At 46.0% G+C, this 142,113-nt stretch overlaps 9 protein-coding genes, 1 long non-coding RNA gene and 1 pseudogene across 36 annotated transcripts; 4 read left to right on the top strand and 7 right to left on the bottom strand.

Annotated features, from left to right (window-relative positions):
- Positions 1-33,655: 33,655 nt before the first annotated feature.
- LOC100192467 (uncharacterized) lies at positions 33,656-34,634 on the bottom strand. Its single transcript, NM_001137687.1, has one exon. It carries the CDS (start codon positions 34,584-34,586, stop codon positions 33,975-33,977), a length of 612 nt encoding a protein of 203 aa, NP_001131159.1. The 5' UTR covers positions 34,587-34,634; the 3' UTR covers positions 33,656-33,974.
- A 15,940-nt stretch (positions 34,635-50,574) lies between these two features.
- On the top strand, positions 50,575-54,275 carry LOC103639249 (probable LL-diaminopimelate aminotransferase, chloroplastic). The gene is made up of 12 exons (XM_020544312.2): positions 50,575-50,855; positions 50,955-51,071; positions 51,232-51,348; positions 51,509-51,625; positions 51,785-51,901; positions 52,077-52,142; positions 52,495-52,599; positions 52,688-52,738; positions 52,881-53,055; positions 53,146-53,201; positions 53,427-53,633; positions 53,717-54,275. Exons 1-12 carry the CDS (start codon positions 50,583-50,585, stop codon positions 54,008-54,010), a joined length of 1,695 nt encoding a protein of 564 aa, XP_020399901.1. The 5' UTR covers positions 50,575-50,582; the 3' UTR covers positions 54,011-54,275.
- Positions 54,276-55,315: 1,040 nt separating this feature from the next.
- Positions 55,316-56,980, bottom strand: LOC100283706 (glycosyltransferase 5). The gene has a single exon (NM_001156605.2). It carries the CDS (start codon positions 56,863-56,865, stop codon positions 55,519-55,521), a length of 1,347 nt encoding a protein of 448 aa, NP_001150077.2. The 5' UTR covers positions 56,866-56,980; the 3' UTR covers positions 55,316-55,518.
- Positions 56,981-59,504: 2,524 nt separating this feature from the next.
- Positions 59,505-67,098, bottom strand: LOC103639247 (uncharacterized). Its single transcript, XM_020544310.3, has 2 exons — positions 63,883-67,098; positions 59,505-59,968 (listed from the first exon to the last, which is right to left on the bottom strand). The coding sequence occupies exons 1-2, from the start codon at positions 66,326-66,328 to the stop codon at positions 59,874-59,876; spliced, it is 2,541 nt and encodes an 846-aa protein (XP_020399899.1). The 5' UTR covers positions 66,329-67,098; the 3' UTR covers positions 59,505-59,873.
- Positions 67,099-68,057: 959 nt separating this feature from the next.
- On the bottom strand, positions 68,058-74,066 carry LOC114108586 (uncharacterized). Of its 23 annotated transcripts, XM_035962422.1 has the most exons (10): positions 72,879-73,800; positions 72,207-72,722; positions 71,811-71,897; positions 71,626-71,665; positions 71,354-71,528; positions 71,108-71,156; positions 70,660-70,764; positions 70,464-70,568; positions 69,819-69,893; positions 68,058-68,323 (listed from the first exon to the last, which is right to left on the bottom strand). In XM_035962422.1, the coding sequence occupies exons 7-10, from the start codon at positions 70,731-70,733 to the stop codon at positions 68,071-68,073; spliced, it is 507 nt and encodes a 168-aa protein (XP_035818315.1). In that variant the 5' UTR covers positions 70,734-70,764; positions 71,108-71,156; positions 71,354-71,528; positions 71,626-71,665; positions 71,811-71,897; positions 72,207-72,722; positions 72,879-73,800; the 3' UTR covers positions 68,058-68,070. The 23 variants fall into 23 exon arrangements, with proteins under 23 accessions (XP_035818315.1, XP_035818311.1, XP_035818314.1 ...); XM_035962418.1 differs by lacking the exon at positions 71,626-71,665 and having other exon boundaries at positions 71,797-71,897; positions 72,879-73,827; XM_035962421.1 differs by lacking the exon at positions 71,626-71,665 and having other exon boundaries at positions 72,879-73,821.
- LOC100383861 (uncharacterized) lies at positions 71,626-73,782 on the bottom strand. Its single transcript, NM_001176491.2, has one exon. The coding sequence runs from the start codon at positions 73,582-73,584 to the stop codon at positions 72,976-72,978; it is 609 nt and encodes a 202-aa protein (NP_001169962.1). The 5' UTR covers positions 73,585-73,782; the 3' UTR covers positions 71,626-72,975.
- A 541-nt stretch (positions 74,067-74,607) lies between the features above and the next one.
- LOC103639246 (programmed cell death protein 2-like) lies at positions 74,608-81,047 on the bottom strand. 3 transcript variants are annotated; one of them, XM_020543826.3, is made up of 11 exons: positions 80,678-81,039; positions 80,499-80,582; positions 80,275-80,408; positions 80,098-80,210; positions 79,539-79,627; positions 79,353-79,443; positions 79,114-79,271; positions 78,944-79,014; positions 78,599-78,713; positions 76,341-76,553; positions 74,608-75,035 (listed from the first exon to the last, which is right to left on the bottom strand). In XM_020543826.3, the coding sequence occupies exons 1-10, from the start codon at positions 80,915-80,917 to the stop codon at positions 76,386-76,388; spliced, it is 1,263 nt and encodes a 420-aa protein (XP_020399415.1). In that variant the 5' UTR covers positions 80,918-81,039; the 3' UTR covers positions 74,608-75,035; positions 76,341-76,385. The 3 variants fall into 3 exon arrangements, with proteins under 3 accessions (XP_020399415.1, XP_020399414.2, NP_001288523.1); NM_001301594.1 differs by having other exon boundaries at positions 74,633-75,035; positions 80,098-80,195; positions 80,678-80,957; XM_020543825.3 differs by lacking the exon at positions 76,341-76,553 and having other exon boundaries at positions 80,098-80,195; positions 80,678-81,047.
- Positions 81,048-82,286: 1,239 nt separating this feature from the next.
- On the top strand, positions 82,287-84,712 carry LOC103639245 (uncharacterized; annotated as a pseudogene).
- Positions 84,713-89,750: 5,038 nt separating this feature from the next.
- LOC100285610 (uncharacterized) lies at positions 89,751-91,135 on the bottom strand. The gene is made up of 5 exons (NM_001158501.2): positions 90,849-91,135; positions 90,627-90,714; positions 90,468-90,538; positions 90,247-90,303; positions 89,751-90,161 (listed from the first exon to the last, which is right to left on the bottom strand). Exons 1-5 carry the CDS (start codon positions 90,972-90,974, stop codon positions 90,003-90,005), a joined length of 501 nt encoding a protein of 166 aa, NP_001151973.2. The 5' UTR covers positions 90,975-91,135; the 3' UTR covers positions 89,751-90,002.
- A 17,181-nt stretch (positions 91,136-108,316) lies between these two features.
- On the top strand, positions 108,317-110,145 carry LOC103639244 (uncharacterized). 3 transcript variants are annotated; one of them, XR_002264935.2, is made up of 3 exons: positions 108,317-108,443; positions 108,932-109,047; positions 109,820-110,145. It is a non-coding gene; the product is annotated as an uncharacterized lncRNA (long non-coding RNA). The 3 variants fall into 3 exon arrangements; XR_004852796.1 differs by lacking the exon at positions 109,820-110,145 and adding an exon at positions 108,546-108,628 and having other exon boundaries at positions 108,932-109,404; XR_002264934.2 differs by lacking the exon at positions 109,820-110,145 and having other exon boundaries at positions 108,932-109,404.
- Positions 110,146-139,964: 29,819 nt separating this feature from the next.
- On the top strand, positions 139,965-141,851 carry LOC100191794 (uncharacterized). Its single transcript, NM_001137219.2, has one exon. The coding sequence runs from the start codon at positions 140,455-140,457 to the stop codon at positions 141,580-141,582; it is 1,128 nt and encodes a 375-aa protein (NP_001130691.1). The 5' UTR covers positions 139,965-140,454; the 3' UTR covers positions 141,583-141,851.
- The last annotated feature ends 262 nt before the right edge of the window (positions 141,852-142,113 follow it).

The raw sequence follows: 142,113 nt of genomic DNA, 5'->3' as shown, positions 1-142,113 counted from the left end.
AGTGTTGGATTCAATAAAGGAGCAAAGGGGCAACCGAGGGCACCCCTGGTCTGGCGCACCGGACCACCGGACAGTAAACAGTACCTGTCCGGTGCACCAGGGGACTCAGACTCCAACTCTTCACTCTCGGGAATTCTCGGAAGCCGGCACGCTATAATTCACCGGACTGTCCGGTGTGCACCGGACATGTCCGGTGCTCCAAGGAAGCTCGGCCTCCTGAACTCGCCAGCCTCGGGTTCGCGCGGCAGCCGCTCCGCTAAAATTCACCGGACTGTCCGGTGTGCACCGGACTGTCCGGTGTGCCAGCGGAGCAACGGCTCTCTGCGGCGCCAACGGCTCCCTGCGCAGCATTAAATGCGCGCGCAGCGCGCGCAGATGTCAGGGCTGCCCATACTGGTGCACCGGACATCAAACAGTGCATGTCCGGTGTGCACCGGACACCCAGGCGGGCCCACAAGTCAGAAGCTCCAACGGCTAGAATCCAACGGCAGTGATGACGTGGCAGGGGCACCGGACTGTCCGGTGTGCACCGGACTGTCCGGTGCGCCATCGAACAGAAGCCTCCAGCCAACGGTCAAGTTTGGTGGTTGGGGCTATAAATATCCCAACCACCCCACATTCATTGCCATCCAAGTTTTCCACTTCTCAACCACTTACAAGAGCTAGGGATTCAATTCTAGACACACCCAAAGAGATCAAATCCTCTCCAATTCCACACAAACCCTAAGTGACTAGTGAGAATGATTTGCCGTGTTCATTTGAGCTCTTGCGCTTGGATCGCATTCTTTCTTTCTCTTTTGCTCTTGTGATCAACACTCAATTGTAACCGAGGCAAGAGGCACCGATTGTGTGGTGGCCCTTGCGGGGAAGTTTTGTTCCCGGTTGATTGAGAAGAAGGGAAGCTCACTCGGTCCGAGGGACCGTTTGAGAGAGGGAAGGGTTGAAAGAGACCCGGCCTTTGTGGCCTCCTCAACGGGGAGTAGGTTTGCAAGAACCGAACCTCGGTAAAACAAATCCGCGTGTCACTCTCCTTATTTGCTTGCGATTTGTTTTGCCCCCTCTCTCGCGGACTCGTTTATATTTCTAACGCTAACCCGGCTTGTAGTTGTGTTTATATTTGTAAATTTCAGTTTCGCCCTATTCACCCCCCCTCTAGGCGACTATCAGCCGCGAGGCATTAGGTTTTAGCGGCGACGGTCCCCTCGGGCGTGCGAGCGCAGGTGATCCTGAGGGCCAGCAGCGGTGCGGCCCCGAGGCAGGCGACCGACGGTGGCGCTCCACCAGGAACGAGCGACAGTGACGCTCCTGAGGCGTGCGCGCAAGCGGTGACGACGTTCTCGAAGCGGACGGACGGCGGCAGCGCACCCTAGGCCCGATGGCAACGGCGTTTGTCCCGTCCGTCTCTGCGATGGCCACCGCCGCTGCCGCTCTAGCGTCTGTGGCGCCGTCCCCTGCGCCAAAGGCCAACAACAGCAGGAAGGCGGTGGTGCCTGGGATGACTAGGTACGAGCTGCTCAAGCGCGTCAAGGAGTCGGCGGCGCTCAGGGATATCCTCGTCGTCATCATGTCGTCGGAGAACGTGCCCACCCGCATCATCCCACTGCCTAGAGGAGTTCGACCTGTGCCTCGTCGTAATTTAGGCCCTATTCGTCGTTACGAAATAAATTGATGATGTACGCTAAAATATGTACCCATTTACGCTGTTTTGGTTCACGTTTTACGCTGAAATTTGACCGAGCCAGAATCCGTGCACGATCGAACGTGCGCAATTTTCACGCAGGTAATTTTCGGGCCCCATTCGCTGTTACGAAACAGGTCTATAATTTACGTAAATTTTATATTCATTTACGCTATTTCGGTTCACGTTTTATGATTAAATCCACCCGAGCCAGAACCCTAGCATGATCGGCTGCACACGATTTTCACGTCGTAATTTTGGACCCTGTTTGCTTTTACAAAACAGATATATATATATATACATACACACACGCGGGTATGCGGGTTTGCGAGCACAGGTACAACATTTTCAAACTCACACCTAAACTCGTACCCTATAGGGTTTTTACCAGCGGGCACGCGGGTAAAATGTGCCTGCTTCCATCCCTAGGTGTCGGCGGGGTGCTGAGAGCCAACGTCTTGGCGCTATGTGTGGTCGGGCCAGTCAACTTGAGCAGGAGACGGTGATGGGGAGAGAAGGAGTGGCAAGCAATGGCCACGGAGGAACTGTGGAGGATGACGGTGCGTGGGGTTAGGATGCACAGTGGGCTAGGGCTGCGCGCACGCCTTCTTTTTCGCGTGGCCGCTCGATCTCTTCTTGTTCCTGACGCCGGTTGTCGAGGATGTGCCAGGTGTCGCGAATGCCTCCGATGCGATGCTTTATGTCAATGTGCGTCGAAGTAGACTGGGAGGCCTACACCCCTTCTCTAGGACGAGGCCGTGTGTGTGCCACGGCTCTCCGAGCCGGTGTGTTGTCGCCGATCGACCTCGGTTTGTTGTACAGTAGCTCTAACCACCAGATTGCGGAGATTTCAATACATCTCCTTTTGCCACGGGCTCGTCTGGCCCGGGGATCAGTCGGAGTATCATGGACGTTGCAGCCATGAATGTGAGACTTAAAAATTGGATATCTCTACTATTATGAAAAAGGTTCGAGCAGCATGTCATTTTCATTCTCATTCCATGTCTGCGATTCCATTCCTGGTTCTGCCTCTCCACGCGATGCTTCCCTCCGCGTAGCAATCGCTCCCTCTCATGTCTCCTCTAATCCGCCCCTCCTCCGCCGTTGATGTATAACAAGTCGGCCACAGTCGTCAAGGCCTCATCGGGCCCGCTCTCCATCGCGGCCTCTCGCCTCTCTGTCTGCTCCCATGTGTTCCTCTCGTCTTGCTGATCTTCCAAGGTAAGGGGTCTGTCGTACGCGCGGTCCAACCGCTCGAAGCGGCCAGGGTCCACGTACGCTGACGACGAGGATTCCAGTGGGACGGCGTCGCCGCTGATGGCGGCGAGCTCCTCGGCTAACACTCGTGTCGCGGCGGCGGCCTGCTCAGAGACCGCCTTGGCGTGCCACACCCCTGCCTCGCTGCGGAGGCGCGCGAGCCGCTCCTCCAGCTCGGCGCCGCACCTTGCACTCTGCTTTCTGAAAGTCGCCTAGAGGGGGGGTGAATAGGGCGAAACTGAAATTCTCAAAAATAATCATAACTACAAGCCGGGTTAGCGTTAGAAATATAATCGAGTCCACGAGAGAGGGTGCAAAACAAATCGCAAGCAAATAAAGAGTGTGACACGCGGATTTGTTTTACCGAGGTTCGGTTCTCGCAAACCTACTCCCCGTTGAGGTGGTCACAAAGACCGGGTCTCTTTCAACCCTTTCCCTCTCTCAAACGGTCCCTCGGACCGAGTGAGCTTTTCTTCTCAATCACTTGGAACACAAAGTTCCCGCAAGGACCACCACAAGATTGGTGTCTCTTGCCTCAATTACAAGTGAGTTTGATCGCAATGAAGAATCAAAGAAAGAAGAAAGCAATCCAAGCGCAAGAGCTCGAAAGAACACAAGCAAATCTCTCTCACTAATCACTAGGGCGTTGTGTGGAGTTTGGAGAGGATTTGATCACTTGGGTGTGTCTAGAATTGAATGCTAGAGCTCTTGTAAGTAGTTGAAGTGGGAAAACTTGGATGACTTGAATGTGGGGTGGTTGGGGGTATTTATAGCCCCAACCACCAAACTAGCCGTTTGGTGGAGCTGTCTGTCGTATGGTGCACCGGACAGTCCGGTGCACACCGGACATGTCCGGTGCGCCAGCCACGTCACCAAAGTCGTTGGGTTCCGACCGTTGGAGCTCTGTCTTCTGGGCCCGCTTGGATGTCCGGTGGCACACCGGACATGTACTGTAGAGTGTCCGGTGTGCCAGCGCGCGCGTGCCTGACTTCTGCGCGCTCTGGCGCGCATTTAATGCCGCTGCAGGTGACCGTTGGCGCGAACTAGTCGTTGCTCTGCTGGTTCACCGGACAGTCCGGTGTACACCGGACATGTCCGGTGAATTATAGCGGAGCAAATTCCCGAAGCTGGCGAGTTCCAGAGCCGCTCTTCCTTGGGGCACCGGACACTGTCCGGTGTACACCGGACAGCCCGGTGAATTATAGCAGAGCGCCTCTGGATTTTCCCGAAGGTGGAGAGTTCAGCGTGAAGTCCCCTGGTGCACCGGACACTGTCTGGTGGCACACCGGACAGTCAGGTGCGCCAGACCAGAGGTGCCTTCGGTTATCCCTTTGCTCTTTTGTTGAACCCAATACTTGGTCTTTCTATTGGCTAAGTGTGAACCTTTGGCACCTGTATAACTTGTACACTAGAGCAAACTAGTTAGTCCAATTATTTGTGTTGGGCAATTCAACCACCAAAATCATTTAGGAAATAGGTGTAAGCCTAATTCCCTTTCACTTTCGAAGCCTTCTCATGCAGCCTATGGGACGCAGCCTGCTCGGCCTTAGCGAGAATCGCCCAACTGCGGCGTAGCAACCGATCGATCATTGTCCGCCGGAGCTGCTCGCCCTGACCAAGAATGAACCCTGCCACGACATATCAGGACCAGGTCCAAGAAACGGACTTGACGATGAGAACATGCAGGGGAGAAGAAGATGTTATCCTCCTATGAGAAAAACCATGATCCCCAAAGAGCGATCACATTCGGGGATGGGAATCAAGGTTTGGTGAAAGGATTGGGTAAAATTGCTATATCTCCTGACCATTCTATTTCCAATGTTTTTCTTGTAGATTCTTTAGATTACAATTTGCTTTCCGTTTCTCAATTATGTAAAATGGACCGATTTTTTTGCAATTTAGCCCTTAAACAGGATTAAAATCACGTTTAGACCTTAAAAAAATTTAATCTCAGATTTGGACCCTTAGCTCGGCGTCATAGGCTATGGCGCCGAGCTAACATAGCTCGGCGCCATATCCTATGGCGCCGAGTGTTGACGTGGCCATGGCTGCCGGCGCTGACGTGGCTGCGGGCGTGGCACCTAGCTCGGCGCCACAGATCTTGGCGCCGAGCTAGGACTTAACCGCGTGTGCGGTTTCTTCTCCGCGTCTGTTCTCTGTTGCTCCATCGCACCGCGAGCTCCACCGCGGTTGCCCCGTGCGCGCCCGCCGCCGCTCCACCGCGGCTCCACCGCGGCTGCCCCGCCGCGCCCGCCACCGCCGCCGTCCCCCCACGCCGCCCGCCACCGCCACCGAGCTCCACCGCGCCCGCCCCGGTCCGGCACCGGCCGCCGCTCCACCGCGGCTGCCCCGCCCGCCGCGCGCGCCCGCCGCCGCCGAAACCGCGCGCCGCCAGCCACGACCGCCGCGCGCACGCCAGCCGCAAGGACCTTCGTCAGTAGGTAAATTTCTTTATTTTTGTTAGTTACTTAGTTAGTAAATTGTTAGTGCTCCACCGCGGCTGCCCCGCCCGCCGCGCGCGCCCGCCGCTGCCGCCGAAACCGCGCGCCGCCAGCCACGGCCGCCGCGCGCCGGCCAACCGCAAGGAGCTTTGTCAGTAGGTAAATTTCTTTATTTTTGTTAGTTACTTAGTTAGTAAATTGTTAGTTACCACCGTGATTACATTGATGAATGGGAACAACAGGGGGATCTTAACTATGAGAACGAACAGGCGCACACAAACTACAACTTCCGGAGGTATTTGATTTGGTATGCTGGTGTGACTAGGTGCAAGCTGAAGGGACAGTGGACAGCTGCAGACTATGCCGAGCAAGAATCGTCAGACGACGAAGACACAACTTTCGACATAGCTGCTCGGCACGGGTCCCAAATTGAGTCTGCTCCAATCCTTGACAGAGTGGTAACTATTTCTTTACTAAAATTAGAGATTTCAATTCAATGCTTTATGTCTAGTTTTGAGCATCCTAATGTTTTAACTTGTGAATAGGGAAACTCTATGCTCGTATCTGTTGTTGAACTTGAGCGTATCTCACAGAGAACTTCAGATAGTACTACGCTTTCATTACTATCAGTGAGTATCAATGTTTAAAATAAAACTTGTTTATTTGTATGTTGTAACATATGTCTGTAACTAATATTTTGATTACAGAGGGTATCACGTCGTCTTCGTCGTGCAGTGGCTCAGTGTGGATGCCGGTCTCTAGCGAGCGTTGACGTGCAGCTGCCTGTGCCTCGTATGCAGCAGGACGTTCAGCCTCCCATTTGTGCAGTTGGACCATCTACAGCAGGACTGAGCTCCTCGCGATCGACGCGGGACACGTTTGAGGACGTGGCCCACGACGACGAGGACGAGGACGAGGACGACGAGGACGACGACGACACTGGTGTTGGCGCCGCAGGTCAGGAGGAGATTGGACCATCACAGTTGCAGGATGCTCCTACGACTCAGCCATCACAGCTGACACCACGTAGAAGGCGTCCACGAGACCCTTACACTCCAGGCACCGACGCTCTTGGGGCCAAGGGCAAGGGTAAGACTAGGAGGAAATGAATACTTTTGTGATGTTGGTCTTATGCTGAAAACTTTGTGATTTGGACTCATGCTGGAGACGTTGTAATGTGAACTATGTTATGTGTTTTGGACTATGTTTTGTGGACATTGTATTTTGGACTTTGTTTGTGGACATTGTATGAAGAACTATGTTATGTGGATGTTTTTATATTCAATGTTATTTTGTGATGTATTATATGTTGAAATGTGGTCATGCCTTATAATATGTGATTATTTGAACTGTGGTTGTTAATAAAACAAGGGAAACTCTTGCAAAAAAAAATTGTGAATTGTAAAAAACATGACAAGCAATAAGTAACGCATCTTTAGAGTTCTAAACTAGTTTAGATATTCAAGTAGACTTTTAAATTATTTTGGATACGAAAATACTACAGAACAGGCTACAAGTTTCTTCAGTCTGAATCACAATCTATAAGTAACTCATCTTCGGAGTCATTCGTCGCGCAATCCTCAACGACAACCTCATTCCACTTGCTGCATTGTCCTGCATCACACTTGTCAACAGTTCTCTTGTAATAATTGTCTTCTGCTTCATCTGCAGCTTGGGAGAATAGCTCATCCTCAGCCTCAGCCTCATCAGACTTCTTCTTGTAATAAGCCGCCTCTACCTCTTCAGCGGCCTGAGACATAAACTCATCCTCTTCCTCTTGAGCACGTAATCCTGCCTCATCTAGTGCGATGAGCTCACTTAACCTTGATGTGTCGTCCTCCTCTTCTTCATGTAATCCTGCCTCTGCGAGAGCGATAAGCTCACTTAATCTAGATGTGTCGTCCTCCTCCTCCTCCAACAGCTCAACCGTCGCCATTTTATCTTGAACATATCTTGCATGCGCCTCATCGGCCAAATAGTTTACACCACATCCAATCTCTGCAAATATAATGAGCAAAATAAGTTAGCAAAGTCAAGATAAATAAATTGTACTAACATAATTATAGTATCATTTTTCTCACTCACTTCCCTTGAGGCGATCAGCAAGATTATCCAACATCTGTTTCTCGGCTTGAGTCGCTTCCCATTCCCTTGCATCCTGTGCTCTCTTCTCATCTGCCGCCTTCAACCTCATATACTCTGCTAGAGCTGGACGAAATGCTCGTGGCTCGCTGGCTCGCTCGTTTCATGGTCAGCTCGGCTCGGCTTGGATCAGCTCGTTTGAATTTTGTCACAAGTTGAGCTGACATCCTAGCTCGATTCGTTAACGAGCTAGCTCAGTTCGTTAACGAGCCAGCTCGCGAGCTAGACGAGCTACCATATTCTAGTAAAACGAAACTATATACATATCATTTACAAAATAATTGATGAACATGTTATATATATGTGAGGTGTCTATGGCCTATGAATTAAACTAATGATTAATGAACCATGTTTATGTGTTAATTTGATCTATGCAAATATAATTATGGGTTAAACTGATGAACATGTATGTGAATTGTGAATTAATGAGTGATGAATTGTGCTAATTTGGTGTTATATTGACGTGATTTGTGAAACTATGAGTATAATTACTATTTTCTATTATTAAATTAGTTTGAAATTAACTAAAAATAATTATTATGTTCATTTTTTTCCTGCTCTGGCTCGCGAGCTAAATGAGCCAGCTCGAGCTCGTAAACGAGCCGAGCCGAGCTGACTCTGTGGCTCGTTACCTTAACGAGCTGAGCCGAGCTAGCTCGTTATCCACCCCTATACTCTGCACGCTTCGGGCTATCATAAAAGGCAGATTTTGCATCCCTACGCATGTCGCGTATACGATCGTTAATGTACGAATCGACGAGCCGAGATCCACAATGCATCTTCTGTCCCATTAGTCTCTTGGACTCTATTGTGCGCATCACCTCTCCTTTGTCGTCGTAACTCTCCCAACTGCATTTCCTCGTCTCCTACAAAAAAATAGTAAGTACCGCTATAACATTACAGCTGGTGCAAAAAAAATTCCAACCTCATCGTAATCGACCTATGTCCACAAAAATATCCAACACCAAGCTCGGAAGGAACTAATCCATACTTAGCTTCAATACCACATTTGCAGAGTACTGGATCAAATTTCAACTCTTCTTCCGCCCACTGATTGTATCTCTTTTCCTTTACCTCTGGCTCTGGTCAATGGGACAAAGGACCATACAACCACTCTCTGAAACGACACTTATGCCACCCGTATGGCTGCAGGAGAAAAAATTAGTAATTTATTGTAAAAAATAACTAGTTCATATATTTAGCGTATCGATGGGCTCACATAATCAATGTTCGGACAACAGAACTGCTTCTCATAGTCTTCATCGATGACAGCACGGTCTCCACAATCGCATCGAGGCGGTGAGTCCATCCGTCTTTCTGTTGCTACCTCCTTCTCCGCATCCGTCATTGGTGGAGGATTCGGGGGAGGAGGTACCCAACGCTTAAAACGCTCATGACTAGTCCTTCCACTCAACCAATTAACGAAAAGAAGATATCGAGGGTTAAATTTATCAGGACCGTCGATCCACTGGAAAAAGAAACACCTCTGATGCCCCTAAAATAATGGAAAGAAGCACTATTACACATCTACAAAATAATGAATGCGAACAAAATTAAGTTACAAGTCATAAGCTACGTACGTCCAAACCGCCACAAAGGTAGTAGCAGCGAGCAGCCGTGTCTGGATGTTGTGATTGATGTACCCAAGCCAGTCTGCCATAGTCACAGTTAGGCACGGGGAGTTCAGGAGGAACAGGAGCATCCTTACTAGATACATCCGGATATAACTCCCGAGGACGACCTCTCTTCTGCCACAACGCCTCTCGGTACATGTCTTTCATCTAATAAATGATTATAATTATCACTTGTACCTAATATGCTTTATAACAGGTTTACACAAACTATCAAATAAAATATACTCATCATATTAATGATACTATATATATTATGAGCAACTATGAAACTAATAATCGAAATGATAATATAATAAGTTTACACAAACTATCAAACTATGAAACTATGAGCAACTATGAAACTAACAACCAAATATACAAAACAAATCAGTTGGGCACCATACCTTGGTCTACGAAGTAAACCACCTCGAATCTTTGAATCCAAATAAATTTGACGAAGTTTTGAAATGAGAGGAATTATGCTGCTCTCGGCCAGCAGCGCAGCTGTTTTATAGGAGTTCGTAGCTCTGCGCCAAGATCTGTGGCACCGAGCTACGAGGCCGCGTCGCCGCCACATCAATGACAGGTCAGCCCTGGGCGCAGGTAGCCGTTGCTGCCACGTCATACCTCGGCGCCATATGCTGTGGCGCCGAGATGTGTTACCTCGGCGCCACAGGCTATGGCGCCGAGCATCGGGTCCAAACTTGCAAATAAAATTTCTGGGGGTCCAAACGTAAATATTTTTCAAAAGCAGGGTTAAAATACAAAAAATTCGGTAAAATGGGTTACAACTGTCTTTTTACGGATATAGGTGTTACTGTCTTTAGAAGAAGTGATGATTCAGTAGCATTTAAGGGAGTGTTAGAGGGTCAGCTATACTTGGTAGATTTTGATAGAGCTGAACTCGACACTTGCCTAATTGCTAAGACTAACATGGGTTGGCTCTAGCACCGCCGACTAGCCCATGTTGGGATGAAGAATCTTCATAAGCTTCTAAAGGGAGAGCACATTTTGGGACTAACCAATGTTCATTTTGAGAAAGACAGGGTTTGTAGCGGATGTCAAGCAGGAAAGCAAGTTGGTGTTACAGACCGCTTGAGCTACTCCACATGGACCTATTCGGCCCGATAACTTACATAAGCATCGGTGGTAGTAAGTATTGTCTTGTAATTGTGGATGATTATTCTCACTTCACTTGGGTGTTCTTTTTGCAGGAAAAAACACAAACCCAAGAAACATTGAAGGGATTCTTGAGACGAGCTCAAAATGAGTTCGACTTGAGGATCAAGAAAATGAGAAGCGACAATGAGACGGAGTTCAAGAACTCACAAATAGAAGGATTCCTTGAGGAGGAGGGCATCAAGCATGAGTTCTCTTCTCCCTACATGCCACAACAAAATGGTGTAGTGGAGAGGAAGAATAGAACTCTATTGGACATAGCAAGAACCATGCTTGATGAGTACAAGACTTCGGATCGGTTTTGGGCCGAGGCGGTCAACACCGCCTGCTACGCCATCAACCGGTTATATCTACACCGAATCCTCAAGAAGACATCATATGAACTCCTCACCGGTAAAAAGCCCAATGTTTCATATTTTAGAGTCTTTGGTAGCAAATGCTTTATTCTTGTTAAAAGAGGTAGAAAATCTAAATTTGCTCCTAAGGCTGTAGAAGGCTTTTTACTTGGTTATGATTCAAACACAAGGGCATATAGAGTCTTTAACAAGTCCACTGGACTAGTTGAAGTTTCTTGTGACATTGTGTTTGATGAGACTAACGGCTCTCAAGTAGAGCAAGTTGATCTTGATGAGCTAGATGATGAAGAGGCTCCATGCGTCGCGCTAAGGAACATGTCCATTGGGGATGTGTGTCCTAAGGAATTCGAAGAGCCCACACAAGCACAAGGTCAGTCGTCATCTTCCATGCAAGCATCTCCACCAACTCAAGATGAGGATCAAGCTCAAGATGATGAAAATGAAGATCAAGAAGAGCCACCTCAAGAGGAGGACAATGATCAAGGGGGAGATGAAGTTGATCGAGACAAGGAAGATGATCAAGGTCCAAGACCGCCTCACCCAAGAGTCCACCAAGCGATACAACGAGATCACCATGTGAACTCCATCCTCAGCAATATTCATAAGGGGGTAACCACTCGATCTCTTGTCGCACATTTTTGTGAGCATTACTCTTTTGTGTCTTCTATTGAGCCATACAGGGTGGAAGACGCATTAAGGGATTCGGATTGGGTGTTGGCAATACAAGAGGAACTCAACAACTTCACGAGGAATGAGGTATGACATTTAGTTTCACGTACTAACCAAAATGGTGTAGGAACCAAGTGGGTATCCGCAACAAGCAAGATGAGCATGGTGTGGTGACAAGGAACAAAGCCCGACTTGTGGCCAAGGGATATTCACAAGTCGAAGGTTTGGATTTCGGTGAAACCTATGCACCCATAGCTAGGCTTGAGTCAATTCGTATATTACTTGCCTATGCTACTTACCATGGCTTCAAGCTTTATCAAATGGACGTGAAGAGTGCCTTCCTCAATGGATCAATCAAGGAAGAAGTCTATGTTGAGCAACCTCCCGGCTTTGAAGATAGTGAGTACCCTAATCATGTCTATAAACTCTCAAAGGCGCTTTATGGGCTCAAGCAAGCCCCAAGAACATGGTATGAATGCCTAAGAGGTTTTCTTATCACTAATGGCTTCAAAGTCGGCAAAGCCGATCCTACACTTTTTACTAAAACTATTGCAAATGATTTGTTTGTATGCCAAATTTACGTTGATGCTATCATATTTGGGTCTACTAACAAATCTACTTGTGAATAGTTTAGTAGGATAATGATTCAAAAATTCGAGATGTCAATGATGGGGGAGTTGAATTATTTCTTAGGATTTCAAGTGAAGCAACTCCAAGAGGGCACCTTCATCAGCCAAACTAAGTACATTCAAGACATACTCACTAAGTTTGGAATGAAGGATGCCAAGCCCATCAAGACACCCATGGGAACCAATGGGCATCTCGACCTCGACACGGGAGGTAAATCTGTAGATCAAAAGGTATACCGGTCGATGATAGAATCGTTACTCTATTTATGTGCATCTCGACCGGATATTATGCTTTCCGTATGCATGTGTGCAAGATTCCAAGCCAATTCTAAGGAAGTTCACCTTAGGGCCATGAAAAGAATCTTGAGATATTTAGTTCATACACCTAAGTTTGGTCTTTGGTTCCCCAAGGGATCCACTCTTGATTTAATAGGTTACTCAGATGCTGATTGGGCAGGGTGTAAAATCGATAGAAAGAGCACATCAGGGACTTGTCAGTTCTTGGGAAGATCCCTGGTGTCTTGGGCTTTAAAGAAACAAAATTCAGTAGCTCTTTCTACCGTCGAAGCCGAGTACATTGCCTCAGGCCATTGTTGCGCGCAATTGCTCTGGATGAGGCAAACCCTTAGGGACTATGGTTACAAATTAACCAAAGTCCCTCTCCTATGTGATAATGAGAGTACAATCCGCATGGCGGATAATCCCGTTGAACACAGCCGCACTAAGTACATAGCCATTCGGTATCACTTTTTGAGGGATCACCAACAAAGGGGGATATCGAGATTGCTTATGTTAGCACCAAAGAACAATTAGCCGATATCTTTACCAAACCACTTGATGAGAAAACTTTTACCAAACTTAGGAATGAGTTAAACATTCTTGATTCTCGGAATTTTGATTGATACTTTGCACACATAGCTCATTTATATACCTTTGATCTTATCTCTTTCATGTGCTATAACTAATGTGTTTTCAAGCAAATTCTTATGCTAAGTCATAGATTGAAAGGGAAATGGAGTACTCGGCGAAGACAAGGCTTCCACTCCACTCTATCGTATTATTTACCCTTCGCCGTCACTCTGCATCGCTCTCCACTTTGGTATAATCTTCACTCATATTCATTACTCATACCACCGGGGCAAAAGTAAAAGGGCTCTAAAGACTCTATTTTTGGCGATTCATGCCAAAGGGGGAGAGAGTATTAGCCCAAAGCAAAAGGACCGTACCACCATGCCAATTTCAAATTTTTTGAAACAAAGTTTTTAATGTTTTCAATTGGTATCTTTCAAAATTGGTATTCCTCTAAGAAATTCTAACTCATTTGATATCTATATTCTAAGGAGGAGTTTTTCAAAATAGGTATCTAAAATATTTGATCTTCTTTCAAATGGTAAAACCCTCTTGAACACTAAGAGGAGAATTTCATCAAGGGGGAGTTTTGTTTAGTCAAAGGAAAAACATTGGAAACAGGGGGAGAAAATTTTAAATCCTAAAAATGCTTCTCGAAATCCTATTCATACACCTTTGACTATTTGCAAAAAGATTTTGAAAAAGAATTTCCAAAAACATTTGCAAAAACAAAACAAGTGGTGCAAGCGTGGTCCAAAATATTAAAAGAAAGAAAGCAATCCATGCATATCTTATGAAAGTATTAATTGGTTTAATTCCAAGCAACCTTTGCACTTACCTTATGCAAACTAGTTCAATTCTGCACTTATATATTTGCTTTGGTTTGTGTTGGCATCAATCACCAATAAGGGGGAGATTGAAAGGGAAATAGGGTCAAACCTTTTCCTAAATGATTTTGGTGGTTGAATTGCCCAACACAAATATTTGGACTAACTAGTTTGCTCTAGATTATAAGTTCTACAGGTGCCAAAGGTTCAACACAAACTGATAAAAAGATCCGAATTAGGGTTCAAAAGAAAGGAGCAAAAGGAACCGAAGAGAACCCTGGTCTGGCGCACCGGACAGTGTCCGGTGCACCAGGGTGGATCAACTCCAACTCCTCACCTTCGGGTTTCTGGAAAAGCCACTCCGCTATAATTCACCGGACTGTCCGGTGTAGCACCGGACTGTCCGGTGTGCCATACGGAGCAACGGCTACAGCACAATGGTCGACTCCTATAGAAACCTGAAAAGTGCTACAGTGCGCGGACAGTTCGCGCAGAGTCAGAGCAGGCGCTAGAAGACGCACCGGACAGTGAACAGAGACTGTCTGGTGCACCACCGGACTGTCCGGTGGCCCAGGCTGTCAGAGCTCCAACGGTCGAACCCTAATGGTTGGGTGACGTGGCTGGCGCACCGGACTGTCCGATGCGCCCATCGACAGCAGCCCAACCTCAACGGTTGGTTTGGTGGTTGGGGCTATAAATACCCCCAACCACCACCACTTCAAGCATCCAAGTTTTCAGCCATTACATTCAATACAAGAGCTCTAGACTTCACTCCAAGACACAAACAAGAGATCAAATCGTCTCCCAAGTCCAAGACCACTCCAAACAATTAGTGACTAGTGAGAGAGAGATATTTGTGTTCATTTGAGTTCTTGTCGCTTGGATCGCTTTTCTTCTTCCCCATTCTTGTTCTCAAGACACTTGTAATCAAAGCAAGAGACACCAATTGTGTGGTGGTCCTTGTGGGGTCTAAGTGACCCAATTGATTGAGGAGAAAAGCTCACTCGGTCTAGGTGACCGTTTGAGAGAGGGAAAGGGTTGAAAGAGACTCGGTCTTTGTGACCACCTCAACTGGGAGTAGGTTTGCAAGAACCGAACCTCGGTAAAACAAATCACCATGTCATCCGCTTTCATTTGCTTGTGATTTGTTTTCGCCCTCTCTAACGGACTCTGTTTTATTTCTAACGCTAACACGGCTTGTAGTTGTGCTTAAAGTTTATAAATTTCAGATTTGCCTATTCACCCCCCTCTAGGCGACTTCCACTACACACAGTTGAAAATAAGACAACACAATATTAAAAAAGATAGCTGACCTTCGTCATCAAATGGTTATCCCTTGGGGATAACACCTTCAAGGACAAATGTTGAATGAATCATACATCAATATGAACATGAATATGCAAGGAATATGAAAAGGTTAAACATGTTAACTCATCTTCAATATCTTAATATTCCATTTATCCCCTTTCGTATAATAAATTTACAATCGCACATTCGGCTCTACAAAAATGAATTTGAGCGAAGATGCTCGAGGGAAGAGATTACACGAGGCAATTATACATCCCTTCAAAGAGGTACTTTTATGCAGTCATTGTTCATCTATTTATAGAGGATTGTACAACTTCGTATGAAATTACAAATATACCCACAAGGTTTGTACATATGATTTACAAATGATGCGAGGACAATATTGACTTATGCCTATAACATCTTGGACACGAAATCATGGACATCTTCTCCTGGCTTTGTCCACCTTCATTTCTATATGTTGTTGTGATGAAGCTAACATTTCGGTCTTTATCCTTATCCTGTTCCGAAGGTACTCAATACCGAAGCTCCTGCAACACTTAAGAACATACTAGCGACCAATAGTTAAGTGTGTTTTTAGGACTTTTGAAAGATGAAGGCCCCCAATAAATTTCTTCTTGTCCTATCAAACAACATGGAGTATATAGTAACCCAGGAGGCGTGGGATTGCAATCTATGGTGCACTTTCAGGATGAAAGTTATGTGGAAAAGGGAATTAGAAAGGGAAGTATCAATTAAGGGTGCCACTGTTCTAGATTTTTGTCACCTTCCTTCGAACTGTGACACATGTATGCTGTTATTTTGTTCCAATTTTAAAGCATATTCAATGGAAAGGATCCCTAATGATTGTGTCCAATTGCTATGCAGCAATGGCACCCGGACAAATGCTCCTCCTCCTCAGGGCTTATTCAGTTACACCAATCCAGAAAGGAACTGGAGGGGTTTAAATCCCCTCATAGTCATTTTTGACTAGAAGGTGATTTAATCCACTCCAACCCTCTTCTAGATTGATATAACCGAACATGCCCTCAAGCAGCGTGAAACACGTGGAGGAAGCCAAGGAGAAGTTCCTAGTGATCTAGGGCGCCTATCCCAGTCTCAATCTTCCTTCTCTCACCACCCTGCACCACACCCTCATTTGTTACAGCGACTGACCAAATGACCAACAACTAATAAATGGAAACACCAGCGAATAGAACCAATCTAGCCTGTTGGTAAACTCATTGCGTGGAGCCCTTGTGCTCCCATCCCATTGTTCTGTGCAGTACTCTCCCACGCCAATAAATAAACGGCTCCTTACGACGTGGGAGTACATGACGATGAGGACGGCGAAGATAGCGTAAGCTGTAGCTGACCTGTTCTTTGTGTTGCATAATTCTGGATATAACAGGGGGTGGCGGGCTGACGTTTTTTTGCTGTTGCTGCCAGGGCCGGTCCTGAGGGTGTGCAGGGTATGCCACCGCTCAGGGCCCCCAAGGTCTGTAGGGCCCCCGTTTATCTATCTTATATCCAAATACATATACGTTACAGATAAATTTTTATTATTATTCTTTTGTTGCGTCTCTTTAATTTTCTGGCAATCATCTCTTCGATGTCACGCAACAGTCTGTTTGATGATAAATACTAAAATTAACGTGGGAAGGACCGAAGGTGTTGTACACCTGTACCTGTCGCGTTGCTTAATTCTATTCTATCGGAGAGCCGACCCTAATAACCTACATTGCTTAATCCTAGTTTAGTTTGCTGAACTTTGTTTTCAAAAAATTTGCTCTAATGTATTTAGATTTGGTTTACTGTGCATTTTAAGGTTTATGCTAGTTTGACAAATTAAAAGTAAAAATACTCTCTCAAAAGTTAAAACAAATGCAGAGTTATATTACATAATTTGTATAATTTTACGACTCATAAAATAATGTAACAGCGTCTCCAGTCATATCATTTTGAATAAAACTATGTAAATCTTTAATTTCTTTTATTTTTCAGATATTATTTAAAAGTTGAAAAAATAATAGACTCAAAATTTCGTATAGGGTCTCCATATAAATTTTCGCTTGGGCCCCCCGAAATGTCAGGACCGGCCCTGGTTGCTGCAGATGCAGAGGATGGGGGACTTCATTGGTGAGATGACCTAGATGATGAGCCATGTGGTTTATCATCTTAACTAATCAAAATAAAATGTATGTCCCAGGCGTGTGCATAGTCCGCTGCAACACTTGACAGCTATTATGTGAAAGATCAAGAGAGATCATTGTCATAAATATCAACGGACATATCTGTCAACAACGACATGACAACAGTTATCTGCTTGCCGACTTTAAAAAGATATGCAATTACGTATATTTTACGGATCCTTAGAATAACTGGAACTCTAGGTAATAACACATGGATAATATTATACCAAGTACTTTCAAGATTACACTTTGATCGATACAGATTTAATAGGATTTTGTTATATTTACCAATATATCAACTTAATTATACTATGGGTCTCATGGTCATCATATGGTAAATGAATAGATACGTAACACTTCTGTTTTCTTTTTTCTCATAAAGTAGTTTTTTTCATTGTAAAGTACAAATACGTTTGCTAATAAAATAAAAAATAATAATGAAATACCAGGTAGGGCTGATCGAGTAGTATAATAATGCATTTAGTTTGGAAATGAACGTTTGCCAATAAGATTAAAATGTCAACTGTAGGCCTGATCGAGTACAATAATGCATTTATTTTGGTGACGACAGGTACTAACTAATACCTGAAATGTTGACCTAAATCGATGGACTATGCACATAGTAGTTGTTGGTCGGAGTCGCAAACGCTTTACTAGTACAGCACAGTAGTACGGGTGCATAGTTGTTGGTCGTAGTCGCAGATTTCCAAGGTGTCAATGTTGGTAAAATAAAGCGGCACTGTTACAAATTACAATACAATTGCTGGTAGATGAGAGCAGGACGCCGAAAGCTCAACGGGAATAACAGATAGCCTTAGGCATGTTTTTAGTCCACGGAAGCAGGATGTTTGGTTCTGCGGACTAAAGTTTAGCCCGGGTCACATCAAGCGTTTGACTTTCAAATAGGAGTATGAAATATAGACCCAACCAACTGTACTAGATTCGTCTCACATTTTAATCTTCGGCTGAGAAATTAGTTTTATAATCCGACTACATTTAATACCCCGAACGGAGGTTCAAACATTCGATGTGATAGAGGCTAAATTTTAGCAGGGGCAAACCAAACACCCCCTAAAGTTTAATCCTCCCTACGCTGTTTGGTTTGAAGGGGTTAAAAATATTCATAATATATTAAATGACTCAAAAGAAGATTAAAATGTTTCTTAATATTCTCCCGTCAATAGTGTAACTGAAATAAACGAGGGATAAAAGGTGAAATTAATATGGTTTATTTTCTTTTAGTCACTCCGGACTATAGACTAAAACAGTTTAATTTCTACTTTAGTCCCACTATTTGGCTATTTAGAGACTAAATGAGATTAAAATAGGAGACTAATCTTTAGCCACTCAAACCAAACGGGGTTAAAGTTCGCAAACACAACGTTGATACACGCCCTTGTGGTTAGAGTTGTGATAAGTAATTACGAACAAGTGTAACATCTTGAGTTGAGTCATGTGGACTAATCAGGACATGAGTGTGTTTGTACAACATTTCTCTTTGTCTATGGTGCTTAGGTGCAGAGTCTACAGACGATAATCAACGATGAAAGTGAAGGTCATGCGAGATTGTACAAATGGTCTAGGAGCGGTGAAGGACAAACGCTAGATCTTAACCAAGGGAGTTGAAAAGTCAGGTCACTAGCCGTGGTGGTTGACATCTGGGGACACCGACCGATGCAAGGACATAGCAGAGCGAATCATGTTGCTGATATGTTTGAGGACCCATGGAACACGTGTACAAGACGTGGGGGCCGCGTATGGAGTATGCTACCACATGGATTTTGAGCCTTAAACCATCATGTGATAGTTCGCTAGTTTTGTCTGATTTGGACTTCAAAATTCGACAGATCGGTTTTGAAGGGAATCAGAGGTGACGTGTATAGATGGCCAATAGTGCGGGGCTAATTGGACCAGCTCGGAATACGACACGACACATAGTGCCTGGGCACGGGACATGGTCGGTGCTGGACCCGTGCCGGGACGCCCCGGTGGCTAGTGTCGTGCCTGGGCCATGTCCCGGGCACGTTGGGCCGGCACGAGCATGGCCCCATTAGCCCAGGCATGGTTAGGCCCCTCTCCTATAACCTAATATCCCCACGCCTCTCCCCCATGGGCCCCGCCTTGTTGGTCGCCCACTCGTCCACCCGTTCTCTCACCCTCTTGTTCTCTCCGTCTCCATCTGTGATTTGGAGGCGAGTTGTTAGCTTACTTAGATAGTGATACTTTCTAGAAGTATGGACTTTAATCTGTTGACTTGGTGACATGATCACAAACCGACCTACCCAACTCTTTCTATGCTGGCTAAGGATGTTCTAACTATGCATGTCTCTACAATTTTATCAGAATGCGCTTTCAGTTTTACTGGCAGGATTATCGAGGAGTGTCGACGTCGTCTAACCTCAGAGATGGTCGAGATGTTGACCTGCATCAAGGACTCGAAGTAAGGGAATGCAAGGACCCAACACACAGTCGAGACTAAAGAACTTCAAGACTCGTTCTCCAAGCTTTATCTTGATGATGAATTGGTTCCAATTGACACTCCAGTGTCCTCTCATGCATCTCAGTATCAGACACCAACTGATCCACATGTGGATGCTTGATCTTAGTTAGCTAGTTTGAACTTTAAACTATGCCTATATATGCATGTGTGCCTGTGACTGTAACTCTGTTAGAACTGGGAACAATTTTTGTGATCTATGTATAAGAACACTAAATGAGCTGGTCTATAATATTTTTTCTATCTAGGGTTTTCTCACAAGGGTGAGTTTCTATCTAGATAGGTTTTTAATGAGGCAACCATTGCACTAAACAACTCATTATTAGTTTCTTTAATGTTTTAACGATGTTCTGTGTGTCTGTGAATGCCTTTGTTGATTGTGGCGTGCTTGTGCCGTAGTTGTCTCTTCTCATCTCTACCCATCTAGTTTGAGTTTTGAGTTGATCTTTACCTTTGCAAGTTTAGGAAGTTGTTGGGGCGAAGGCAAAGACGCCACCCTTCGCTCGAGGCCTTCGCTGCAGCCGCTGGTCCGACGGAGACAAAGCGGGCAGGGACACCCTTCGCAGGACTCGGCACTTTGACGAAGGCCTGCGGCGACGTCCTCCCACGGCGCGGCCTCGTTCAGCCCCAAGGCCCACGTGTGATCTGGCCCATCGTAACGGGCCCCGCGTGGCCGCCTCTGTATTACGGGCCTAACTTATAAAGGCATACTTGTAATTACAGCTTGCAACCCTGCTTTATGGGAATATTCCGGGGATAAACCAGGCGTCTGAGGGCACATGCGTCCTTAACACAAGACGCTGGGCACTCAGATACCTATAAATACCCCCGCACAGTGCCCGTGAGAGGCGAGATTAACAGAGCTATTGCCCCCGCGCACGTAACCCTGTTGTCACCACTGTTCACCCTAGTTGGCCTACTTGCAGCAGAGAGCAAGTGCCAACATTTGGCGCCCACCGTTCGTGCTACGACAAAACCACCCGCGATGGCACCCAAGAGAGCTAACCCCAAGGCTGACGAGGCTGCGAAGGCAGCACTGCTGGCCGCAAGAAAGGGCAAGGCCCTCGTCCTCACCCAATCCACCCACCAAGAGCCCATTGAAGACAATGTTCCCCACACCGGCGAAGACGACACCTTCCGCACCTGCGGAACCGAAGGACAGTCGCAGCCGCCCCCAGGCTTCGCCCCACTGGAAGGCGCGGACCTCACCGAGGACGGCGAGGTCCTCGGCGTCTCAACAGAAGAACAGCTGCAGCTGCGCGCCCTGCGCCTCAGGAACCGCAATCTCCAGAGGCAGAAAGAGATACTGGAGGCCAAGCGCCAGCGTGTTTCCGCATTAGCCAAAGTGCGGCAAATGATACGCGACGAGGAACAGAAAGCCCAAGACCTCGAGCGCGAGATCGCGCTGATGCAGCGCGAAGGTCACCTCGGTTTACAGCAAGAGCCACCCCTCCAACAACGCACACAACCGGAGGACAGGCGCGAAGGCTACCTCGGCCGGCAGCATGGCCAACCCTTGCAGCACCGGGCGCAGCCGGAGAACCCGCGCTTCCCCCAGCATGACTACGCCCCCCAGCACGGCGCGCCATTCCAAGGGGTCAACTACCTCGACGAGCGAAGTCCCCTGGCGCCACACCTGCAAGTGACGCCTTGGCCAGCCAACTTTCGAGCGGGGGCATACCCCAAGTACAACGGCAGCACCGACCCGGCGCAATACATCATGAGTTACCAAGTCGCCGTTGCATCAGCCGGAGGGGACGACGCCACAATGGCGAAGTCTTTCATCATCGCCCTAGAGGGCCCAGCACTCACCTGGTTCACCAGATTGCCTCCGCTGTCCATTGATTCGTGGCGAAGTCTCAGGGACAAGTTCCTCCTCAACTTTCAAGGCTACCGTCCAGACACCGACGCTTTGGCTGAGCTCTCGCTTTGCAAACAGCTGGAAAAGGAGACTCTGCGGGAGTATTACCGCAAGTTCTTAACACTCAAGTCGCAGCTACCATCTGTCGACGATCAGATCGCTATCCACTACGCCATCAGTGGCCTTCGGGCCGGCGTCCTCTACAGCCATTGTATCAGAGATCCACCCAAGAGCTTGCAGGAGCTATATCAGCTCTTCGAAAAATATGCCAAATCCGAAGAGCTCCACCAGCGCAAGGTCGAGTCACAACGGAAACCCAACAGTCAGACTCCGCAGTCCAGCCGCACGTGGACAAGGACTCCGCAGCCAGACTCCAGTCGAGACGGCCGCAGTCAGCAGCAAGTCCACAACATCGTCAACCAACAGCCTGCTGCTGACCCCCCTCGCCGCCAGGAATATCCCCCCAGGGCCGCGGAAATGGAACTCGCGGCAGGGGTCGAGGGCGGGCGCAGCAGCCGCCGCGCCGATTCTATTGCCTTTTCCACGGCGAAGACTGCGCCCACCAGACCAAAGACTGCCCCGAGACGAAGGCCACCAGAGACAGAATGGCGCGGGCGCAGCCAGCCGACAATCCCAGAATTGTCGCGCATAATTACCAGCCACCCCCTCCACCATATATCCACGCTCCCGCTCCGCATCCACCGCACCACGCTTACCAACACCATCAGGAAGTACAAATCGTACCTCCACCACAACCACCACCACACCAGCAACACCAAAACATCCCCCATGCCCCAAAGCAAGAAGACTTCGCCGATCAACCATATCGCGGAGTCATTCACATGATAACAGGGGGGTCGAGCACCGACTTCGACACCAAGCGGCAGAAACGGGACCACTACCGCAGCATCAACCATGTCGCCGTCACTGGCCCAGTCGTGCAGACGAAGTGGTCCCACATACCGCTAACCTTCGACGCGCGAGACGTCGACCTGCGCAGCGCCCCCCACATCGACGCAATGGTCATCAATTGCAGCGTGGCAGGCTGGGACTTACACAAAGTCCTAGTCGACAACGGCAGTCAGGCGGACATCATCTTCCTCCACGCCTTCGACCGCATGGGTATAAGCCACAGCTTGCTGAAGCCTTCGGACAACCCGTTGTATGGTTTCGGCGGCAAGGGCACCTTTCCAGTTGGCAAGATAGAGTTGCCCCTCTCCTTCGGTGTAGCGCCCAATGCCCGAAGTGAGCAAGTAACCTTCGACATTGTCGACATGGTATATCCATACAACGCCATCATGGGCCGGGGCTCCATCAACAAATTCGAAGCTGCCATCCACGGGTTGTACCTATGTATGAAGATACCAGGCCCGCTAGGCGCCATCACAATCTACGGCAACCAGCAGACGGCGCGCAACATAGAGCGGGACTTCGTGCCCGGTCAGAGAAATGTACACTGTCTCACGACCCAGCGCGAAGTCCCTGCGCCGGCCAGCCCAACCGACAAGCAGCACGACAAGGCACAGTTGCAGTGCCAAGACGGGACCAAGACTGTCCCCCTCGATCAGGCCACGCCCAAGCAGACAGTAACTATCAGCGAAGACCTCACCTCACCTGAAGAAGAGAAACTTCTCTGCTGCCTGGCCAAGAATAAAGATGTCTTCGCCTGGTCTGCCCTCGATCTGGTCGGAGTCAGCCGAGCCATAATTGAGCACAGCTTGGGGATTGACCCTTCGGTACGACCCAAAAAGCAGAAGCTTCGCAAGATGTCAGACGAAAAGACAGAAGCCGCCAAGGCGGAGGTGCATCGCCTCCTGGAGGCTAAATTCATCGAGCCAGTGGCTTACCCCACGTGGCTCTCCAATGTTGTGATGGTGCAGAAGAAAAGCGGAAAATGGCGCATGTGCATAGACTTCACCAGTCTCAATAAGTCCTGCCCAAAGGACAATTTCCCGTTGCCACGGATCGACAAAATAGTCGATAGCGCGGCCGGATGCGAGGTCATGTCCCTCCTCGACTGCTTCTCCGGCTATCACCAGATATACATGAAGGAGGAAGACAAGGCTAGCACCAGCTTTATAACACCCTTCGGCACTTATTGCTTTGTCAGAATGCCGGAGGGTCTCAAGAATGCCGGATCCACCTTCTCCAGACTCACCAAAACAGTGCTCGAAGGGCAGGTCGGCAGAAATATATTCACATATGTGGACGACATCGTCGTCGCCAGCAAGAATAAGGAGGACCACCTCGCCGACCTGGCGGAAACATTCGCGAACATGCGAGATGCACGACTCCGCCTAAACCCGGAAAAGTGTGTTTTCGGTGTTCGCCAGGGCAAGATATTGGGCTACCTGGTGCCCCGTCGCGGCATCGAGGCCAACCCAACCAAGATCCAGGCCATCGTCGATATGTCGCCTCCGCAGTCCGCCAGGGACGTCCAGCGCCTGACAGGCAGGATGGCCGCCCTCAATAGATTCATCTCCAGGTCCGCCGAGCGAAGTCTCCCCTTCCTCAAAACACTCCGCGGCGCGAAGGACTTCGCTTGGGGACCGGAGCAAGCAGCGGCCTTCGCCTCATTAAAACAGTACCTGGCGGAGCTGGCCATCCTCACAAGCCCAGACTCCTCGCTCCCCTTATTGCTCTATGTCGCGGCTTCGCCGCACGCGGTCAGCGCGGCACTGGTACAGGAGCAGACAGTCGAGGGCGCAGTCAGACAGTGCCCTGTCTACTATGTCTCCGAAGTCCTGACACCATCCAAATGCAACATGACAGAGCTGGAGAAGATTGCTTACGCAGTTGTTATGTCCTCGCGCAAGCTGCGCCATTATTTTGAAGCATTCAAGGTCCGAGTCACCTCGGACAGGGGACTCGGCGAACTATTCAGGAACCCGGAGGCATCAGTGAGAATTGCCAAGTGGGCAGCCGAGCTCTCCGGCTACCACATCAGCTTCGAGCCCAGGACAGCCATCAAATCGCAAGTCCTGGCAGACTTCGTCGTCGACTGGACTGGGCCAGTAACACAACCGGACCCATCCACAGAAAAGGTCTGGACTATCCATTGCGACGGTGCATGGTGTCATGCGGGGGCAGGCGTCGCCGCAGTCATCACCTCACCAGCCGGAGTTAAACACAGATATGCAGCACGCCTCAGCTTCGCTCTGGAATCCGACAAATGTACAAACAACATAGCAGAGTATGAAGCAGTCATCCTCGGCCTCCGCAAGCTAAGGGCCCTCGGAGTCACCACATGTATCATCAAAACAGACTCCAAGATAGTCGCCGGTCAGGTCGAAAAAGACTATGCAGCAAAAGACCCCGCGCTCATGCAATACCTCGCGGCTATCCGAAGTCTCGAGAGGCAGTTCAAGGGATTCACCCTACAGCATGTGGACAGGGCCAAGAATGAGGAGGCCGATGCATTAGCCAAGGCCGCCGCCAGGGGCGAGCCCCTGCCCTCCGACGTATTCTTTCACACCATCGGCACGCCAGCCGTCCGGAGCCCCGAAGGGCTCCAAATAACTAATGATAGCGAGGGCCACCGTATAGTCAACCTAATCATGACCGAAGACTGGCGGGCCCCAATAACCCTGTTTCTACAGGGATACTATCACCCAACCGACGTCAGTGAGGCGAAGCGCCTCGGACATCGAAGCCGGGACTTCGCACTGATCGAGGGCCAATTATACAAGAAAGGGGTCAGTCAGCCAATGCTTAAAAGCGTCACCGAGACCGAAGGCATCCAAATCTTGCGCGAGGTCCACAGTGGCACGTGCGGCTCGCACGCGGGGCCAAGGGCCCTGGCTGCTAAGGTGATCCGACAAGGGTTTTACTGGCCTGCAATGATCTGCGCCGCAAATCGAGTCACGAGGTCCTGCGAAGCCTGCCATAAGTTCTCTCCTCGGTCAGGCAACCCCTCGCAATATACAAAGCTGATCGCCCATACATGGCCTCTTCAGCGCTGGGGCCTGGACATTGTCGGGCCCCTGCCCACCGCTCAGGGGAACCTTAAGTTCGCCTTCGTAGCCGTCGAATACTTCACCAAGTGGATTGAAGCGAGGGCCGTGTCCACAATCACATCAAAGACTGCCCAAAAATTCTTTTGGCAGAACATTGTTTGCCGCTTCGGAGTACCGTCCGAGCTAACAGTTGACAACGGCAAGCAGTTTGACAATCAAGATTTCAAGGATTTTTGTTTTTCCATCGGCACCAAGCTTGCCTTCGCTTCAGTCTATCATCCGCAGTCCAACGGAGTCGTGGAGCGTGCCAATGGGAAAATCTTCACAGCTGTCAAGAAGATGCTCCTCGATGAGAAAAAAGGCAGATGGACCGACTTGTTACCGGAGGCAGTCTGGGCGCTAAACACAACCGAGTGCAGGGCGACCGGGTTCACTCCTTTCCGCCTTCTATACGGATCGGAGGCAATGACCCCGCAAGAAATAAAGCATGGGTCTCCGCGCACAGCTCCGTCAGCCACCCCTGACGTGGATGAGCCAACCTCCAAAGATCTCATTGACGGAGACCGGGTCTTCGCCCTGCAGGCCTTAAACAAATACCAAGCCCAGACCAAAGCATGGCGCGACCGCGCAGTCATCCCAAAGGAGTTCAGCGCGGGGGACCTCGTACTCGTCCGAACAGCTCGGACGGAGTCCAAGGGCAAGCTGGAGCCCAAGTGGGAGGGCCCCTTCATAGTCAAAACAAAAGCTTCCCCCAGCGCTTACAGGCTCACAACGCCAGATGGCGAGGACCTGGAGCACTCCTGGAACATCGACAACCTTCGTAAATTTTTTGTTTAATCCTTAGGGCTGAGTTCGCCCTTGTAATTCACCGCAAACAATCTTGTACCGGCCCGCACTCTTTTCCTCCCGGGGGGTGAGGTTTTTAACGAGGCGGAGCCATGTAATATATGTGAGAAAAATCCCCCGCAAAAGCATGTGTCGAAAAAGACCGCGACAACGGTCTTCGGCATTCGACCAATTCGAAGTCACCGCGAGGCTAAGCGCTAGACACCCTCGCGTGCGACCAATCCGCGCAGAAGTCGCCTAAGGGTGCAGCCGGACTTAGCACAACAAGTGCGCAAAAACCGAAGTCTATCGCGAAGACTATCCGCGCAGAAGTCGCCTAAGGGTGCAGCCGGACTTAGCACAACAAGTGCGCAAAAACCGAAGTCTATCGCGAAGACTATCCGCGCAGAAGTCGCCTAAGGGTGCAGCCGGACTTAGCACAACAAGTGCGCAAAAACCGAAGTCTATCGCGAAGACTATCCGCGCAGAAGTCGCCTAAGGGTGCAGCCGGACTTAGCACAACAAGTGCGCAAAAACCGAAGTCTATCGCGAAGACTATCCGCGCAGAAGTCGCCTAAGGGTGCAGCCGGACTTAGCACAACAAGTGCACAAAAACCAAAGTCTATCGTGAAGACTACCCGCGCAGAAGTCGCCTAAAAGGTGCAGCCGGACTAGGCACAAGCGCGCAAAAAACCGAAGTCTATCGCAAGAACCGCCTAAGGGCGCAGCCGACCCAGTATAACAAAAGCAGAAACGACAGCAAGACCAATTATAATCACACTGGCACAGCACAATCAATCACACCAGTCAAAGTACACAGCGCCCTCGCAGGCACAGGCACGCGAGGGCACACTACTCCATTTTACAAGCCCTTACACATACACAAGCGAGGGCACCACGCCCTACATCGGCTCAACCTTAGGAATAATCCCCATCTCTCTATAATTAAATAACATTATTCTAAGCTCCTCACCCGCAAAGAGGCTTCGCAGCTCCCCTTCCCCTACACCCGAGACGGCCGGCAAAGACAGCAGCTCCTGCCGACCAACCCTACTAACGCGAAGCCGAGCCCCTTCCTCCGCACTAATCCTACGCTTCGCAACCGCCCTTCGTCGTCGGTGCCCGGCGCTAGGACCGGGCACGCCTGGCGCGTCCGCAGCATGTGGCGCAGCCTCCGCCGCAGCCACGTCCAAGGCCGCAAAATAGTCCAAGTCCTCCTCCGACGACTCCTCGGTCCACTCAACCGAGCTCCCAGAGTCAGTAAAATCAAAAAACTCAGAAACAGACCCACCACATTCATTTCCATCTTCCGCGGTCGAAGCCGCCAAAAACTCAGTAGTAGCGGTTGCGTGCGCAGGCCCAAAATCTTGAACCTGCGCAGCAACCAAAATTCAGTACAACATCCAAAAATCCCTCAACCCTAAACACCACCTATGCCACCTGCGAAGGCCCTGCCGCCGCGGGAGCCTCCGCCGCCGCCTCCGTCGCTGCCTCCGCCCCCACCTCCGCTGGATCTTCAGCGCTCGGCACAGCAGCTGCGGGGGCATCAGGTGCGCCTTCGGCCACCTTTGGGGGAAGGCCTTCGCCGGCCGCAGCAGGTGCAGGGGCGCCTGGTGCATCTTCCGCGGTCACCGGGGTCAGTCCCGGGGCGCCTCCAGTCGCGGCCTCCGCAGGGGTTGTCTCCGGCTCAGGCAGCGCGCTGTTCAGCGCCCCAAGGTCGTCCACCCGCTCGCCGCGCTCCGCCTAAGACAAAACGCACAAAAATTCAGCAAACACACGCACAGACCGCATCCAGCAAACGCCGAGTAAACGACAACGTTACCTGAGCCCTCGCAGCCTCGGCCCGCGCCCGGACCACCTCACGACCGTATGAACCCCACATCCGGTCATAGAGGGCCCCGGCGGACTCCTTCACCACGGGGTCTTCGACCTCAAAGATATCTCGCCCAAAGTCCTCATCCACCTGGTCGAGGGCCTCATAGTGCCGGCAGCCTTCGCGAGAGAGCGCGTTCATCGCTGCCTCGCAGGTGACCAGGGAGGTGAACGACATCAACCCCGCCAAGACAGTGGGGAGCTCCTGCAGTTCCTCCTGCACCCACTCCAGACAGCGAAGTCCGGCCTCTCGCTCCGGCACCTCGAAGTCACCCGTCCGCACACCCAGCTCGCGATATGAAGTCATGAGCTGCGTGCGCGTCCGTTCGGCCTCCGCTCGCGCCGCGGCCTCGGCCCCCTCCGCGCGGCTCTCGAAGGCAGCAAGCCGCCGCTGCAGCTCTCCGGCGAGCTCCTTAGCGATATTGCCTTCCGCCCGCGCCAGCCTGGCCTCCGCCTGCGCAGCCTGCTCTTTGGCAATGGCTTCGTTGGCCTCCCTCCTCTCCTCCGTCAGCTGGCGCCGGAGGTCTGCCTTCTCCTTCTCAAGGGCGGCCACCTTCTCCGCCAGTTTGCGGCACTTGCTGTCGGAGGCCGACTTCTCACGGACAGCGTCCGCATGTTGCGTCCGAAGTCTCTCGACCTCGGCAGACAACGCCGCCGTAAGGGCCCCCGACGCAGTGCGGCTGGTGAAGTCAGCCACCTGCAGAACACACGTAAGGCCCGTGCAAAAAAAAATGTATAGCTCGGCGGACCTGACTCAGCGCCTCCGTCGCTTCCTTCAGCCGGCGGGTCGCCACGCCCGCCTCGTCTCTGACCAGCGCGAGGGCAGACACCTCGCCTCCAGCGCCAAGGGTCTCTACCCCCGCCTTCGGCGCTGGCGCAGCCGTCGCGATCGCCGCGCCAGGCACAACTAGAGCAAGCGGGCCCTCGTCCGACCCTGCAATGCGTCAACAAATTAAAAAAAATGTGTGTACACATATTTATATAGACTTACCCCCAAGATAATCCTCCACATTAATCTCGGTGCCGAAGTCGGCAACGCGTTTGCCAGACGGCGGTAACGATCGGGCCGCCTTCGCAGCCTCCGCCACTCCGCTGACGGACGGCGCCACCTTCGACAGCTTGGGGCCTCCGGCGCCCACCGTCGCCTCCGGCGCCTTGCCAGGCGCGGAGGCGCCCACCTTCGCCGGCAGCGGCGGCTTGCCTCCGCCGGAGGCCTCAGCCTTCGCCGTTCCCCGCTGCCTTTTCGGCCGGGCCTCGTGAACCCTCACAGTCGACTGGCGTTTTCGCGCCGCGCCTTGGCGATCCTTGTCCATCACTGCCCACACAACATGACCGATATTTCGCCCATAAGGAAAAACTTTCCACCGATGAACCATACGAGATGTAAAACAGTCCTCCTCATCCGCCCAGGGGATAGAAATGCCTTTAGGCCAACAACCCCCGGTAACCCTCAGCATCCGAGCCGAAGACTCCTGGAGCTCGGGCGAAGACATCCTCTCCCCCGGGGCCGCACACGTCCTCATTAACTCTCTAGCGAAACTATCAGATACCCCAAGCCTTCCCATCGCAGTACCTAATTTTCTCTTTTTCGAAGAGGTGGCGGCCGCCAGCGCAGGGTCGCCTCCGGTCTCCACCGCCGGTTTCTTCCCGCGGCGGTCTGCTTCGTCCTGACCAGGGTAGCCGTCGTACGGCAGTTGATTTAATTCGAAGACCCTGTTCAAACGATCGTTTGACCCGCGGATATCAAAACTGCGCTGGCCTTCCGTCCTCGGCACGTAGCGCCCCACGAGTCGCACCGCCAAGTCCTCTGCATCACGCACAAAGGCGGCCGGGTCACGGTTCCGCAAACTCAGTGCGAAGGCAGGACTTCGCACCTCCCTCCCTCCGTGAAAGGGCATCTGGCGAGGGCATACTTCGCCCAGCGCCCAGCCGTGCGCCAAGGGCCAGACCCCGTATGCCGCAAACTCTTCAACTAAATCACGACCGCTGCTCTGGCCGGCGGCGTACCGAAGGGCCCCTTCGTCTGCATCCTCTTCTGCCACTTCGAAAGGCGGATACGCAGAGTAATAGTGAGAGCACATTTCGGACGCAGGGAGCCCTTGATGGCCTTCGACAGTAGCCTCAGCAACATAAAACCAAAATTCATTCCAATTGCCCCACTTGTTGCGGGCGCACGGGACCAACTCCACTACTGGCATTGTGGTCTTGCCGGTCTTCGGCGTGAAAGTGCATGACCCGAACTGGGCAACTCCGCCCTCAACCACCCTTTTCTGCCAATGCAAGCAATAATTCTTCGCAAAAACTTCAACCGACGGCTGCCCGCCGTACGAAGTCGTCGCCCAGACATACTTCGCCAGCGCCACTATGGCGTTCGGTGTCAGCTGATGTATTTGAACACTGAATCTGCGCAGGACTTCGCCGACAAACCGATGCGCAGGCAAGCGGAGTCCGGCGGCGAAGAACGCCTCGAAAACAACCAACTCGCCCTCCGGCTCGGGGACTTCCTCCGTCCCCGGAGCACGAGCGACTCCGCCGCCAAAGTAGCCCAACCGCTGCATATCTTCAATACGGGCTGACGTCATCCGTGACACACCAAATTCAACAGAGTCGCCGGCGCGCAACTCCTCCACCATCACGTTACTCAACGTCTCCTCAGACGAGGCGGCGGCCGGCGGCGTGGCGGTGGCGGAAGAAGAAGAGGATGGCATTGCTACGTACCATCGGCGGCGGCGGGCGGTCTACTTCACTCGAGCCAGAACGCCGGCGAGCAAAGGGAGCAGCGGAGGAAAAGGAGCAGCAAGACGGCGGGCGGCTAGGGTTTTACGGAGCGCGGAAAGCAGAATTCAAACAGCGCCGCCCCCGCCCCCCTTTTATAGGCAGGGCGCGGCTCTTCGGGAAACCCGCAATCCGACAGGCCGCGACGCTTCGGGAAACCCGCAATCCAACAGTACGCCGTCCATCAACGGTCACATCAAAAACCCCCGCGGAACCACTTCGAGCGAGGGCATCGTCTCCGCCATCTAGCGACGTCTTCGGCACCAGATGACTTTGTCGAACTGGTCCCTCGGAGGGCAAATGTTGGGGCGAAGGCAAAGACGCCACCCTTCGCTCGAGGCCTTCGCTGCAGCCGCTGGTCCGACGGAGACAAAGCGGGCAGGGACACCCTTCGCAGGACTCGGCACTTTGACGAAGGCCTGCAGCGACGTCCTCCCACGGCGCGGCCTCGTTCAGCCCCAAGGCCCACGTGTGATCTGGCCCATCGTAACGGGCCCCGCGTGGCCGCCTCTGTATTACGAGCCTAACTTATAAAGGCATACTTGTAATTACAGCTTGCAACCCTGCTTTATGGGAATATTCCGGGGATAAACCAGGCGTCTGAGGGCACATGCGTCCTTAACACAAGACGCTGGGCACTCAGATACCTATAAATACCCCCGCACAGTGCCCGTGAGAGGCGAGATTAACAGAGCTATTGCCCCCGCGCACGTAACCCTGTTGTCACCACTGTTCACCCTAGTTGGCCTACTTGCAGCAGAGAGCAAGTGCCAACAGAAGTGTCTTGGGATTTATCTCTTGTTTAAAAACTATCATGTATTCATTGCAACCGCTAGTATGAGCTAACCTAATTCATGGACCAATTTTCTAACAGAATTGTACTTTTGATAAACTCCAGTTTGAGTTTTCTAATCCGTGTTAGAAGTTTTGATCTTTTTGTGCTCAAACTTTTTAAGACACTTCTACATCCTCTCTTCTTGCTGCCTGCAACATTTGAAGATGCCTAGATAAAATTTTCTTGCGTGACATTGTCGCTCTCCGACACTGCCGAACTTTTGAGTGGCACTTCCACTATGCGCTGCTGGTCTTCCATTCAATCTTTTCTCGAACTTTTTGTTGTATGCCATGAGGGTGAATATTTGCTGCATGGCAGGAGGAAGCACCGAGTGGCATAGAGAAAACATTTGAGGTCCTTAATGGCTGCTTCTAACTACTCAAGTGATCATACGTGTATATATCATTCTACATAACATGATCATTGAGGATGAGTATGGATGATCACATGATACAGTCGAGTCTTCCATTGGGCTTCGAGGGTGATGGTTGTGAAGCATCGTTAGGCTTTGCAACTATCTTTCAACGTGAGGTCGTAATCTATGCTAGTCTCGTACATGATTAGCTCTAAAATAATTTAATAGAAGCATAATTAAGATCCACACCATGAAAAATATATTTTATTTGAATGAACTATACAGTTTTATTTTTTGAAGCAATATATTTTTAATTATTTTTTATGAATCATGTAGTATTTACTTTTTAAATAATGTAATTTGATTGTTTTTATTATGTAATTTTTGTTTGCTTAAATATGTTCTCCATGTTTTTTTTTGGTAAAAAAAGTTATGTTTTATTTTAATAAAAGTCTCTAAAAACAAAAGTTGATGTGACTGTGTAGACTAATAGTAAAGGTTGTGCACTGTAATGGTAGATAAAGGTCGATAATAGAAAATAGAGCGTTGCGGTAAAGATTAAAATTTGATGATGGTCAATAGTTGACGTCAGGAAGCGGTGGAACCAGTTTCATCGTTCCTACTTGCTGACTGCGCGGAAAGGCTGAAAGCCCGGCGGAAACACGGTGCACGCCGACGCGCAGGCTCGCGCCGCCTTGTCCAGCGGTCAGCGGATACGGCCATTTTCCGGTACGGCGGATGCATGTAGAAATGCTCTTAAAATAGCTTATTTTGTATCCACTCTAGTCTAACACAAGTTTAGACAAAATTGTTGTATATGATGATCTAAGATAAGATGGTATGAGTAACTAATCATATGGATAATAATGCTGCAGTGGACAAGAAAGCAGCCACTTTCAAAGTTTCAACTGAGTTCGAAATAGAGATGGCAATAAGCCCACGACGAAATTCCAAACTTTTTGGCGTTCCTTCTTCCGAACATATCGGGAATCCCTTGAGACCTGACACGCCAAAGATTTCAGGGTTGGCAATGCTGAAAGCAACCCCTGATGGTCGCCGGCGGCACTAGGGGTCTGGGAGGAAGAGGAACACAGGGAAAGAGGCGGCATTAAGACGAATAAAAAGTAGACCGTGAGGGGAAAAAAACCAACCTTTCGTAATAGAGAGGAGGGGAGAGAATTTTTCAATATATATAAATGAAAAGAGTAAGGCCCCGTTCTCGTTTGGTTAGAAGGACTAATATTTAGTCCCTGGTTTTTAGTCCAGTTTAGTTTCTATTTTGTTTAATGGAAGAAGTAAAGTAGGGACTAATTGACTTTAGTCTCTAGTCTCTCACATGGGTGCTAAAAGGAACTAAAGGGCAACATTTACTTTAATTACCCTTGCTAGAAAACTGGTGTCAAACAAAAAGGAGATATTTTGGTCTTTATGTGTTGTTTTTAATGTATTTAGAATATGTTTAGTCCCTACAACCAAACAGAATAGAGACTTAAATTTATTCTTTGGACTAAACTTTAGTTCTAAGACTGAGCAAGAACAGGGAAAGAGGCGCACGTCTTTATCATGAAACTTTTATTTAACCACCACGATATACCATCACATCACATCCATGATCCAGCAGACTCGGACAATAACAGTCGATCATTACAGTAGCAGCACACACGACACCTGAACCTCACAAGTCACAACACGGAGGATCGAGCAGTTCAGTCCATACGCGCATCGTCATTACGTCTTCACTGACTGACTCCGACTCCGAGTACATACAACTAGTGCAGTTCCAGATTATTTATGCAATAACAGTTTCGAATTTTAGGATCTTTTGTAATAAGGTTATAAACTTATAATGGAGGGTAGATGGATCTTGCTGTCTCTAGTCTCAGATGGCGAGGACGAGGCCCGGCAGCGACTTGTGCGCGCTGTCGGCGCGGCGGCTCTGCCACAGGCACTTGGACCCTGCAGCTGCAGACGACGACGCAGCCGAGGGGGGTGAGGAGGAGGAGGTAGAAGAAGAGGCAGCGTCCTGCTGCTTCTTAGGCGGAGCAGCTTTCTTGGCGGAGGCAGTGCCGGCGAGGAGGGTGACGGTGAGGTCGGTGTTGAAGTACTCCCTGAGCTGGGTAATGACCCCGTCGGGCCCCACGGTCCAGGCGTGCACCCAGTAGAGCTGGCGCGCGTCGTCAGCGCCGCCCTCCGCGACGACGGTGGACCCGAAGGCGTCGACGGAGCGCGGGGAGAAGGCGAACCCGCCGCCGCCGCCGCCGCTCATGTGGCGCTGGTGGTCCGCGCCGGTGAGGAGGCGCATCATGTGCTGGCGCGTGGGGGGGCCGTGGAACCACCACTCGAGGTCGGGCGCCAGCAGCTTCCGCGCCCGGCGCGCGTCGCAGGAGCCGAGCGCCTCGTACAGCCGCAGCACCAGGAAGCGGTTGCGCTGCTCCGCCGACTCCCCGGCGAGCGCCGCCTCCGCCAGCTCCTGCCGCGTAGGCTCTCCCATCCTCTCCCCCGATGGATCGAGGCTGTGGTTCTGAGAAACTGTCAGTGGAAACGGCTGCTGTGTCTGTGTGTCGAGGCGGGCCGGGGTTGTTTATGTAGGAGCGCGCAAGAGCGCCGCGGCTGAGCGTTAGATTAGCGTATAGGTCCTCGCGATTTAGAGATATTGCCATCCATGGCCGTCGGCCGTCGCATCGCAGACCGGGGCTAAGATATCATGAGATTTTGGTTCAGACTTCAGACACAGACCACAACGGCATGCCAGCTTGCCAAGGGCTCGGTTCTTATCGACGGCGTCCATTCGTAGATTTCTTAACAGGTTTTTAGTGTGGATTTAAAACAGTGGCGGGTTTGTGATTGAATCGAAACAGCCGAGAGATATCAGGAGAAAAGCAGGCAGAGGAACTGGAGAAACGGATTCTTTTTCGTTTTTGTTTTCTTTTGCCCCCACGAAACAACGAGAATTTTACAAACATGACACTGTCTATGGGGGGCTTTAAACTTTTGGCACCGTGGTCGTGGCAATTGAAAACGTGACATTGAAATCTCCCTCATTTTGAAAATTTATCATCGCGCGCGCTTAATGGTGATTAGCCCTTTGCAGTTCCCGTGCTGCCCTCGCTCCATTAGAGACTTGTCGCCGTCTTCCTCTTCTACCGTCGCCCGTGAAGCTCCTGTATTCCATTCTCTCTCTCCTCTCCTCCTCTTGCTCGCCCGATCTCTGCTCGCCCTGGCCGTCGTCTTCCTCGAGCTGCTCTGTTCGTCTCCGCGCACTGGGTGCATTCGGGCCCTGTCCTTCTCCGGATCTCGCCCTTCCCTGCCTCGCCGGTTCCTGCGCCCGTGGTCCATTGCGCGGAGACCCATTCCATTGCGCGGTTGCAGTCCCCCAACGCCGCCGTCACTGGTAAGAATTTCCTTTGCTTCGTTCCATTCCATTTAGCGTAGTATACTGTCCTATGAATACTCTAGCCACCATTTAGCGTAGTATACTGTCCTACAGCGTACCACCCATTGAGCATCCATTGTATGTGCAGTGTACTATGAATAATACTCCCAACGATGAGGCAGTTCCCCCCATGGACGAAACGACTGCATACACTGTCGAAGAAGACGAGTGGACATTAACTTGTATTGGCACACAGCCTACAGTGGTTAGTAGTTTGAATTTATTGTATGTAATTTAGTAGTTATATATTATATTACAACTGTTTGTGGTGAATAGGGGAGTGGCCATGGAATTCATGATATTGATTGGGATTCAATAATGGTAGAAGAAACCAACAACGAAGAAGGAAGAAATGATGTTACTAGTGAACAAGGTCTATATTATCAGCTTGGACTGGATACTCAAGATGATAGAAGGGAAGATGATTCAAGTGCTTCCCGTTTTGGAAATAGCATTCCATGTGAAGAAGAATTGGGAGCAGGCATTCCGTGTTCTGATGCAGTGCTCGATGAGACTAGGACCATATATGTTATGAAGAATCCAGTAATGGAGCCTGGCAGCTTGTATGCAACAATGCACCACTTCAGACTCGCAATTATACAATACGCCATAAATAAAGAATTTGAGCTTGGAATTGAGGCAACCAATAAGACTAGATTTAGAGGGTATTGTAAAAGGGCCTGATTGCCCTTGGAGCATTCATGCTAGACCGGAGACGAAAGGTTCTCCTACAATTCAAGTAAGATGAGATTATAGCTTTTTCACTTAATATGTACAATTCAAAGAATATAGGTATTTGACACTTTAACCAATTTTTCAGGTAATTGACTTGAATGACAAACATACTTGTACTTCGAGTGGTAGACGTAAGACGACTACACCTATAGGAGCTTGGGTTGCGGCACGTGCGCTTCCTTTGCTAATTGCTAAGGAGCTACAAACTACATTGCAGGACACTTTTGGTTGTACAATTGCATATGACACAGTTTGGCATGGGAAAGAGAAAGCTTTGAAGGAATTATTTGGAAGTTGGGAAGAGAGCTTTCAGCTACTATGGCGTTGGAGAGAAGCAGTTATGCAAAAGTCACCGGATAGTGTCATTGAGCTTGATGTCAAAATGGATGAGGGGTGTCCTTTCTTCAGTAGATTTTTTTGTGCACTCGGTCCATGCATTTCTGGTTTCAAGGGTGGGTGCCGACCATACCTAAGTGTTGACTCCACAGCTCTTAATGGAAGGTGGAATGGTCACCTATGTTGTGCAATAGGTGTTGATGGGCACAATTGGATGTATCCAGTAGCATATGGATTTTTTGAGGCAGAAAATACTGAAAACTGGACATGGTTCTTTCATCAGTTGCACAAGGTTGTGGGTGATCTGCCTTTGTTAGCATTGTGTTCAGATGCCTGCAAAGATCTTAAAAATGCTATGAACAATGTCTTTCCGCATGCTGAGAAAAGGAAGTGTTTTAGGCATCTCATACAAAACTACATAAAGCTATTTGTTGGGTCTGAGTACATGTATCCAGCAGCTAGAGCTTATAGGAGAGAAGTCTTCGACCACTATTTTAGTAGCATCCAAGAAATCCCTAGGGTCAGTAGTTGGCTAAATGAGCATCATGACTATCTTTGGTACAGAAGTGGCTTCAATACGGACATCAAGTGCGACTACGTGACTAACAACATTGCTGAGGTTTTCAACAATTGGATTAAGGATTGGAAGGATCTGCCTGTTTGTGATTTGGCTGAAAGGATAAGGGAGGAAATTATGGAGATGTTTCACAGGCGGAGGAGGATTGCACATAAGTTGCAAGGAAGGATTTTACCGTCGGTTCTGCATATCTTACACGGTAGAACAAGAGGTTTAAGTCATTTATCAGTTCGTAAAGCTGACAACTACATTGTTGAGGTAAAGGATAACAATGATGTGCATTCAAAGCACATTGTCAATGCTCATTTGCGGGAATGTTCTTGCAAAGAGTGGCAACACACGGGCAAACCATGTAACCATGCTTTGTGCTTGATAACAGCTCAAGAATTTAGGGATGTCAGAATGGAGGATTTTGTCGATGAGTACTACTCTGTATCTCATTTCACCACAGCATACTCAAGGGTGGTTCCACCTATCGGTGACAAATCATTTTGGCCAGAAGTCCCTTTCGCAAAAGAAGTTGGTGCTCCAATTGGAAAACGAGCTGTGGGTCGACAGAGGAAAAATAGGATGAAAGGATGCCTTGAGGGAGGTAGTGGAAAAAAGAAAGTTAACACTGACAATGGTAAGAAAAGCATTCGGGGCAAGATCAAGTGTCCAAACTGTGGTGAACTAGGGCACAGGAAAGCAAGCTACAAATGTCCATTAAATGGCACAAAGAAAAGGTTACATTAAATCTGTCTATTTTATGATATTAACTAATTTCTGTGACCAAACTGTCTATTTTATGCTATTAACTAATTTCTGTGAAAACAGGAAGCGAAAGCCTAGGAAAAATTCAACAAAAGGATGGTTCCCCAAAGATGTACCTGAGTCATCACAAGCAGGTGTCCAAGAGAATGAAGTCATCCTTGCAATTATACCAACTAATGAAGATCTTGTTGAAAGACCTTCGTCGCCACCAGAAGAACGTGTAGTTCGTGTCCTAGTTAAAAAGATCACACCTAGGAAGAAGAATGTTTGAGTACTATGGTCAAGTACATTGTTCTTATGGTACTATGGTGTGTGTATGGAACTATGCTATTTCTGTGACATTTGTATGGTACTTTGTCCTCTGTATGAAACTATGGTATTTCTGTGACATTTTTATGCCCCTTGAATTTACCATTTCCTCCTTTTCTATTTGGACAAATTACTGATTTTTCTTGCTGTTGCTATTGCGATCTGTACATTTTTTCTTGCTTTTTTGCTGCATTGCGAGTAGAGCTGATGCAGACTATGGAGCAGCCAAGGTGATGTTGAGGCCTGCTTGCCCTCGATCTGGTGTTATTGCTGGTGCGCAGCAAGAACCAATGGAGCAGCCAATGTCACAGAAAATGCTCTGGGCAAGTGAAAGGGAATTAGGCTTACACCTAGTTCCTAAATAATTTTGGTGATTGAATTGCCCAACACAAATAATTGGACTAACTAGTTTGCTCTAGTGTATAAGTTATACAGGTGCCAAAGGTTCACACTTAGCCAATAAAAAGACCAAGTATTGAGTTCAGCAAAAGAGCAAAAGGGACAACCGAAGGCACCTCTGGTCTGGCGCACCGGACTGTCCGGTGCACCACCGGACATGTCCGGTGCACCAGAGGACTCCAACTCAAACTCGTCACCTTCGGGAAAATCCAAAGGCGACTCCGCTATAATTCACCGGACTGTCCGGTGTACACCGGAGAGTGTCCAGTGCTCCAAGGAACGGCGCCTCAGGAACTCGCCAGCTTCGGGAAACTGCAACGGCTGCTCCGCTATAATTCACCGGACATGTCCGGTGTACACCGGACTGTCCGGTGTAACAGCGGGGCAACGGCTATTTCGGCGCCAACGGCTACCTGCAGCGCATTTATTGCGCGCCAGCGCGCGCAGAAGTCAGGCGTGCCCATACTGGCGCACCGGACACTCTACAGTACATGTCCGGTGCGCCACCGGACATCCAGGCGGGCCTAGAAGACAGAGCTCCAACGGTCAGAACCCAACGGCTTTGGTGACGTGGCTGGCGCACCGGACATGTCCGGTGTGCACCGGACTGTCCGGTGCACCATGCGACAGTCAGCCCCACCAAACGGCTAGTTTGGTGGTTGGGGCTATAAATACCCCCAACCACCCACCATTCATTGCATCCAAGTTTTCCACTTCTCAACCACTTACAAGAGCTAGGCATTCAATTCTAGACACACCAAAGAGATCAAATCCTCTCCAATTCCACACAAGGTTTTAGTGATTAGCGAGAGAGATTTGTCGTGTTCTTTTGAGCTCTTGCGCTTGGATTGCTTCTTTTCTTTCTCACTTGTTCTTGTGATCAAAACTCCATTGTAATCAAGGCAAGAGGCACCAATTGTGTGGTGGCCCTTGCGGGGAAGTTTTGTTCCCGGTTTTGATTTGAGAAGAGAAGCTCACTCGGTCCGAGGGACCGTTTGAGAGAGGGTAAGGGTTGAAAGAGACCCGGCCTTTGTGGCCTCCTCAACGGGGAGTAGGTTTGCGAGAACCGAACCTCGGTAAAACAAATCCGCGTGTCACACTCTTCATTTGCTTGCGATTTGTTTTGCTCCCTCTTTCTCGGACTCGTTATTATTTCTAACGCTAACCCGGCTTGCAGTTGTGATTAATTTTGTAAATTTCAGTTTTGCCCTATTCACCCCCTTCTAGGCGACTATCAATTGGTATTAGAGCCTGGTGCTTCATTAGAGCCTAACCGCTCGAAGTGATGTCAGGAGATCACGCCAAGAAGGAGATGGAGACCGGCGAAAAGCCCACTACAAGCCACGGGAGCACTTCACCGGAAGAATCCCGTACCAAGAGGAAGGAGAAGAAGAAGGACTCCTCCAAAGGGAAGGAGAAGAAATCTTCTTCACACCACAAAGAGAAGAAGGAGAAATCCTCTTCCCACAAGTCGCATCGGAGTGGGGACCAGAAAAAGAGGATGAGGAAGGTGGTCTACTACGAGACCGACTCTTCATCGACATCCACCTCCGGCTCCGACGCGGCGTCCGTCACTTCTAAGCGCCAAGAGCGTAAGAAGTATAGTAAGATTCCCCTACGCTACCCTCGCATTTCTAGACATACACCTTTACTTTCCGTCCCATTAGGCAAACCACCAACATTTGATGGTGAAGATTACGCTAGGTGGAGTGATTTAATGCGATTTCATCTAACCTCACTCCACAAAAGTATATGGGACGTTGTTGAGTTTGGTGCACAGCTACCATCCGTAGGAGATGAAAACTATGATGAGGATGAAGTAGCCCAAATCGAGCACTTCAACTCCCAAGCCACAACCATACTTCTCGCCTCTCTAAGTAGAGAGGAATATAACAAGGTGCAAGGGTTGAAGAATGCGAAGGAGATTTGGGATCTACTCAAGACCGCGCACGAGGGTGATGAACTCACCAAGATCACCAAGCGGGAAATGATCGAGGGGGAGCTCGGTCGCTTTCGTCTTCGCCAAGGGGAGGAGCCACAAGATATGTACAACCGGCTCAAAACCTTGGTGAACCAAGTGCGCAACCTCGGGAGCAAGAAATGGGATGACCACGAGGTGGTTAAGGTTATTCTTAGATCACTCATCTTCCTTAACCCCACTCAAGTTCAATTAATTCGTGGTAATCCTAGATACACACTAATGACTCCCGAGGAAGTTATCGGGAATTTTGTGAGCTTTGAATGTATGATCAAGGGCTCAAAGAAGATCAACGAGCTTGATGATCCCTCCACATCCGAAGCACAACCGGTGGCTTTCAAGGCTACGGAGGAGAAGAAGGAGGAGTCTACACCAAGTAGACAACCAATCGACGCTTCAAAGCTCGACAACGAGGAGATGGCTTTAATCATCAAAAGCTTTCGCCAAATCCTCAAGCAACGGAAGGGGAAGGATTACAAATCCCGTTCCAAGAAGGTTTGCTACAAGTGTGGTAAGCCCGGTCACTTTATTGCTAAATGTCCATTATCAAGTGACAGTGACAGGGATAACGACAAGAAGGGCAAGAGGAGAGAAAAGAAGAGGTATCACAAGAAGAGGGGCGGCGATGCCCACGTATGCCGCGAGTGGGACTCCGACGAGAGCTCCACCGACTCCTCCGACGACGAGGACGCCGCCAACATCGCCGTCACCAAGGGACTCCTCTTCCCCAACGTCGGCCACAAGTGCCTCATGGCAAAGGACGACAAAAAGAAGAAGGTTAAATCTAAATCCTCCACTAGATATGAGTCCTCTAGTGATGATAATGCTAGTGATGAGGAAGATAATTTGCGTACCCTTTTTGCCAACCTTAACATGGAACAAAAGGAAAAACTAAATGAATTAATTAGTGCCATCCATGAGAAGGATGACCTTTTGGACTCCCAAGAGGACTTCCTAATCAAGGAAAACAAAAAGCATGTTAAGGTTAAAAATGCTTATGCTCTAGAAGTTGAAAAATGTGAAAAAATATCTAGTGAGCTAAGCACTTGCCATGAGACCATTGACAACCTTAGAAATGAAAATGCTAGTTTAAATGCTAAGGTTGATTCTCATGTTTGTGATGTTTTAATTCCAAATCCTAGAAATAATAATGATGATTTACTTGCTAGGATTGAAGAATTAAACATTTCTCTTGCTAGCCTTAGGAGTGAAAATGAGAAATTAATTGCTAAAGCTAAAGATTTTGATGTTTGCAATGCTACTATTTCCGACCTTAGAACTAAGAATGACATGTTACACGCTAAGGTTGTAGAATTAAAATCCTGCAAACCCTCTACATCTATCGTTGAGCATGTATCTATTTGTGCTAGATGTAGATATATTGATATTAATGCTATTCATGATCACATGTCTTTAATTAAACAGCAAAATGATCATATAGCAAAATTAGATGCTAAAATTGCCGAGCATAACTTAGAAAATGAAAATTTTAAATTTGCTAGAAGTATGCTCTATAATGGGAGACGCCCTGGCATCAAGGATGGCATTGGCTTCCAAAGGGGGGACAATGTCAAACTTAGTGCCCCTCCTAAGAGATTATCTAATTTTGTAAAGGGCAAGGCTCCCATGCCTCAGGATAACGAGGGTTACATTTTATACCCTGCTGGTTATCCCGAGAGCAAGATTAGGAGAATTCACTCTAGGAAGTCTCACTCTGGCCCTAACCATGCTTTTATATATAAGGGTGAGACATCTAGTTCTAGGCAACCAACCCATGCTAAGTTGCCTAAGAAGAAAACTCCTAGTGCATCAAATGAACATAGTCTTTCATTTAAAACTTTTGATGCATCTTATGTTTTGACTAACAAATCCGGCAAAGTAGTTGCCAAGTTTGTTGGGGGCAAACACAAGGGCTCCAAGACTTGTGTTTGGGTACCCAAAGTTCTTGTTTCTAATGCCAAAGGACCCAAAACCGTTTGGGTACCTAAAGTCAAGAACTAAAATTGTTTTGTAGGTTTATGCATCCGGGGGCTCAAGTTGGATACTCGACAGCGGGTGCACAAACCATATGACAGGGGAGAAGAAGATGTTCTCCTTCTACGAGAAAAACCAAGATCCCCAACGAGCTATCACATTCGGGGATGGAAATCAAGGTTTGGTCAAAGGTCTTGGTAAAATAGCTATATCTCCTGACCATTCTATTTCCAATGTTTTTCTTATAGATTCATTAGATTACAATTTGCTTTCTGTATCTCAATTATGCAAAATGGGCTACAACTGTCTCTTTACTGATGTAGGTGTCACTGTCTTTAGAAGAAGTGATGATTCAATAGCATTTAAGGGTGTGTTAGAGGGTTAGCTATACTTAGTAGATTTTGATAGAGCTGAACTCGACACATGCTTAATTGCTAAGACTAACATGGGTTGGCTCTAGCACCGCCGACTAGCCCATGTTGGGATGAAGAATCTTCATAAACTTCTAAAGGGAGAGCACATTTTGGGACTAACAAATGTTCATTTTGAGAAAGACAGGGTGTGTAGCGCATGCCAAGCAGGAAAGCAAGTTGGTGTCCATCATCCACACAAGAACATCATGACGACCGACAGGCCGCTTGAGCTACTCCACATGGATCTATTCGGCCCGATTGCTTACATAAGCATCGGCGGGAGTAAGTATTGTCTTGTAATAGTGGATGATTATTCTCGCTTCACTTGGGTATTCTTTTTGCAGGAAAAATCTCAAACCCAAGAAACCTTAAAGGGATTCTTGAGACGGGCTCAAAATGAGTTCGGCTTAAGGATCAAGAAAATAAGAAGCGACAACGGGACGGAGTTCAAGAACTCTCAAATTGAAGGCTTCCTTGAGGAGGAGGGCATCAAGCATGAGTTCTCTTCTCCCTACACGCCACAACAAAATGGTGTAGTGGAGAGGAAGAATAGAACTCTACTGGACATGGCAAGAACCATGCTTGATGAGTACAAGACTTCGGATCGGTTTTGGGCAGAGGCAGTCAACACCGCTTGCTACGCCATCAACCGGTTGTATCTACACCGAATCCTCAAGAAGACATCCTATGAACTCCTAACCGGTAAAAAGCCCAACATTTCATATTTTAGAGTCTTTGGTAGCAAATGCTTTATTCTTGTTAAAAGAGGTAGAAAATCCAGATTTGCTCCTAAGACTGTAGAAGGCTTTTTACTTGGATATGATTCAAACACAAGGGCATATAGAGTCTTTAACAAGTCCACTGGACAAGTTGAAGTTTCTTGTGACGTTGTGTTTGATGAGACTAACGGCTCTCAAGTAGAGCAAGTTGATCTTGATGAGATAGGTATTGAAGAGGCTCCGTGCATCGCGCTGAGGAACATGTCCATTGGGGATGTGTGTCCTAAGGAATCCGAAGAGCCTCCAAATGCACAAGATCAACCATCCTCCTCCATGCAAGCATCTCCACCGACTCAAAATGAGGATGAAGCTCAATTTGATGAAGTAGAAGATCAAACAAATGAGCCACCTCAAGATGACGACAATGATCAAGGGGGAGATGCAAATGATCAAGACAAGGAGGATGAAGAGCAAATACCGCCACACCCAAGAGTCCACCAAGCAATCCAACGAGATCACCCCGTCGACACCATCCTTGGCGACATTCATAAGGGGGTAACCACTCGATCTCGCGTTGCACATTTTTGTGAGCATTACTCTTTTGTTTCCTCTATTGAACCCCACAGGGTAGAGGAAGCACTCCAAGATTCGGATTGGGTGGTGGCAATGCAAGAGGAGCTCAACAACTTCACTAGGAATAAGGTATGGCATTTAGTTCCACGTCCTAATCAAAATGTTGTAGGAACCAAATGGGTTTTCCGCAACAAGCAAGATGAGCATGGTGTGGTGACAAGGAACAAAGCCCGACTTGTGGCCAAGGGATACTCCCAAGTCGAAGGTTTGGATTTCGGTGAAACCTATGCACCCGTAGCTAGGCTTGAGTCAATTCGCATATTATTAGCCTATGCTACTTACCATGGCTTCAAGCTTTATCAAATGGACGTGAAAAGTGCCTTCCTCAATGGACCAATCAAGGAAGAGGTCTATGTTGAGCAACCTCCCGGCTTTGAAGATAGTGAGTACCCTAACCATGTCTATAGGCTCTCTAAGGCGCTTTATGGGCTCAAGCAAGCCCCAAGAGCATGGTATGAATGCCTAAGAGATTTCCTTATAGCTAATGGCTTCAAAGTCGGCAAGGCCGGTCCTACTTTATTCACTAAAACTCTTGACAATGATTTGTTTGTATGCCAAATTTATGTTGATGATATTATATTTGGGTCTACTAACGAATCTACATGTGAAGAATTTAGTAGGATCATGACACAAAAATTCGAGATGTCGATGATGGGGGAGTTGCAGTATTTTCTAGGATTCCAAGTCAAGCAACTCCAAGAAGGCACCTTCATTAGCCAAACGAAGTATACTCAAGACATTCTAACCAAGTTTGGAATGAAGGATGCTAAGCCCATCAAGACACCCATGGGAACCAATGGGCATCTCGACCTCGACACGGGAGGTAAATCCGTCGATCAAAAGGTATACCGGTCGATGATAGGTTCTTTACTCTATTTATATGCATCTCGACCGGACATTATGCTTTCCGTTTGCATGTGTGCAAGATTCCAATCGGACCCTAAGGAATCTCACCTTACGGCCGTAAAACGAATCTTGAGATATTTGGCTTATACTCCTAAGTTTGGGCTTTGGTACCCTCGGGGATCCACATTTGATTTGATTGGTTATTCGGATGCCGACTGGGCGGGGTGTAAAATTAATAGAAAGAGCACATCGGGGACTTGCCAGTTCTTGGGAAGATCCTTGGTGTCTTGGGCTTCAAAAAAGCAAAATTCGGTTGCCCTTTCTACCGCCAAAGCTGAGTATATTGATGCAGGACATTGTTGCGCGCAACTACTTTGGATGAGGCAAACCCTTAGGGACTATGGTTACAAATTAACCAAAGTTCCTCTTCTATGTGATAATGAAAGTGCAATCAAAATGGCGGATAATCCCGTCGAGCATAGCCGCACTAAACACATAGCCATTCGGTATCACTTTTTAAGGGATCACCAACAAAAGGGAGATATCGAGATTTCTTACATTAATACTAAAGATCAATTAGCCGATATCTTTACCAAGCCACTTGATGAACAAACTTTCAACAAACTTAGGCATGAGCTAAATATTCTTGATTCTAGGAACTTCTTTTGCTAATTTGCACACATAGCTCTTTTATATACCTTTGATCGTATCTCTTTCCTATGCTATGACTAATGTGTTTTCAAGTCTATTTCAAACCAAGTCATAGGTATATTGAAAGGGAATTGGAGTCTTCGGCGAAGACAAAGGCTTCCACTCCGCAACTCATTCTTCGCCATCACTCCGGGCAACTCTCCATTTTTTTGGGGGGAGAAAGCATGAGCACCAAGCAAAAGGACTTCGTCTTTGGTATAATCTTAACTCATTTATTTATGACCAAAGGGGAAGAAAGTACTTCAAGGGCTCTAATGATTCCGTTTTTGGCGATTCATGCCAAAGGGGGAGAGAGTAAGAGTCCAAAGCAAAAGAACCGCACCACCACCCTAATTTTAAAATTGGAGTTTTTCAATTGGTAAATTTCAAATTGGTATCTTATTGTGTTCAAAAGAGGGAGAAAGTAGTATTTCAAAATGATATATCAAAACCCTCTTGAACACTAAGAGGAGGATCTCATTTAGGGGGAGTTTTGTTTAGTCAAAGGAAAAACATTTGAAACAGGGGGAGAAAATTTCAAATCTTGAAAATGCTTTGCAAAATCTTATTCATTTACCTTTGACTATTTGCAAAAGAACCTTGAAAAGGATTTACAAAAGAATTTGCAAAAACAAAACATGTGGTGCAAGCGTGGTCCAAAATGTTAAGAATGAAGAAACAATCCATGCATATCTTGTAAGTATTTATATTGGCTCAATTCCAAGCAACCTTTGTACTTACATTATGCAAACTAGTTCGATTATGCATTTCTATACTTGCTTTGGTTTGTGTTGGCATCAATCACCAAAAAGGGGGGAGATTGAAAGGGAATTAGGCTTACACCTAGTTCCTAAATAATTTTGGTGATTGAATTGCCCAACACAAATAATTGGACTAACTAGTTTGCTCTAGTATATAAGTTATACAGGTGCCAAAGGTTCACACTTAGCCAATAAAAAGACCAAGTATTGGGTTCAGCAAAAGAGCAAAAGGGACAACCGAAGGCACCTCTGGTCTGGCGCACCGGACTGTCCGGTGCACCAGAGGACTCCAACTCAAACTCGTCAACTTCGGGAAAATCCAAAGGCGACTCCGCTATAATTCACCGGACTGTCCGGTGCTCCAAGGAACGGCGCCTCAGGAACTCGCCAGCTTCGGGAAACTGCAACGGCTGCTCCGCTATAATTCACCGGACATGTCCGGTGTACACCGGACTGTCCGGTGTAACAGCGGGGCGACGGCTATTTCGGCGCCAACGGCTACCTGCAGCGCATTTATTGCGCGCCAGCGCGCGCAGAAGTCAGGCGTGCCCATACTGGCGCACCGGACACTCTACAGTACATGTCCGGTGCGCCACCGGACATCCAGGCGGGCCCAGAAGACAGAGCTCCAACGGTCAGAACCCAACGGCTTTGGTGACGTGGCTGGCGCACTGGACATGTCCGGTGTGCACCGGACTGTCCGGTGCACCATGCGGCAGTCAGCCCCACCAAACAGCTAGTTTGGTGGTTGGGGCTATAAATACCCCCAACCACCCACCATTCATTGCATCCAAGTTTTCCACTTCTCAACCACTTACAAGAGCTAGGCATTCAATTCTAGACACACCAAAGAGATCAAATCCTCTCCAATTCCACACAAGGTTTTAGTGATTAGAGAGAGAGATTTGTCGTGTTCTTTTGAGCTCTTGCGCTTGGATTGCTTCTTTTCTTTCTCACTTGTTCTTGTGATCAAAACTCCATTGTAATCAAGGCAAGAGGCACCAATTGTGTGGTGGCCCTTGCAGGGAAGTTTTGTTCCCGGTTTTGATTTGAGAAGAGAAGCTCACTCGGTCCGAGGGACCGTTTGAGAGAGGGTAAGGGTTGAAAGAGACCCGGCCTTTGTGGCCTCCTCAACGGGGAGTAGGTTTGCGAGAACCGAACCTCGGTAAAACAAATCCGCGTGTCACACTCTTCATTTGCTTGCAATTTGTTTTGCGCCCTCTTTCTCGGACTCGTTATTATTTCTAACGCTAACCCGACTTGCAGTTGTGATTAATTTTGTAAATTTTAGTTTTGCCCTATTCACCCCCCTCTAGGCGACTATCAGCAAGCAGTTGCGCAGCAAGCACCAATGGAGCAAGCAGCTGTTCTGGTTGAAGGCGACCCCCTGCACAGCTTGCTTTTCTGTGACATTTTGTCATGACCTCTCTTACTTAAAATGAGATCACACAATAGAACACAAATACATAAGACAAGTACCAACATGTAGTCATAACAGGTACTTCATAGCATTTCATAGAAGATAAGTACCAACAAGTAGTTCATGATGTCTTCCAATTTGGAACTCACGCATTACAATACCATAGCCATTGTTACACTGATCTAGTTCATCTAACTGAACTCATTACAAAAGAACTACACAAGCCAAAGTTACACTGATCTATCCCAGATCTCATTGTAATTAAGCCCCCACTTAGCATAGTGCTCAGCAAGTGTCTCCGCTTCTAATGGCTGATTCATTATTTCTCGATCACGGAATACGTCCTCCCACACCGCACTATCTTCACTAGCATAGCCAGCTTCTAACATAGTTGTTGGATCCATCATCGAGACCTGGCAGTCAATTGCAGTTACTTCAAGCATTTCAGCTAACTCGTCCATTGAACGAGCTACTTGAGTTAGCTTGAAACCGTCTACAACATCTTCATCTGTGTAGCACAAAGAGGCAGTATCTTGTAGTTTCTTAGCCATATCACTCATTTGAGACATGGCATATCTGAGTGCTTGCGCAAGTTTTTGGTTCACCTGAAAAAAAATTAACACCAGAATATGGACAGCCATATGAGCAAGTAGTCGAATATGAACTAACAACTGAACAATCAGCCACATACCCTGAACTGAACCAAACAGGCTGACACAAGCATATGCCCTCAGTTTTTTAAAAATCATCATATGTACTAGGCAGTTCTAAAGTTTCAAAAAAACATCATAGGGCAACTACCAATGTGAACTCAACTGGACAACAGGGTCACCAAAGCATACCAGCAAACAGGCTGAAAACATCCATACCAGTAATACTGCCAAAGTGAACTGAGGGTTCAGGGTCACCAAAGCATACCAGCAAACAGGCTGAAAACAACCATATCAATAATACTGCCACAGTAATTATTGAAAGATCATATGCCCTCAGTTAGTGCCCTCAGTTAATACTGCCACAAGTGTAGTATACAGTTCAGTATTTTCAAAGAATTCATCACAGAGCTAAGCAACCTGATAATCTCAAATAATCAGAAGCATTTCCTCACTTCACATTTCCTCACTTCACAATTCAATCACAGGGCTAAACAATCTCAAGCATTGCCTGGCTCAGTATAAGTTTCAGAATACAAACCTCAAAATATTTGGCCACTGTCTCCTTAGCACAATCGACGGCTGCACTCGCCTGTTTGTAAGAACGCATAACACTTTTTTCCGCCGCCACAGCGGATTCAAGAACATCAAGAGTAGAAACCACATCGTTACCTAACGAAAATGTGGCACAATAATCACCAGCAACAATACTCGTGGCAGCAGAAGCATTCAGTGTGTCACGGGCTGCAACAGCCGCCAAGGACAACTTCTGGGCACAAAGCTCGGCGGCAGAATCCATGCCGGCTGCCTAATCTGCAAACCCTAGGTTTACAGAAGAAGGAAAGCTCACCAGCGTCGGAGGTCGGCAATCGACCACAGACGCAGGAACCGGCGAGGCGGGGAAGGGCGAGATCCGGACAAGGACAGGGCACGAATGCACCCAGTGCGTGGAGACGAACAGAGCAGCTCGAGGAAGACGACGGCCAGGTCGAGAATAAGGAGGAGAGGAGACAGGGAGAATGGAATACGAGAGACTCACGGGAGACGCTAGAAGAACAAGACGGCGGCAAGTGTCTAACGGCGCGAGGGCAGCACAGGCACTGGAAAAGGGCTAATGACCATTACGCGAGCGCGATGCTAAATTTTCAAAACGAGGGAGATTTCAATGCCACACTTTCAATTGCCACGACCGCAGTGCCAAAAGTTTGAAGCCCTCCGTAGACGGTGTCATGTTTGCAAAATTCTCCGAAACAACGGGGCAGCAGCTCACGATATTGGATGAACTAATAAGGGTCTGTATGGAAATACAATATTTGAAAACTATAATTTTAGAATACTATAGTTTTGAAATATCAAGACATATCTATAGTTTTTTTACCACGATATTGAAAATTTTGGTCCAGAGCTAAGTTTTCAAACCTGTGAAAGTGCTGCAACATAGTTAAAACTGCAGTTTTGAAAACATAATTTTTGAAGTGTTTACCAAATACTATATTAGAAAAGATACCACAATATCTTAAATACTACATTATTGTCCAAAATTAGAGAAAATACTCTACTTCCAAACATGCTCTAAATGATGAACAAAGTCTTCATTTGTATTGGATGAACTAATAAGTAATAAAATTATATTGGTGTAGACCTAGCCCAACATTTAAGTGAGGGTCTAATACTTGAGTGAGAGCCTAAATATAAGCTTAATAACTACTAGACCTTTGTAGCTATATTAAATAAGATAAAATGTCCACTAAAAATCTGAAACTAGAAAACTGAGTGGGGACATGTGTCCCCGCTAAGCCCAACGTGGGTCCGCCCCTGAGTGCCCCTGCAATCACCGCCGCCTCCTCATTTATTTCTTCGCATGCGTTCTGCCTCGAGTAGCCGACTCACTCCTTCTACCCGTCGCAGCATGAGTTCTGTTTTTGTGTGTTTCCCGATGAACACGTCTAACCGTCGCTCGCTTCCAGCCTCCAGGGTATCGATGACCAGCCACCGTCGACCCGCGGGGAGGGTCTCCGTCGACATGCGCTGCGTCAGTAGACCGACGGCCGTCGACATGTGTACTACCAAGACTAATAATGTTCCACGCTATGCTAACATGTCCAAGCTCCAAGCAGGATATCTGTTTCCTGAGGTTACACATCATTCTCATCTTTTCCTTTTGTTGTTACTGATGCTATTCTGCTGGAGATTATTTGGCTTCTGATAGTATCAATTCTTGACTGTCAAGCAGATTGCCAGGAGAAGAACAGATCATTTGCTGAAGCATCCAGATGCCAAAATTATAAGCCTTGGCATAGGTGACACTAGCGAGCCCATTCCAGATGCCATCACCAATGCCATGGCAGAGGTACCTTCGTGTCAAACTAGTGTCCTGTTGATCATATATATTCATCCCACAAAAGAAATCCCAGTGTTCCGATACTTTCAGTTTTATAGTTGAAAAAAACAATTGCATTTGTTGCTGCTGAATATCTCTTTTTTACAATTACATTATTTTTTATCTGCAGATTGCCAGGAGAAGAGCAGATCATTTGCTGAAGCATCCAGATGCCAAAATTATAAGCCTTGGCATAGGTGACACTAGCGAGCCCATTCCAGATGCCATCACCAATGCCATGGCAGAGGTACCTTCGTGTCAAACTAGTGTCCTGTTGATCATATATATTCATCCCACAAAAGAAATCCCAGTGTTCCGATACTTTCAGTTTTATAGTTGAAAAAAACAATTGCATTTGTTGCTGCTGAATATCTCTTTTTTACAATTACATTATTTTTTATCTGCAGATTGCCAGGAGAAGAGCAGATCATTTGCTGAAGCATCCAGATGCCAAAATTATAAGCCTTGGCATAGGTGACACTAGCGAGCCCATTACAGATGCCATCACCAATGCCATGGCAGAGGTACCTTCGTGTCAAACTAGTGTCCTGTTAATCATATATATTCAACCCACAAAAGAAATCTCAGTGTTCCGGTACTTTCAGTTTTATAGTTAAAAAAACACTTGCATTTGTTGCTGCTGAATATCTCTTTTTTACAATTACATTATTTTTTATCTGCAGATTGCCAGGAGAAGAGCAGATCATTTGCTGAAGCATCCAGATGCCAAAATTATAAGCCTTGGCATAGGTGACACTAGCGAGCCCATTCCAGATGCCATCACCAATGCCATGGCAGAGGTACCTTCGTGTCAAACTAGTGTCCTGTTAATCATATATATTCAACCCACAAAAGAAATCTCAGTGTTCCGGTACTTTCAGTTTTATAGTTGAAAAAAAACACTTGCATTTATTGCTGCTGAATATCTCTTTTTTACAATTACATTATTTTTTATCTGTCTATTCATAAACATAGAGACCAGCACATGCCTTGTCAACAATTGATGGCTACAACAGTTATGGAGTTGAGCAAGGTGAAAAGGTACCGTGTGGTGTTATCAGCAATTTTCATTGCATTAACAGGCTAATTCAGATACTTACTTAACATCTATACTATGTGAAGCTTTACATAAATATTTCATGGAGAAAACTGGACACAAAGATAGGTCGTCTTTTATTTATAAGTTCTTTGAGGCAGATTGAGGATTTGTTGATCAAAAGATTACTGTTTCTTTAACTTCTTATTGTTACGATATCTGATTCTCTAATTATTAAGGGTTACTGTTTTCTAATGTATTACTTCTTAGTTTAAAGCAGATTGTCATGCTCTGTTCTTAAATTTCATGTATAAGCTTCTTCAGCGTCATAAAATGCCATGATGATTGCTAATGCAGAAACTCAGAGCAGCTATTGCTGCAACCTACTATGCGGACCTTGGTATTGAAGATTCAGACATATTTGTCTCTGATGGTGCCAAATGTAACATATCTCGCTTGCAGGTACCAAAGCAGATTTGACTCTTCCATTCTTAAATTTACAATTCATCTTAAATTGTTTGCTAACGATTCTCCTAATTCAACATTTCAGGTACTTTTTGGATCTAATGTGACAATTTCGGTCCAAGATCCAGCATACCATGTAAGAGAGCTCTTGAATTACTTGTAACTGTCTGTTACTTGCACTTTTCATGTGAATGATTCTAGACTTATGCGTGATGATAATTGTGATACATTTTAAATATTGTCTGTTGAAAATAAAGCATGCCTTCCATTTTTGACAGGCATATGTTGATTCAAGTGTTAGCACGGGCCAAACTGGCTTATATCAGCAAGATGTTCAGAAGTATGGAAACGTCGAATACATGAGATGCAGTCCAGAAAATGGATTTTTTCCTGACCTGTCAACTGTCCCCCGGACAGATATTATCTTCTTTTGCTCACCCAACAATCCTACAGGTGCCGCTGCATCTCGGGACCAGCTAACCAGATTAGTAAAATTTGCAAAGGACAACAGGTCCATTATAGTCTATGATTCTGCTTATGCAGTGTACATATCAGATGACAGCCCAAAGTCCATCTTTGAAATTCCTGGAGCAAAGGAGGTAGGCTATATGTTCCAATATCTACCTGTTCATATCACTCCGTTCTTTTTTATTTGTCGCGTTTTAGTCCAAAAATAAACTAGTGAACGACAAATATTCAAGAACGGATGTACATATTGGAGTGTTTAAAATGTCCTAGTTGCATGGTTAGCCTCAAAGTTACAGTGCCAGTGCTATGATAACTAGTCGCACCCTATTCTCTGTGGTGGTTTTGTGTATGTACAGGTTGCTATTGAGACAGCTTCGTTCTCGAAGTATGCTGGGTTCACTGGTGTCCGTCTAGGTTGGACTGTTGTCCCCAAGGAGCTCCTTTTCTCAGATGGACATCAAGTCGCTAAAGATTTCAACCGCATAGTTTGCACTTGCTTCAATGGCGCATCGAACATTGCGGAAGCTGGTGGTTTAGCTTGCCTCTCTCCAGAGGGGCTGAAGGTAGGATTCCTGGTCCTTGGAATTCTCAGACTGTTCGTCTGCATCGTCGTTTCCTTCTTTTTAATCTGTTTGTTCCCTTGCAGGCTATGCATGGTGTTGTTGGCTTCTACAAGGAGAACACCGAAATAATCGCTGAGACATTTACATCGCTTGGGTTCAACGTGTACGGTGCCAAGAACGCTCCTTACGTGTGGGTGCACTTCCCTGGCCGCAGTTCGTGGGATGTGTTCGCCGAGATCCTGGAGAAGGCGGATGTGGTCACTACTCCTGGCAGTGGATTCGGACCGGGCGGCGAAGGCTTTGTGAGGGTCAGCGCGTTCGGGCACAGAGAGAACATCATCGAAGCCGCGAGGAGATTAAAGCAGCTGTACAGGTGAGCACTGATGCAGCTTCTGTGCCCCTCTTATAAAGAAAGATGGTATCAATAAGAACTCGACAGCATTTGGGACACCAGACGTCCAGAAGTAGAGGTGATGCATGATTTAATTCGCTAAAATTAAGTCAAATCGCTTCTTCGTATGTAAATAATAATAGTACCCAGCGAAGGGCGGGTCTCGTAGAGTAGCATGAGTTATCAGATAACGGATTTGAAACGGTCTTTCTACAATTATGAAAAAGGTTTGCGTCGGTTTATTATCCTTACATCAGATCTACCAAACCTCTCATATCTCGCTGCTCGTTAAGTTACCTGGTCATGGATTTGAATCAGTCTCACCATATTCATGGAATAGTCCTGTGTCTATTTGTCCTTGCATCAGACCTATCAAACCTCTGTAAGAGCCTCCGATACTATTCTTTGGCAGTGGTACGCCAGTATCTATGGAAGTTGACCACCTAGAAAAGAGGAGAAAAGATGACTGATTGGAGTACGAGCTGTAATTACCTCGGCACGGAGATAGGCGAATCGTTGATTTCGTAGGATCAATTTTATAATTTTCCTGACACAGGTTGCTGAAGAATCATATAGTTTCCAGATCCATATGCACTTCTGCGGCGATGCTGTTCACACTTCACAGATGCCTACGAAATTCTGCTGGGATCCAACAGAAGGCAGCATGCATTGATAGGCAAGCTATTCCCCGGTAATGGAAAGACCATACAAATCTATCTCCAGTTATTTGCACAACCCCGCATCAGCACTGGCACTGATTCCATCGACAGTAGCGATCGATTTTGAAACCAAGGAACTGTTGTCGAATCTTCCGACGATAATAATATCAAGAAGTCCCTGCCAAGCTAACAGCACCATGTCACTGCATTGACTACAACCAGTTGCAGTTGCATTCCACTGTAAGAAGTGCTGTTAAGGTAAACTCGTCACGATGTTAATGGAAGCTTGCAATACAAAAGTCAGCATAACAGTACTTCTAAAAGAACATAAGCTTGCCCGTCATGGTAACAAAATTCATCCTAGCAAGCCTTTTGCGCGTTTTGGTGATCGATTATATATACACACCAAGCTTGATTTAAGAACACCTACAGGGCTATTACCACACTTTGGCCTTCTCCAGCACTTTATATCTCACCTCCTATTGTATAAACAGTAGAGTCTAAGTATACACAGTCTACTAGAGAGTGGAGACAGCCTAACATAAATCCCGGCAATAATAAAAAAAACAGGAAACTCCATTGAAATCTATCATTGAACCAATAACTTGAGTTCATCCATTAACTCATTTGTACGTGTAAGACATAACTTATGCCAATAAATAAACATAACATAATTCTCCTAACACCTCACATTACAACAAAGATATCCATCCCATGACCCCAACCCAAACTTCTGTCGTCACCCGATTCTACAAAAAAGAACACTTTGGATTATAGACCCAACAGGATCTAGAACGAGCCAACAAAATAAACAAGTGGAACTGTACTCTAATTATCATGTGGAAGTCTTCACAGCCTTGAATGCTGGATGAAGCAGCCCAAGCTCATCCTTCGTCTCAAGCGGGTTGCTGGTCTCGTTCCTGATCCTCTTCACTCTCCTGCTTGCTAGTGACTTGTGTGTGAACCCATACATCTGCAAGATCTGGTTATCCCCAAAATTGAATGCACGGTCCATGTTCTTGAGGCATCGCTCGACAGGGTAGTCTCCAAATTTGCCGCATGGCTTGCACCCGACAAAATGTGTGACGAGCGGCCACCGGTGATCACCTAGCCCTGGCTTGTAGTTCTCAAGCATCTCCTCATACCTGTCGACCAAGATCCCCCAGTAGCCGTGGAGGTAGTACCCATTCTCAAGGTAAACCTTATCACCCCATTTCTCGCGCTGTGTCGCGAGGATGTACACCATGGCCGACTGATCATCGGCCTCGAATACTGGCCGATCCTTCAAGGACTTGGTCAGCACCTTGCCGGCCTCGATGCGGACAGGGCCCTTTGGCCCCATTGGCGCCCAGGTATCCAGCATATCAAGCGACCACTGGCAGTTGCGCAGCAAGAAGCTGCCGGTGTTGAGCCCAATCCAGTTCTTGTCGTCGTAGACCATCTCGTCCCAGCCGTGCATGATCAGGTTGTATGGCCCGTAGCGCTCCCACGGGAGCTCGAACGCCATGTCGGTGAACATGGCGTCAGAGTCCATCCACCAGAGGAACTCGACCTCCGGGTGCGCGAGGAGCAGCGCCCGCATGAGCGGGAGTTTGGCCCAGAAGCCGGCCATCTCGGCGTCGAGCAGCGCCATGTTGTAGAAGACCTCGATGCCGTGGACGCGGCAGTAGTCCATCTTGTTCTTGATGGACTTGAGGAGGTAGTGGTCCCCGACGGGGTTCTCGCAGGGCTTGGGCGAGGACCCCGTGACGAGCAGCACCCGTGGCTTGATGTCGTTGAGGAAAGGCGGCGTCTCCGGGTGGCGGCGGTGCCAGGCGGCGCGCTGCTCGTCCCAGTCGGAGATCTTGGGCCCCAGCGTGTAGGGCGGGTCCCTGAGCGACCTCGGCGGTGGGTCGGGCTCGTCGCGGCGGCCGGAGGAAGACGAGGACGAGGACGACGTGGTGGTGGTGGAGGCCCTGGACCTGGCGTCGTGGTGCTCCGCGAGCGCCCGGTGCGGGTGGGAGACGAAGTGCTGGCGGAGCTCGATGAGGTCCTGCTGCGGCGTGCCGAAGCGGCCGGCGCCGACGGTGCCGCGGAGCACAACTACGGTGAGGAGGAGGCAGACGACGGTGAGCTTGGCGTTCCGCGCGAAGCGCTGGATCTGCCGCATCCGGCGCTCGCCGACCACCCTCTCCGCCCACATTTTGGCCCCCTCCGTCGGCCACACTCCTTGCAGACGACCCAGGAATCGAAACGCAAGAGCCCAAACAGGGGTCCTAGTCCTAGCCGGACACGGTGCGGCGGCGGGCAATGCGGCCGCCGCGGGACTGGGGACTGGTTAGAGGGGGACGAGCCGGAGGAGGTTTTTGAAGCGCGGACGCGGAAGAGGAATTAATAAGTGTGGTGACGGTGAGTGTGCCGGCCCCGCCCGCCCGACCGCGAGTGAGCACGCACGTTGTGGGGGCAGGGGAGTCAGGGTCAGGGAGGCGCCTCGGGGAGCGGATTGCGTTGGCTGCCTGGGCGGGGAGGTGGGCGACGGATGGAGAAGGGGATCGAAATCGAATCAACCCCGCCGCAGATCGGGGGAGAAGGGGAGGAAGAAGAAGAGGAGGGGTGGAGGTGGTCACAGAGAGAGACGAAGGTAGAAAGAATGAGGCGGAGCGCAGAACGACGCGGACACGAGATGCGATGCTTCTAGGATGACTTTTTCATCCCCGCTGTCGCCTGCCTCAACACACGGTTGGTTAATTAAAGCAATTGATCTCTGTTTACCTTGTGGTTTGCTTCATATAAGGTGGGTCCATGGGGAGTGGGCCCGGATGAGAGGGTTTAGGGTACGGACCGCGTGCAGGTGTCGGTTAATTTACTCAGGTTATTAATCGGTTGATTTCCTTCATGACGGTGGCATGGGAAGTACTTGCCGAGCTTGCAGGTTGATGGATGGGTGTCGGGTTTTGACTTTTGAACCCTTTTTTATTTGATTTGGACCGCCCTCCTGCTCCCGTGTACAGATTTCGTATATATAGGTGTAAATTCGATGAGAAAAGAGAGCACTTATGAGCCATGGAAGCATGACAAATCCGATCCACGGAATTCGTCAAAGCTCAAAAGTAACATGCGTACGTTACAAAAGGTAAAAGATGAACGTGGTATTGCTTGGAAAAGGATTTGCTGTGACGGTGACCCGCCCGCGCCCGCCGGATGCACTGCCAGTTGTAGACAGGCCAGGGTGAGGGTGGGAGATTGCAGCCTGCACATGCACATGACGCGGTGACTTTTTCCAACGTACTAGATGACAAATCTATCCGCGTCCCCATCCTTCTGACCCCACCCTCACCCACGATAAACTTCCTCTCCACCCGTTCCCGCCGACGTGTGGGTCACCATACCATCCTTAGTCCCACTTGTCATCTGGGAGCAGAGTGCGTGTTCCATCTAGTAAGTACATACATATTATTGATCTGGGCGTGTCGGTCGTGGATCTTTCGTTTACTGCCTCGTCGATTTGATTAACGGCGAGGGCGACGGCGAGCAATTAACGGACCGTCATGATTTTAGTACTCGCCAGCAATAGGGGCTGCGTGTGTCGGCAAATTGGAGTTGCTACAGTCCTTAGGCTATCCGCACTCACACTACTCTAAATTCGTACTCTAAAAAGAATATTCTATCCTCGTCAGCAAAACTATCTACTCTATACCACAATCATCTGCGATCATATTTACTCTATATTTTAACTCTATACTAAATACCATATATTATATTATTTTTTCCACTTCACTTGTTTCGCTGTACGCACTTCACTTGCTCATCTGTGCATGCGTGGAGCACTCCGGCGTCCGGTATGCAGTCGTTGACAGAGTGCAGTCCACGCCATATTTGAGGTAGGAGGCTGCCTCGGTGACAGTGCAGTCGGGTTTGCAGTCGTCCGCTGCAGCGTCGCGATGACTCTAAAGGCTTTACAGTCCGACGACTGCGGATAGCCTTATGGCGCGTTCGTTTATGCGTTTTCGATTTGCTTAAAGGGGTGTTTGTTTTCTATGTATGTGTAATTTTTAGTTCATCCATTTTATTTTATTTTTATCCATAAATTGTTAAATATAAAAGATAAAAAATGAAATAAAATATAGAAACTAAAAATTAGTCCTAAAAACTTATAGGGTGTTTGGTTTGAGGAATGAGCTAATCCATCATCTTCTCACTCCTCACTATTTTTGTTTGGTTTGTGGAATGGAATGAGTTGATCCATCACCACCTCATTCCTCATAGTTAGTTAGTTAGTACTAATATGAGGAATGAGGTCATCCCACCAAATTTGAGGAATGAACTCATGATGCACCACCTAAATTTGGATGTAGTGATTCCTTAAACCAAATATATCATAAACACCCTAAGTGAGTGAGCGGCACAAATTGTAAGTACGTCCCAGCACGTGACATCACCATGGACTAGTTTCGCTGAGCTACGTGTATTTGAACAAGTGAAGTCATGTGTGGATTGGATGTTTAACCTATTAGAGTCAATGTCTAGCCACTGATTCATTCGTCATATGTTTATATCTAAATGCATAATAAAAATTATGCATACCTAAATGTATAATAAAAATTATATATCTAAATACATAATAAAAATTACATATCTATTAGATTGGTTGTTGATGGCGATGTTCGTAAGTGCCTTCTTATTTATGTTTTTCTCATGATAATCATATTTTTTTAAGGAGATTTTACTCAGCTTTTAAGAAAGCAATAACAGAGGTAGCTACATAGAGCACACCCCACAGCGTTGAACTGGGATAACCAGTTAACCAGGGAAGCTCCACACATGACACCCATGACCATCAAAAAAAAAACAGACCCTCCACTAAGAACTGAGACTTCAAATCACCAGCTTAATATCTATGACCTGACAAAGTTCAACTAACAAAGTTCTGAAATCAGCCGCCAGATCGCAGCTAGTACACACCATAAAGCTTCACGTAAAGCATCACTGATAAAACTAACCTAACAGATCTAAAAACAGGCCAATCACTAAAAGAAAAAACCTCATACGGCATCCATTACAGCGACAGCTTCCACGACTGGGACAAAATTTTGCATCCACGGCTTCCAGGATCAAAGCAGTTTTTTCGATGTAATTTAACAGTATTCAGACCAAACAGAAAAGAAAGGGTATTTTCCACTTCAAATCACTCCAATGTCGCTGCAATTTTCCTCAACCGAGTGCTGTTCCCGTAACCAATTCTTCATTGAGTCCAGAATATCTTCCAACATCGCTTGATCCTTTGTCTTGAGTAGCACGCTCCAGCTCTGCAAGAAAGACATGATCTCATATATGATCGTTGTCGAACTGTTAGGAAATTTTTTCGTAATCGCCATCTTATTTCTGTTGCACCAAAGGGACCAAACCAGCCCGGCAACAATAAAAAGATGAAAAGTGCAGGCAGCCTGGGATGTTCCCACTCCCCAATTACTAAACATACTAGCAACAGATCTGGGCACAAGATCCCAACCAGCAAAATTTTTCAATCTTCCCCACACAAGTTTCGAGAGGACACAGTGAATAAAGATGTGATCAACTGTCTCTTTGTCCCCACACAGAGAGCACAGCGTACTACCCTTCCACCCTTTTTTTTCTAGCACTGCGGCCGCTTGGATTTTCCCATTGTAAATTTGCCATAAAAAAATCTTGATCTTCAACGGCACCTTGCAATACCAAATTTTTTTGTAAACAGGAGATTTGACACCACCATCGGTCCTAAATCTGTAAAGGGATTTTGTAGTGAATCTGCTAGAGTTGTCGAGAGCCCAAAACACTAAGTCACTCCCATGAGAGGTATTATGCTCCCTAAGCTCAGTATGAAGCTCTTCCCATAAGCAACAATCAGAATCATTAAGGGGCCTCACCAGATCTATATTCCACTCTCCTCTCTCATAGCATTCAGACACAGGAACATCCTTGTCTCTGCATATGTCAAAAAATCTAGGATACTTGAGTTTAATGGGCACCTTTCCCACCCAAATGTCTTTCCAAAACAGGGTCCCTTCCCCATTTTTTATCTTATTCATCGCACCCCATTGAAACAGATGCTTGACCTGATGAAGGCCTTGCCAAAATTGAGAAACTCCCTTGTTCTTAGAGAGAAAGAAATTATTCCTGTGCATGTATTTAGCTTGCAGCAGCTTGTACCATAACTCATCTGATCCTTGGCATAATTTCCATATCCATTTCACAATCAAGCATTCATTCATCATGAGAGTATTTGTGATTCCAAGACCGCCTTGGTCTTTAGGTCTGGTTAAACTATCCCATTTCGCCATGTGGTATTTTCTTGAATCTTCGGCCCCTTGCCAAAAAAATTAGCTCTGATCGAGCTCATTTTCTTGTGAATCTTGTTAGGCAGGAGGTAGAATCCCATAGTATAGATTGGAAGACTACTTAAACACGAATTAGTCAAAATGAGTCTTCCCCCAGAAGACAGGTGTTTACCTTTCCATGGGTCCAGCCTTTTTTCCATCTTTTCGACTATATGGTCAAACACAGATGGTTTCAGACGGCCATCCGAAATAGGAATGCCTAGGTATTTCATCGGCCAAGATCCAAGGGAACAGTTAAGCATATTTGCCATCCTTTCCCTTTCTTGTTGAACTGCCCCAAAGACAAAGACCTCGCTTTTGTGGAAGTTTATTTTTAAACCAGACATCCATTCGAAACAGTAAAGGATTAATTTCAGGTTTAAGATTGACCTATCAGACCCATCTATCATGATCACCGTATCATCTGCATATTGGATGTGGGAAATGCCACCAGGAACAAGGTCGCCCAAAACACCAGAAATGTGGCCCTTCTCAACCCCTTTATCTAATAGGGCACTTAATGCATCCGCTACCAGGTTGAATAACAGAGGCGAAAGAGGGTCACCCTGCCTAAGGCCTCTGAAAGTTTTAAAAAAATTGCTCCTCTCCCCATTAATGTTCACACAGACTTTTCTCCCTTTAACTGTCCTCATCACCATATCGATCCACCTATCTGGGAACTTTTTCGTTTTCATAACTTCCTCCAAAAAAACCCAGCTGACTTTGTCATAAGCTTTTTCAAAATCAATTTTTAATATCAAACCCTTTTTTTTCTTTGTCTTCAGCTCATGAATAATCTCATGTAAAATAACCACCCCCTCTAGGATATTCCTATCTTTAATGAAACCTGTCTGGCTGCCTCCAATAACCTCCTTGGCTACTAGAGACAACCTATTTGTCAGCACTTTGGTGAAGATTTTAAAATCCACATTTAACAGACAAATGGGCCGATACTGCCTAATATTACTTGCTTCTTTAATCTTGGGAATTAACGTGATAACCCCAAAATTAAGACGTTGGATATCCAACTTCCCTGCATAAAAGTCACTGAACATCATGATCAAATCCTCTTTAATAAGATTCCAGAACTTTTTGAAGAAAGAGGCACCAAAACCATTTGGGCCAGGGGCTGACTCATTGTGCATTTGATCAATAGCCTGTTTAATTTCACTAACCTCAAACGGCTTGGCCAGGGATTCCATTTCCTCTTTGCTGGTCATTGATCTGTCCCTCCAAAAGTCCTCACTCAGCTTCATATTACAGGGTGTGTTCGGACCAAATAGGATTTTGTAGAAGTTCACAATGTGGGCGATCAGTGCTTTCTGATCCATACAGACCCCCTTGTCTGTTTCCAAATAGGCAATTGTATTCTTCCTTCTCCTCCCATTAGCATATAGATGAAAAAATCTAGAATTAGAGTCCCCTTTAACAGTCCATTTTCTACCAGCCCTTTGCTGCCAGAACACCTCATCTAAATGATAAATATGCTCAAGCTTTTTCTCTATCGCGAGTCTTTTTGACCAGTTCTCCCATAGATTAACCTGATCCTCTATCAATATATCTATCTGATCTAGCTCCTGGATGAGATCATTTTTCTCTTTCTTTTTATACCCAAGCAGCCTCCTATGCCACCCTTTAAGGAACATCCTCAACGCTGTTAAGCTCCCATGCCACCCTTCAATTGAATAGATTCCCACAGGTCGTTTCCTTAACTTCTCGATCCATTTTTCTTTGACTAATTCTTCAAACCCAGGTTGCAAAAACCAGTTGTTTTCAAAGTAGAAATATCTTGGTTTGGGATGGATTTGATCCCTGGAGTCAATAATAATAGGGTTATGATCAGACCCCACCCTGGTCAGTCCATGGGCAGAGCAGGAGGGAAATTTCTCTTCCCACTCTGTCGAAACCAAAAACCTATCTAGCTTTACCAACACAGGGTTAATTTGTTTATTCGACCAAGTGAATTTGAGGCCACCCAGGGGAATCTCCCTCAAATTAAACTTCCTTATGAACTCATTGAAGCTATCCATCAGTTTATGATTGTAAAGAAGAGAATTCTTCTCGCTCACCTCCCTTATAAGATTGAAGTCTCCCCCAAGAATAACAGGAAGGATCTCTTTCCTACAGATGTCGGAGAGCTCAACTAGGAACTCCTTAGAGAACTGGTGGTTAGCAGGGCCATACACTGTAATCACACACCACCTAAAATTTGAAACTCTATCTCTGATCACGGCTTTGATAGCATAAGTGAAACACTCCCAGTCTTCCACCTCTAAGGAGTCTCCCTTGACTCCCATTAGAATGCCGCCAGAATGCCCTTTAGCCGGTAGCCATTTCCAGAGAAATTTGTTGTCTCCATCAAGAGATCTCAGCTCCTTGTTAGTGAAATCTTGTTTTATAGTTTCCTGAATCCCAATTATATCTATTTTTTCCTGAGATATATACCCCCTCAGTTGATTGATTCTCTCTTTGTTCCCCATACCTCTAATGTTCCAGCTAAGAAACCTCATTAATAATATTTGAAGGTTTTGTCGGTCTCCCTTTCCTCTTACCTTTTTGGGTTACGGGTACCACAGGTCCATCCTGGGCCCCCTCCCATTCACAATTCCTATCAGAGTTTGAAATTGCCTCCATGGCATACTCCTGAATTTCCTCTTCCGTTTGAGGAGCATTCCTATTGTTAATTTTTTCTACGTGTGCTTTATAGTTGGCTTCTGCAATAACTGCCCTCAACTTCTCCTCCTCTTTAAAAGCATCTATTTGATCCTCATAGTTATCTAACTCTATACCTATGTCTTTCAAAACCGCGGCTAAATTTTCATTGCGCTCCTGATTCAAAATAGTAAATGTGTTAGAGGATGAGGTACCTTGAGTGATGTCTTTCTCTAGAGCTCTCCTCGTGGCTTTCTCCAAGATTGGAATTCCATCCCTAGGAATCCTCGAGCTGGCTCTGGTAGCTCTCACTGGGCCTTTCGTTGTCGTTTTCTTCCTACCTCTTTTGTTGACTACCACATCCCATTTACTACCTTCCTCCTCAAAAGCAAGTGTTTCATCGCCACAATCTGCCATACAGATTTGTTGTTTTTCATTCCCCTCTCTACTTGTATGGTTTACCAGCTTGAACCTGTTAGCATTGCCCTCTGCGTTGTTTTGCTTGTCAACCTCAAGAGCAGCCTCCATATCCTCACCTCCAGGAAAGTCAAGAATGTCGCCATCTGAACCTCCAATCACTCCTCCAAAATGTGCGAGCTCCTTGGCTGTTTTTCCATTTTCCTCCTCCTGATCGACTATTTCAGACTGTTGACTGTCCAGGAGGACCATGGGATTAACCTCCAAGACATGTTCCTTCATTTTCTGTTTCAGAACCAACTGATCAGCGTGATCAAAAGAAATGTCTGCACCATCTGTCTGTTCTCCTAGCCCTTCATTAATGGTGTTGGAAAATCCTTCCATTGGGTGGACACCAGCAAGCAGACAATCATGGGTATCAACTTCCATGCATTCAGTGTTTTCTTCCTCATGAGAATCCCCATGGCTAGATTCCTGGTTTCTTTCTATTTCTTTCCCTTTCCTATCGAATTTTCCTCCTCCCCTCTTTCCATCTTTTCTGCCAGCTTTATCTCTATCCCTATTATGATCCTCCTCATCCGAATCCCCTTTGGTTATATAACCCCCAGCAGCTGTAGCTTTACGGTGCTTTCCTTCAACTAAAAACTTCAGTTCATAACCTGTTTTGTTAAAAAATACTTCCACCAACCCCCTGATGCGAGAAGGATCACGACACAGCACCTGAACTCTCACCGGGCCATCTTTGATCAGACTCAGCTCATCTACTGTCACAGGTTTACCAACTAAGCTAGCCACTTCCTTCACAATAATTTTCTCACGTGCTTTCTCTGGTATGTTGAAAATCTTAACCCAAACACTCTGTAATTCTGCTGAAGCTTTTGGATCCACACTGGTTTTTCCAATTTTAACTCTGAACCTATAGATAGGCATCTCCAGGCTATTGAGCTTAGCATAAGTCTCAAGGGATCCTTTATCTGGGAAGGAGGCAATGAAGTCAAACTTATCCACCCTTCTCACCCTGAATTCCCAATTTTCTTGCACTAAATTTTTTAGTTCCTCCTCTAATTTTTCCTCATTAGGTTCCCCCTCCAAAACATGGATAGAAGCCACCAGACCCGCCATCTGCTCTTTGTTTTCAGAAATATCAATACCAAAGAAACCCTGTTCTGGCATACCAAATCCAAACAACCTCAGTTTCCTCTGCATGTGGCACTCTGCAGCCATGTGCCCAAATCCCTTGCATTTGTAGCAAAGAGGTTCATTACTACACTCAGATTGGTGGTGTCCAGACTGAGTACAGCGAAAACATTTGATTTCTTTGCCCTGATCTTCCTGAAGACGAAAATCTTTTTCAAAGTGTGTCCCCAATCTGTTTTCTGTGATCAAACCACTGTCTCCAGAGAATTGGGCACCACGGAATTTTTCCTTTGTCTCAAACTGTCTACTTCCTTGACCATCAAATTCAGAGCGTCCCAAACCCCGTCGACCTCCAAAGCCTCCCCTGGCAGCAAAACCACGGCCTCCTTGACCCTTTTTCCAATTCCCAAAGTTACCCGCAGGTCTAATGTTTGGCATGGCACGTACCTGCTCTGCTGGGATCCTGTCAGTAGAATCTCCTGATCCCCTCTGAAGTTTAGCGCGCAGATCTTGTTCTCTGCAGGGATCCCCTTCCAGAAGGTCATCTTCCTCCATCCATTCATCTTGGCGCCGTTTCCAATTGCTCCCTCCATGATCCCTCCTCCAAGCCATTCTGCCTTCCCTCACTACTTGGGCATAGGAACGAGCCTCCAAGGATTGATGTCTAACCCTAGACACGGACTTGGCAGAGAGCCGAAGCCTACGCACTTCGTCCGGTCGAGCAGGGTAGCATGACTTAGTGTGGATTCCGCTTCTTGGAACCCAGCACCACGTGGGGTTGATGGGCCTCCAGGAGTGCCCAAACACTTGGGCCGATGACATGCCTTTTTTCGTCGGTAACCCGCTCATGGATTCCCGCTCCCAGACTTCCTCCTTTGTCCCTTCCATCATCGTCTCCCTGACCAAACTAGCATCTAGAAAATCCTCCATGGATTCCTTTGCAAGCTTGGGTGGAGCTCGCTTGTTAATCACCTCAGTCCCGCACCCATGCATGCTACTCCTTTCCATGTTATAAGTTGGGGAAAAACCACGCTCCTGGATACGTGAAACCTTGTTACCAACTCCCCCAATCCAATCAATAATAGGAAGATTCCCCAATTTATCCATTCTCTGATTCAGACGAGAAGAAATTCCAGTATCATTCCTACAAGATGTACCTCGCACCGTCGCCGTCCCACCGTCGAGCCGCCGAACGCGACCGTGACCTGCCGTTCAGGTAGAACGGCCACAACTGGCCGAACTCGAAGCGGTCGCCGCCGTAAAACGCCTTGGCTGGAGCGCTGCAGTCACCGCGCGTGGTTGATGGAGTCGTCACTGCCGCCGTGCCTCGGCCTCGCTCCTCGCGGCAGCCGGCGTGGAGAGTGGCCGCCCGTCGCACGAGTGCCCGCTGGGTCCTCCGAATCTTCACTCCTTCAGCCGGCGTAGCGATCTTTTTCGAAAACTCTCGAAGTTGGTTTCCTCATGATAATCATATTCACTTTCGCTTGATGAAACATCGGAAATCCCACTCCACGCAAGAAGCATGTTCTTTCTTTTTTCTTCTTGAATGACATATTCTTGCCTCCTCCATTTCTTTTCGTCAAAAATATATGCCAGGGGTACCCATATCTAGTTCAACAAAAAAGGACATGTGATTTTCCCAGCGCTTTGGGTCGGCAACCATACACGAGTCGAGCTTTCCAATGCTACCAATACAATGGAATTCATGAACGTCTTTCGTAAGGCCAGCTTTGTAGAACTCTGCCTAATTCTAATTCCCTATGAAAGTTGATTCTTCAGGAGAAGTGATTTTATAATTAAAAATTATCCTCTTTTCTTTTTAGCATAAGCACTCAAAACCACGATGGAAAATAGGATAAAAGTGGATATCCAAATTATTAGGACAAATTTAATATCTTTGAAATAGATACGTATGAAATTTTATTATGATATTTTCTTATGTTGCCGAGCACATTATTACATATAATAATAAACTTTTACATAAATTATTTTATGCATTATTTGCTCCTTACAACAAAAGGATGAAAAAATATTAGAATCTGTATTCGGATTTTATATCTATCATTTGAGAAGATATATAACAAATTTAAGTTTTTTTCTTTTATGAATCTTTGCAAGATGAATGTAAAAAACAAGAATACAAATTTATATGGCAGATTCTATATCATATTTATTTGCAATAAAAAAGATAAAAAATTGATATTGGAATAAGTATATGCTTTCATCCCTTAGAAATTCACTTCACAGAACTATAAATTACTTTTTTCAAAATCTAGTGTCTTAGTTTTTTTTAATAAAAAACACGTCACAAAACTAGAAAAAAATATCTTTCTCTATTTAACTTTTTATAGAACTACTGCGACTTCTGAATAAAAACTTTTTTAGGTGGCACTTTTTTATGATTGAATACAGAATCAGCTTTGCCAGCTCTAGCAAAGAGGCCAGAGAATCTACTATTTGTTACACGCGGCAATGCAGATCTGCTCTCGGAGGGAAAATCTGGCAACCGGTCTGTCTCTGTCAAATTAACGAGCCTCCAATAGCTCAAGGTACTCGCGAAATGAGCACAATGGTGGGAAATAGTGCCTTGTTGCAGATGAGCGCGAGCCCGAGCGTGACACCACTTGATGCCACGAGTTCCATCGTCCTATTGTGGGACTTTCATTGCTACGAGCTCTATATATAAAAAAAGGTTTGTTCATATCATAATAACTAAAACAATGATGTACCAAAACTTTTGCTGCTACGCTCATACTCAGACAATATTGACAAAACATATATCCTTACCTAATTGCCTCATTCTTGATAGACCCACGCAAGAATAGAAGAGCAGACAAAATAAAGATCAATCAATCATAACAAGGATATAGTATTTTTGGACAAAATATATAGCAAGTTTTGTGTAGCAGTTTTAAACATGCCAAATACAGTGCAAATGCATAGCAAGTCATTGGAAAGGATAGGAAACAAAGCCGAGAGTAACATAGAAAATAAAATGGAGTCAAGTTTCTAAAAAGTTTCGCACAAATATACATATTTCTAAAAAAATTCTTCACACGTTCGACATGACGTCCTCTAGATGCCACCTCTCTCAGCACTTTCCTGAAACCAGCAGACATTCGTAAGGAATAAATCAAAATTTTAATAGCACTTTGTTTATTTACAATAGAAATCTCAGTGCACAGCATCAATGTATTCAAAAATAAGAATACAAGCTCAAATAAGGAGAAGATAAAATGGAGTCAAGTCAACACATTCATATTTATCAATTTTTCACGGACGACAGAATTGAAAGTTTGAACAGAAGTTAAATTACTAAGATTTTAGTGATCTCCACAATATGGGATATAGAGATCAATAGAGAACAGCATAATGCATGATGCAGACCTAATGCTCAAAGTACCAACAAATGTCAAAGAAGCACAACAACAGAGCTCCATCAAAATCACAAGGTAAGTAGAATGCAACTGTGTAGCATTTTTGTTAACAGAAAGTGTATCCAAAAAGGGAGGACAGTGCATAAACTCTCTAGCCTGTGAATAGGTGCAAAAACTCCATTCAGACCAAGAAAGATCATCAATAACACAATGGTGAAGGTGCTAGGTTAGGTTTAGGTAACTTGAAAGTGTGTGTCCCTAGACCCCAAGCCCTCTTCTTCTGACAGATATCTGTATCTTTCTCCAAGGCCTAATGGCCGGAAAGATCCATGAAACTCATGTGGCATGATAAAGAAATTTTGAGGTTACTGACTGACAGTCAGTCTTGGCTGCCTGTGACAGTTTCCTTGCATGCAATGCAATTATGTTAACCTGATCAAGCAAGCAACCAATGGTCCTTTGAAAAGGTACCCCATCAGACTTTTGGTTGCAGTTACAAGCAACTGTTCTTTGAAAAGGTACCCTTGGACTAAAAGGTAGCTGAGGTTACTGACTTACAATCAGTCTTGGCTGCCTGTGACAGTTTCCTTGCATGCAATGCAATTATGTTAACCTGATCAAGCAAGCAACCAATGGTCCTTTGAAAAGGTACCCCCATCAGACTTTTGGTTGCAGTTACAAGCAACTGTCCTTTGAAAACGTAGCCAGCAAAGCACTGCAACGTTTGTTTGCTGGGTACAAGTCCCTAGATGTAAAAGGCACAGTTTCAGATAAATCTGAACTCGGCTGGCTATGTTGCCAAGCAAATAACCTATTGTCAACATGAATGAAGAACAACCGAAATTTTTTAGTAGTGAACCCATCTTAAAGTTAAACGCTATGCCTTCGTCGACATCTTACTCTCGGACTTTGTCAACGAAGAACCCATCCTAACCGTCGTGCTAAAGCATCATTTGGAGTCAATGGACAACTCATGCATATGGCTGCATTGCTGAACGATGAATTGGTTGATGAAAAACGGAGGTTGAAACACGTGTTACAGTAACTTTTCAGCATCAGCATATGGCAGCAAGCTTAAGTTAACAAACAGAGACCCTGGCTCCTTTTCACGCCATGAGACTTCAAGGCTATTAACCATAAAATAGCCAGCAATCAAAACGTTGCCCACATAGTATACCATATAGATAATAAATGCTAACATAAAGGAAAATGCTTCTTACATATTTGTTGAACTCAAGGCACAAGTCAAACCGGAGATGTACACCATATGCCCAACTCCTACTCTACCTAATGACCTGCAGATTAAAAGACATTCATATACTGTTATAGAATTCAGGTGCATGATGGACTAACAGAGGAGCACCATTGGTATCCCTACCAACCGGTTAGGCTCCACATCTGGTGGTAAGAGTAATCTTTACTAATCTAGCAAAGCACTGCAGCGTCGGCAGGGGACAAGGCACAAGAGTCAAATGTACCAACCGACATTATTATTATAGTTAAAAAGGCAGGGCCACTGTTTATCCTGGCAGAATCTTGAACGACAATTCAATGTGATGGATCGAAGACAGTTGTAAGCTTAGAGTGACTACAAAATACACTCTCTCCCGTCCAAAGAAGAAGAATATTTTTCTGTAGATTTAATCAGATGTAAAACAGTTTGGATCAACACAATTACATCTTCAGTTGTTAGCTATGATGACTGTTTAAGTTGTCATTCCTAATCTTCAGTTTTATCCTTTAAAACTATGTTTTTCTAAGGCAGTTGTTTATGCATCGACCTGCGGTATAGACCAGTGTTGGGAAAATGGCCGAACGAATATGGTCATATCATCTCTAAAGGGCTGGGAAGAAAGTGGAGGTACCAAGGTACAACAGGATCATTTGTGTCGGCATCAGCACTATCATCTTCATCATCTCCACCTCTGAAAAGATTTCTAGCAGTTTGCTTGGCGGGGGATTTGCGAGTCCTGCACGTAAGTTGTTTTCAGGACATATATTTAGTATCTCACACAATATGGGATTAAGAGAAAACAATCCTTCATGACATTCATTATATACCTTAGCAACTTCAAGCACAATACGACCAAGATTCGAATGCTTCCTGACATAATGTCGAACCTCATGTGCTCCATCAAAGTATGAGTTGTTCGTTAACCCAGTAATCTGCCAAGGTAACATGAGTACACATAAAAAATTAGTAAACCAGATTTTTTAAAGTTGGCTAAGAAAATCAGCGGCAGGCAGATGTTTACTATAGTTCTGCTATGAAAAAGAGAACTATTATTTTCTGCCAGTATAATTCTATAAAGTGCAAATTGAAACCAAAGGCTAAACTGTAAGCAACATACTTTTTTGCATAAACAAAATTGTAATGGCATGTCACGTTTGTTGTCATAATTAAATAAAATCTTACTCACACATTAATGAATCCATAGATTAATTAGTATATCAAACAAAAATGTAGGAGTAGAGCAATAAGATTTTAGGTTAAAAACCTTAACACTACCTGAGCTATGAGGCCTTCAGGAAGCAAGGAACTCTGCTAGAGTAAGAAGCTGATAAATATCAGATGGAAAGTGCAGGAAAAGATCAGCCAGGAGAGAAAACGCGAAAATAATATTTGAGTCGTATTCAACCCCTCTTAACATGGATGAACACTTGATAACACTTGCATGAACACTTGATAGCAGACAAAAACAGACATAAAACATAGAAGTAGCATGATGATTATCTAGATTTGGTTTTGACTGACCGTGTTGGTTTCCTTGTGGTATGCTCCTTCTCCAATGCTCCAGGACCAAGTTACCCATGTGCCCCCGCCAGCCCTATTTCCCTGCTTTGGCTATTCATGTTGTTGGCACTTACTGGCCTCCTCGAGCGGCAGTACACTCGGGTTGCACATCAACTGCTGCTGCGCCGTTTGGTACCTGTGGCGAGCTCCGTCAGGTGCTCCGTCAGGAGCTCTGCCAGTATAATTCTATAAAGTGCAAATTGAAACCAAAGGCTAAACTATAAGCAACTTACTTTTTTGCATAAACGAAATTGTAATGGCATGTCACGTTTGCTGTCATAATTAAATAAAATCTTATTCACACATTAATGAATCCGTAGATTAATTAGTATACATGCAAACAGGGTTCATCCTTTCTCATGCAGATATAGTAGAGTAAGTTAGTAACGTGCTGTCACACAAACCATATTTGACTTGCCTCCTCTTGTATTCCAATTTAACACTACAACCATCAATTTGACAAATATCAGGGCCTTCTGTAATTGGCTCAAGCAGGAATTTCCTTCTGCAATTGATAACAGGAGTTCAACAACATGACAGATGAATACATATAATAGTATAAAATAACAGATGAACACCATAGTGACACAAATCATTCTCACATAATTAGCACGAGTGTAGTACAAATAAAGCGAGAAAATTCAGATAGAAATAACAAGCTGATAACCAGGTCCAAATCAAAGTCACTGATCAATTAAACACAGAAGAGATAACAAGCCTTCATATATGCCTTCAGATCGTTGGCAATCTATAAATGGTATGCCATCAGAAGAGCTAACTTATTTGTCTACAAAATGAAATTGGCGATGGAGACCTTTGGATTGCATAACCCCATGGCCTATGGGTCCTTGGAGTGGTTGAGCCTGAGATCATCGACGAGCGCAAACACCACATCCCCCGGGAACAGATCCTTGGGTCACAAGTCCCTCTCGGTGCCGGTGGGGGAGGAGCGGCTACCGGCCAACAGCGACACCAGCCTGCTGTGGTGCTCCAGCCCGTCTAGCCTCTCATTCGACTGCTCCACATCTGCGGCACTGCCCATGACAGCTACTGCTGCTCCGACCTCCTCCTCATCGACGCTGTGGGCGCCGGCGTACCACACCGGTCTAGGGACGTGGCGTGGGTGACCATCCGCGTGGCGTGACGCCGGCCGCGGCGCCGCTGGGACAACGTGACATCAGGCGTTGTGCCACGGTCTTCCTGACACGGATGAAGGGGAAGACGGTGATGTTCGTGGGCGACTCGCTGGGGCGCAACCAGTGGGAGTCGCTCGTCTGCCTGCTGCACGCCGCCGCGCTGCAGTCGCCGACGCAGCTCGTCTCCGTGGACCCTTTGTACACGTACAAGTTCCTGGTATGTCATGTAAACACATGTACCAGCTAGGCTGCTTGGCCGAAGAGATTGGGCCTAATCTAATCTAATCTAAATACGTTGGTTGATCGACCAGGAGTACCAGGTGACGGTATCCTTCTACCGCGCGCCGTACCTGGTGGACATCGACGTGGTCCAGGGGAAGCAGGTGCTGATGCTGGACGACATCTACGAGAACGCCGAGTCATGGCGCGACGCCGACGTGCTCTCCTTCAACTCCGGCCTCTGGTGGACGCACACCGGCTCGATGCAGGGGTAGAGTAGAACTGCACACACCTATTCGTGGCAATCCTCTCTGGTCTGCAGTGAGAGTGTGCTTGGTGGTCGGTGGATGCAGGTGGGACTACATGGGCGAGTCTGGGCGATACTACGAGGACATGGACCGCACGGTGGCGTTCCAGCGCGGCGCATGGAGCACGGAGCACTGGCAGTAGTCTTCCTGGGAGAGCGTCGCAGCCTCTACATAGATCCACGCGAGCATCGCGGCCTCGCCTTCCATGGAGAGCGTGGGCGAGGATCGAGAGCGAGGGCGGCGATCTGGGTTGAGGTAGCGGGGATTGCAGGAGAGAGGAGAGTGGATCACGTTCTAAGGAGCCGGGGTGGTGATACGGGGCAGAGTCCGTGGGGATTGTGGGAGAGAGGAGAGTGGATCTGGGGCGCGGACGCGGGGAATCGAGAATCACGGGGGGAGGACGCGCCTTCCATGGAGACCGGGAGGAGATTGGGTTGTCGCGGACGCGCAATCCATGGAGATAGTTGGGACCGGTACCCAATCCACGCGAACAGGGGCGACGATCTGGGGCGAGTAGAGAGCGGAGCATGGGCGGCGGGGATTGCGGGGTGAGGAGAGAGCTGGGGCGGCGATCTAGGGCGAGGAGGAAGACGCGTCGCGGGGGAGGGAGCTTGTCGCGGGGAAGGAGCTTGGTGCGCGGGCTCGCGGGCGGGATACCCGACGGCGAGATTGGTGCGCGGGCGAGCTCGGGGGGGCTGGCGCATGCCGGAGGAAGACGCGCGCGGGGGTGGGGCGACGGGGGCATGGCGATGCTGTGGACGCCCTCGTACCACTCTTAAGGTGTAGTAGAGATGAAGTGCCTCCTTGCAACAAAAAAAAGTACCTCCTACCGGCGGTCGCCGTCAACGAGGCGCCAGTGCCGCCCAGAAACTTGCACGTACCACGTACCCAAGCGGCCAGGGCAGATCTCCATTTCTTTATCGCGGTTTGTTTACTCCGGCCGGCCACTTGCCGGACCAAACCGCGGCGCTGGTACATGACGACAGCAGAAAACTAAAAAAAAGATCTGTACAGCCAGTGGACCCGAGATTTCCGAGCTGAGGCTTGAGAGAGATCTTTCCCGCTGATTTTGATGCTTTCCGTGCCACCCTTGCCCGCCAGGTGTGCCTACTCGCGTGCGCCGCATCAGTGCGACCCCAAAGCACAACGAGCAGCAGCAGGGGCGCCTAATCCTCGCCACGACGCCTCCTGCTCGAATCAGCCGTCAGGCATGAGCACGTAGCGCCTTCCTTTTTGTTTGCCTTTTTTTTTTGGGCTGCCGGCAACTCAGAAGAGACAACGGCTCGGCCGCTCGGGGCGGCGGTTCCGCGTCTTCTTCCAGCTGTCTCATTTTTTATCCTTAAGTCCGGGCACCCGGCTGGATGGTGCAAGAGAAACCGGCACCACCGCCTACCCAGTTATCCACCAAAGGAAGACTGAAGACGTGAGCAACTCAATCGAACAAGCACGGCGTTAGATGCAAATGGCAGCGTTGTCGATGCAACAAAACTGCACACGGATAGATATTGGCAACTGATACTCCACGCGTAAAAGTACCAGGAGCGCGCTCGTGGGGGTGAAAACACCACTGGAATATTAACATAATAATGTTCCATTTAAAATCAAAACCAACATCAAAACTTTAGCCGATGAAGGAAATGTTTACATGAATGCGAGCACCTTCTGAGACCAATGATCCTTTTAGATAACAAAAAACAACAAAGCTTTTTAATGATGTGATGATGACAATTAAACCGAAAATGGTGGCCCACCACAAAAATGGAAGTATGCAACTATTTGCCATCACGTATTCGTGGGCCCAAGGATAGTGCCTAAATGGATCAAAGGCACTGTAACGAGCACCAAGCATTGGGCCACGGTCGGAAGATGCTTAAAACTCCCTGCACGACCAATAGACCTGGAAACATTGAAGCCACATCCTATCTCAAAATTCCAGTACCCAAAGGAGGTATGCACTTGCCTATGATTCCTGTCAATTCCCTAGACATACAAGAAAGCATAACAGAAGTTAGTGAAGGCTATTTGGTAATGCAAGTCAACATGGCTAGAGGTTTAATATCAAGGTTTCATCTTTGGTCATATGATGCAATGCAGGTCAACATGGCCAGAGGTTTATACTACATTTGTATTTTGATCTAGATGAGGATTGAACAGCCTACCCAAGATTTCTCCCAGCCTAGGGACAACCAAACTATAAACTGGGCATGAAAGGGTCAAATGACAATAGTTCCATAAAGAAGAAACAATGTGTGACCCCAATCACCTAAAGCAACTTAATCACAGACTGGCCCATCTAGGATTGAAAAAGCTAGAGTTTGGTTTTGGGATTCTCTTGTAATGTACTAGGTGATTAATCTTGGGTGTTTCACATTTCACGGTTCCCTTTTACCTCATTCGCAATTCCACTTGATGCAGCACAATTCACTAACACTACAGATAAAACCCACCAACTCAACACTAATTAGAAGCCATAATATTGCCTAGGTCAACACATTTGATGGACAGAGGAGTCATGAACTCTTAGATATATATAAGAACTTAAAGTGCAATATTCTGTTTTAACTTAATTCTTCCCCTAAAGCTACAAGCCACTTCACACAGACGAACATGGTTGAGAATTGTTATATTTCATGTGCCTGAAATTTGGGCAGGCAACAATCTTATACAACCAAATAGTACAATTAAAAGGAAAGCTCACAAGAAAAGGGCAGACCCACTGCCAGAGGCTTTCATACGGGTGGAGTTTGGGGAAGCAATAAACCGAGACAAGTCTCCCCCCACAAATGTGAAGAGACTGCTTTGAACCCGCGACCTAGTGACTCAGTGAGACAGCTCTCACCACTGCACCGGGACAACTGACAATTCACAATTTTTTTCTATAGTCAAACAATAATAAAATTGCCTATTGCCCGAACAACAACAAAAAATCAGGCACCTGAAATGTACACAAAAACTTACAGTATCTACACTCGCAACTATTCTCTGCTAGTATGGTTACCCATAATTGTCAAGGCATAGGTGCAACAATGGGACTCGAGAAGCTCTCAGTACTCACTGCCCTGAGCATCCCAATCTCCAATTCTACCAGTGGGTGTATTTACTGAATTGTTTTTCTGACTTTCTGCAAATCTTTTTACACCTAAAAACAATGGAAAATTTATTGATGTTTCATTATTTTTCTTACAAGCTGATCACATGAGTTAAGCCTGTAAACAGACCTGATTACTTAGAATAAACAAAAGGTGACTATTAGTTTGCAACAGTAAAACAGGTGAAGTTGCAAACCTGCAGAATTGGACAGTAGTTACTCCGAGGAATAGGTAAACATTATTACCGCCTCGTGGTTGTTGTAGGGTACAACTGAACCCAAGCAAATTCCTCTTTGTAGCTAACAGTTTGGTCACATGACCCTTGACATGTGTAGACAACAATTGTTGCCCAATCAAGCGAGTCTGGTTGATTTCCAACACCAAAGAAATAAAGCAATTGTGGCATTACCTGGAAAACATAACATATATGTAAGTAAAACCTTTGGCTCCTAAACTTTAAAATTTTTACTACTGGATTAGTATATGTATGAAAAAATTGGAGTCTTGATCCTTCTAGTGGATATACTTCGTTCCAAAATCGAGGTCGTTTTAATTTAGTCCTAAGTAAAACTTTGACTAAGCTTATAGAAAAATGAAGATATCTACTAATGTTAGCATAAAAGTACTTTCATTAAATATATTGTTAATGTCTTGATGGTGTATTTATTTGGTATATGACAGCGCCCGAAGAAAGTCAAACCTCCGGATACTGGCAATACGCCTTCCGAAGATCCCAAAAGCAGAAGCAAAAGGAACCCTGAAGTGGGCCTATCTGACACCAGCCTTGTACTCCTCGCCTCGCACGCTGGGAGGCCATGCCCATCTCCGGTTAAGTTCGGGGCCCTTAGGACAAGGGATAAGATCCTAGGGCTATCCTCGCCCCTAGGGCTCTCCCAGCCTACGACGCCCCTAGGCCACGGGACCGGGTCACATGCCCTCTTGATCTCCAAGGCCTTCCAGGCTGAGGGGCAAGATTCTGAGGCCTTTTCGATCTCTAAGGCCCCTGTAAGTTGGGGACCAAGCCCCCTGCTTGGCCAAGTCCGAGAGCCCCCACACGCTAGAACCTAAAGCTAGATCTCCTAGATATCCCTCAAGGCACCTCCAAGGCAGAATGGTCATGCATGATACAGCCCCGATGCCACGTCCACTTCTACTCGGGATGGCCACGTAGAGCAAGAGGGTCAAGATAAGGCTTTTGTCTATCACATTAAATGCGATGGCCGATGGACGACATTACAATCAAGGAAGCGCATTGTCGCCATGACAAGACCGCTAGTGTACCCGAGGCATTGTGGGGGGTGTGTCGCCGTCCTTATAGACACGCCTGAACATGTTGGCGTGCCTACGAGCACTATAAAGTACAAACAACTATAATGTTTGCCAACTACGACGTACTCAACAACGTGGACTCCAGTACATGCCACTACAACGAGACATATTTGCCAGTGCAGCAAGGTATGCTCGACACTGTGGCACGCCAAAGGCATCCACTGCGTATGGCTCCATGACTACAATAATATAGGAGTAGTTGAACCTATGTTGCACAGGGCCCATTGTTCGACAACCGTGTAACTCTCCCCTCCCTTGTGCTATAAAAGGGAGGAGAGCAACATAAAAAAGGCTCTAGAGGCTATGAGAACTAGAACTCTCACCATAATCAAAATGAAAGAGAGAACTAGACAATCATCTGGCTCAGTTGATATTTAAGTGTGTATCCTTCTTCGCCTCCGCATTCAATCAATCCAACGAACACAAAGAGAACGTAGGGTATTACGCATCAGCGGCCCGAACCTTTGTAGGTCACCCATGTGCTAGTAGCCATAGTGGTACCCCGAATCCAATAAGCCTCTTGCCTACGCCCTCACTCTATCCCTAAATCAACAATCTTCTCAGTGCCCACGCTACCCTGATATCATTATGCAACAATAAAGGCTCTAAGTCCCAAGCAAGTTGGGATAGGCTAGAGTTGAAACTCAACATAAACCACAACTCAAGGCTCAGGCACATGGTAGTTGTTTTCCAGACACTCCTATTCAAGGGTAAACCTTTGGGTATATTTCATTCTTTTAGGTCTCCTTTTACTGCCTCTTTCCATGTCAACTTTAGTCTTCCCTTGCCTCTCTTCCCATTGCTATCACACCTTAAAACACTATGCACTAGTGTCTCTATAGGTCTATGTTGGACATATGCAAACCATCTCAACCGGTGTTGGACAAGCTTTTCTTTAATTGGTGCTACCCCTAGCCCAACACATATATCATGTTCCGAACTTGATTCGTTCTTGAATGGCCATTATTTATTTGGTATAGTAGATGTTAATATAATTTTCTATAAATTTGGTTAAAGTTAGAGAAGTTTGAAAGGCAAAACTAAAACTGCCTATGTTTTTGAATGGAGGTACCAACTACTAAAATGAAAGATGGACTGTGGTCATAAACTAGAAATTTGACCAACCTGAAATTCATAGCATAATGGACCTCTACAGTAGCTACATGATGGGATATCAGCATCTGACGGGCACCCGAAAGATAAGGCCCATAGAGGTTTAGCATTTGGTTCTCGACAATACCTGCATAATACACATGTTATGTTTAGCATTTAGTTCTCAACAGTACCTGCATAATACACATGTTATGCACAATATTGGCAACATTTCTTTTTTTAAAGTAAGTATGCAATGCAAGTAATAAATTCAATAATGACAGGGTCATTTCCCCAAAAATACAAGGCAAAATGTAGATGGATTCACTATAAACATGGTACAGATAGAGAGAAATTACACAGGCAATGAAATATCACCTCAACACTTGATTTGGTGCTCTTGAGACCCGTTCTTGAAAAGACGCCCAGCATTTGTTGTCAGCATCAGCCTACCCAGACAGCAGTAAATAAACAAAATGACTGATGCACAAGCAAAAGCCAGCGGAGATTATTCTAAAGAGAATGAAGAAAGAGAATGGGAACAAAACCTCGAAATGGTCCATCCACGACTGCATCATAGCATCAAGTTTCCCATGTCTTTGCATCACCAATGACTTCGAGTTGTTTTCATCACCACTATCAGAATCAAAAGTACCTTCGTAGTCTATTTTTATCTCAAATTCTGGCCAAGAAATGCTAGCAGGAACTGAAAGTAGACAAAAATGTCAGCACAACACAATTCAAATGTTAAGAGCATAAATAGCTTTAGTAATCCATAGATAATCACCTATTCCTACAGCTGGCAGAACTGAATTTGAAGCAGCAGAACTTATTATCTGGAGGCAATCATTTTTATGACCAGTTCGCCAATGCAGTGCCTGAGAAACAGCAATCAAGAGCCATCAATCTAAAATATAAGCTCGTATCAGCTGTCAGAAACGAATTGATGGACACTAAAGTTTGGCATACATACCTGATGTTTCTCAGAACAGTACCTTGCTTTCTTGCAGCTACTACATATTTTATCACCTTTCCAGGTACCACACCAGTGGCATACAGGAGCTGGCAACAAATAGTTATGCATTTGAAAGAATTTAGTAACATTAAGTGTTTGACAGCCAAGGGACAAGTAAAACTCATTTACCAACAACTAGTAGACAGATTGCAGGATTATAGGCACCGAAACAGTAATTTGACACACAAGAAAGTTTTAAGACAGCAATTGACGTATATTTATGCTAAGTTTACATACTTCCGAATAAACTTCTCTTGAATAAAATTTGCATGTGCCATAGGTCCCTAGACACTCCAAACATAAATAAACAGAAATGTTCCCAAATGAGAAAACAAGGTAGTAGTTGACATGGAGAAAATGTTGCACACTGACAGAAACTACTAATGTAATAAATGACAATGTCAAGAAATCAGGAGAAGCAGAAGTCAGTATCAAACATTTACAATTTCACATATTTATACAACATCTAGTGCAGGATATATATTGTTAACTGTCACTCAACAGAAGACAACACTACCTCCTGGACAGAGTGGTTTGTCAGAGCCATCATGCTTTGGAGGTTGAGCTGAGTAGAAGGCATTATTCCGTGGCAATTGGCACCGGAAAATCTTCACGCTGGAAAACAATCCACTACAAACCATCAAAATCAGAAGATATCTGAACAAAACCATTACAGATACAGGACTTTCATCACCTTCTACATGGATTCCCGTACTTGTGCTTCCATTGTTCATGTTGATCTCGAAGCAAGCATGCCATGGATGGGCACATGAACATGAACAGCGTTCGGTGGAAGGCTGCTACATTATCTTCAATTGGTGCATAAATCTAAACACAACCAAGCCTAACTGTGACCAAGTCGATATCCAAACAATAAGCAGTCGAGTGTGGCAACTTCATTGCACACAAAGAAAACACCTGGAGGACGAACTGCAGAGGCTCGCCACAGAAACCACAGTAGCTGGACTTTCCCGACGGCAAGTTCACCGGGTCTAGCCACGCCTGAACAAAACCACACAGCCCTGGTATCAACACGCGAAACTGTACCACGGCAAGACAATTAACTACTGGAATTTAAGACGGGTTAGCGCGCGTACCGGGATGCCACCGGCCTTGCTGGGGAACAAGTGGCGGAGGAGGAGGCCTGGGTGCTTCGGTTTGCTAAGGACACCAAGAGTCACTTCGGCTTCTTCCTCCTCATCGTCGTCGTCCTCATAATCCGCTTCAGCGGTGGAGAGGCCTGCTTGAGGGGGCTGGTGCGGGATCTCGGTCTCGTCGTCATCGTCGTCCAGGGAGGTGATACGAAGGCTGCTAAGCTTCTTGGTGCTGGTCTCCATTCCCGGCGGCGGCGAGGGGGTCGGCGGGAGTGCTATGGCGACAAAACGGTAGCTGCCTCGCTGGTTTGGTGAAAAAAACCCTAACCTCACCTTTGAGCTACAAAATGAAACCGATCGGGCCAACATGGGGCGACCGAGCCTGAACGGCAAACGGCTCGCGAGGGTGACTCGAGCATGGTTTGACACTTTGGTGCGTTTATCAAATATATAACGTAAATAACAACGATAATAATTTATATTTAAATATAAATAATAGAATTGAATAGGAGGTATCAATTTTTAGGTGTTGTTTAGTTCGGCGGTGGTAACGATAATGTTAAAGAAACTGGTAGACGATGAGACGTGTTGACAGAAAGTAAACTTTGTTTGATTCATTGAGCGTGTAGTACGGAACAGAATAGGGTTTCTGAAAGAGGGGTAACGAGATCCTATAGAGTCATATCCACTCCCATTGTGACATATTACGGGTTGTCTCAACCAAACGGAAAGCAACGACATTAGATAGTAGTGTGAATGGTTACTAGCCTAAAAACTGCAGACCAAACAACACTCTAGTGTAATAATTGATTATGACTGGACTTAAACAAATATAGTTTAACGTTATCAGTTCTCATTATATTACAAATATGTGAATTTGACTATGCGACTCTCACCATCGTTGCACGAATGGGTACCGTCGCTACCGCATTCCTCCACAAAACCCTTACTAGAGCATCTCCAAGAGCTCCCGAGAAGTCTCCCCCTAAATCAAGTTTTTTGGGAAAAACACAAAAACGTGTCTTCAACAGTTCCCCTAAAGTGCTCCTAAATTTTTCGTAGCCCTTAAAACTCCCTCATTTGTAGCTACAAATGAGAGGTTTCTTGGGCTCCCCAGAAACAATATGTTGCTTTAAAGGATGTGTTGGAGAAAGGATTAAAATTTATCTCCACTAATTTTTAGATGTCCCTTAAAATTTATTTTTATGAGTCAATTTATGGGGAGCTATTGGAGACGCTCTTAGAGCAACTTTAAAAGAATGTGTAAACTAACTCCAAACAGATATTAGTAAAGAATAGTGGTTTATCTTACTCTAATAGCTCTCTTATTTTTACCCAAAAAATTTGCGTCTCGCATCCACAACCTCCTCTCCCTCGTATTTATTTAGTTACCATTATTATTTATTCATCAATTCATAAGTTACATGTATTATTTATTCATCAATGCACTATGCTGCTTGCTGAAATGTTTATTTAGTTACATGTGCACGTTGTTTTTGCCAAGGTTCTTGGTAGGATCCATCCTCTATATATGCTTTTTTTGCTTGTATATGCAATCTATCCAGCAAAGTTCCACCATTTAATTTTATATACATGCAGCTTGTACTTGATTATGTCAGATGGAAATATGTTAGCAACAGCAGCTGGCCAGTTGAGGACCTTTGACACTTCCAGCAACAAAAAGATTAAAAAATTATCTGGACATTTCAGTGAGTATCTCTTGCTTTCTCTTACCTATTGGTGTTCCTCTTTTAGGACTACTATTTATAGATATGTACCCTCTTTATCTAAGTACCCATTTTTTTTATTGCATGCAACCATTAAAACTTCATAGGTTTCTGTGAGGAGCATGGGTTTTTTTTTCCAATGATAGCCAGTATGTTCTGTCATCTGGAGTTGGGAAGCGCTATATTGCCATTTGGAAGCTGGACAGCGGGAAAACCCAGAGCTCAAACTGTATCCTGTCGATGGAGCAGCCAGCAATATTTTTGGACTGTAAATGTTCAGACGAAGGAGAAGTACACATTTTGGCTATTTCTAAGATTGGTGCCTGCTATTTCTGGTCTGCAAACGATGTGGATGACCTGCGTAATAAGAAGCCGACCAAGATCATATTAGCTGAGTCATCTGTGTCAACAGTTCATCAGGCATTCTCCATATTTGCCGCAAAACTTCAAGGAGTGGATGGACCTAATTCTGCCCATGTCCTACTGGCTTATGGGTCTGTAGCGAAACCATCTTTTGATAAACTTTTGGTTTGTTATGGTACGGATATTAATTTGGGCATTTCTCAAGATGGAGTTCTCTTGCCAAATACTCAAAGCACCATGACAAATAAAGGCCAATCTGTGAAAAAACAAGGTATAGTGAGAATGTCCATTGGTTATGTTGAAATTTTTATCTTGCTTCTGCACTTCACCTTCTCTTTGGGAGTTACACAAATGATAACACCTAAAAAAATTGTGTGATTATAAAATTGTGGAGCATGGATGCACCTTCTGAGTTTTCGTAGCTATTCTTGGGATAAATCTTGTTTTTTTTCCTTGTAGAAACTGTCACTGCTCTAGACCGAGCCAATGCTGAAGATGCTGTCCTTCCTCTTCCAAAGCTCCATACACAAGAAAATAAAAGGAAACATGGTGTAAGAAAACCCAGTGGTGATGTCAAGCCTGAGGTTCATAGTGACCTCACCAGTCACCGCTACAAGATCTATTCATAAAAGAGGTAAATGACATATTGGTGTTTTTTCCTTTTTCTGTACAACATAGTATGGAAACAAAGCAGTCTAGGTATGTTTAACTTACATAAGCAATTGTTTTCCAATCACAGATACATACTGTTGGTTGTTATTCACTAGCATTTTACTTTTGGTTTCACTTAATTTTACATGTTTAGTTGGTTGGTTTATGAGAGAATTATTTCCTTGGCCCTGAAAAAGTCCAGCTTACTTTTTTGACCCTTTTATTATTGTACTCATTTGGCCCAAAAGCTATCTTTAGTTACTTATATGGTCTTTCCGTTAGTTTTAAGACTTGACAGTGTTCAGTCAAAGGTGAAATTGCGGTTTTGCTGCTGAGTGAAAAACGAATCAGTGCAAAATTTAGTTTGTCTGTGTTTAATTTTGAGGAATATTCCACATGGTTTGAAGGGCCATGTTCAATGACAACCTTAAACCATGTGAAATATTCTTCAAAATTAAGCACCGACAAACGAACTCTTCACTGATTCATTTTTCCCTCGGGGGCAAAATCGTCATGTCACCCTTGACATAACACCATTAAGTCCCAAAAGTGACTGAAGGGCCATGTAAGTAACTAAAGATAGTTTTTATGCCAAATAGGTAAGTTCAAAAATAAAAGGGTATAAAAAGTAAGCCGATTTTTTTCAGGGCTAAGGAAATAATTCTCTACTTATTTCTCAGTGTGTGGCTGTATATTAAACATTTCCATAACTATATTTACCCATTTGTTTGTTTAGTTTCTGTGCAAAGAATCGAAGATGACAGCATATGTATCGAGGATATGATGAGGGAGTGTGGCATCATTGACACTAGAGTAGATGATAGCATGAAGGGCCATCCTGGCATTCCCTCTGATATTTTTGTCCGATCTGTTTGGTGATGGCTGCATAAAAGTCGATGCTAATTTACCCAGTAAGAAGGTTTGTGGAATTGAATTCCATTTCCATATTCAATCGTATAATCAATTTGCATGTCTATTGTACACTATTTTCATGATGTTCCGTTCTTTCGACAGATGCGAGGTCATTTAAGATCATTGAAACCTGGAGATGCTTGCAAACTTCTTGAGAATTTAGTATCTGCATGGACAACAAGGTGCTCAAAGACTCAATTTACATGTCTGTTCTCCAGGGCTTTCTCATGCATCGTGTAATTATGTATTGTCTTGTTTGTTGATGTCTCCACAGATCTGGTAGCACAGAAGTTGTATTGCGCTGGTTATATTGTCTGTGTTAGTCATTCATGGCTGTTTTATTCCCTCTGAGAAATCAACAGAAGCAAATTTATTTTCCTTCTGATGTAATTGTTCACCAATAATAAGGCATTCACAGATGTGCAGAAAAAAACTTATTATTCCTTCGTTTGCAGACGTGTGCAGAAAGATACAAAGCTACTGAAGCTTTCTGGTCGGCTTCGGTTAATAATGGCTCAGGTTTCCCCTCCGTATCCAGCACTGAATCATTGAAAGATAACCCATAAACTCTAATGTTTCAGTTAATGAGGAAAATAAACGATCATGAGTTCATTTGAATTCCGTCAGGCCGACAAGGCTTCTAGTAACATGTCATGTCTGAGCCGACATCAGAGGAGACGCGGGATGCTGCTTTCAAGTCTGACGAAGAGGAGGATGAAGACGTTGATGAAACAGCGTTTGGTCAAGATTCAGATTCGTCGCAAAATAGTGATGACGGTGGTGATGATGCTAAGTAGTCTCCTGCTGGTATTCATCATTACGGTAATGTGTTTTTTAATTAAATTATCAAGCATGATTTTTTTAGAGTTTGTATACTAGGCAACGCTGAAAGGTTGCACAGAGTTTTGACAGGGTCTGGTTGCATTCTGATGACACTTTGAAGTTTCTTCGCCTTTACCTCCTTTCCCTGTACGACGGCAATTGGTTAGTCTGACGGGTTGAAAGTTACCTACGTAGGGACTAGGGAGTACAAAATGATGGGTATGCATGGGTCGACAGCAACAGCGCGCGCGCGCGCCGCTTTCAGAAACGAGCAGGCACAGATAACGCATTCGGCATTCAGCTGGTGCGGTGAGACGTTTCCGTGGACCATGGAGTGCCAGGCCCAAAAATGGCCTTTCACCACACAACTAGAGCGCTGCTCGACCGGCGACGCATGCATTGGCGTCGCGTGATATGCTGCTCCGGGTTCGGGCCTGCCCTCTTGTGGTCGTACCGGATTCGAGCCCTCCTCCGCGACTAGAGATGTCAATGGGGACCCGATACTCGCTAACCCGTGGGGAATTCCTCTATTAGGGTACGGGTATGGGACAAAAATTGTACCCATGGGTATGGATATGGAACAAAATCTCCACCCATTGGGTAAACGGGTATGGGTTTGGAAAGCAATAATCCGAACCCGATTACCCATGGGTATTTCATACGTGTACACCTGTCGTGTTTGTATGAATGAGTTGAGGCCGAACCGGCCACCAAGCCTAGCACGACAGCGCACCAGGCCTCGGGTCCTAGCCCAACAAGGCAAAACGGCAAGGCAACTAGCAGACTAGCAAAAAACAAAACCCTAAAATAACCAGCCATAGCTATGCCCTGCCCAGACGACGGTGACGACCATGGATTCTCAGGCGCCAACAAACTCAGATGTTGACCAAGGAAGGTGAGCAAACTCCATTTCTCCATTTCTTCTATCGGTCTTGAAGTACTTATTTCTTTTTTGATCGATGGATGAATGGATCATGGTTCATGGATGAGTGCTTGCCGATGTGGTGATGTCTAAAATCTTGAAAGTTTGTGCTACCAGTTAATACCTAGTTATCTCTTAATTGGGGATGAGGACCCATTAGGGACCCGAAACCCGAATGGGTATGGGTATGTGATGAGTTTTGCACCCATGATGGGTATGGGGACGAATCAAACATGATGGGGATGGGTATGGGATGCTATAACCCGATGAGGAATTCCCCATTGACATCTCTATCCGCGACCAACCATGCAGGAAAAATCCTCTGGTCCAGACTGCGGCGGCGACCCTGGCCTGGTCCCGGCAACTTGGAGCGGGAAAAGGCACACCGGGCTCAAGTGGTCGGCTGATGGATGGCGCCGCGGCGGCCGCGCAGCCAGGCGATTTTCCCAAGCCCCAAACCCCGCACCACAGCGTCGCTTTCGTTCGCACGCACCGCGGATCCAGGAGGAGCCCAGAATGCGGCCCGCCCGTATCCCATCACCGCCGATTTCGACGCGGACGCGCGCAAACAAGCTGCAAATCCCAACGTCATTATCGTCGAGAATTTCTTAGAGCAAGTTTAATAATAGAGCTCATTGTTAGCTCTAACTCCTTATCATGTCATCTAGAGTAAATAATAAACATACTCATATAATAAAGCTGGCTCGTTGGCTCTTAAATGAATCATTTGTCTCTTTCTCTTTCATCCTTTTGTCTTTAAGTGTGTAGCAGAGCCTACTCCCTCTACTTTTGATGTCTTTTTTTCCATGTAAGCAAAAATGTCATATAAGATGGCTCAGAACCTATTATTGTACTTGCTCTTAGGGGCAATCGTGTTTCTGTCCATGGATAGAAGTGCAACCGTGATTTTGCCCCTTAAAATTCGACTATGTGATTTCGGGTCTCGTTTTTTGAAAACGAAAACAAATATGTCTCTGCTTCTGATAGATGACAGTAACAGTGTGAAATAAGACATGCGAAGAAAATTTATCTTTCAGACGTAATAGTGATTTTACCCTTTACAAAAATAATACGGGTAAAATCATAATTACAGAACAGTCAAATTCTAAAGGAGGGGCAAGATCATAATTACATCTAAAGGATAAATTTGTTTTTGTATGTCCTATTTTCACAATGTTACTGTCATCTAACAGAAGCAAGCACAAACTTGTTTTTCGTTTTCAAAAAAGAGACCCGAAATCACAAAGTCGAATTTTGAGGGACAAAATCACAGTTGCACTTCCATACATGGACAGAAAACACAATTGTCCCAATTCCTTATGCCTTCCTTGCAACTTCATGTTAAAAATGGTTTTCACCTCTCGCAAGTTTTCATATTATCTATATGCCTTCCTTAATGAATGTGTATGAATGTATAATTATATTTTCTGTGGGTTATATAATCCAAAAGTATTATCCTATGACCAATATAAATATCGTAAAAACAAATATGCTCTGCAAATCCTGATTAATAAGTGAAACATGCAAAAAACATGTATAAGAATATTTTTCTATAGCTCTCTTTTTAACTTTTACGCCAGAAAGCGCATTGCCACCATTAAATATATTTTTCCATACATATGACATGCAAGGTTAATATACATAATGGGAAGGTTGATTGTCAATTGTATCATAATTGGTGAGCATTAGCCTTCAAAGGATAGTTATGGTTAAATTTGGGTTACATGTGTTTAGTCTAGATGGCTACATGCATTTATTTGAAACCAAGAACATAAAGAGCAATAGTTTGTAATCCACAAGAAGTTATGGACTCATCAAAGAGTTGAGGATAGTCCTCTTGTTGATGGAAATACACACACTATTCATGCAACTTCATTAATAAAGTACAAGGTTACTATATACTAAAAAGCAATAGACCCCCCTAATATTGAAGTGTGCAATATTTCTCAATTAAAGTAGTGTTTGGTTCCGGAGTCAGTTGGGATGGAACAACTCCATGCTAGGGGGCGGCTCCGTCCAGGAGATTTTGGTGAGCCAGATGATTCAACATTTTAACATACTTTTCTTTTTTTAGAGCCACTCTATCTTATATGGAACCAATCCATACAACAACAAATTGGGAGCAGCACTATCTCACCATACTCCAAAACCAAATACTACCTAAATCACCACCAATCCATACTACACCACTAGAAGTTACTAAGTGAGGAATTTAGTATGCTATTAAATATCCTGGCATTAGGGGAAGATGTATACCCATCTTATGGAACACTTTGATATTTACGATTTAAACATACAATCCAAACTAAACTAGTTGTTTAATTGCACTCCTCTATTCTATCTCATGGAGTCATGCTAGATATCTAATTGTATTGACGAGGAGCAACTAGACTGTTTAAAATATTAATGAATGTTTTTACCCGAAGTAGATGTGGATATACACGGGGTTAATTTAATATCCATTTGATCCCGACGCGTTGATCAAATTATGCTAGGATATCTGAAAATAAGATCCAGTGGCCTAAGTTAAAAACATATCCTCATGCAGCAAACTCACATTATACGTGATAAAACTCTTATCATACTCTTGTAGAGAAATAATTCTGCTCGTGAGTTAGCTCACGTTGAGGTTCTTCTTGAATATGAAAAATCCTAGCAATGCTTGTGTATTATAAATCTAGGAATACAAAACAACAAATGGTCCTATGGTTTGGCAAACAACGAAGGTCATTATTAAGATGTTTAAGTCATAAAATGTATAGACACATGTTCGCCTCTATAGTTGCTAAATGAATCTCTTTGTGAGAGCATGAATCTAAAACAAAGTCCATGGCTAGAGTACTCAAAGCTCTCATATATGGTGTGTTTGGTTTATGGAGTCACCCAATGCATCATTAGATGATGCATCATAAATTCATTCTATCAATTTTGGTGGAATCAACCCACTCCTCATGTATACACTAATTATTAGCATATGAGGAATGAGGTGGTGATGGATCAAATCATTCTATTCAACAAACCAAATAAAAATGTGAGGAGTGAGAAGAAGATGGATCACTTCATTCCTCAAACCAAACACACCCATAGAGTCTATAAGTAAAATGGACCAATGTCCATTTACAGTTAGGTTTTTGGAAGGAAAAATGTGTTATATGCCATTTCTAACTTAGTTTTGATGGTTAATGTCCAACACAACCTTGCGATCTAATTAGTTTGCTAATTGTGCACTCGCAGGTCCATAAAAATCAAATTGTGACACACAACTCCATATCTAGCTCAAATAGGGGCAAAATAGGGTAAATCTTAAAGGAATTGAACCATGGCTTTTCCAAGGTTTGAATAAGTTCCAATTGCCCTTAGGAATGTTTTTGAGCATTTTAGATTGTTTCATATTGCATATTCTGGAGAAAGTTTTTTTTCTTGTTTTGAGTTAGAACAGATTTCTCAACAATTATAATGCCTTGCCTGGTTACAAGTGCGCGTTCGTACTTCGTAGTGGTAGCTGCAATTGGAACCGTCGTCGGCCCAGTGACACCATGCAGCTGACAGGGCCACGTGCCCTGTCGACTCGGTACACCATGCAGCTGACAGCGCCTGGGACGGACGATTAACAAACAAATCGAGAAATGGACGTGACAGAGACGCAGCACAGCACACGAGCGAAAATGGCAGTAGACAATAAATCGAAACGTCGACGAGATAAATAAAAAAAAAGTAAGAATACCCGGCCACGACCGACAGTTATTGCGGCGGCGCGGCCGGTAGCTTACACAATCGACCACTGCTACAATAAAGGATTGGTAGATTATGATCAAAAGATGGCCTGAAATTTTTATTCTCCTTTTTCCAGAGAGCCTCCCGTTTCTGATCCTTCTCCAGTCCCTTTCACCAAAAGCGTACGTACTCCGCCGCAGCTACGGCGGCGCGGCGGTCACCTACGCGCCTGCTGCGGCTGCGGGTGGGGCGCGACGCGCGTTCGCCGAGCAACGTCCGGCGGCGCCGGCGGCACGCGCCCGCCTACGCCGTCCCCGCCGTCGCCGTTCACGATGTCCGCCAGCATCTTCTGCAGGTCCTCTAGCGTGTCCGGCTTCTGCACGCAAGCAGGTTAGTTTACGCAATATATAATAAGTAAACAAATAATAATTCCCCGTGGTGGGTGGTTACGTCGCGCCTACCTCGTTTTTCACGTTATCCATCATCACCAGCATCTCCTGCATGAAGTCGGAGAAATCCTGGCCGTCCGATAGCAGAGCAGAGAAATTAGTTTTTTTTTAATTTCCTGCTCAGGGCTATACTATACATGATACACATATAATATTCGGAACCAAAATGGCAAAAAAAAATTGATTAATTTCTACAAGCCAATAAGCAGCAGGAAACTCATTTGCTCATTCACCTGGTCGTCGTCGTCGAGGGGATCGAAGAGCCCGGCGTCGTACATGGCCTTCTTCCCCTTGTCCGATAAAACTGCGCCAACCAAAAACAACAAGCCGCAATTCGGTCAATTCTCGTGAAGCCAAGCGTAACCAAAACAGGTGTATGTAGGGCCCCTTACCTGAGTAGGCCTCCTGGATCCGCTGGAACCGCCGCTTGGCCTCGCCGGCCGCGCCGGGATCGCTGGCCCACCGGTCCGGGTGCCACTTCTGCGCGCCCACGGCAGGCAAGAGATCGGAAGGTGTGAGCAGCAGGGGTGGAGGAGAGGACACAGAAGACAGAACCCAACCAAAACACACCGGCGCATAGCACGCTGCACGCACAGCATGCGAACTCAACTCACCATCGCGAGCCTCCGGTACGCGGTGCGTATGTCGGTGGCGGAGGCGCTCTTGCGGACGCCGAGGAGCGCGTAGTAGCAGCACACCGCCGCTCCGCCGCTGGAGGCATTGCCGGATCCCCCGTCCATGACGCTGGAAGCGCAGCAGCAAGCGAAGCCGGGGACCCGCGACGACGCGGCGGGGGCGAGGCAGCAGCGCTACAAAGGCATCGAATTGGAAAGGGAGGCGAGAGATGGATGGATTCGAAGGAAGCGAGGCGAGAGAGAGAGAAAAAAAAAGGTATAATTCCGCGGGGAGGGCGTGAGAAAAATATCTCTCGTCTTCTTTCTCTGAAATAAATAGGAGGGGAGTGCTGTGGTCGTCGCCTCGTCGGGGGTTGGAGCCGCCAGCGAAGGTTCCAGAGCTCCCAGCCGTGCCGAGATATTTTCGAGCGCCCGCTACGGGCTCCGCCACCGGCTCCGCAGCTATTTACGACATTGGGATCCCCCCACCGGCTCCGCCACGGATTGTAGAATCTTTGTGTGCCCGCGTTGCGTGGGCCTCGATGAATTGGACTCTGTCTATTTGTTAGCGCATTGTTAATGGGCCATGAAGATTGCTATTGACGAGCCGTGCAACTTCTGAAAGGTTGTTGGAGAAAAAATAACCATTTTTTACATCTTTCCCATCAACATTATTTTCTAATGCATGAATGCATCTCTTCGGCCCATTCAGACGGGAGTTCGGGAGCTCAAAAACACTCACGGTGTATACTCGTATTTTGTAAAAGGGTCGACAGTGGAAAACAAGAAAATTAGTGTTTTCTAAGAGTATAGATTTCTTAGGCTATTGACATAATAAAAACATCTTTACCACCAGCCGCTAGACATTTCTTTCGATCTGACAATGGTTGAAAATTGTTCCGCACAAATTGGTCCGTCCGGTGTTGGGAGTCCAAGATACTTCGCTTCAAAAAAAAATTTTGAAACGTGCAGATTACAAGGAAAAGAAACAAGGATTACGGTACAACGTTCTGCATCCAATTACTAATTTTATCCTTCATAGCAGGCTTAACTCGGTGGCACACCAAACTCATTTCTTTTTTAAACATTTCCTTGCACCCATTGGTTGTGGGTGGAGTCTCGTTGAAAATCCAGTTGTTTCTGCTTTTCCAAATACACCAAGTCATAACGATGATGCTTTCCAATCTCCATGGAACGTGCCATCTCATTCTAATCCTCAGGAGGGTATGGATTAGATCAGTTGTTTGTGGCGGACGGATGCCTAAGAGTAGACAACATCTCCTAGCAAAGTTGCATCTGAAAAAAGATGGAGAGTCGTCTCTTCAAGTTGAAGAATACAATTGTCGCAAGTGTAAGAGTCCAGTGGCATTGAACGCTGCCTGAGGAGTGAGCAGGTGTTTAATCTATCTTTGAGCAGAAGCCAGAAAATGTAACACCCACTTTGTAAATTGCTAGAAATAATACCAATAGAGAAACAATTTCTCTTTATGTGAGTTTGATCTTTATGCATCATCATATGTGAACACCATACCCAAAAACAAGTAATAAAAAGATATGCTACTAAATCATTGCATCATGCTAAATATTTTATTTGTGTGTGCATTTTTGTGACAATATTATAATAATGTAAAAAGAAATATGTTAAATATCCAGATGGGAATTTAAATCCTAAAATAATCCTAGAATTAAGAAAAGAGAGAAAAGGAAAGAAAAGAAAAGAAAAGAAAGGAGTATAAAATATAAATGGGAATGAAAATATAAATATACTTGTAAATCTGGTGTTTTGATAACCTGAGTGATCTGAAAACCAAGTTTCAATTCAAATAGCAAGTTTGAATAAAAAAAGAAATTTAAAATAAGACAAAAGGGAAAAGGAAAAAAAAAGACCTCACTTAACTGGGCCAGCGGCACTCTATTCGGCCCACCATACCATTTCCCCCTTCGCGGCCCATTTCCACACTCCGCGTGGAGCCAGCCAGCCGGTGGGAATGAGCCGACATGTGGGCCCGCCAGCCCGTCGACTCAGCGGATACCCCCTTTCTCGGACATGTGGGCCAGGGCTGTCAGCTCTATCCGCGCCCCCACCTCCGTAACAGACGGCGAGCTCGCCGTGCGCAATCCTCGCCGGGGACTTCAACAACCGGGTAGTGCCTTTAAGATAGGAGCCGTCTCGACCACGCGCATGCCCCATCGTATACCCTAGACTCTATTCTGGCGCCAATTTAGCCAGCCAACGGTACTTAGGTGTGCGGATCGGGGGAAGGAAGGATCTCCGCCGGTGCTGTTCTTCACACGCGCCGTTGGTCGGTGACCTGGGAGGAACCGTGGGGTTCGCCAAGGTGGGTGGATCGTATACGCGGAGCTGTGGGGTCCGGTGGTGCACTGTTGCCCTGGAATTGCACGTCGTCGCGTCGTCTTCTCCGCGGCCGGGGTGCCGTCGCGTCCGTGGGTATCCACATCATCGGCTGGGGTGCAAACCCTCTCTGGTAATTCGTCTGCGCCCCCGTATTATTTTGGATCGGTCGATGTTGAATCTAGGGGGTAGTGGCGCCGGAATCGGGAGCTCCGGCGTGGGTATTGCCGCGTTCGGGACGCCACCGTGTTCCAGGTGAACCAGGGTGGAAGACGCCGCGCGGACCGTTGTGATCGAATCCAAGGGTCACGGCTTCGTAAAACCGTGACCGTTGATCTCGCGTTGAATGATTTGGATTAGTGCACGAGATCCCCATCGCCACCAAACGATCTGGCCGTTGATCTCGAGATAAACGGTTGAGGCAGTTCGCGCGATTCATTGAATCTGGGCCTTGGATCGCGGATCCAACGACTGCAGTCGCGTACCGGTTCATTAAAGTCTAGATTCAATCCAGGCCAGAGAATCCCGATCGGATGGCTCAGATTAGAAGATACCCCTTTGCGGGTACATTTTCTAAAGAGACCCTCTGTTTTATTATAATCAACCTGTCGTCCATTGTGGACTGTTCTCTGTGTCTCTGGATTCTTACCCCGAGCCCCCTATGCTTCACAGAAAATGAGGCCCAGTCCAGAACATTATAAAACCAGAGAAAATAATCTATAAATGGATTATTAATAGATAAATAAATGCTAGAACTTGTTTAAATCATAGAAAATCCATTTTTAGTCCAAATTAATCCATTCCACTTTCTAAATTTTTGTAATTTAATTCTCTACCACTTAGAGCCTCTATTTTGTCATGAAAACAGTAAGAAATTTAATTCCTCACTTAATCTATTTTAAACACATGAAACCTTTGAAAATCTATAACTTAAAATCTATAACTCCAAAAATTATGATTTCTGTTCCTAGAATTTTATTTTAATGTGTAGATTATTACTGTGTATTTTGTTCATATGTTTGGTGTAATGTTAATTTCTCTATATGCACTGTGCTTGTTGGTATTGTGGCGAGTAGAAGAGCATGTGACTGAGGATCCTGGTGAGCAGTAGGTTGAAGTAGCTGAGCAGGAGCTCATTGAAGGCAAGTTGTGCCCTTGACCACTTTTTACCCAATAATGTTCTTCAATATCATTTATTCATGCATAGGTTAATTTTGATGGGACCCAATAGGTTACCCTAGATTGTTTATCTCATTACCTTGTTTACCCCTGAATCACTTGGGTAGTTTGCTATTGCTTTACATGGTTTTGGGATAATCATTTATTATATCTATGTTCCAATTATTCTTGTTATTCTATTTATGTTCATGTCAAGTTCATTAATGTTAATTGGAACATAGAGCTTAACTTGAGAAACACGTGCCACCACAAGGGTTTAATGGGACGCCCTTGGCAGACTAATTAGGAAAGCTAGTGGAAGACTACCTTACCCGAAAGGGGCAAGGGCAGTAGGGGAGTGGTCAGTGTAGGGAGGTCCTTGGTTGATTTTGCTGCGATGGCGATCAGGCAAGAACCCTGCATTGGAGCTTCCTATAAACTGTAGCGGATTTTCGGAATCTAGTGGAACTTTGTAAAGGCCTCGTAGTGTTGCCCTGCCGCGCTTCCTAGGTAGAGGTGTATGGGATTCGCGACCCCTTGGCAGATGGGTAGCATGACTTGTGGATAAAGGGTACAACCTCTGCAGAGTGTAAAACTGGTATACTAGCCGAGCTCACGGTCATGAGCAGCTCAGGACTCTCTGATGATTAAATTATGGAACTTAAATTCAATTTTGTCATTTGCATATGCATGGGTTTATTATTAATTTGTTCTATTACTTTATTTAACGTTTGGTATTTACTTACACTTAGTAATTGCTAATAAAATTTTGATCAACTACTTAAAAGCAATCACTACAAGAAACTGATAAATGTTCGTGGGTAAAAATAAGAACGTGGGTACCGACGTTCTTACTTGAGTTAAGTTCATGGGTTATGTTAAGAACGTGGGTACCGACGTTCTTAAGTTAAGTTCGTGGGCCCTGGGTAAAACCGTCGAACTTAACGAGTTAGAAACGTGGGTACCCACGTTCTTAATTTAAGTTCGTCGGGCACGTGAACACCGTCGAACTTAATCCTGAAAACCTAAATCAAATCCCACACGTTGTTCTCTCTCTCACATGTCTCATTCCCACCCACGCGCTCCTCTCTCTCTCACCAGTGCCAAGCCAAGCCGCCGCCGGCAGGCCACGCCGCCGCCGCGCTACCACGAGCGGGCCGCGCCGCTGCCGAGGGAGGAGCACGCTTGCGCGCTACTGGAGGCCGCCACCACACCCTGCGCGCCACCCGCGCCGCCGCCATGCCACCGCGAGCGGGCCGCGCTGCCGCCGAGGGAGGAGCACGCTCGCGCACTGCTGGAGGCCGCCACCACGCCCTACGCGCCACCGAGGAAGGACGCCGCCACAAGTGAAGACGTTCCCAGCCACTGGGTGAGCCTTCCTCCTGCATGCTTCATCTCTGACCGCCTCACAACACAGCCCACACAACCATTGGCCATGGAAGCCTGATCTCACGCTGGCAATGTAGTGAGGGGTGCAGTCCTCCTTCAGGCCACAGCACTCGCACTTGACCAATTCTATCTCCATTGCTTGCTTGCTGCTACTGCTTTCTATGTGCCTTGATTCCTTGAACTGGAGGCTATTTGTAGGGAGGTTACTATGGTTGTGAGGGGCAGTGGTGGAGGAGGGTATTTATTGATGGTGAGGTATTAGTGCATGTTCTGAGGTCAGAGATTTGAGACAGAGTTAGTTGGGTGTGAGCCTCGTTTGCTGGCCTTTTCCTGGCATTAATTTCTTTTTTGCCTTCGGTTGGTGGCTAGAGTGGGCGGGGCTAATGGTGCTGTGGGAATATGGGGAGCCTCACGAAATGCAAAAAACTTTGTCCCTTTGCTGAATTCTCAGAAAGAGCACGCTTAATTTCCCATGTAAATCGACCCACCTTGTACTTTTCTTGGTTAACAGTTTTTTCTTCAAGTTTCAGTTTTCTCCACTCATGGATTCCTGTTCCTGTAATATTTGAACTTCAAACCTTTAGTACCTGATAATATAAAAGTCAATCATCTGTCAGGCTGAGGACACCTCACCCTGCTACCGGATTAGATTCTATGAACTAACAACATTTCTGTCAACGGTTCATAGTAGAGCACCATCATCATTCATACAGGAAATTTAGGCTGGATGTTGTTGTCTGGTCATCCTTTTTTTTATTTAAGACAAAGTTGATTCAGAGTTGGTTCCTGACATAACCTATTGTGGTCCTCCGCATAATTCTGAGCCTGGATGTCCTAAAAGGACTTAACATGTTAGCATTATCTTTTGAAAGCCTTTTATTGTGACATGGTTTATGAATAGCTTTAGTTGGTTGGTGCTTCTTTTCTTGAAGGATGGAAAGATATGGCTCCTGCTTTGGACTGTCCCATGGAATCTTCGTGTCGTGCTGACTGCTGAGTGTCTTCTACTTTTTTTTCTTAATCAAATTAGTCACTGCATTATGGAAGTATGTAGAGTGAGAGGGAACATTCACTACAAATGTGCTTTAACTGTTGCATTTTTGTGTAGCTGGGTTAATGTTCGAAGCAACTGATATTCAAATTAAGCGGTTGGAGAACTAAAGGGCAAAGTAAATGAAGGCTTCACAGAAGAATCCTCCATAAAAGGTGAGGCTATTTGGGCCCTTTAGTTCTTCATTTTTCAACTTGAAAGTGTTAGACTGTGTGTGTGAGTGTGTGTGTGTGGGCCGGCACCATTTTTCAACTTCAAAAGATGACCTATTCGTTTCCTTAAGTATCATCATTTTTATTGATTTATTTGAATTGTTTGATAATCTCATGTTACGTATCTGGTGTCACAGCCAGATTAGGGGGGCATTCTATTTGATGTATTTATGGTTCACAGTGGCAGCATGGGCCAATGCTAATGAATGAAACTGAAATCCTTGGTGCCCCCATTTATTTTGATGTTGGCTTGATGTTCATGGTCTTGAAGTTTGAAACATTAGGTAGAAGTAATGCACTCTAAATCATCAGAATTTTATTACCTTGAGACATTCAAAAACATAAAAAAGCAAAGTAGTACATAAAAAAGCAGTGTCACGATACAGGTACTCTTTGCTTTTAAACTCTAGTCTCTAGGTACCTTTATATTATAATATCTTATCTTAGAGAGTAGAGAACCTTAGTGAAAGGGAATTAGGCTTACACCTAGTTCCTAAATAATTTTGGTGGTTGAATTGCCCAACACAAATATTGGACTGACTAGTTTGCTCTAGTGTATAAGTTATACAGGTGCAAAAGGTTCACATCTAGCCAATAAAAAGATCAAGTGTTGGATTCAATAAAGGAGCAAAGGGGCAACCGAGGGCACCCCTGGTCTGGCGCACCGGACTGTCCGGTGTGCCACCGGACAGTGAACAGTACCTGTCCGGTGCACCAGGGGACTCAGACTCAAACTCTTCGCCTTCGGGAATTCTCGGAAGCCGGCGCGCTATAATTCACCGGACTGTCCGGTGTGCACCGGACATGTCCGGTGCTCCAAGGAAGCTCGGCCTCCTGAACTCGCCAGCCTCGGGTTCGCGCGGCAGCCGCTCCGCTAAAATTCACCGGACTGTCCGGTGTGCACCGGACTGTCCGGTGTGCCAGCGGAGCAACGGCTCCCTGCGGCGCCAACGGCTCCCTGCGCTGCATTAAATGCGCGCGCGGCGCGCGCAGACGTCAGGGCTGCCCATACCGGTGCACCGGACATCAAACAGTGCATGTCCGGTGTGCACCGGACACCCAGGGGGGGCTCACAAGTCAGAAGCTCCAACGGTCAGAATTCAACGGCAACGCTGACGTGGCAGGGGCACCGGACTGTCCGGTGTGCACCGGACTGTCCGGTGCGCCATCGAACAGAAGCCTCCAGCCAACGGTCAAGTTTGGTGGTTGGGGCTATAAATACCCCAACCACCCCACATTCATTGCCATCCAAGTTTTCCCACTTCTCAACCACTTACAAGAGCTAGGCACTCAATTCTAGACACATTCAAAGAGATCAAATCCTCTCCAATTCCACACAAAACCCTAGTGACTAGAGAGAGAGATTTGCCGTGTTCTTTTGAGCTCTTGCGCTTGGATCGCATTCTTTCTTTCTCTTGTGCTCTTGTGATCAACACTCAATTGTAACCGAGGCAAGAGGCACCGATTGTGTGGTGGCCCTTGCGGGGAAGTTTTGTTCCCGGTTGATTGAGAAGAAGGAAAGCTCACTCGGTCCGAGGGACCGATTGAGAGAGGGAAGGGTTGAAAGAGACCCGGCCTTTGTGGCCTCCTCAACGGGGAGTAGGTTTGCAAGAACCGAACCTCGGTAAAACAAATCCGCGTGTCACTCTCCTTATTTGCTTGCGATTTGTTTTGCGCCCTCTCTTGCGGACTCATTTATTATTACTAACGCTAACCCCGGCTTGTAGTTGTGATTATTTTTGTAAATTTCAGTTTCGCCCTATTCACCCCCCCTCTAGGCGACTATCAATTGGTATCAGAGCCCGGTGCTTCATTAGAGCCTAACCGCTCGAAGTGATGTCGGGAGATCACGCCAAGAAGGAGATGGAGACCGGCGACGACAAGCCCACTACAAGCCAAGGGAGTACTTCATCTTCATCGGAAGAGTCCCGCACCAAGAGAAGAGAGAAGAAGAAGAAATCCTCCAAGCGGAAGGAGAAAAGATCTTCCTCTTCTCACCATAAGGAGAAGAAGGAAAAATCTTCTCACAAGCCGCATCGGAGTGGGGACAAGCACAAAAGGATGAGGAAGGTGGTCTTCTACGAGACCGACACTTCATCGACCTCCACCTCCGGCTCCGACGCGGCGTCCGTCACTTCTAAACGCCAAGAGCGTAAGAAGTATAGTAAGATCCCCCTACGCTACCCTCGCATTCCTAAACATACACCTTTACTTTCCGTCCCATTAGGCAAACCACCAACTTTTAATGGTGAAGATTATGCTATGTGGAGTAATTTGATGCGATTTCATCTAACCTCTCTCCACAAAAGATTATGGGATGTTGTTGAGTATGGTGTACAGGTACCATCCGTAGGGGATGAGGACTACGACACGGACGAAGTGGCCCAAATCGAGCACTTCAACTCTCAAGCCACAACCATTCTCCTTGCCTCTTTAAGCAAGGAGGAATACAACAAAGTACAAGGGTTGAAGAACGCCAAGGAGATTTGGGACCTACTCAAGACGGCGCATGAGGGTGATGAACTCACCAAGATCACCAAGCGGGAAACGATCGAGGGGGAGCTCGGTCGCTTCCGTCTTCGCCAAGGGGAGGAGCCACAAGACATGTACAACCGGCTCAAGACCTTGGTGAACCAAGTGCGCAACCTCGGGAGCACAAAATGGGATGACCACGAAGTGGTTAAGGTTATTCTGAGAGCCCTTATTTTCCTTAACCCTACTCAAGTACAATTAATTCGTGGCAATCCTAGATATACACAAATGACCCCCGAGGAAGTCATCGGGAATTTTGTTAGTTTTGAATGCATGATTAAGGGCTCCAAGAAGATCAACGAGCTTGATGAGCCTTCCACATCCGAGGCGCAACCCGTGGCCTTCAAGGCAACGGAAGAGGAGTCTACACCAAGTAGACAACCAATTGACGCCTCCAAGCTCGACAACGAGGAGATGGCCCTAATCATCAAAAGCTTCCGGCAAATCCTCAAGCAACGGAAGGGGAAGGACTACAAATCCCGTTCCAAGAAGGTTTGCTACAAGTGTGGTAAGCCCGGTCACTTTATTGCTAAATGTCCATTATCAAGTGACAGTGACAGGGACAACGACAAGAAGGGCAAGAGGAAGGAGAAGAAGAAGTACTACAAGAAGAAGGGCGGCGATGCCCATGTTTGTCGGGAGTGGGACTCCGACGAAAGCTCAAGCGACTCCTCCGACGACGAGGACGCCGCCAACATCGCCGTCACCAAAGGCCTCCTCTTCCCCAACGTCGGCCACAAGTGCCTTATGGCCAAGGACGGCAAAAAGAAGGTAAAATCAAAGTCCTCCACTAAATATGAAACATCTAGTGATGAGGATGATAAAAATGAGGAGGATAACTTGCGTATTCTTTTTGCCAACCTTAACATGGAACAAAAGGAAAAATTAAATGAGCTAATTAGTGCTATCCATGAAAAGGATGATCTCTTGGACTCCCAAGAGGATTTCCTAATCAAGGAAAACAAGAAACATGTTAAGGTTAAAAATGCTTATGCTCTAGAAAGAGAAAAATGTGAAAAATTATCTAGTGAGCTAAGCACTTGCCATGAGATTTTAGACAACCTTAGAAATGAAAATGCTAATTTGTTGGCTAAGGTTGATTCTCATGTTTGCATTGATCCTAGAAATGATGATGTTGATTTGCTTGCTAGGATTGATGAATTGAATGCTTGCATCGCTAGCCTTAGAAATGAGAATGAGAAATTAATTGCTAAGGCTAAGGATTTTGATGTTTGCAATACTACTATTTCTGACCTTAGAACTAAGAATGATTTGTTGCATGCTAAGGTTATTGAATTAAAGTCTTGCAAACCCTCTACATCTACTATTGAGCATGTGTCCATTTGCACTAGATGTAGAGATATTAATGTTGATGCTATCCATGATCACCTTGCCTTAATTAAAAAAACAAAATGATCACATAGCACAACTTAATGCTAAAATTAGAGAGCATGACTTAGAAAATGAAAAATTTAAATTGGCTAGAAGCATGCTCTATAATGGGAGACGCCCGGGCATTAAGGACGGCATTGGCTTTCAAAGGGGAGACAATGTCAAAATTAATGCCCCTCCTAAGAACTTGTCTAACTTTGTTAAGGGCAAGGCTCCCATGCCTCAGGATAACGAGGGTTACATTTTGTACCCTGCCGGGTATCCTGAGAATAAGATTAAGAAAATTCATTCTAGGAATTCTCACTCTGGCCCTAATTATGCTTTTATGTATAAGGGTGAGACATCTAGATCTAGGCAACCAACACATGCCAAGTTGCCTAGAAAGAAAACTATTAATGCATCAAATGATCATGCCATTTCATTTAAAACTTTTGATGCATCTTATGTGTTGACTAGCAAATCTGGCAAGGTAGTTGCCAAAATTGTTGGGGGCAAACACAAGGGCTCCAAGACTTGTGTTTGGGTACCCAAAGTTCTTGTATCTAATGCTAAAGGACCCAAAACCGTTTGGGTACCTAAAACAAAGAACTAAACTTGTTTTGTAGGTTTATGCATCCGGGGGCTCAAGTTGGATACTCGACAGCGGGTGCACAAACCATATGACAGGGGAGAAAAGGATGTTCTCCTCCTATGAGAAAAACAAAGATCCCCAACGAGCGATTACATTCGGGGATGGAAACCAAGGTTTGGTCAAAGGTTTGGGTAAAATTGCTATTTCACCTGACCATTCCATTTCCAATGTTTTTCTTGTTGATTCATTAGATTACAACTTGCTTTCTGTTTCCCAATTATGTCAAATGGGCTACAACTGTCTTTTTACTGATATAGGTGTCACTGTCTTTAGAAGAAGTGATGATTCAATAGCATTTAAGGGTGTGTTAGAGGGTCAGCTATACTTAGTAGATTTTGATAGAGCTGAGCTCGACACATGTTTAATTGCTAAGACTAACATGGGTTGGCTCTGGCACCGCCGACTAGCCCATGTTGGGATGAAGAATCTTCATAAGCTTCTAAAGGGAGAGCACATTTTAGGACTAACCAATGTTCATTTTGAGAAGGACAGGATTTGTAGCGCATGCCAAGCAGGGAAGCAAGTTGGCACTCATCATCCACACAAGAACATAATGACGACTGACAGGCCACTGGAGCTCCTACACATGGATCTATTCGGCCCGATCGCTTACATAAGCATCGGCGGGAGTAAGTACTATCTAGTTATTGTGGATGATTATTCTCGCTTCACTTGGGTATTCTTTTTACAGGAAAAATCTCAAACCCAAGACACCTTAAAAGGATTCTTAAGACGGGCTCAAAATGAGTTTGGCTTAAGGATCAAGAAAATAAGAAGCGACAACGGAACGGAGTTCAAGAACTCTCAAATTGAAGGCTTCCTTGAGGAGGAGGGCATCAAGCATGAGTTCTCTTCTCCCTACACACCTCAACAAAATGGTGTAGTAGAGAGGAAGAATCGAACTCTATTGGACATGGCAAGAACCATGCTTGATGAGTACAAGACACCGGACCGGTTTTGGGCCGAAGCGGTCAACACCGCCTGCTACGCCATCAACCGGTTATATCTTCACCGAATCCTCAAGAAGACATCCTACGAACTCCTAACCGGTAAAAAGCCCAACATTTCATACTTTAGAGTTTTTGGTAGCAAATGCTTTATTCTTGTTAAAAGAGGTAGAAAATCTAAATTTGCACCTAAAACTGTAGAAGGCTTTTTACTAGGATATGACTCAAACACAAGGGCATATAGAGTTTTTAACAAGTCCACTGGACTAGTTGAAGTCTCATGTGACGTTGTGTTTGATGAAACTAACGGCTCTCAAGTAGAGCAAGTTGATCTTGATGAGATAGGTGAAGAACAGGCTCCATGCATAGCGCTTAGGAACATGTCCATTGGGGATGTGTGTCCTAGGGAATCCGAAGAGCCTCCAAATGCACAAGATCAACCATCCTCCTCCATGCAAGCATCTCCACCAACTCAAAATGAGGATGAGGCTCAAAATGATGAAGAGCAAAATCAAGAAGACGAGCCACCTCAAGATGATAGCAATGATCAAGGGGGAGATACAAATGATCAAGAAAAGGAGGATGAGGAAGAACCAAGACCGCCACACCCAAGAGTCCACCAAGCAATCCAACGAGATCACCCCGTCGACACCATCCTCGGCGACATTCATAAGGGGGTAACTACACGATCTCGGGTTGCTCATTTCTGTGAACATTACTCTTTTGTTTCCTCTATTGAGCCTCACAGGGTAGAGGAAGCTCTCCAAGATTCGGATTGGGTGGTGGCAATGCAAGAGGAGCTCAACAATTTCACGAGGAACGAGGTATGGAATTTAGTTCCACGTCCTAACCAAAATGTTGTAGGAACCAAATGGGTCTTCCGCAACAAGCAAGATGAGCATGGTGTGGTGACAAGGAACAAAGCTCGACTCGTGGCCAAAGGGTATTCACAAGTCGAAGGTTTGGATTTTGGTGAAACCTATGCACCCGTAGCTAGGCTTGAGTCAATTCGCATATTATTAGCCTATGCTACTTACCATGGCTTCAAGCTTTATCAAATGGACGTGAAGAGTGCCTTCCTCAATGGACCAATCAAGGAAGAGGTCTATGTTGAGCAACCTCCCGGCTTTGAAGACAGTGAGTACCCTAACCATGTCTATAGGCTCTCTAAGGCGCTTTATGGGCTCAAGCAAGCCCCAAGAGCATGGTATGAATGCCTAAGAGATTTCCTTATTGCTAATGGCTCCAAAGTTGGCAAGGCCGATCCTACACTCTTTACTAAAACTCTTGAGAATGACTTGTTTGTATGCCAAATTTATGTTGATGATATTATATTTGGGTCTACTAACGAGTCTACATGTGAAGAGTTTAGTAGGATCATGACACAGAAATTCGAGATGTCGATGATGGGGGAGTTGAAGTATTTTCTAGGATTCCAAGTCAAGCAACTCCAAGAGGGCACCTTCATTAGCCAAACGAAGTACACTCAAGACATTCTTGCTAAGTTTGGGATGAAGGATGCCAAACCCATCAAGACACCCATGGGAACTAATGGGCATCTCGACCTCGACACGGGAGGTAAGTCCGTGGATCAAAAGGTATACCGGTCAATGATTGGTTCATTGCTTTACTTATGTGCATCTCGACCGGATATTATGCTTTCCGTTTGCATGTGTGCAAGATTCCAATCCGACCCTAAGGAATCACACCTTACGGCCGTAAAACGAATCTTGAGATATTTGGCTTATACTCCTAAGTTTGGGCTTTGGTACCCTAGGGGATCCACATTTGATTTAATTGGTTATTCGGATGCCGATTGGGCGGGGTGCAAAATCAATAGGAAGAGCACATCGGGGACTTGCCAGTTCTTGGGAAGATCCTTGGTGTCTTGGGCTTCAAAGAAGCAAAATTCGGTCGCTCTTTCCACCGCCGAAGCCGAGTACATTGCCGCAGGACATTGTTGCGCGCAATTGCTTTGGATGAGGCAAACCCTGCGGGACTACGGTTACAAATTAACCAAAGTCCCTTTGCTATGTGATAATGAAAGTGCAATCAAAATGGCCGACAATCCCGTCGAGCATAGCCGCACTAAGCACATAGCCATTCGGTATCATTTTCTTAGGGATCACCAACAAAAGGGGGATATCGAGATTTCTTACATTAATACTAAAGATCAATTAGCCGATATCTTTACCAAGCCACTTGATGAACAATCGTTTACCAGACTTAGGCATGAGCTCAATATTCTTGATTCTAGAAATTTCTTTTGCTAAGCTTGCACACATAGCTCATTTGAATACCTTTGATCATATCTCTTTTATATGCTATGACTAATGTGTTTTCAAGTTTATTTCAAACCAAGTCATAGGTATATTGAAAGGGAATTGGAGTCTTCGGCGAAGACAAAGGCTTCCACTCCGTAACTCATACTTCGCCACCACTCCGAGCAACTCTCTCTTCCTTGGGGAGAAATGAGCATCAAAGAAAAGGACTTCATCCTTCGAGGAGAGAGCAAAAGCTCAAAAGCAAAAGGACCGGATTTCGTCTTTGGTATAATCTTAACTCATTTACTTATGACCAAAGGGGAAGAACTTACTTCGAGGGCTCTAATGATTCCGTTTTTGGCGATTCATGCCAAAAAGGGGGAGAAATGAGCCCAAAGCAAAAGGACCGCACCACCACCACCAAATTCAAAAACTTAGTGCTTTCCAAAAGTCTTTATCATTTGGTATCCTATTGTGTTCAAAAGGGGAAGTAAGTAGTATTTCAAAAATGGTATATCAAAACCCTCTTGAACACTAAGAGGTGGATCTCTTTTAGGGGGAGTTTTGTTTAGTCAAAGGAAAAGCATTTGAAATAGGGGGAGACAATTTCAAATCTTGAAAATGCTTTGCAAACTCTTATTCATGTACCTTTGACTATTTGCAAAAGATCTTTGAAATGGATTTACAAAAAGAATTTGCAAAAACAAAACATGTGGTGCAAACGTGGTCCAAAATGTTATATAAGAAAGAAACATTCCTTGCATATCTTGTAAGTAGTTATATTGGCTCAATTCCAAGTAACCTTTTCACTTACATTATGCAAACTAGTTCAATACATTTGCTTTGGTTTGTGTTGGCATCAATCACCAAAAAGGGGGAGATTGAAAGGGAATTAGGCTTACACCTAGTTCCTAAATAATTTTGGTGGTTGAATTGCCCAACACAAATATTGGACTGACTAGTTTGCTCTAGTGTATAAGTTATACAGGTGCAAAAGGTTCACATCTAGCCAATAAAAAGATCAAGTGTTGGATTCAATAAAGGAGCAAAGGGGCAACCGAGGGCACCCCTGGTCTGGCGCACCGGACTGTCCGGTGTGCCACCGGACAGTGAACAGTACCTGTCCGGTGCACCAGGGGACTCAGACTCAAACTCTTCGCCTTCGGGAATTCTCGGAAGCCGGCGCGCTATAATTCACCGGACTGTCCGGTGTGCACCGGACATGTCCGGTGCTCCAAGGAAGCTCGGCCTCCTGAACTCGCCAGCCTCGGGTTCGCGCGGCAGCCGCTCCGCTAAAATTCACCGGACTGTCCGGTGTGCACCGGACTGTCCGGTGTGCCAGCGGAGCAACGGCTCCCTGCGGCGCCAACGGCTCCCTGCGCTGCATTAAATGCGCGCGCGGCGCGCGCAGACGTCAGGGCTGCCCATACCGGTGCACCGGACATCAAACAGTGCATGTCCGGTGTGCACCGGACACCCAGGGGGGCTCACAAGTCAGAAGCTCCAACGGTCAGAATTCAACGGCAACGCTGACGTGGCAGGGGCACCGGACTGTCCGGTGTGCACCGGACTGTCCGGTGCGCCATCGAACAGAAGCCTCCAGCCAACGGTCAAGTTTGGTGGTTGGGGCTATAAATACCCCAACCACCCCACATTCATTGCCATCCAAGTTTTCCCACTTCTCAACCACTTACAAGAGCTAGGCACTCAATTCTAGACACATTCAAAGAGATCAAATCCTCTCCAATTCCACACAAAACCCTAGTGACTAGAGAGAGAGATTTGCCGTGTTCTTTTGAGCTCTTGCGCTTGGATCGCATTCTTTCTTTCTCTTGTGCTCTTGTGATCAACACTCAATTGTAACCGAGGCAAGAGGCACCGATTGTGTGGTGGCCCTTGCGGGGAAGTTTTGTTCCCGGTTGATTGAGAAGAAGGAAAGCTCACTCGGTCCGAGGGACCGATTGAGAGAGGGAAGGGTTGAAAGAGACCCGGCCTTTGTGGCCTCCTCAACGGGGAGTAGGTTTGCAAGAACCGAACCTCGGTAAAACAAATCCGCGTGTCACTCTCCTTATTTGCTTGCGATTTGTTTTGCGCCCTCTCTTGCGGACTCATTTATTATTACTAACGCTAACCCCGGCTTGTAGTTGTGATTATTTTTGTAAATTTCAGTTTCGCCCTATTCACCCCCCCTCTAGGCGACTATCACTTAGACATCCCACCATTTTTTTCAACTAAATTAAACCAGGACTTAAACCCCTGCCAGCTAGGCACAAATTTCCTCCCTAGCTAGTGTAACTAGCGGAGTACTGTAACATATATCGAGCATGTAATCAACAAAATAATGTTGGTAACAGCCACCAATGAACTGTTGATTCTTCAGAGAATCATCACTGTGATCTACACATTTTGTTTTGTTATTATCAGTCTCTTACTATTTATATACCTGTTAATTTACTTAGGAAACAGAGGTAATAGAAGCAGTGCAGAAGGAAATTGGCAGGATTGAAGAGGTAGAACAGACTCATTCGTTGTTGACTAGTTGAGCTCTAACTGCAACAGATTCTTTTTTCTGTATCCTCATTTTTCTACTGTCTTGGATTCAACAGACACAAGCATGGTCTTCATCTCATTCAATTCATGGTCTACTCCAGTTGAAAAAATGCAGATTGCTGAGAATTCAGCAGCTGACCGTGTTGAGGTACCAACAGATGGTGCTAGTGAATGGGAAATTGATGTAAAGCTTCTCAAGTTTGGGAATAAAGTAGCATCAGGATCATATGGTGACCTGTGAGTGTTTTGTGCTAGTTATCATGGGAAAAAATCCTTTTGAGGTTTTCTTCATAGTTCACTTAACAATATGTTTTTGTTTCCAGTTACCGGGGTACATATTGCAGTCAAGATGTTGCTATTAAAGTGCTGAAACCTGAGAGAATAAATGCAGACATGCAACGTGAATTTGCTCAGCAAGTATATATTATGAGGTGGTTACTACACTCAACTCTGTTTCACCTTGTATTACAAGATGGGTTCTTATTGTGATATTGGTAGTCTGGCATGCTAATTAAATATACCTTTGAAGTTTCTGAGGTTGCACTTGGCTTCTTGTTATTTTACCTCATTTCACTTAGTCTTATTTCTTCTGCAATGATTATCCTAAAGTCACTTCAAATCATCATTTATGTCGAGATCTCTTTGCTGTCATTTACTTCCCAACATATTATGTTACCAATCCTTTATCTCATTATCTGCATACTGATTGATCTCTTGTAGAATGGGCCTAGATTTGAACTTCAAATGCAGGATGTAACTGGATGAATGCACCACATTTATGATAAAAATCACCCCATAGTTTGCTTCCGTGACACTGCTTTTTTATGTACTACTTTGCTGGGCCTGAAAGCTGGGAACAAAAAACAAAAGTATGAAAGATCAGCGAAAGGAAAATTGCTACTTCAACTGAGGCCACACATTGTTCTCTACTAACTGTGTTGCCTTCCTTCTTTGGTGTATCTGTTCTTATTGTGTTTCCCCAACTTTAGGCTCTCTGTCGTGGATATCCTACCAAATTTGCTTCTTACTTCCATTACTGTCGCTCACTGCGTTTCGAAGATGCACCGGACTATCAGTACCTGAAGAGATTGTTCAGAGACCTTTTTATTCGGGAAGGTTGGTTTAATACAACCAATATTTCATTTAATGACTAAACCATGTCTGCATTTCTCAGTGTAGCAAAAATGCTAACTCGGAATTATGTTATCCATTGGGCAGGTTTTTAGTTTGATTATGTTTTTGACTGGACCATTCTAAAGTACCAACAAGCACAGATGACCACTGCTCCACCTCGTGCAATTGTCTGTACAAGGAATAAACTTACCCTCCTAACTTAAGTAGTAGTAGAGATTGTATTGGGTATAGAAATGTACTTCTTTTGTTATGTTATATTTCATTGCCCCCTCTCTATTTTGATTCCTGGCCTTGATTTTTGTTTCTTGTATTTTTTTCAGGTCGTCTAGCTACTGTAGTTGCCCATCGTCAAAGTTTTGTAGAGTGGTTAGTGTTTTTGGTTGACAGACATTGGTGCTAGATTTGGGATCAGCCTTCCTAAACAGTACCATTTACTTCAGCTCAATTATATGAATAATGCTTATTTGCAGGACATATTGCTAAGAATCTGCCACATTATGTTTGCTTGAGGTATTAATTTATCCAGGTGTTTAATGCTGGAGTACAGTTAGAAGATCCCTAATCAATTGCTTCTCATTTCAGTCGTGTAAGTCACTCTGTAAGTTTTGCTACCATTTTCTGAACTCCATTGTTCTTCGTATGATTTTATTTGGTCACATGCTCCTTCATGTGCTATTTTGCTTCTTGCAAGTTCTTGTGATCTTCTGTTCTGGCTCCTTGATTTCATACATGAACCTTTCTACCCTTGTACTTGATACCTGAGCATTTTCAGGTAGCAAGTGTTGGGCGAAGTACAAAGATACTGGCCAACAAAAACATGGAGTTTCCGTGTGTTGCAGTATCCTACACTTGCCTAACAGTATTTATTAACTGTAGTTAGCATATATGTTTATACTCACCTGTTGCTGCCAAGAATAATACTAAAGTTTTCTAATAAGTTTCAGTGATGGAATTCATGAAGCACACTGTCTGAATTTATAGAGCTTGGTGCCACAATGAAACTGTGATAAACCAGCTTTCTTCTTTTTCTGAATGATCTAGTTTGCCCAGAATTAATTGGAACACTCAACCTTATATTATCTTGCTCAGGCTCAGGGCAACTGATTCGTTACCATCCCATGCACTTTTTTCTGTGGAAGCCCACCTCTCAAGCGATGACCCGAAAAGACCCATGTCCCATCTCATGCACTATTTTCTACGATGATTTTGTTAGTTATGATTACCTGTGCTTTCTTTACAGACATAGAAGGTGCTCTCAAAGACATTGAAGAACCTCTCAGAGATATTGAGGAAACTCTGATCGCTACTGAAGGAGCTCTCATGGCCATTGAATGACCTCTCTTTTCATGGAAAAATAGGTAACTTTATTCATGCTACAACAGCGACTTTGAGCGAACATGAGACCACTGAGCTCTGGAGTGAATGAAGGACGTCGTCTTTGGAAGTCAGACATCACCTAGAGCTAGGGTGTCCATTCTTGACATGTTTCTCTTAGTGATAGGTGGATACTGTCTAGTTAGGAACAGAGTCTTGAGGGATTGATGGACGCATGCATCTTCAATTCATGTGTGTTGTATTACTACTGGTACAATCTCCAATTCTTGTGAACTTTTGTATTTGGACTTGTGTGAATTTGTGATATGAACATATATCCATGTGTTTGAAATCTTTATTGTATGTGATATTTTGTGTTGCATGTGATATTATGTTTATATAAATTTTCATTTCTGTATTTTTTATTTTTTTCTGGAAAAGGGTTAAGAACGTGGGTACCCACGTTCTTAATGTTAAGAACGTGGGTACCGTCGAACTTATTGTGCAGTCCTCGCAGACCCACGCAGGACACATAAGGTCGACGGCCACGTGGCCCCGTCGAACTTAACCGTAAGAACGTGGGTGCCGTCGAACTTATGGGCAAAAATTCGACGGCCCCGTCGAACTTAAAAACGCACGTTCTTAATGTTAAGTTCGACGGTACCCACGTTCTTAATGTTAAGTTCGACGGTACCCACGTTCTTAACGTTAAGTTCGACGGGGCCGTCGAACTTACTTCTCTAAGTTCGTCCAAAAATCGCCGTCGGCTATATTCGTCGGTACACCCACGTTCTTACGGTAAGTTCGACGGCTTATTACATTAAGTTCGACGGTTTGTCACCCACGTTCTTTAACCAGTTTCCTGTAGTGAATGCTCAGCTTTAACCATTCTCTTTGATAAGCCTTACACTCCATGAGCTCCCACCTTTGGTGAGTTCATGTCACATTATTCCCCACAACTTGTTGAGCGATGATCATGTGTGAGCTCACCCTTGCTGTCTCACCCCCCCCATAGGAGAAGAGCAGGTGGTTCAGGAGGAGCCACAAGGCGAGGAGTATGATCTGATCTAGGTGGCGTTTCTCAGTTGACATTGGCGCCGACGATCCTTAGTTCGTTTTATCTTTATTATTTTATTTTGTAATAAGTCTTCCGCTATGTAATAAATACTCTGATTATTATGACATTTAACTCTATACACTCTGTTATTATATATGTTGTCTTCTTGGCGCATGTATGAGATGCACCTGGCTTTGTTCCTTAAAGCCGGGTGTGACAGAAAAAGACCTTGTGTTTGGGTTGACATTTAGATTTTCACAACCAGGAAAAAATGGGGTGAGTCCACTGGTTACCGGCCATATGGGGATAGGCCTTCTGAGAAGAAAACAAGCTAGAGGAGGCATTGCAGAGCCATTTGTCTCTCTGATCATGCAACGAGAGATTTACCAAAATGTCTTGCAAAGCATGAAGCTGCTCAAACGCTTCAACACACAGAGGAGTGTGAAACATCTCATTCGGTGTTACCAGTCTTGCTTGATGAATGGTGATGTCTTTGATGGAGGCAAAAGACCAAAGTTCCGAGAATCTTGCATATTTACACATGCCATCCCAGTTGTCATGCCACATAAGTGTAGTTTTTCCGTCTCCAATCTCCACCCGGGCTAACTCCTTATAAGAGCCTTGAATTTTAAGGATATCTTTCCACCACAAGGAGCCTACGAGTTTAACCGAAGGTAGCGGATTGCTGTAGTGGTTGGCCCAAATAATGTTGACCCATGGAATGTCAGCTCTATTGTAGAATTTGTGAAGGCATTTCATAAGAAGGGCTTTGTTTTGTAATTCAAGATTTATGGCACCCAACCCCCCTGAGCTTTTGGCTTGCAGACTGTTTTCCAAGCAACTTGAGGTGGTTTTTTTTGTATTTATATCTGGTCCTCTCAAAGGCAGTGCCGTCTGAATTTATCAATCTGCTTAATCACCGTCTGCATATTGAGCATGTCTCTCATTGCTATGAGATTATCCTCCTGCATATTTTCATTGAAGGGCTCGTTCGGTCGGTCGGATTGGGTCGTTCCTGACCTTGTTCTGGACAAACTATTGAGCATGTCTCTCATTGCTATGAGATTATCCTCCTGCATATTTTCATTGAAGGGCTCGTTCGGTCGGTCGGATTGGGTCGTTCCTGACCTTGTTCTGGACAAACTAAATTGGCTTTGATTGAAATTTAATAAAGACCGGTGGAATCGTTGGTTTGGACCTAAATCGGAAACAAACTTGGCCCGCTTTGGACTTTCTCCTCTCTCCACGGCCACCGACACAAAACCTTGCGTCGTCTCTTTACTCTTTAGGATTGAATCCTAGCGAAAACAGTGTGGCGAGGCGCTGGCGACGCGGGAGGTGAAGAGACGACAACGCGAAGTGACGGTGTGGCGTCATCGCGCAGCCTCTACAGCGAGCCTCAATTGAATCTCCCCTACGATTTCTGTTGCTGATCAGAACTGTTGCAGCTTGTATCACTTCAACGACTTGTAGTTCCTTTTTATAGAATCATTTTAGGGATCTCAATATAAGCAGCCATAGTTTTTAGTTGCACATAAATGTCATTTGTTTGTAACCCAAGAAAGTATTTCAGACAAATTTTGATTGATTTAAAATGTTCAGTCTGGACAGGACTAAAGACAGTATAGATGGCAGCGTCAGTCCATTACAAGGTGTTGCATTGTACTGCATTTTATACAAAAGTATCAGTTACCAAATGCCATGTGCCTTGCTTATGTATCATCACTTTGCTCGTTAAGAAGTACCGAAGTAGTAATTAACACCCCTTTACATAATGATTAGACACACCAAACTATACAACACATGACACTGATTTGTGAAAATACTTGCTTCGTAAGGTTATTATGCTCTGCTCTGCTACTAAAATGTTCAGTCTGGACAGTGACTTCAGACAATATAGATGCCAATGTCAGACCATTACAAGGTGTTGCATTGTACTGCATTTTCTACAAAAGTATCAGTTACTAAATGCCATGTGCCTTGCTTCTGTATCATCACTTTGCTCGTTAAGAAGTACAGACGTAGTGATTAACACCCCTTTCCATAATGATTAGACACACCAAACTATACAACACATGACACCGATTTGTGAAAATACTTGCTTCGTAAGGTTATTATGCTCTGCTCTGCTACTAAAATGTTTGGTATGGACAGGGACTACAAACATTATAGATGCCAATGTCAGTCCATTACAAGGTGTTGCATTGTACTGCATTTTCTACAAAAGTATCAGTTACCAAATGTTGATTTCTATGTTAATTTTCTGTGTGTTGCCTCACCAGCACACACCCACACGCTTTATATCTGCATTATGCACAAAAGTCCCTTACAAATGTTCTAATTCTAACAACACTCCCCCTCAAGATGGGCAAAAGATATCAACCATGCCCATCTTGTTACATATTGACTCGTTCTCATTTGGGCCTAAACCTTTCGTGAGGCAATCAGCTAATTGATTACCAGATTTGATGTGCTCTAATCTTAATACCCCAATATCTATCTTCTCCTTGATAAAGAATTTGTCAATCTCCACATGCTTCGTGCGCTCAAACTGAACTGGATTGTTTGCAATATTTATTGCAGCAACATTATCACAGTGGAGTCTCATAGTTTCATCCCTCAACACTTTCAACTCCTCTAATAGACGCTTCAGCCACATCATCTCACATATGCTTAATGCCATTGCCCTATATTCAGCTTCTGCAGTTGACCTAGCCACCACTGCTTGCTTCTTGCTTCGCCATGAGACAAGATTACCTCCAACAAACACACAATATCCAGATGTAGATCTTCGGTCATCTCTACTACTTGCCCAATCGGCATCACAAAACCCTTCCAAGTTCATGTGTTTGTTCCTTTTAAACCACAATCCTCTCCCAGGAGTTCCCTTCAAGTATCTCAAGATGCGATAAACAACATCCATATGTCCTGTCCTAGGATCATGCATATACCTGCTCACCACACTTACTGCATAGCATATATCAGGTCTTGTGTGGCACAAATAGATCAATCGCCCAACCAATCTTTGATATGTCTCTTTGCTGACAGGATCCCCTAACTCAGCATGGATCTGGTGATTTTTATCAATAGGAGAGCAACATGGACGACACCCCAACATTCCAGTTTCTGACAACAAGTCGAGGACATACTTTCGTTGGGAAAGAACAATTCCCTTCGATGATCGAGCAATTTCAATTCCAAGGAAATACCGAAGCAGTCCCAGATCCTTTATCTCAAATGCTTTCCCTAGCTTCTCCTTCAACCACTTGATCTCTTCCACATCATCTCCAGTGATCACAATATCATCAACATAAACAGCCAATATAGTGATAGATGAACCCTTGTGCTTGAAGAAGACTGTATGGTCAGCATTACATTGGGAATACCCCATACCACACACAACACGTCTAAACCTGTCGAACCATGCACGTGGTGACTGCTTCAGGCCATAGAGTGACTTCTTAAGTTTGCACACCTTCCCAACAGTCTGTCCATTCGCAAACCCAGGTGGAATTTCCATATAGACCTCTTCCTGTAGGTCACCATGAAGAAATGCATTTTTCACATCTAGTTGGTAAAGGGGCCATCCAAAATTAACTGCACATGAGATCAAAGTTCTAACAGTGCCCATCTTTGCCACTGGTGCAAAAGTCTCATCATAGTCAATCCCATATGTTTGACTGTATCCTTTTGCGATCAGTCTTGCTTTGTACTTGTCTATCTTTCCCTCAGGGGTCTGTTTTACAGTGAAGATCCACTTACAGCCCACAGCCTTCTTCCCTTCTGGGAGCATAGCAAGTTCCCATGTTTTGTTCCTTATGAGAGCATGTAATTCTTCTTCCATAGCCTCCTTCCACCTTGGATTCTGTTTTGCACATCTCCAATCTTTCGGGATGGACACAGTCTGCAGGGATGCAATGAAGGTTCTATATGCAGGCGACACATGACAGTATGACATGTAGTTAGCTATATCATACTCAAAGCCAAAGCGAGATGGAGGTTTGCCAGCATTGATTCTATGATTCCTACGTTGTGCAAGGGGTAAATCAACATGTTCAGGAGAAGGAGTAGTATTACCCATTTTAGGCAGGGGCAAGGAGTTTGGTGGAGAGAGACCTGAGGAGAGATCTAGGACTGGAGATGCAGGTGATTGAGGCTCTGGCTGCATGAATTGCTCCCCCTGATTTTTATACCGCCTTCTTTGATACACTATTACTTGTTTCTCATTAGTCTTCATATCATCTATCCTTACTTCTTTATCTTGATTCCCTCCTGTGTAGTCTCTTGGACATGGAATTGTCCCAACAATTACAACTTCATTGTCATCATGAACCTCATTCCTTTCCTTGGAACCATTAGTCTCATCCGCAAGAGATGGGATTCTCCCAACAATTGCCTCTTCTTGTGTACTATTCTCTCCTTCTTTAGTGTCAATTCCACCCTCTCTACAATCACTTTCATTGACTGAAGAGAACTCATCAAAGAAGTGATCAAGATCACACTTGTTTGAATAGTATGGTTCAAATTCACGGAAAGTCACATCCATACTTACAAATAACCTTCTCCTAATAGGGTCCCAACACTTGTATCCCTTTTGTGTAGATGCATAACCAACAAATACACACTTAACGGCTTGAGGATCCAATTTACCCACTGAAGGTCGATGGTCGTGCACAAAGCAAACACAACCAAAAACTCTAGGTGGGACTTTAAACTCACATTGTTCCCATAAGAGTTCAGCAGGTGATCTCATACCCAGTACCCTAGATGGCATGCGATTGATCAGATATGCAGCTGTCATCACTGCCTCACTCTAGAGATACTTAGGCACATTCATTTGAAACATCAGAGACCTTGCCACTTCTAACAGGTGTCGATTCTTTCTCTCGACCACACCATTCTGAGAAGGTGTACCAGGACATGTGGTTTGATGAATAATCCCTTGATCTGAAATGAATGAGATAAACTCATTGTTCACATACTCAGTTCCATTATCAGTGCGAAGGATTTGAATCTTGGCATTAAATTGATTAGTGACCAGTTTGTAGAAATCCTTGAAACATCGAAGTACCTCATTCTTGTGCTTCAACATATATATCCATGTCATGCGAGAATAGCAATCAATAAATGTGACAAACCATTTAAAGCCACTCACAGATGTAGTCGAGCAAGGACCCCAAACATCAGAATGTATTAACATAAATGGATCACTGCTACGAAGTCCAATACTAGGGTAAGTAGATCTGGTGTGCTTGGTAAGCTCACATGCATCACACACAAGAGTTCCTTTCTCCATTCCCTTAAAGGATTCAGGGTACAATTTACTCAAGCTCTCAAAAGGTACATGTCCTAATCGACGATGTAGCAGCATGATTTCCCTTTTATTTCCTTCAGTTGTTGCTGACAAAGCTTGCTCCTCTTGACTGATGAACCATAGCCCATTACGCCTGACTCCAGTCCCAATCCTCTTCCCAGTTCTCTTCTCCTGAAAAACACATGATTGTTCATCAAATATAGCTAGACACTTAAACTGATCAATGATTGAGCTGACAGAGAGGAGATTGACTGGGAATGATGGTACATGCAAAACTGATGATAGATTAATGGATGGTGTACACTCTATAGACCCTACACCATGAATGAGTTGGGAGGTACCATCAGCAATTTGGACAGTTTCAGGATGAATAGAATGAGAGTATGTTTTAAAAGAGTCAATTAGTCCTGTGACATGTCTAGATGCTCCTGAATCTATTATCCAATCTCTATGACTTCTACATGAAGATGCAAGAGCTTGTGCCTGAGTACCTGCGCCCTAATGGGCGTAGTTGGCAAAGTTACCGAAGTGCTGGGTGGATGTAGTTGCCACAGAACCAAGAGGAGTGCTAGTTGGGCACTCAGATTCTTTTTCCTTATGCCATTCTTCCCACCGCTTAGCTTGTTCCCCAGTCAGGGTGATTGAGGGGGTGTCTTCAGTGACCACAACATTAACACGAGGGGCACCACGACCTCTACCCCTGGCACGGCCACCACGCCCCCTTCCATAGCCACCACGACCTCTTCCATAGGTACTACGAGTGGCTCCACGAGTTCCACCACCTCGTTCATCACTGCCACGAGGATGAGGACAATTGTAGCTCAAGTGTCCCTTCTCACCACAATTATAGCAGTCTCTATCATCAGTTGCAGTGTAGGCTGATTTCACAGAATCATTAGCTGTCATTACCCAGAGCCTGCTTTCCTCATTAATCATTGCTGACACAGCCTCATCCATGGTAGGAAGACTCTCTTGGTGACAAAAGGCAGCTCTCCTGCTCTCAAAATCTGGATCTAGATTCTTTAGAAAGTGAGTCACTCTCCTGTCCTCTACCCACTTGTGGACAACTTGTGCATCCTGAGGACAAACCATTTGCAGAGGAGAGTAGTGATCTAGTTCTCCCCACAAATACTGAAGTTCACTAGCATATTGTTCCACTGGTCTCCCTGTCTGTTTCACTGCATCTGCCTTACTTTGGATCTCCATCATCATCATCACATTCCCCTTTCTTGAATACATATTGCTCAAGGTCTTCCAAATTTGTGCAGCAGTGTGCATGGCTTCAACCATCTTACTCACAGACGAAGACATGGATGCTAACAACCACGCCACAATAATCGAGTTGGTGGTATACCAAACCCTCCATTCAGGGCTGAGCCTATCAACAGGTTCAACACAACCTTCTTCCAAATAGTGCTCCACTCCTTTACCTCCTAAGAGCACTCGCACTCTCCTAGACCAACTCAAGTAATTCTTGCTCCCTTCTAGCTTCACATCATTTGGAATGAGTTCCAATTTTAATTCAGATGATATAGGCAAAGTCTTGGGGCCAATCATACCTAACCCCATGAGTTCCTGAATCATACTCCTCATCTCATTTCTCATCTCACTTTTTGTGATTAGTGGATCCTCTTCTTCCTTGTCACCACGAATCATTGCTCTTTTTTTAGCCTCTTCTTCCAACCTTTTTGCTTCAGTCTCCTCTGGACTCATCATCATTAATGCCCACAAACACTAAAACGAACCAGGCTTCCTTCCCTTCTCTCTATCAGTAGTACCTTCAACCTCTGTAGCAGCACCACCTCCACTAGACGTAGCAGCAGCACCCTCTCCCTGCAGCAACACTTCCTCTTCTAGCGCTACCTGAACGCACACTCCAGGGCTGCACCAGGGAGAACCCGCCTGACGTCCTCGCCCTCCGGGTCCACCAGGCAAGCTCGGGGCAGCCGATGGACAGGAGCTGAGTGCTCACGCAGGGCTGTTGGGTTGCAGCGTGCCGGGTACGGAGCTGGCGGCTGCCGCAGCCGAGCGTGGAGACGAAGAGGCGGCCCAGGACAACAGCCTCGAGCTCAGCTTCGGCCTCCCCAAGCGTGGCAGCGAAGAGCCTCTGCGCGAGCGGCAGCACAACAGCGCCGTCCAGCACCAGCACAGTCGCGGACGGGAGGCGGCGCGCGGCGGAGAGGCAAACCTGAAGCGTCCCGATCCTTTGGGACTCAAATGTGAAACAATTACTAGTCCCAGGAGGCTAGTAAACACATTCCTTACTTCAAATAGTACAGAGTTTAGATAAATTTATTACAATACCGGGGTACAAGCTCGAGAGAGCCAAATAGAGAAGCGCAGTAGGAAAATACACTAGCCCAAGCCACAGGCAGAACTGGGTGCAGACACAGCCCTCTTAATCAAGCATAGCAGAGAAGAAGTCCTCGGCTGCTGAAAAAAACATAATAAATCTGGGTGAATACACTAGGTATTCCGCAAGCCCACCCCGCTCCCATAGAGAGAAGGAGACCTATGATGTACATGCTCAATTTGGTGGAGTTGTAGTCACTCATCATTTTTCTTAGAGAGAGACAGTTGCTTGAAGGTTTTCCCATGGTCTTAAAAGTAACCAAAAACTCAACCACCACTGAGCTTCTCGCTCCCGTGGCTTTATTTTCTTTTTCAATACCCATTTAATCACACCTTTTCCTTGTTAAGTGAAAGGGAATTAGGCTTACACCTAGTTCCTATATAATTTTGGTGGTTGAATTGCCCAACACAAATCTTTGGACTAACTAGTTTGCTCTAGTAAATAAGTTATACAGGTGTCAAAGGTTCACATCAAGCCAATTAAAAGGACCAAAGTTGGGTTCAAATAGAGAGCTAAAGGCAACCGAAGGCACCTCTGGTCTGGGGGCACCGGACTGTCCGGTGTACACCGGACAGTGTCCGGTGCGCCACCGGACATGTCCGATGCACCAGAGGACTTCAACACAAACTCGCCACCTTCGGGAATTTCCAGAGGCAACTCCGCTATAATTCACCGGACTGTCCGGTGTGCACCGGACATGTCCGGTGCTCCAAGGAAGGGCGGCCTCCGGAACTCGCCAGCCTCGGGTTTTCATTCCAGCCGCTCCGCTATAATTCACCGGACTGTCCGGTGTGCACCGGACTGTCCGGTGCATCTGCGGAGCAACGGCTACTTCAGGCGCCAACGGCTACCTGCAGCGCATTTATTGCGCGCCAGTGCGCGCAGAGGTCAGGCACGCCCATGCTGGCGCACCGGACACTCTACAGTACATGTCCGGTGCGCCACCGGACATCAAGGCGGGCCCAGAAGTCAGAACTCCAACGGTCGATTTCCAACGGCACTGATGACGTGGCGGGGGCACCGGACTGTCCGGTGTGCACCGGACTGTCCGGTGCGCCATCGAACAGACAGCCTCCCAACGGCCACTTTTGGTGGTTGGGGCTATAAATACCCCAACCACCCCACCATTCATTGTATCCAAGTTCTCTACTTCTCAACTACTACAAGAGCTCTAGCATTCAATTCTAGACACACCAAAGAGATCAAATCCTCTCCATATTCCACACAACGCCCTAGTGACTAGAGAGAGAGATTTGCTTGTGTTCTTTCGAGCTCTTGCGCTTGGATTGCTTCCTTCTTTCTTGATTCTTTCTTGTGATCAAACACTCCTTGTAATTGAGGCAAGAGGCACCAATTGTGTGGTGGCCCTTGCGGGAAGTTTGATTCCCAAGTGATTTGAGAAGAGAAGCTCACTCGGTCCGAGGGACCGATTGAGAGAGGGAAGGGTTGAAAGAGACCCGGCCTTTGTGGCCTCCTCAACGGGGAGTAGGTTTGCAAGAACCGAACCTCGGTAAAACAAATCCGCGTGTCACACTCTTCATTTGCTTGCAATTTGTTTTGCTCCCTTTCTCGCGGACTCGTTTATATTTCTAACGCTAACCCGGCTTGTAGTTGTGATTATTTTTGAGAATTTCAGTTTCGCCCTATTCACCCCCCCCCTCTAGGCGACTTTTAATTGGTATCAGAGCCCGGTGCTTCATTAGAGCCTAACCGCTCGAAGTGATGTCGGGAGATCACGCCAAGAAGGAGATGGAGACCGGCGAAAAGCCCACTACAAACCACGGGAGCACTTCATCGGAAGAGTCCCGCACCAAGAGGAAGGAGAAGAAGAAGAGCTCCTCCAACAAAGGGAAGGAGAAGAAATCTTCTTCGCACCACAAAGAGAAGAAGGAGAGATCTTCCTCCCACAAGCCACATCGGAAAGGGGACAAGCACAAAAGGATGAGGAAAGTGGTCTACTACGAGACCGACACTTCATCAACATCGACCTCCGACTCTGATGCGCTCTCCGTAACTTCTAAACGCCAAGAGCGTAAGAAGTTTAGTAAGATCCCCCTACATTACCCTCGCATTTCTAAAAATGCACCTTTACTTTCCGTCCCATTAGGCAAACCACCAACTTTTGATGGTGAAGATTATGCTAGGTGGAGTGATTTAATGCGATTTCATCTAACCTCACTCCACAAAAGTATATGGGATGTTGTTGAGTTTGGTGCACAGGTACCATCCGTAGGGGATAAAGACTATGATGAGGATGAGGTGGCCCAAATCGAGCACTTCAACTCTCAAGCGACAACAATACTCCTCGCCTCTTTAAGTAGAGAGGAGTATAACAAAGTTCAAGGGTTGAAGAGCGCCAAGGAAGTTTGGGATGTGCTCAAAACCGCGCACGAAGGAGATGAGCTCACCAAAATCACCAAGCGGGAAACGATCGAGGGGGAGCTCGGTCGGTTCCGACTTCGCAAAGGGGAAGAGCCACAACACATGTACAACCGGCTCAAGACTTTGGTGAATCAAGTGCGCAACCTCGGGAGCACAAAGTGGGACGACCACGAAATGGTTAAGGTGATTCTAAGATCTCTCATTTTCCTTAACCCCACTCAAGTTCAATTAATTCGTGGTAATCCTAGATATACTAAAATGACCCCCGAGGAAGTTATCGGGAATTTTGTAAGTTTTGAGTGCATGATCGAAGGCTCAAGGAAGATCAACGAGCTTGATGATCCATCCACATCCGAAGCTCAACCCGTCGCATTCAAGGCGACGGAAGAAAAGAAAGAGGAGACTACACCAAGTCGACAACCTATAGACGCCTCCAAGCTCGACAATGAGGAAATGACGCTCGTCATCAAGAGCTTCCGCCAAATCCTCAAGCAAAGGAGAGGGAAAGACTACAAGTCCCGCTCCAAGAAGGTTTGCTACAAGTGTGGTAAGCCCGGTCACTTTATTGCTAAATGTCCATTATCAAGTGATAGTGACAGGGGCGACGACAAGAAGGGGAGAAGAAAGGAGAAGAAGAGGTACTACAAGAAGAAGGGCGGCAATGCCCATGTTTGTCGGGAGTGGGACTCCGACGAAAGCTCTAGCGACTCCTCCGACGACGAGGACGCCGCCAACATCGCCGTCACTAAAGGACTCCTCTTCCCCAACGTCGGCCACAAGTGCCTCATGGCAAAAGACGGCAAAAGGAAGAAGGTTAAATCCAACTCCTCCACTAAATATGAATCGTCTAGTGATGATAATGCTAGTGGTGAGGAAGATAATTTGCGTATCCTTTTTGCCAACCTTAACATGGAACAAAAAGAAAAATTAAATGATCTAATTAGTGCCATCCATGAAAAGGATGATCTCTTGGACTCCCAAGAGGACTTCCTAATCAAGGAAAATAAGAAACATGTTAAGGTTAAAAATGCTTATGCTCTAGAGGTAGAAAAATGTGAAAAATTGTCTAGTGAGCTAAGCACTTGCCATGAGACCATTAACAACCTTAGAAATGAAAATGCTAGATTAATTGCTAAGGTTGATTCTCATGTTTGTATTGATTCAGTTCCCGATCTTAGAAATGATAATGATGATTTGCTTGCTAAGATTAAGGAATTGAATGATTCTCTTGCTAGTCTTAGAGTAGAAAATGATAATTTGATTGCTAAGGCTAAAGATTTTGATATTTGCAAAGTTACAATTTCCGATCTTAGAGATAAGAATGATATACTACATGCTAAGATTGTTGAACTTAATTCTTGCAAACCCTCTACATCTACCATTGAGCATGTCACTATTTGTACTAGATGTAGAGATATTAATGTTGATGCTATTCATGATCACATGATTTTAATTAAGCAACAAAATGATCATATAGCTAAACTAGATGCTAAAATTGCCGAGCACAACTTAGAAAATGAGAAATTTAAATTTGCTCGTAGCATGCTTTATAATGGGAGACGCCCTGGCATTAAGGATGGCATTGGCTTCCAAAAGGGAAACAATGACAAACTTAATGCCCCTCCTAATAACTTGTCTAACTTTGTTAAGGGCAAGGCTCCCATGCCTTAGGATAACGAGGGCTACATTTTGTACCCTGCCGGCTATCCTGAGAGCAAAATTAGGAAAATTCATTCTAGGAAGTCTCACTCTGGCCCTAATCATGCTTTTATGTATAAGGGTGAGACATCTAGCTCTAGGCAACCAACCCGTGCCAAGTTGCCTAGAAAGAAAGCTCCCAATGCATCAAATGATCATGCCATTTCATTTAAAACTTTTGATGCTTCTTATGTGCTTACTAACAAATCCGGCAAGGTAGTTGCCAAGTTTGTTGGGGGCAAACACAAGGGTTCCAAGACTTGTGTTTGGGTACCCAAAGTTCTTGTGTCTAATGCCAAAGGACCCAAAACCGTTTGGGTACCTAAAGTCAAGAACTAAAATTGTTTTGTAGGTTTATGCATCCGGGGGCTCAAGTTGGATACTCGACAACGGGTGCACAAACCACATGACAGGGGAGAAAAAGATGTTCTCCTCATATGAGAAAAACCAAGATCCCCAACGAGCTATCACATTCGGGGATGGAAATCAAGGTTTGGTCAAAGGATTGGGTAAAATTGCTATATCACCTGACCATACTATTTCCAATGTTTTTCTTGTTGATTCATTAGATTACAATTTGCTTTCCGTATCTCAATTATGTCAAATGGGCTACAACTGTCTATTCACTGATGTAGGTGTCACTGTCTTTAGAAGAAGTGATGATTCAATAGCATTTAAGGGAGTGTTAGAGGGTCAGCTATACTTAGTAGATTTTGATAGAGCTGAACTCGACACTTGCTTAATTGCTAAGACTAACATGGGTTGGCTCTGGCACCGCCGACTAGCCCATGTTGGAATGAAGAATCTTCATAAGCTTCTAAAGGGAGAACACATTTTAGGATTAACAAATGTTCATTTTGAGAAAGACAGGATTTGTAGCGCATGTCAAGCCGGGAAGCAAGTTGGAACCCAACATCCACACAAGAACATCATGACGACCGACAGGCCGCTTGAGCTACTCCACATGGATCTATTCGGCCCGATTGCTTACATAAGCATCGGCGGGAGTAAGTACTGTCTAGTTATTGTGGATGATTATTATCGCTTCACTTGGGTATTCTTTTTGCAGGACAAATCTCATACCCAAGAGACCTTAAAGGGATTCTTGAGACGGGCTCAAAATGAGTTCGGCTTAAGGATCAAGAAAATTAGAAGCGACAATGGGACGGAGTTCAAGAACTCTCAAATTGAAGGCTTCCTTGAGGAGGAGGGCATCAAGCATGAGTTCTCTTCTCCCTACACTCCACAACAAAATGGTGTAGTGGAGAGGAAGAATCGAACTCTATTGGACATGGCAAGGACCATGCTTGATGACTACAAGACTTCGGATCGGTTTTGGGCCGAGGCGGTCAACACCGCTTGCTACGCCATCAATCGGTTATATCTTCACCAAATCCTCAAGAAAACATCATATGAACTCCTAACCGGTAAAAAGCCCAATATTTCTTATTTTAGAGTCTTTGGTAGCAAATGTTTTATTCTTGTTAAAAGAGGCAGAAAATCTAAATTTGCTCCTAAGACTGTAGAAGGCTTTTTACTTGGTTCTGACTCAAACACAAGGGCATATAGAGTCTTTAACAAGTCCACTGGACTAGTTGAAGTCTCTTGTGACGTTGTGTTTGATGAGACTAACGGCTCTCAAGTAGAGCAAGTTGATCTTGATGAGATAGGTGAAGAACAGGCTCCATGCATAGCGCTAAGGAACATGTCCATTGGGGATGTGTGTCCTAAGGAATCCGAAGAGCCTCCACATGCACAAGATCAACCATCCTCCTCCACGCAAGCATCTCCACCAACACAAGTTGAGGATGAGACTCAAGATGTTGAACAAGAAGACCAAGAAGATGAGCCACCTCAAAATGACGGCAACAATCAAGGGGGAGATGCAAATGATGAAGACAAGGAGGATGGAGAACCAAGGCCGCCACACCCAAGAGGTCCACCAAGCAATACAACGAGATCACCCCGTCGACACCATTCTCGGCGACATTCATAAGGGGGTAACCACTCGATCTCGTGTTGCACATTTTTGTGAGCATTACTCTTTTGTTTCCTCTATTGAGCCACACAGGGTAGAGGAAGCACTACAAGATGCGGATTGGGTAATGGCAATGCAAGAGGAGCTCAACAATTTCACAAGGAACGAGGTATGGCGCTTGGTTCCACGTCCTAACCAAAATGTTGTAGGAACCAAATGGGTCTTCCGCAACAAGCAAGACGAGCATGGTGTGGTGACAAGGAACAAAGCACGACTTGTGGCCAAGGGATACTCCCAAGTCGAAGGTTTGGATTTCGGTGAAACCTATGCACCCGTAGCTAGGCTTGAGTCAATTCGCATATTATTAGCCTATGCTACTTACCATGGCTTTAAGCTTTATCAAATGGACGTGAAAAGTGCCTTCCTCAATGGACCAATCAAGGAAGAGGTCTATGTTGAGCAACCTCCCGGCTTTGAAGACAGTGAGTATCCTAACCATGTCTATAAGCTCTCTAAGGCGCTTTATGGGCTCAAGCAAGCCCCAAGAGCATGGTATGAATGCCTTAGAGATTTTCTTATTGCCAATGGGTTCAAAGTCGGAAAAGCCGATCCTACACTCTTTACTAAAACTCTTGAAAATGACTTGTTTGTATGCCAAATTTATGTTGATGATATTATATTTGGGTCTACTAACGAGTCTACATGTGAAGAGTTTAGTAGGATTATGACACAGAAATTCGAGATGTCTATGATGGGGGAGTTGAAGTATTTCTTAGGATTCCAAGTAAAGCAACTCCAAGAGGGCACCTTCATTAGCCAAACGAAGTATACTCAAGACATTCTAAGCAAGTTTGGAATGAAGGATGCCAAGCCCATCAAGACTCCCATGGGAACAAATGGGCATCTCGACCTCGACACGGGAGGTAAGTCTGTGGATCAAAAGGTATACCGGTCGATGATTGGTTCATTGCTTTATTTGTGTGCATCTCGACCGGACATTATGCTTTCCGTTTGCATGTGTGCAAGATTCCAGTCCGACCCTAAGGAATCCCACCTTACGGCCGTAAAACGAATCTTGAGATATTTGGCTTATACTCCTAAGTTTGGGCTTTGGTACCCTCGGGGATCCACATTTGATTTAATTGGTTATTCGGATGCCGATTGGGCGGGGTGTAAGATTAACCGGAAGAGCACATCAGGGACTTGTCAGTTCTTGGGGAGATCCTTGGTGTCTTGGGCTTCAAAGAAGCAAAATTCGGTCGCTCTTTCAACCGCCGAAGCCGAGTACATTGCCGCAGGTCATTGGTGCGCGCAATTACTTTGGATGAGGCAAACCCTGCGGGACTACGGTTACAAATTAACCAAAGTTCCTTTGCTATGTGATAATGAGAGTGCAATCAAAATGGCCGACAATCCCGTCGAGCATAGCCGCACTAAGCACATAGCCATTCGGTATCATTTTCTTAGGGATCACCAACAAAAGGGGGATATCGAGATTTCTTACATCAACACTAAAGATCAATTAGCCGATATCTTTACCAAGCCTCTTGATGAACAAACTTTTACCAAACTTAGGCATGAGCTCAATATTCTTGATTCACGCAACTTCTTTTGCTAGATTGCACACATAACTCATTTATATACTTTTGATCATATCTCTTTTATATGCTATGACTAATGTGTTTTCAAGTCTATCTCAAACCAAGTCATAGGTATATTGAAAGGGAATTGGAGTCTTCGGCAAAGACAAAGGCTTCCACTCCGTATCTCATCCTTCGCCGTCGCTCCAAGCCACTCTTCACCTTTGGGGGAGAAAGCAAAAGACTTCGTCTTTGGTATAATCTTAACTCATTTATTTATGACCAAAGGGGAAGATAGCACTTCGAGGGCTCTAATAATTCCGTTTTTGGCGATTCATGCCAAAAGGGGAGAGAGTATGAGCCCAAAGCAAAAGGACCGCACCACCACCAATTTCAAAAACTTAGTGTTTTCCAAAAGTATTTATCAATTGGTATCCTATTGTGTTCAAAAGGGAGAAGGTAGTATTTCAAAAATGATATATCAAAACCCTCTTGAACACTAAGAGGAGGATCTCCTTTAGGGGGAGTTTTGTTTAGTCAAAGGAAAAGCATTTGAAACAGGGGGAGAAAATTTCAAAATTTAAAAATGCTTTGCAAACTCTTATTCATTTACCCTTGGCTATTTGCAAAAGAACTTTGAAAAGATTTACAAAAGATTTTTGCAAAAGCAAAACATATGGTGCAAGTGTGGTCCAAAATGTTAAAGAAGAAGAAACAATCCATACATATCTTGTAAGTACTTATATTGGCTCAATTCCAAGCAACATTTGCACTTACATCATACAAACTAGTTCAATTATGCAATTCTATATTTGCTTTGGTTTGTGTTGGCATCAATCACCAAAAAGGGGGAGATTGAAAGGGAATTAGGCTTACACCTAGTTCCTATATAATTTTGGTGGTTGAATTGCCCAACACAAATCTTTGGACTAACTAGTTTGCTCTAGTAAATAAGTTATACAGGTGTCAAAGGTTCACATCAAGCCAATTAAAAGGACCAAAGTTGGGTTCAAATAGAGAGCTAAAGGCAACCGAAGGCACCTCTGGTCTGGGGGCACCGGACTGTCCGGTGTACACCGGACAGTGTCCGGTGTGCCACCGGACATGTCTGGTGCACCAGAGGACTTCAACACAAACTCGCCACCTTCGGGAATTTCCAGAGGCAACTCCGCTATAATTCACCGGACTGTCCGGTGTGCACCGGACATGTCCGGTGCTCCAAGGAAGGGCGGCCTCCGGAACTCGCCAGCCTCGGGTTTTCATTCCAGCCGCTCCGCTATAATTCACCGGACTGTCCGGTGTGCACCGGACTGTCCGGTGCATCTGCGGAGCAACGGCTACTTCAGGCGCCAACGGCTACCTGCAGCGCATTTATTGCGCGCCAGTGCACGCAGAGGTCAGGCACGCCCATGCTGGCGCACCGGACACTCTACAGTACATGTCCGGTGCGCCACCGGACATCAAGGCGGGCCCAGAAGTCAGAACTCCAACGGTCGATTTCCAACAGCACTGATGACGTGGCGGGGGCACCGGACTGTCCGGTGTGCACCGGACTGTCCGGTGCGCCATCGAACAGACAGCCTCCCAACGGCCACTTTTGGTGGTTGGGGCTATAAATACCCCAACCACCCCACCATTCATTGTATCCAAGTTCTCTACTTCTCAACTACTACAAGAGCTCTAGCATTCAATTCTAGACACACCAAAGAGATCAAATCCTCTCCATATTCCACACAACGCCCTAGTGACTAGAGAGAGAGATTTGCTTGTGTTCTTTCGAGCTCTTGCGCTTGGATTGCTTCCTTCTTTCTTGATTCTTTCTTGTGATCAAACACTCCTTGTAATTGAGGCAAGAGGCACCAATTGTGTGGTGGCCCTTGCGGGAAGTTTGATTCCCAAGTGATTTGAGAAGAGAAGCTCACTCGGTCCGAGGGACCGATTGAGAGAGGGAAGGGTTGAAAGAGACCCGGCCTTTGTGGCCTCCTCAACGGGGAGTAGGTTTGCAAGAACCGAACCTCGGTAAAACAAATCCGCGTGTCACACTCTTCATTTGCTTGCAATTTGTTTTGCTCCCTTTCTCGCGGACTTGTTTATATTTCTAACGCTAACCCGGCTTGTAGTTGTGATTATTTTTGAGAATTTCAGTTTCGCCCTATTCACCCCCCCTCTAGGCGACTTTCATTAAGAAACTTAGTGAAAAAGCTCTAATTGCCATACCATACCAGACTCATCCATACCAGTGGACACGGACTATTCGAATAGGTTTCAACTCTGCGCAGAGGGGTACACTTTACCCACTAGCCCGGTTTCTGCGATCTCACCGTCGCGAGACCCGAATGCCGGATCTCTTTCCTTACTCGTGTGTCCTAACCTTAACGGTTATCCGGAAGGAGTCAGGCCACCACCATGCCCAAACCGGACAAAACTTTTCCCCTCCTTATCCTCCCGGCGCTCCCCAGCCTTCTTAACCCTGGGGTTGGACCGCACGAATTCGGATTGAGTGACTGCACACACAGTCTCGAGTGGTTGTACGATAAAAGAGTACAGGTAGTGAAAATGACAAACCGGTCCTTATATGAGGGGACAATCCTTCTGCTCACGCCTAAACCAGCTGAGCCAACACCTTAGGCCCTCCCCTAAACCAGGGAGTCCCTGATCATCCCACTCCCAGGGTGATGAGGGTGAGTACCCTTCATCGCAAAACTTTTCAAGAAGATTCTTTATTTGGGGGAACACATTGCCCTTCTTTCCAAACCACATTACGTATCCAGAAACTATATGTTAATGCGGGCCATCTCTCACTCCTAATGCAATATTCCCCCGTGATTCCCGGCCTAGGCAGTGGTAGAGAGAATAGGTAATTTATGCATCAAGGGAAGGATGGACTTGCCTTCGTCGAAGCTTTCCTGGCACAGAAGACCTACTTCCGGAAGTTCGGGCTCTGGTCCCTCTTCCGGGGCTACGGGATCCGAATTTGCGGTTCCCTCTTCTTCTAGGAAACATACAGTAAAACAATACATCAACAGTAGTTTATCAATCATAGTGTGCCATTTCCTAACAACATTATTTTATGTGACCTTGGAAATCCTTTTTGATAATATTTTGTGCATAAAATATTGAGAAAACTATTTAAATGGGAAAAAGGGGTGGAAAAGAAAAAGAGAAGGGAGTTCCTCTCATCTGGGCCGGGGGCATGATTTTTGGCCCACCCCGGGCGCGAGCGCGCGCTGAGGCGCTTTCGGCCCAGCGGCGGCCCACGAGCGAGGGGGGGGGGGGGAGAACGGCGCGGCCGCGAGGGTGACGGCGTCGCATGGGGCCCACTTGCCAGCGAGAGAGGGGGAAGGGACGATGTTACGGTTGACGGGGGGGAATGAACCGGCCGTCCGCGGGGAGGACTCGGCCGCCGGTGGGCTCGGTGGCGGTTCGCCGCCGGTGGCCCGGTTCTTGGACAATGCGTAGGTGCCCTAGCACGGGGAGGGGCTGGCGAGCCTAGAGGTGGGCTCAATTTGGCTAGAGGGGGCCGGGAGGGGGCTATCCGCGGGGAGGTGGCGGAGCTTCGCGGCGGGGTTGCCGTCGGTGAGCTCTGGGCGAGCAATCGGGGTGGGGGAGTGGCGCTTTGGGTTCGTGGCGACGCGAGGGAGCTGCTCTGCTCACTCAATTCCTTGCCGGACCAACAGAGAAGGAGAGGGAGGAGAAGGAAGAGACTCACCGGAGAGGAAGACGACGCCGGCGCTTTGCGAATTGGGCTCGAGAAAAGGGAGGAGAGGGATGGCCGAAGCTGGTGCGAGGAAGAAGGAGCTCAGGGCGAGCTTTTTATAGGCGCGCGGAGGCAAGGGGAGCGGTGGAGCTCCCTGACTCCGGCGAGCTTCCCGGTGCCGCCATAAATGGCGCACAGCGCCGCCGAGGGGACGCTACGGCGGGGCGGTACCGGCGAGGACGCTGGTCAAGGGGAGGAGGACGGAGCGGTGCCAAACTTTCCTGTGTGGCAGGATGGTAGAGGGGAGGACGGAGGCGACGGCCGGAGGTGACTTCGGCGAGGGGACGGCGGACGGACGACGAAGCAGCTGGCCCCTGGGGTCACTTGGTCAGAGGGAGCGAGCGAGCGAGAGAGCGGGTGGCTGACGGGTGGGGACGCCTTGTCAGCGAGAGGGAGGGCGAGGTGAGGAGCGGCTGTCGCGCGCGCGGAAGCAGGCCGTAGTTGGGCCGAAAGCGGGGAGCGCGGGCGCGTGGGAAAAGGGGGGGTTGCGGGTGTTGGGCCGAGATTCGGTCCAACAGGGCAAGGAGAGGGTTTTTTTCCTTTTTCTTTTTACTTTTCAAACCCAATTCCCCTTTTTGCCCCTTTTTCTTTTGAATAAAATATTTTGTGAATATTCTAAGTGTTTAGAAAATAGAATCTAAGTGAGGTGCCTTGTGATCAAACAAAATGTATGCATATGATGAAAGAAAAACTTAGTGGAGAACTTAGAATTAGAGGATGAAGGGAGGGGTAAAAGGTGGATTAGGGTTTCAAACCTAGATTGGGATTTTTGGGATGCTACAAAACCCTAGCTCGATACCATGTTGATTTCTATGTTAATTTTCTGTGTGTTGCCTCACCAGCACACACCCACACGCTTTATATCTGCATTATGCACAAAAGTCCCTTACAAATGTTCTAATTCTAACAACACCAAATGCCATGTGCCTTGCTTCTGGATCATCACTTTGCTCGTTGAGAAGTACTGAAGTACTAATTAACACCCCTTTCCATAATGATTAGACACACCAAACTATATAACACATGACACCGGTTTGTAAAAATACTTGCATCGTAAGGTTTTTATGCTCTGCTCGGCTATTAAATTCAACATCCAGATTACTAGGTAGACGTAGCAAGGCCTTGATCCTAGCAGGAAATGAGAAAAAAAGATTATGATTTAGGGATGTTTGAAAACACCCAGTTTTTAACAATTTGATTTAGAGAGAATTGAGGTGGTTCCAAACATACCGGTTTATACCTTAGTTTATAGAAATTAGATTTTCAATTTCTTAAAAATTGAGAAGCTAGTCTCTTCTAGCTAAAAAAATAAAAACTAGTTTCTTAAAAAATAGGTTACTTCCAAACAAGACCTTAATGTTGAACACCTCATCGAGGAAGTTCAGACACTCGTGATGTACAGTGGTATTGCTTGGGCTATTGACTTAATAAAAAAACATCTTTACCACCAGCCGATAGACATTCCTTTCGATCCTTCTGGTGTGGGGAGTCCAAGATACTTTGCTTCAAAAGTAACTGCCTGCACATTGAGCATATCTCTCTCTCACTGCCATGAGATTGTCCTGCATATTTTCATCAAGGGGGCTTCGAATTCTGGTAATAAGATATATTTTATCTGCTATCTCACCAAACGTTTTCGATTTTTCTACTTGAGTAATGTGTTGCAAATGGGGATCCCAAGTGTCAATTTTGTGCTGTATTTTCTTGGATAATGTGCAGGGTCTAGATTATAAAAATTCACGGTTCCCAATCGCGGTCTAAAAAAAGATGGAACACTTGTCAAGGTTAATCTGTTGCCCTGTGGCCCTGCAAAATATTTCGGAAGCGCATTTTCAATGCGTCCAGACTGCTCAGCCGTAGCCCTGAAAAATAGCAAACAATCATCTGTAAACAGTAGGTGTGAAACCTCATGTGCATGCTCTCCTGCAGACCTTCACTCCATGGATATTACCTTGCTGAGTCTACTGCAGCTTAGACAAACCATCAGCCACATACAAGAATAATAAATAAAAGGACATAGTGAATCACCTTGGCAATTGGCATACACCACACGTGAGTTGGAAAGTGTCCAGAGGGACACCGTTGAAGCGAACTGAGTAGCGTACAGTGGTGGCTCACCTCACGATCCGCTGTACTTAAAATACGCTGAAAGCCTAGCTTCAGCATCACATGTTCCTGGTAACTCCAATCCACCCAGTCATACATTGGCCATTGCCCAACTCATACGCGAGAAAATGATTCGATCTAGGTTGTCTTGTTGAATATCATGTATGCACTCAAAAGGCTTAAGGCATGCATTATCAGTTATCAAGCGGCCTAGGAGTATCAAACAACCATAGTCGAAAAGGCAATCTGTGCAAAGAAGAGGCATACTAAACCGGCTCAAGAAGTGGTTCAACCAATATCGTCCGGTCATCCTCTTATAGGGACGTCAAGGTGTTGTCCAATCTATTCATTTCTGATGTGTTGTCCTCCTTAAGTGTGGGGTGGTACGGTGATGAATTTGTATTACTAGCCCAATTCATTTTGCTAATTCGGGCTAAGGGGCACCACAAGTTTTTGCATATTGACATGTTTGTCAGATAAATATGGCCGAAGAGAATACAATTTGAAACGACCTCTATGCATTAGAGTATATCAAATAGTTATATTAACTGATCACCAGAGCCAGTGACTTACATCAGGCTAGAGTTCATATTTCGAAAACCAGGCAAGTTGCATAATCTATTGTTTTCTGAAAAAGTTTGGTAGTATCAGATACATTTGGTTCACCAAACTCCACCAAAAGGCAGGGCAGTGTTGAACAACATATTTGGCATTTGGCACGGTCGAACAGTCCGGTCCTATGACCCGGACGGCCCGCACCCTCGCAACCAAACCTCCTCCCCTATAAATTTGTTGGGTCTCGCTTAGGACCGACTCCCCTATAAGTGGTTATCCTAATATGTCTGTGGGGATCTGTTGGGTCTCGCTTAGAACAGGTCCACACATCCTCCCCTATAAATATAAAGGGTACGATCAATTGAGAACCCTCGAACACATTCCAATCAAATCAATTTACTTTATTTACCTTGCATGTCCTATGAGTAGATGTAATGTAGCTTTAGTTTTAGCTTTCCACATATTCACCTTAACCCCTATTCAACTCTACATCGTCTAGATCTGTCTTGGGTGGCCTGTCAACACTAAGACGACCCTAGGATCTTACCCCTCTTGAGGGGCGAGATCTACTTCGTCTACTTCACTCAAGATCTCTTACCCGAATTGATCTCTTAATTCCTAGGCGACTCTAAGTCGTATGGAGACGCCCCAGTTGACCTATCGACACAAAGCACCCTAAGATCTCTCCCTTAGGGGCGAGATCTAGGTTCCTACAGGGAAGAAGATGACTCCGCGCCATCGCAAACCGTCCGGCTCAGAGCGAGGACCGTCCGGCTCGACACAGGGAAGAAGCCGCTTGTGCCGCCAGGTCATGGACCGTCCGACCCCGTGCCGTGGACCATCTGCACTGCCGCAGGGAGCACTGCCAGGCGACCCAATGTTCCATCGTGGACCGCCGTCGTCCACCTCGCAGAGCCGAACTCAAGGTATGGCTCATCACGAGAAGGCCCTAGGGTTCGTTGTTGTTAGTTGTTGTTTTGCCTCAAATAAGTGGTGGCCATCATTGAGGTGACTCGGTGCTATAAAGATTTTCAACTTTATTCGACCCTATATCATCTAAAGGTGTGAAGTATTGCCACGGTTTATTCTACTGTTTGGTGACTAAATTGGTGCCAACACATAGTCTGTTGTTTAAACTGACTAATAAATAGTCAGCACACCATAATATTATGTATATAGGATTTATATAATTTAATAAAATAAAATATAAACTAAACTCATATTAAATCTAACAACGGTTGTTACCACCGTATAGTTCATATGGATATGGGTAGTCTCAACTCTCAATAGACTAAAGAATGTCTCAACTAGCACAAAAAAATACGGTATCCTATCAGCTTATCACTGGATAAACTGTTTTTAAGCCGTTGGGCTTGTGCTTATCGGCCGCTGTGGCTGCTGTTATAACCGCTACCGCCACAAGTATTTTGTTTGTGCAAGCTCTTGGATCAAAACCTATCTCCTGGAGTCTTGGCGGGGAAAAGACAAGGCTCTATCAAACAGGACACCCGGCAGTACGTGTCACGACTGCAACACTGGGGCGACAGGTATACCGCTGTCGAGGCCAGCTGTTCTGCAGTAGCAGCGCCATGCTGCCCCCGTCGAGTGTTTCTCTATCTGTTTTCCCTGATGGCCATCCGGCGGCTGCATACATCAGGCGGTCCCAAGGCAATTCAGCACGTCGCGGTCGCGGCGAGGAGGGACGACGGAGAAGGACACGAGGCGCGGGCTCGCCTAGACGTGTCAGCGCGCCACGGCTCATACTGCCGTACAGTCATGTCATGTCACCTCAGCGGCTCGCGCTGGGCAGTGGCCGCCGCCCGTGGGCACTCACACCTGTGCTCCCAAGTCACAGCCACCTGCCGGAGTGCCGGCTGCCACGCCGCCGCTTGGCTTCGCCGAGGCGCTCGCAACTCGCAAGCACGCCGCGCCCACGTAAACCCAACGCCCGTGACGGGACGGGCAAATCTCAGCTTCATGTTCTGTCAGCTCGGGGCCACAGAAAATCTCGAAATTTCCCGCGCCCAACGTGGGCGTTCGCCCGGCGGGAAGTCATCGGTCCACCCACGCCCAGGTGGTGGTTACCGAGCGGATCGAATGAATAATTTGTTGTTGCAACGCTGCCGTTTTGCTCCGTTTTTGTGCAGAAATGATTGTAACGACCATACTTGCGTCATCTCTGTCACCGGGATAACAAATACTTAAATATACCAGCGGTCGTCCTTAAACCTGTGTTCAAATCCGCGAGCTTTTCAAAATCGAAATTTTGCCTATGAACTCGTTAAATCGTGCACCGTACATTCAGGTCCTGTTTGGAATTATAGTATTTTTGCAGTTTTGAAACAATACTATAGTATTTGATGATACTATAGTATTGAAGCTCAAAAGGTGTTTGGTTTGTACAGTCAAAATTCAGTTTTAAATACCATGGTTTACATAAAACTGTGGTATTTTTTGAGTTTTCGAAACTCCACCCTGGACCTCAGTTTTCTTCTCTTTTCTCTACATATACTTTGTTTTTCCAATATAACCAAACAGATCTCGATTTTGAGCAATACTACAGTTTTACTGTAGTAAAACAATACTGTAGTATTTATGTCAGGTACAATCGTAAACTATGGTATCTCAAAACTACATTATTTTAAAACTGCATTCCTAAACAGGCCCTCATATATCTTTGTACCTGTTTGGTTCGTTTTTTTCTAATCAGTTTTTTAAAAAATCTGGCTGCAAGAAGAATTTGGTTGGGGAGAGAATCTAAGTATCGTGTATATTATGTGCAAAGAAAAAATAAGAGTCTATAGGATTTATGAGTTAGAAAGTAACGTTTTACTACTATCACAATGACTCGGTCAATTCGATGATCTCATTAATTTTTTAGGGTTTTGATTAAAGTGATTTTTATATAATCCAATTAAAAGTTAGCCGTTTGCTAGTCTGCATAGCTGAAAAAAAAAACTATGGCAGCTGACTAGGATAATTCTTTAAAAAAAAACTAATGTAGTCACCTAATAGCGTCAGGCGTCTTGTCATAGAAGAACTCGATCTGGCCGATGAAGGTGAACACATCGGCGGCTATGATGAAGTACTCTAGAAAATGGAGATCGTGTGGTAGTTTGTCGAGTCGTCGCGCATGCCGTGCGTGGTGACGACGTGGAGCCTGGCCAGTGGCCACCTCCACGCCTCGGCGGCGAGCATGGACAGGACAGAAACGGCGAGGCAGACGCCGGTGCCTATGCGTTGGAGCTGGGTGAAGCTGAAGCCACGCGGGTGCTACGAAGCGAACATAGGCGGAGGCGCGGAGCCCATGCGATTGCGCGGGTCCGGTGTGTTGAGGTCATGATGGACGACGTATCACGGCACGGGCTCTCTGCTCTCCCCGTCTCTCGCAGTCGACCAGCTGCTGCTCGCTGAGGTCGAGGAGCTTCCCCGAGGCGAGGAAGTTGGCGCCCTCCACCCCACTGCGCCCGCCGTGCTGAACGCCCCGCACGCGCCCTCGGCCCTGCATCTTGACGCCAGTGACAGCGCCCTTCTCGCGCCACTCGAAGAGCTGGCAGCAGCCGGGCCACGCCTCCTCCTGCGAGGCCGGAGTAGCGGCCGGCGCGCCTTACTCACGATCACGAGCCGCTGGACGACGTCCCCGTCGGCGTGCACACCCTTGTCCGTGAGGTGCGCGTGCGCCTCCAACTCCTCCCGCCTGAGGTCGGAGAAGGCCGTGCCCTCGCGTTAGCCACAAGGAGATGGGTCTGCTGGATACGGCTTAACAAAGTTAAGGGACTAGATTTTGATTCCTAGAGTTTGTAGACCTAACTTGCAGAGAGAGACAAGTTTAAGGCGCGACAGTGTATCTAACTATAAAAACTTCATTTCATACCGCGCGTGTTAGTTTTCTATTTGCGAATCGAGATCAGCTGCATGTGTCCAAGTTAAACACACATAAAAAATAGTGTAATCATGATCCCTTTATAAATTAGATTTTTTTATACCGGTGGCCTTAGTTATGGACCATTGTTCAAGACTACTCTTAGTTTTATTTCGAACTCATTTTTTTTTACTACCCCTCTTCGTCATCGCTCATAATTACCCCCGCATTGTGTTTTCGTCCATTACGTCCCGACTAGGTGCGTTTATTTGACTAAAGGTGTGTTTGGTTGGGAAACTAATTGAAATGAATGGGTTCCATTCCAGTTTTCGAGAATGGAGTCATTTTTATTTTGTGTTTGACAATTAGAACGAAACCACTCCATTTTTTGTTTGGTTGAAGTATAAAATAGAGCGGAGCCGCTCCATTCATTGTTTGGTTGAAGAGCCATATAAGTGTAAAGGAAAGAAGAGAAATGAGAGTGCTCACATCCGATCGTTTTTGTGGAGCGGGAGCATTCCAAATATTGCCCATATATAGGCTCGAGAGTCGCTCCACTCCTCTTCCGTTAGAAACCAAACATCTATAAAACATGAATGGAGTCGCTCCATTCTCGTTCGCTTCTCAACCAAACACACCTTAATAGGATGGGCCCACTTCTATCAACACTTATCGATAGGCCCACAACAAGCTTTCCCAATCTCACATCTCAATCCAGAGATGATGCTTAGCTTGGCGCCGATACATGCCACCGCCGATCCACGCCTCCTCTCCGTCGGAGGCTCCTTGTCATCATCGAGAGCAGATCCATGCCTCCCACGTCGGCATGCGTAGCTCCTTCGAACCTCGCCTCCAGTTGACCACCACTGCTCTCCAACACCATGTCTCTTGCATCGTCGCTGCAACTTCTATCGGGCGTCCTTAGCTCTGCTGCACCCCAGCTCCACCGCTCCCCACTGCTGACGCAGCTCCCCCTCGAAGTTACCCTTGTAGGCTTCTTCCTCCATAGACATTGTTGTGGCAGCAGCTCCCCGCAGACCACTGTTCTACAGCACTTCTCCACACTCATGGTCTCCCATCGAGCATCCTCTTTTGTGGGCTGTCATGGCTGTGCGCGGCGCACCTCTTCCCTGGTGGTTCTCTGCGCGACACTCCCCCCACTCGATCCAGACGTCGTCCTCTACCTCCAACTTCCCCTCTGCATAGATGATAATATGTATTTTTTATATAGTTACACTTAGATATAAGTGTTTTAGATGTACCTTAAGTGTTTATATTAGTAATATCCATATATATAAATAATTAAAAAGATCTCTATTTTCAAATTCGTGTCGTACCCCTAAAATCTTAGGACCACTGTTGCGTACACCTTTGGTTCTTCAAGTGAAGTCGAATCTTCAAAGTGTTCAATTCATACTGATTTTACAGTTCCCCAATGTGCAATCTCTACTTTTTTGATGGAAGGTACCTGCGAAAGGGCCTCTAGCGGCGTTGGTCAAGTGGTCTGAGGCTAATCTCAATACAGGTTTCATGAGATGTTTCATGACATTAATTAACCTTCCATGTCAGATTTTGATATGACTTGGCGGTAGATTTAAGAGGAGAGAGAGAGAGAGTAAACTGGTTTCATCACCATGAAACCTTGCTAACTCGTTTCCAAGACCAGCGAAACACCATGACACAACCATTGTGACGCAACTCGTTTCACGAGGGATCTAGTGTGCAGCGTGGCAATACTCCCGCGAAAAGCTTCTCTTCCTGCTCACGCGTGCATATTCACCGTTACACTTATTTATAAATACTACTAATATATAATAACTTTAACTTTTATATTGCTTTGTTTGAATGAGTTTATCTTCTGTTGACAAACATCCATTCTAATTTATATATGACAACACAATTTTATCGCAAAATATAGTACCATTGCTTGGCTACAAATATACATGTCATATTTGACCATGAGACTTAATAGCATTTAATTGCAGTGATTAGCTTAGAAATAAGTGAGATGAAACTCCCCATTGAAAGAGGGTGTTTCATTCTTCCACAAAGTTGATTGGCCCTTTTGTAAACACTGTTATAAAACTTAGCATTGAGAATAGCCTAAGTAACACCTCTCAGGTTCCGAGTTCGACTTCCTGTGGGAGTGAATCACAGTGGCAGTGTGTGAGATGCGGTGCGGTCTTACCATTGTTGGTCAAGTTTTTTTCAAGGGAAAGGTATGTAAGTTGGTTGTGCAACATGATACAAACATTCATGTGATTATGGATATGTTAACCTATAGAGATCTTGGTAATGTATAGAGATCTCTAATATGGATATGTTTAATATGCACATGTATATGTGTGGACCTCTTGAATGGATCTATTAAGCTAATGCGAGACGTTAATGTTGTGGTTTCTCTGTTTTTTTTAAAATATGCTGATCTGATATTTGTGAAGCTTATACATAAAACTAATGTCTACCTATTGCTACCTTAAAATTTAAAATTCATTTATTATAAATTAAAACTTATTGATTATTTATTTGTAGCCTTTTATTATCAAAACTTCTTCACAAGTATACTAATGATTTCCTCGTTTGACAACATTTTTATTTATCTATTTCCTATTTTATAATATAAATTTATTCTATAAACAAGAGTATTTATGTTGTTTTTATCAGCCACTTACTTGATATAGTTACCGACAATGTTATTTACAGGAAAAAAATTTAAGTCGATACCGAATATAGAAGTTTACATTTTTAGCACCTTAGAAAGAAATGAAGTCTGATTTATTTGAATGTTAGATAAATGAAATTTTAGCACCTTTTAGGGCTAGTTTGAAACTCCATTTTCTCAAGAGATTTCTATTTTTTTCTAAGAGAAAATAAACTATTTTTTCTTAGGAAAATTGAAATCTCTCGAGATAATGAGGTTTTCAAACTAGCCTTAGAAGAAAAGAAAGGTTGGCTTCCTTCAGTGTTAGATAGATAATTCTCTCGTAGAAATAAATTGAATCTCTGACACCACAAAAAATTAAATATCATGGTGCAATAAGAGGCAATTGTAGTGTTAGCCCTATTTTGCATGTCAATTATAATTTTGTTCCTACTTTATTAGCCTTGATATATCTCCCAGCTTTTTGAAACTAAAAAAACAAGTTTATCCCTAGTCGTTATGAGCGCCAAACGGTGCCAGTTCTACTTTAGAAGAACATACTGGGTAGAATTTGCAGTATTTCTTATCCAGTCAAACTTTTAGAAAACTCGCATGTGCATTCAAGTAGACGTTGTTCTTTTGACTTATCCTTCCTAAACTCGTGCAAGTATGAGTCCAAATTGTGTTAAAAACAGACAATACCTTAAAATTATAAGCACAAATTTTGTTACATAATAAGAACGAAGCAACAAACTAAGCATAAAGCAGGACGGAGCGGCAGCGGTAAAACTGGCCGGTGAGTCAGCGGCCAGGCCAGCAGTGGCCCTTGCCTTGCCTCCTCCCCGGCTCCCGTCTCTTCCTCAAAGTGTAGCAAAAAAATAGCCCGGATACGCGGAGTCACGTTGCAAAATCAAACAGAACCGGAGTGTCAGATTCAGAAACAATAGGCAGCAGCTAGAGCAAGCAGCATCGCAGCATCGCAGCAGACGCCACCGTCACGCCACCGCGCCGAGAGAGAAAAGCCGAGCGGTGGCAGGCGAGGGGACGCCTGCCGCGGTGGGTTGGTGGGTGCCGCCTCCGCATCCGGTGCCGCTGCTCTGTTCCTCAGTCCGCCCCCATTTACCTCGCATGGATTCCTGCTTGCTTCTCCCCAACTCCACGCGCCGATCCTCCAACCTCCAGGAGAGCGCGACGCGATCCAATTGAGGTCCAGGAGGTGGAGGGTGCCTGCGCTGTCCGTGTGTTCCCCTTTGTTTCCATCCCAAGCCTGGCCGCGCCGCCGCTGGACGCCATCGCGCGCCTGCACAGCGTCTTGGTGAGGTGGTCGAAGCAGCGGCGGCGGCCGCAGCTCGGGAGACCCGGCGCGAGGAAGCGGTGGCCGAGCCGGCGGAGCGCGATGCTGTGGGTGGCGCGCCTGTCCGGCTTGTTATCCGCCGCCATGGTGGTGGTGGTGCTGTCGCCGTCGCTCCAGTCCTTCCCGCCCGCCGAGGCCATCCGGTCGTCGCAGTTCGACGGCAGCGTCCGCTTCCCGGGACAGATCGCAGGGGGCGCCAGGGGGGTCGCCTTCCGCCGCGCCCCGCCGTTCCGCAATGCCGCCGACTGCGGCGCCGGCGCGGACAACGGCACCGGCGCCAATGTCTGCGACCCATGGCTCGTCCACATCGCGATTACGCTCGACAACGAATACCTGAGGGGCTCCGTCGCCGCGGTCCACTCGGTGGTGCAGCACGCCAGGTGCCCCGAGAGCGTCTTCTTCCACTTCCTCGTCTCCGACCCGGGGCTCGGGGACCTCGTCCGCGCGGTGTTCCCGCAGCTCCGGTTCAAGGTCTACTACCTGGACCCCGGGCGCGTCCGCGGGCTCATCTCCACGTCGGTGCGGCAGGCGCTGGAGCAGCCGCTGAACTACGCGCGCAACTACCTGGCCGAGCTCCTGGAGCCGTGCGTGCGCCGCGCCATCTACCTGGACTCCGACCTCGTCGTCGTGGACGACGTCGCCAAGCTGTGGCGCACCGACCTCGGCGGGCGCACCGTGGGCGCGCCCGAGTACTGCCACGCCAACTTCACCAAGTACTTCACGGGGCGGTTCTGGTCGGACCAGCGGTTCGCCGGGACGTTCGCGGGGCGGCGGCCGTGCTACTTCAACACGGGCGTCATGGTGGTCGACCTGGAGCGGTGGCGGCAGGCGGGCTACACGCAGCGCATCGAGCGGTGGATGGAGGTACAGAAGTCGGCGGCGGGGCGCATCTACGAGCTGGGGTCGCTGCCGCCCTTCCTGCTGGTGTTCGCGGGGCACGTGGCGCCGATCGAGCACCGGTGGAACCAGCACGGCCTCGGCGGCGACAATGTCCTGGGCAGCTGCCGCGACCTGCACCCGGGGCCCGTGAGCCTGCTGCATTGGTCCGGGTCCGGCAAGCCGTGGGCGCGGCTGGGCGCCGGGCGGCCGTGCCCGCTCGATGCGCTCTGGGCACCCTTCGACCTGTACGACCCCGGCGGCGGCGCCGAGGAGTCCCCGTACAAATTCTGAGCTCCTGATTTCTTGCTCTCCATTTACCTACATGTTTTTTTATTCGCAAAAAACAGACTATATGTTCTCCATCCTTTTCTTCTTCTTCTTCTTCTTTTTTCCCCTCTGGGCTGTTGGATTAAATGTTTTGTGTTAGATTGTTCATGTTCGTTCTCGGTGAGCCCTTCTTCCGTTCCTTTTTGATCGCTTTGTTACTAAAACCGCTTGTATCCTACTCTACAGAGCTGCAGGCTTGCAGCCTCATCACCATAAATAAAAAAGGAATAGAGAAATACAGTTTGCAGGTTGCAGCATCCAGTATTTGCGGCCTCTGGCGTTCGGTGTCTTGCTCATTCACTCTTGCCATCAAATCCACGATCCACCACCCATCCAGCTGAATGAAGGGTCAGTCAGTCAGTCCAATGCAGAGCACCTCACCTGCACGACCCTGAACTCGACGAATGAATACTACCGCCGCTCCACCACCAACCACCATGGACTGGTTCATTGTAGCATCGACGGCCGAGTCACCGTCAGTCGCTCACAAACATG

This window comes from Zea mays, chromosome 9 (genome assembly GCF_902167145.1).
Source record: "Zea mays cultivar B73 chromosome 9, Zm-B73-REFERENCE-NAM-5.0, whole genome shotgun sequence".
In the NCBI taxonomy this organism is placed as follows: domain Eukaryota; kingdom Viridiplantae; phylum Streptophyta; class Magnoliopsida; order Poales; family Poaceae; genus Zea; species Zea mays.
This window is presented reverse-complemented; position numbering and strand designations above follow the sequence as displayed.

What these genes read in the sequence shown, in the direction of transcription:
- LOC100192467 (NM_001137687.1), bottom strand. Translation starts at nt 34,586, where the DNA reads ATGGGAGAGCCTACGCGGCAGGAGCTGGCGGAGGCGGCGCTCGCCGGG.
- LOC100383861 (NM_001176491.2), bottom strand. Translation starts at nt 73,584, where the DNA reads ATGCTCCGCTCTCTACTCGCCCCAGATCGTCGCCCCTGTTCGCGTGGA.
- LOC100283706 (NM_001156605.2), bottom strand. Translation starts at nt 56,865, where the DNA reads ATGTGGGCGGAGAGGGTGGTCGGCGAGCGCCGGATGCGGCAGATCCAG.
- LOC103639247 (XM_020544310.3), bottom strand. Translation starts at nt 66,328, where the DNA reads ATGGATAAATTGGGGAATCTTCCTATTATTGATTGGATTGGGGGAGTT. An exon ending in AGAGAAAGACATCACTCAAG is followed by an intron (nt 59,969 to 63,882) that starts GTACCTCATCCT and finishes TCTTTCTTGCAG; the next exon opens with AGCTGGAGCGTGCTACTCAA.
- LOC100285610 (NM_001158501.2), bottom strand. Translation starts at nt 90,974, where the DNA reads ATGGACGGGGGATCCGGCAATGCCTCCAGCGGCGGAGCGGCGGTGTGC. An exon ending in GATCCAGGAGGCCTACTCAG is followed by an intron (nt 90,539 to 90,626) that starts GTAAGGGGCCCT and finishes TGGTTGGCGCAG; the next exon opens with TTTTATCGGACAAGGGGAAG. An exon ending in CCCTCGACGACGACGACCAG is followed by an intron (nt 90,304 to 90,467) that starts GTGAATGAGCAA and finishes TCGGACGGCCAG; the next exon opens with GATTTCTCCGACTTCATGCA.
- LOC100191794 (NM_001137219.2), top strand. Translation starts at nt 140,455, where the DNA reads ATGCTGTGGGTGGCGCGCCTGTCCGGCTTGTTATCCGCCGCCATGGTG.
- LOC114108586 (XM_035962411.1), bottom strand. Translation starts at nt 70,733, where the DNA reads ATGGAGCACATGAGGTTCGACATTATGTCAGGAAGCATTCGAATCTTG. An exon ending in TTGTGCTTGAAGTTGCTAAG is followed by an intron (nt 70,569 to 70,659) that starts GTATATAATGAA and finishes ACTTACGTGCAG; the next exon opens with GACTCGCAAATCCCCCGCCA. An exon ending in GCCTTGAGTTCAACAAATAT is followed by an intron (nt 68,324 to 69,818) that starts GTAAGAAGCATT and finishes TGCTGGTTTCAG; the next exon opens with GAAAGTGCTGAGAGAGGTGG.
- LOC103639246 (XM_020543825.3), bottom strand. Translation starts at nt 81,043, where the DNA reads ATGTTGGCCCGATCGGTTTCATTTTGTAGCTCAAAGGTGAGGTTAGGG. An exon ending in CAAACCACTCTGTCCAGGAG is followed by an intron (nt 79,628 to 80,097) that starts GTAGTGTTGTCT and finishes ATTTGTTGCCAG; the next exon opens with CTCCTGTATGCCACTGGTGT. An exon ending in ACTGTTCTGAGAAACATCAG is followed by an intron (nt 79,444 to 79,538) that starts GTATGTATGCCA and finishes GCTGTTTCTCAG; the next exon opens with GCACTGCATTGGCGAACTGG.
- LOC103639249 (XM_020544312.2), top strand. Translation starts at nt 50,583, where the DNA reads ATGCGTTCTGCCTCGAGTAGCCGACTCACTCCTTCTACCCGTCGCAGC. An exon ending in GTAACATATCTCGCTTGCAG is followed by an intron (nt 52,600 to 52,687) that starts GTACCAAAGCAG and finishes TCAACATTTCAG; the next exon opens with GTACTTTTTGGATCTAATGT. An exon ending in TCTCTCCAGAGGGGCTGAAG is followed by an intron (nt 53,634 to 53,716) that starts GTAGGATTCCTG and finishes GTTCCCTTGCAG; the next exon opens with GCTATGCATGGTGTTGTTGG.